Source organism: Columba livia, chromosome 1 (genome assembly GCF_036013475.1).
Source record: "Columba livia isolate bColLiv1 breed racing homer chromosome 1, bColLiv1.pat.W.v2, whole genome shotgun sequence".
Lineage (NCBI taxonomy): Eukaryota > Metazoa > Chordata > Aves > Columbiformes > Columbidae > Columba > Columba livia.
This window is the reverse complement of record NC_088602.1, coordinates 55,878,120-56,008,310: the sequence shown is the minus strand read 5'-3', so window position 1 is coordinate 56,008,310 and position 130,191 is coordinate 55,878,120. Positions and strand designations below refer to the sequence as shown.

General features: G+C 41.9%; 1 protein-coding gene across 16 annotated transcripts; it reads right to left on the bottom strand.

The window, feature by feature from the left end:
- Nucleotides 1-16,848: 16,848 nt before the first annotated feature.
- On the bottom strand, nt 16,849-129,364 carry MBNL2 (muscleblind like splicing regulator 2). 16 transcript variants are annotated; one of them, XM_065057181.1, is made up of 10 exons: nt 112,507-113,430; nt 90,847-91,654; nt 51,033-51,197; nt 47,779-47,979; nt 46,330-46,593; nt 42,107-42,160; nt 41,280-41,433; nt 37,108-37,143; nt 35,598-35,692; nt 16,849-19,828 (listed from the first exon to the last, which is right to left on the bottom strand). In XM_065057181.1, the coding sequence occupies exons 2-10, from the start codon at nt 91,018-91,020 to the stop codon at nt 19,814-19,816; spliced, it is 1,158 nt and encodes a 385-aa protein (XP_064913253.1). In that variant the 5' UTR covers nt 91,021-91,654; nt 112,507-113,430; the 3' UTR covers nt 16,849-19,813. The 16 variants fall into 16 exon arrangements, with proteins under 16 accessions (XP_064913253.1, XP_064913231.1, XP_064913282.1 ...); XM_065057159.1 differs by lacking the exons at nt 35,598-35,692; nt 112,507-113,430 and adding an exon at nt 129,191-129,364; XM_065057210.1 differs by lacking the exons at nt 37,108-37,143; nt 112,507-113,430 and adding an exon at nt 129,191-129,364.
- Nucleotides 129,365-130,191: the final 827 nt, after the last annotated feature.

Genomic DNA, 130,191 nt, shown 5'->3' with positions numbered 1-130,191 from the left:
ACCATGAAAGAGGAACAGAATTAATGCCGTCCTCTGCTTGAAACAGTTTAAACCCCACCTATGGCTTCCTAAGACGCTGTTTTGTGTTGTGAAAGAAAACAAACTAGATTACATTCCAGCAGAATGAGATTCAATTGAAGTGTTTTACCATACAACTAGAGAGGACAAGTGTGAACACAATTATTGTGGCTCCACCAATAGATACTTATTAGGTTGCCATACCTGCCGCTTTCAATTGTGTGCTCCAGTCCCCAGGGTTTGGGTTTTTTGTGGTTGTTGGTTGGTTGTTTTTTTCCACAGTTTGCAAGAGATGGAGACAATAGGAGTAGACATACTAAAGTCTCCTCTCTATCACAGTGGAGTTTTCTAACCAGAAAGGAGCACTAAGGCTCCAGTCCCATGGGTGTATTTCAGACGATGGCCAGTTTGGTAGCTCTGCAAATCAGGGCAGCTTTCTGTTGTTACCATCTCATTAATGTTCTTTCCTGACATTGTGCATTAAACCTTCAAAGGAGGGGATCACTTGTCGAGGGGTAGGGCTGATGTTTTTGAACTATTTGATGCAGTCAGATAGCCATCCCTGTCACGTAATAAGGTCATCGGATTTAGTTGAAGATGATGGTTAAATGTAAAAAGGGTAATTGCTCCTGCAAACCATTCCCCAAAGCATCGAGAAATCCATGTGAAAATATTGCGGTTTAGCATGTGACCTGATTTTTACTGTTTTTAGTGGACTTCTGGTGAACTTCTGCTGATATACTGTGGTATTTCACAAGAAAGTTTTCTTTGCTTCCCATAAAAGCAAACAGGAAACCTCGGTGGTGTTATAAATTTTAATGAAAAGCTTCCACTCCGTTATCTAAGTTTTGTGAGAAATATTCACCTGTCAATAAAGTTAAGTGAAATAGCTGTTGTTCAGATGTAGGTTCAAAACAGGGGAGTTTCAGGATGTAAAAAACCACAGTAAAATAAACTGAAAACAGCTGATTTATTATTCCATTTGACTTTCTTTCTCCTTGTGATGTTCAAAAATAAATCAAGACTTAAGAGAAAATGAAGATAATGGTAGTCTGTTTTTATTAATGTACAAAAGTCTTGCAATATCTGTCACAAGTCACGTAGCCATTTTTTTCTGAGTTAGACTTGAAATAAGTTTCACTCCTCCTTTTTGATAACCAGAGTATAAGCATTAGAGTCTTGTATTTCACAAGCATTAGATTTTGAAGGTGTCAATAAAAACTTAATATTACAGTTAGAATAATAGTTTCTTTTTACACAATTATTTTGAGCAAAATATCCAGAACTTAATTAAAAGGTAAGATGTCTTAAGTGCTGTGAATTATACTGTAAATTAAGATTTCTGATACACTTTTCCCATATTTATTTCTTATATATGCATTTTCTTAAAAAGGGCAACATTTAATCTTCATCCCGTGTGTGATTAGTTCATCAGTTCAATTCACTACGTGTCCTAAAACTGAGTTGGTCATTTTGTTGTATGTCCGTGTAGACGCATTTATTTTGGATGTTTGGCTTTACATCCTCTGTTCCAGGCATTGAAGCTGATTGCTCTACGGAGCATCTTAAATAAACTTTGTCAGACACCCTGAATGGTCCCTGAAGAGTGGCAGGTTTTAAGGGGCCGTTAGAGGACATGAGATTCCCCGCCTGCCAAAAAGACTCAGGAGCCAGTTTGTCAGCAAACATTGAGACTGTCTCCATATGTGAAGATTCACCCCAGTGAATGAGCAGATGTAGGTAGGAGGTGTTTTGGGGCTACAGGTGTGGGGAGGCAGGTCTCACCTGTAGAGTAACTTGTCTCTTTCTACCTAAAGGTCTTCTGGAGTTCTCACTTCTGGGAGCTTGTTGAGCCCAGCCTCTAACTAGTGGAGCAGGAAGTTTTAACTAAACACTTCAGGATGATGAGTTTTATATATGATCTTTATCAACACAGGAGCTGCGAAACACCGGCCTTCAAAGATAAACATTAAAGGCCTGAAAGAGTTTGTGTCCCAACACTGACTATTGGATTTGCCTCTTAGTCTTTAGATATTGTTGCTTCTTTTTCGCTGCTTCCTTGTACCTTAAACGTTCGGGTTTTTTTAATAGAAGCCAGAAGTCTTATGTCCTTGATCCCAGTACCTGGTGCTTTAAGAAGACCCCATATCATAAATTTGTGATAAAAATGGAAGTTTTGGCAGCAGTAACTATGGATGGAGTAAAAATAGCTCAGTGATCATTCTGAGCCTGGAGAAAAGATTCATGCCAGGGAAAACTAAAAAGGAACTGAGTTTGTGAGGTGTTTGAAGCTCTTATACTCTTCTTCAGGTCTTCGGTGCTGTACATGAATGCAACCCTGTGACTACTGCTTTCAAGCAAGCTTTCAGAGCTGTGTTATAGTGGGAGGCCTCTCCTACAAACCTGAAATGTGCAGATGCTACTTTAAAGAAGAACCACAGCTCGTTTACTTGGGGAAAATAATATAAAGAGTTAGCTCCAGCCTCTCTTTGCATTTCCTCTTGGGACTGAAACAGTGAGAGCTGGTAAAATTGCAGGTAGGTTCTTGCAAAATAATTTGGGAGCAACTCAGAACACTCCAAACAAATCCACAAAATTAGATTTTCTAGAATTATTCAGGAGCTTTCATATAGATCTGGTCCTGCAGCACAGAGCTGAACTTAATCAGGGTAGCCTTTCTGGGGCAGATTCCAACAAGATTTCCTTATGGATTTGGGATGAATGTAGTGGGCATATTAGACGGCTGATGAGAGCTGCTTCATGAGAGTCTTCCTGAGGTGGTTTCTGTTAGTTTCTCTTTTTCTGGTTCTCCTGTCATCTTCCACGTCAATGTTTTTTGCACACTTGTATCTATTTTTCCAGTTATCCTGCAATACATGACATTTTGTATTTACTTAAGGAAAGACTTTGATGTAGCAGTGCAGCAAGGGAATTATCTCTCGGTTGTTTTTTTTCATGGTATCTTAATTCTTGGTTCTATACTTGATGCAAACTTCTCTTCCTCATGTGGCTTCTTTCTTGGCTTCCTTCTCTTTTTAATGTAGTGTCCTCACAACTCCTCTTCCCCAAGGCCATGCTTTCATGGTATGATAGCTCTGCCAGGGAAACTAGATGACTGAATTCCTACTCTCCCCGCTAGCTACTCACCGTATCAACCCCCAATGGTCTCTCAACCAGCTGGCACAGAGCCTTTGGGCTCCAACACACCATCACTCCTCCTTTTTCACTTACTCCCTGCTGGGCTATTGCTGCAGTTTGAGTAGTTGTACGAAGGAAACCAGCACTATTCTGGGTTTTAATTGTGATTGCATTTATATGATTGGTATTTTCTACCTCTTGGTACAAAAAAAAAAACCTCACCAACACTTTGATTTGAAGTTCAGCATTTGCAAATTCTTTGGCTGTATCACATCCTGATGTCCCACCCCTATGAATATTCACTGGTTAGTATAGCTTTCAGTGTCTGAAATCACCCATGAAGGGGGTTACTTCCACCCCTATGGAGAGACAGCACTGAAGCATCTTACTCAGAAATGTCAAGATCACCGCCACGAGCAGCTACAACTGAAACACACTGGGATTTCTTTAGAGCCACAGAAGAAGCAGGCTGATGAGCAGATTTCAAGAGGTCACATAGGTCATGCTCTTCTGTGAGGCAGCTGGAATGCATCAGGGTCAGCCCTGATGTACATCTGCACAGCGGCTTCCTAAAGACTTCAGGCGATGGAGCTGCCACAACCGCCCCAAGCAACCTGTTCCCGTGTGTTGCTGTCTGCGCTGTGTTAGTTTGAGGTTCAACTTGCATCTCCCTTTGCATAGTTTAACCCTGCTACACTTTGTCAAGTTCACTCAGGTTGTGAAGCTATGTGTTCCTTTTTTGGCAGACTTCTAAGAACTTTTAATAAAATTGTATTTTCCCCTTGGTCTTCTCCATGATAGAAGTGCCATGGGCAACACTGTCTAGACCTCTGATCAAATTTGCATCTTCCCTGAAGTTTTTCTGACTAGAGCATCCTTTCTCTGAAGCAGAGCATCCCAGACTGGAGACAGTGCCTCAGCTGAGACTTTCCCAGAGCTGAGTAGGTAAGACTGACCTTCTTGGCAGGGTAGGCTTCTGTCTGTACCTACCAGTATAACTTGGTACTTCTTTTTACAACAAAACCACACAGAGTTAATTTGTGTTAAGTTTTTAATCTGTAATTAGCCTCTCCCACCCATCTCCTCCATGAAGAACTTTTACTCTGCTATTTGCATCTTATCCTGTTTCTATGAAGCTGATTATTCTTATCAAAGTACAGCATCATTTGCTTCTCTTCACTGAATTACATCATAGTTTTCATACTATTTTTTCCCCAATTTGTCAAGACAATATTGAATTCTGATTTTGTTCTCCACTGTACTTGCAGGTCCTTCTCAGCTTTGTATCATCCTCAGATCTAATAAGCATCATCTGTTCCAACCTATGTAATACACCAGTTAAGTGAGTGCTTGTTGGCTTGTTCCCTAATCAAACAAGTATTTATTATCTTTAGTGTTATTACATAAGAAACTAAATTTTAGCATGTTCACCAGCAGTGTTATTATATACATCTTAGGGGTATCTGCTCTGTGACCATAAAAGTGTCAGCAATGCAGAGTACAGAGACCTGAGCCAGTTAGCATAGACAGCACATAAATACTAAACTTGAAACAGTAATTGGTAACATCATTTGCACTGCTCCATCTGATTCTCTAGGTAGCGGTTAATTTGTTTTTGTTTGTGTTTTTTTGGTGGTTGTTTGTTCAGTTGTTTTTTATTATTATTATTTGCCTTTTTCCTGAGAAGCTCATATCTGCAAAATCTTGCTGTCTGTTTGGATATGGTTGCACCATTGATTATGCCCTCGCTGAAAAAATTTAGGTAAAAATTGTGGTGGCTCGGCTTTTTCATGGAGTGGGACTTAGTTCACCTCAACGGCCACATCCCATCTAGGCAGCAGTTAGTGAAATCTAATTGTTTAATAAAAAAAGCCTAATTAGCAATACATGTTGCCATGTAACTGTCTTACATTTACTTCCTAAAATTAGCATGGCTGTGTCATCAACTGTACTCCTGCATCAATTGCTTACAAGTCAAATTCTTTATTTGCATCTGCACAAAGGAAAGAAGACACTGAAAAAGTCCAGAATAGTGTTTATTGCTCGCTGTCTTTAGATAAAGATGCAAGAGTCCGGTGTAAATAAACAGAGACCACAAAGACCTCTGGGAGAACAACCCACAGTCTGAAGACCTGGGACCAGGTCAGCACTTGCTCTGAAGCTGCTGTTTTGGGGCCTGGAGCCGTGCAGCAGTGCCTGCGCTGGGTTAAGGGAGTGAGCGGGTTTGCAGAGGTCCGGTGCCACATGGACATGGTGCTCTTTGGTCAAACTTGCCACAGGTCCAGGTGCCCATGAGTGCTCCTTGCTTTGGTGGGACACAGGGACACCTAAAGGCAGGTACAAGTCTGCAGGCAGAATCTGCTGGAGGCTGCTTGCCCGATCCATTGATTTATATCAGTCATTCCTTTAGTAAAAAACATTATAAAGGGCCATTTTCAGCAGTTTCAGCTGGAAGGCATCAGACAATAGGCAGGTGGGAGATAACCTGGAGAGCAGACAAGTATCCAGAGAGGAGTAGTGGAAAGTGGTGGTCCAGAGAGACGTCACATGTGTAGCATGCAGCAGATGAGATCTGCTTGTTGGATGAGAGCTGGCAGTGAATTGATGCAAATTTGATCTGGGGGAGCACAGGGGAAGGCACGTTTCTGTCCACACAGCCCTGGTGTGGAGGGGTCTCCTGCAGTACCACCCCATGGCTCTTGGCCTTCAGTGCCTGTCACCTGTGAAGGTGGTTCAGGAGCCCCTAAGCCATTGAGGTGTTTGAAAAACGTAATCCTATGTATCTTGTTGGCTACAGTCTCTAATGGGATGCAGCAGGGAATTTCTGTCCCTGAAGTAATTTAAAAGTTGTTTGGAACAAAGTAATTCTTTACAAGAAGAAATAGCTGCAGTTTAACATGAGAGGAAGAGAAACCAAGCCAGCAGTAGCTCCAAATCAGCTACAAACAGATGTGCTACCTGTCATATGGTTCAAATTGGAACACAAGAGGTTCCACTTAAATTTGAGAAGAAACTTCTTCATGGCAAGGGTGCCAGAGCACTGGAACAGGCTGCCCAGGGGGGTTGTGGAGTCTCTTACTCTGGAGACATTCAAAACCCGCCTGGACACATTCCTGTGTAATCTCATCTAGGTGTTCCTGCTCCGGCAGGGGGATTGGACTAGATGATCTTTCGAGGTCCCTTCCAATCCTTAACATTCTTTGATTGTGTGATATCCAGAACAGCCCTATACCTATATGTCTTTTCTGTGGTGTAGGTATGGCTGCAGTTCGTGTTATGGCTCACCGCACACGTGGGGACCATGGCAATGCAGCCCAGCACATGTGTATGTGTCTGGGGGGGATAAATGTGTCCCCCTGCTCCCCACGAGGCTTTGCTCAGCGGGTACCACAGCTCCATCTTGTTTGAAGGTGAGGTGGGTGCGTATGTTTGTTAGCTGTGGTTATACGCGTGACCACTGTGCTGGCATGTCCCACACTTGTTTTAGAGAAAATACGTTTTTATCAGATAACGCTATGTTTTTCTTTATGCACAGGGAGGTAGGAACAGCAAAAGTTACTGGTCACTGTGGCCCTGAAATGTTCTCTTAACCACACAAGTCAGCCACCATGTGTCTAGTTAACGACTGGCTTTTCATAAAATATTCTAATAAGCAAAGTTTTGAACTTATTAACAGCATGCTGGGGAAAAAAAAAGGAGATGTGTTTTAAAAAGCAATAATTCAATTTGCATATATTATATAAGTACCTGTTTGTGTATATGTCAGTGTATTCTCTCCTTGTGTGTGTCTGTATGTGTAAACAGGCTCAAATCCTACTTAGTTTTATTTAAACTCAGTCATGATCAATAATTTTTTAGAGAGTGGTTAATGCTTGCTTGTTTGAGCATGAAATATTATTTTTTCATGTTCTAAATTAGATAGCTGTCTAGATAAAAATGATGATAATACAGTTAACACACACAGAGAGTTTACAAAGTAAAGACCAAGCAATATGTTGTGGTTAAACAGACTATTTACAACTCCCCTTGCACTTTTAAATTTCCTTTATTTTGGTATTTTAGCTAGTCCCTAAGAAATGGATTGTCTCTGATGCTGATATATTGTTACATAGAGTCATTTGATTAGAGGAAGAAACACCTATTTAACAACACATAAAGGAAATTAAAGAGCAAGAACAGTCTTAGCTGCAGTATTTCCTATGGCCTTGAAAACCTAGAGTCTCAGCTGCTATATACTGGCATAAACTCCAGAATCTTAAAGCTGCATTGGTTTAAGTGATCTGGGGAGATGACCTCTGGGATTTGTGGGACCATTGTATAAATGGAGTCTTCTTCGCTGGAGACATTCGAAACCCGCCTGGACATGTTCCTGTGCGACCTCACCTAGGCGTTCCTGCTCCAGCAGGGGGATTGGACTAGATGATCTTTTGAGGTCCCTTCCAATCCCAAACATACTGTGATGCTGTAATACTGTGATGCCAGAGCTTTCAACCTGCTGGGTCAAAATAAATAATCCTTTTGGTCCAGTTGCCTCCACGCTTCTGTGTCGCTCTTTGATTGAAGCAGCAGAGGCGAGGAAGGAGCCCTCAGCAGCTCTTCACTTCTCCCCAGCAAAGCCCCCACCAGGATGCTGTCATTTTCTTCTTGCAGATGAGGAAACTAATGAAGAACAGCTGTCTCCTCACTGCCATGCTAAAAATGCACCTTTTGTTTTGTTTTTGTGTTTTTCCAGCCAAAAGCAGCAGTGGCAGAGCTTTCCAGTACTGAGGGGAAAACCCTTCTCGTGGGGGAACCTCTAGCAGGGCAAAAAAACCCTTTGTTCCTCCAAGACCCTCAGCGCTGGAGTGATACGGGAATCAGTGGAGAAAAGAGAAACAACAGCAAGAACCTTTGTGTTCTCCAAAGGCTAAAACTGAAGGGGTGAGGTGCTGCTCTTGCAGTGCTGCAGCACCTCCCTTGTGCCCACATGGACCCTGCATTCACGTGAGGGCAAAATAAATTAAATGGTGTGTCCCCACCAGCTCTACCCATGCAGTTGGGCCCATTTGCAGTGGATGGGCAGATGGAGGCACAGGGACAAAAGTGGGCAAGCTAAATTATTAGGAATGTAAGAGCTCGAGGCGTGGGATTTTTTGATTATGTTACATTTCCCCTAAGGCAAAAGAGGCTGTGATGAAACCAAACCTCAGGAGCTGAGGACTGGCAGAAGGTGCCAGCTTGAGCTTTATCCAGAGGAAAAAAGGCAGTGATCCATGAGGTGACAGGGATGTTCCTGGCAGTGGAGCATGGAGCAATTCCTCCCCATGGCGGGCACAGCAGGTCTGCTGTACCAGAAGGCCTAGCTGCAGGCTGCTATCATCATAAACCTCCAGCTATTTTCATTTCATCAAAACAAATGCAGAGTTTGCCCCTAAACGGGTACAAAATGCTCTGAAAGGTTCTTGGACTTTTCCTGACACTGGCAAGACGCAGCGAGCCAAGCCCTGCGTCTGATTGCCCACGTGGGGAAGGCGTGTGGAGGGACGCCATGAAGGGATGAAGAGTTTTTGCTGGGGGGCTTGTTTGGAGCTGGGTGAACAACTGAAGGCGAGAGCCTGTGTCATGAGCATTAAGTTAGCCAGGCAGTTGCAGGGTTGAGGGCCTAAGGAAGGGATTTGGCAAATCATGGAATAGTTTGGGTTGGAAGGGACCTTCAAAGGTCATCTAGTCCAACCCCCTGCAATGAGCAGGGACATCTGCAACTAGATCAGGTTGCTCAGAGCCCCGTCCAGCCTGGCCTGGAATGTCTCCAGGGATGGGGCATCTACCACCCTCTGGGCAACCTGGGACAGTTTTTCACCACCAAGGGAAGTTCAGGATGGAACAAGCAGGTGTGTTGCAGGGAAGCATCATCTTACCACAGCTGTCTCCAATATCCACAGGTACCCCATAGGAGCCGGTCAACATCCCAGGACCCCAGCCTTCTTAATTTTCCAGATTTAGAAGTAGCCTCTGTCTCCTTAAGTGACTGCAGCTGTGGAGACTCCCTCAGCCTGCCTGGCTGAATGGGGCCTATGAAACCCACCCACCCTTCTGGGTCCCCTGCAAGGGCTTTTTCCAAGTGTGGTAGAAAGATACACACATACATTTCTGTCTTTGCATATGCTCTGATTCCCCTGTGGTTTGCAAGAAGGAAACATGGCAGAAGGGGACAGCTCCAGGGCTGCCAGCACTGGCACCTACCAGAGATTTGGGAAAAGAAATACCAACAAGAAGAAACCATAGGATTTACTGCAGAGGCCGCCGATTTCCCTTTTTCATACTCGGTAGCTTCTTAGGGGGATTCCACTACTGCTGATGCCAAAGGTTAGGGGACTTTGGGTTTTATTTTGATTAGTGGTAACATTTTGCACATGCAGGAATGGGATAGCTGGTGAGGCCATGGGGATTCTACCATGGGCATGTGCCAGATGGCTCAGGTTAAAGACACATCTCCTGGGCTGTGCCTGAGTCCTCTCCTCTGGGCTCGCAGGAGACTGTAGGACGTTCCTCTAGTAAATCTAGCAATCTAGCTGGTGGACAAAACTGCTGTTTTACTCAGGTACCTGAGGAGACCTTCTACGGCTTGTTTACAGCCAACCTGATTATCCATTGCCACAGACACTTTGAGCTCCTGAAGAAATTCATTATGCTTAAAAAGGTGAGATGTTTGCTTCCGTTTCTGACAGCACTTTTCATTGCAGAGCATGAGCACATGGGCAGTCTCTGTAAATCCACACGCTAACTTATCCTAATACCCTGCTCAAGTAACCCAGCCTAAGTTTACTCCTTTCAGCTGTGGATCCAGCTCCAGTAATAAGTTTCTAATCCCAGGGAAGCTATCTCTTGCAGGTCTTGCTGCTGAGGAGCCCCACCACAAACTCCAGGTGGTTCGATGGGCATCAGCCCCATTAATGGGAGCTCCTGGTACCATGACACTGCAGCACACGTTTCTAGATAAAATTCACACTGGGACATGTTTCCATTGCTGAGCAAACTAAATCCAGGTTCTACAAATACCACATCTTATCAGGGCTGTTCTTTTTATCAGTTTTATTGCAAATTGGCTCAAGCGTATGGTCTCCTGGAGCATGAAGCTACATCCAGCTAGGTCTTACAAAGAAGCTAAAACATAAAGGAGGAGCAGCTGTTTCTGCAGTATTCATGAAGAATAGTAACAATAAAGGGAAGTAAAATAGAACAACTTCATTGTGATATTTTTAAAAAAGGGTTCAATTGAATAGAAAATGATCATTGATTTTAGGCACTTTCATGGACTAATGTTTGATTCTAACGGAGTTGTTTTCTGAGAGGAGCAGAAAGAAAGATGTGTCAAGTGGAAACAACCCTCACTTTGTATAGAGAGGTGCTGCTGAGTAGCACTGCCCTTTATTTAAATAGGAGTAATTATATTGCACAGGAAACAAGGATTTGAAAGCATTTCCTCTGATAATTACTCCTGAAGAGGAATATATCTGCTGCATTCACCAAAGCCTGAAGGCTGGTCTCGTATCACAAGTGATCATTTGCCTTATGGCTAAAGTTAAAGCAAAGGGAGAGGAAACAAAAGGAAAGGAGGTCAACTCCCAAATGACGGGTCCATGCGAAAATAAAGTCCGCTCCGCCAAGAAGTGGTGAACATCTCTTGGAGTGAACATCTGATGTGGATGGAGGTGAGCGGCAAAGAAGAGAATAATTATGCCACTCTTGGATGCCTTTTCAAGGGGCTTTCCCTAGTGGCTTCTCACCATATGATGTCCTCTCACTGCTCTACACCTTCTGCTTTCCATTGGGGTTTCCACCACGCCCACAAGCTCTCATCAAAACCTTTCTCATGAGCAGCATTCACCATGAAAGACTGGCAAATTTCTCTGGCCAAAGAACTGCAAGCAGAGAGCTACTCCTGCTGCTGAAGCGGGGTTTGTTTGCAGCAAGCCTGGATTGCAGCCATCCCTCTCCATCTTCTCCCTGACCTTAAGACGTGGGATGGAGCAGGCGAGGCACTGCCTGCGTGGAAGTCAGATCCTCTCCAGGAAGGTTTTGACCACTCCACCTTCCACACAAAGCAAATCCGTAATTAAACACCACTTTAAATGCTCAGGCCCTTGTGGTTTCCCACTTTAGTTATGAAAATGAAGGCTGTGTGGTCAGGGCCACTGGAAATGACTCTCATGCAGGCTTTCATAAGCTTGCAAGGAACTTCTCCATGTCATCAAGATCAGCGTGGCTCTTGACTTGGATCCAAGAGTCTCCTACAGAAGGCCAGCACAAGTGGGTGAAGATAAAAGCCTCTGCACACAGATTAAAACAGGATCATCTAATTTCAGAAGTAGCAAGAGGACATTTTTTCCCCTGAATTTTGCTCTAAGCAGTAAAGGATTCATATTAATGTGCATGTGTAGTGGTGGGGAAAGGTATTTGATTACTGCAGAACAGGTCACTTACAAATCATCTGCTCACCTTTCAGGCAGCACGCTCAACCTGTGCTGGCAAGAGAAATCCATTCATTGCAACTAATGGGCCTAAATGACCCGCTCAAGCGCTGCAATGGTGCAAGGACTGAAATATGCTCCTCAACCACATGAGGGTAAAAAATCCCTGCATCATTTCTATAATGAAAGAAAGAAAAGAGCAACAAGATACATTAAAAAAAAAAACCCACAACCACCCTCAGACAAAAATAAAGGTGCAGAAGCTGGCAGGTGGCACAAGGTTCCTGTGGTGAACGTGTGCTCAGCTCAGGTGAAAGGCAGAGCAAGAAGGATGTGGCTCTGGGGGCAGGAACGGGGATGCACAGCAACTCACCCTGTGCCCCAGCTCAGTGTAGCAGGGGCTCACCCCAGGCATGTCTATAGGCAGCTGGGCTGGGCAGGATCCAGAAGAGGGAATCCTGCCTAGAAGCTGAATGTTGTTGCCCTCTGGCAGAGCGCTGGTTGCTCTCTCTCCATTTGCTTATATAGGAAGCCTGGGGCTGAATGCAAAAGGCCTCAGTCTTGTGTAGTAAAAACATACTCCTGTTTTGTTCTGCCTATATGCAGAAAAGGATGCACAGAAGAAAACCGTTGCCACTGTTTAGGCAATACATATAAATACTGTGGTACATCTGTCAAATAGAGTGGTTGCAAGTAAGAAAGTGCAGAGTTGGCCGATAATTCAATGTAATTTGGTTTCATTTGCCTTATAGGCTGTCTGTATGCTGTTATAAATTATTTTTTGGATTGTACTTCATCAAGCAGAATATTTGAAATACTTTGCTGCAGAGTAAGTTCTGTGAAGAGTAAGAGGAACTGATCTGGAAGACAAATGAGCACATCTCAAATGTGCATTTAGAGACCACTGAAGCAAACTTGAAATGTAAGTAGCTCCACCCTTAAAAGCTACAAAAGATGAATGATCAATCATCTAACAAATCAGCTGGGGAGAAAAACACCAAGCAAAAATCTCTATATATACCTTCAATTCCAAATAAATTTGGATTGGAACAAGTTCAGCCTCTCCCATCACCTAATTAAAAGGAAATAAAATGAAAAGGCCACAGGAGGAGTTGCCATTTGTGCTTCCACTGCCACCTGTAAACACTTACCATGGACTCCACGATGACAGCTGAGGAATGGGCAGTGCCACCAGCCCAGGGACTTCTCCAGCAATTGGTCTGGGTCAGAAAACTCATGCTCATGGAGGAGGGCACTAATTCCCTGTTAGAAGAGTTCAGCCTCATTTATGTCCTCTAGAATGGCTATAAAGTAATCACTTTTAAGGTCAATAGGAAGGGAAAATGCTTTCTATCACATCCTGTAGTTAGAAAGCCTATTGACATCTGCACAAGGCTCACCACTGGTTTTCCATGTGGGTCCTTGTTTACCCACATTTGCTTATGTAGCTTTTATTTCCAACACATTTGGCTTGAAGAAGGACACAAAACAGGACACTTGCCTTCCACCATTTATCTTAAACCTGGAAATGAATGTGTGGGCTCTACCAAATGGCTGCCAAAGGTCAGCTTGTTATCAAGCCTTACTGAGAAATTAAAACAACTTAGCTACATTGGATAGAGTAGGTTACAATTCTTCCATATGAAACATTTAAGCAGAATGATTTGTTTGCATAACTGGACATTGCACTTGCATTCAGACTAAGTTACACTGGTAACATCACACCTCCACTGGGCATAATGATACTTGAATAAAGCCCACGTGAAGATTAAGCCTGAAAAAACGATACTACATGCCAAAGGATTACCATATTTCTTCATTCCTCTTTGTAACATGGTAAGAAATAAGAACATCTCAAATTCACCCAATCTGTAATATTCGTGTTGTCAATCTTCATTACTTTTTCAAGAATGTTACAAGCTCCTTTTTAAACTTTACCTGCATGAGCACATGGGCATTTTATGTGACATAAAAAACATTTCTAGGCATCACGGTAGGACAGAAAAAAGCTTAGATATGCAAGCTGAATGTAGTTCAAATACCTACAGTGAAGAAAGGTGTTTTAACCATTAGATTGTTTAAGCCAGTCTCACGATTTTGTGATTCCTTGTGCACGATGGTGTTCTAAAATCCATCAAAACCATTGTTACAATTGACAGTCCCTTGTGAAAACAGGTGGGATTCATTGACTACACTCGTCTGAGGTGGTGTATTATAGGATATCGGAGACACCTGCATGGCGCTGGCAGACTTCAGGTATCCATCCAGACCCGTGCTCCTCCACAGCAGCAGCTTTAGGCCAAGTGGGTACCCTGCAGTGCTCCAAATGATACTGGAAAGCTACAGAGAAATCTGGATCCCACCCTAACAGCTTTCCAAGCATGAAAAACTTGCTTGCTTGCAGTCCTGAGCTGTGCTGTCAGCTACCACCTCTGCTGGCATTCAGTGTGGTGACTACAACCATAAAACAAGGAAATAAAAGCATTTCCTCCCTCTACCCCACCGTGAAAAGGAGAAGCAGCCATGGCAAATGTAAACACAGCTCAGGCTAAGCGTAGGCACATGCCTGCGTGACCAACCCTGGAGTGACCATCCTTTAGGGTGGACCTCACACTGCTGTGGTCACCCTTGTCACCACCACATCCCAGCATCTGTTTGGTCCTGTGACCCTCTGAGAAACCACCTTCCACGCAGGCTACACCCTGACTGGTTTGTGACAATTAGACTAAGGAGGACACTCACCAGAATTTGCTTTCCTTAAAAGAGTATCCAAATCCAGCTCTTTGAAGAAGGGCGTCTTTCCTGTAGCGATTTTCCTAAATCATAAAGCCAAGTGTATTTTCCACACTCTATAAGAAGCTTTGGTGGAAATAATGCCACAACAACACAACATTGCATAAGCAGCTCACACCAGAATCTTCCTTTCATGTTTCTGAGTGGGTGTTTCCTCCCTCCTATAGCAGAAAGTATTTTTCACGTAATGAAAAAAGTAACTTATTTTCTACATTTCTATGGTTTCTATAATTACATAATTAGAAGAATAAGAATTTAGAAATCATTTCTATAATTTAATTCACAGATTATAATCTTACCATGCATTCTATACCTATCACTATTTGCTCCAATGCATTAGATAACAGCACCAGTATCTTTAATGCAACAGCTGAGATGGTATTGCCCTCACACACACACACCCCCACTCCAGCAATAAAAATCATCTTGACCCATGCAAAAAGCCTTCAGAACTGTCAATTATATGATATTAAAAAGGGAGGTCACTTGACCAAATGGTTGGCTAGAGAAATGATTGCAGGCACAAAGAGCATGGTATGCAGATGCCAAGGAAGGCTTTCAGCAATTCCAGGCAAGGCATATTTTGGGGTTCCGTGATTCATGTTACAAATGCCACCAACAGAAGACTCAATACTCACACCATCAAGCAGCTTTGCCCACAAGTCCTTTTTTCTGTCATCACCCACAACACAGAAATGTCAGGTTGCTCCTAGGCGCTCTTCTGGAGTGAAAGAACTCTTCCTGAAACAAAACCCAGCTGCTGTTTTGGTAACTCGCTCAACAGACACTCCCAAAATGCAGTGTGGACAAGGCCAAACCAGTTTTGGCTTCTTTTGCTGTTGACAAACATGCAAAGCCATCCCAGCAGGCCCTGGCCCCTCAAATGTCACATCCCCTTTCATTTCATTCTATTAATTCCAGGGGGGCTGCAAAAAACCCCACCAAAATCCAGCCCGCAGATTTTTCCAGACCTTTGAACTGAAAACCAAGCAAAACATACTGAAAATGAGCCCTTTGGTTACAGCTACATCATGTGAGGCCAGAGGAGATGATACACAGCCAAATGCTGAGAGTGGACCTGGCTTCTCTGTTCTAGAAAGGGCTGATGTTGAGCAACATGATGCTCAACGTGACGCTGCTGCATCCTCTGTGGTGGGGGGAATAGCAAAGGTTTCTAAAGGTTCTTCTCTGGAACTATCTTCATTTTGGAAACACAGACCTTATCTGAAGGTGGTACGCTCTGCACACCGAGGTGTGCAGAGATGGGTGGTTCAGTGTGGATCCTGAAAGCTCATGGCTGCCACAAGCACTTCTTCACTTCCAGAAAAGTGCCCAAGTTGACAAGGAACAAAGCAGTTTTTAGTTAAGAAAATCAATGTCATGACCCTTCTTAGCAGCTGACAACTATCCAAATTGTCACCGCAGGGTGGGTTTTAACTTAAGAAAGTGTGAACGGACAGAGTTTCCACTCCTGAATTTGAATCGTTTGCTGCTTCTGCTCCACCGTGCCCTTGCAGCCCCCTCCAATGTGGCAGTCCTCGGTCCCCGCAAGCCATTCCCGCACCTCCTCTCCATCCCACACACTCCTTTCTCAGCAACCTTCTGGCTAAGGACCTTGTTGATCCACCCAAATTGACTGGTTGACCCGTTGGTTTTCCACATCACTTCTGACCTTGGGCTCCCTTCAAACCAGCCCTGTGCTGATGCAATGTTTACAGCCTTATAGCACAAACTCTTTGTGATTCTGCAGCAACTGTACTTCCTTTAAAACATTAAAAAAAAAAAAAAATTAGAGAAGATTGTGTGAAGAAACCATGGAGCTGCATGCCAGAGGTTTTAATCCCTCCTCTGTCACTAGCTTGCTGCGTGATCTCTGCCCTTGGGCACACAACTCCTCTGCAACGCCGCTCTCCCAGGAGGAACAAGTAGATAACGGGGATTTATTTGTTGGTTTAATATTCTGAGATGTAGGCAAGAAAAGAGGATGGAGAGGATGTGCCAGTGAAAAAGTCCCCCAAAGATCAGGCATCTGCGTGCCACACCGCTGAGATAACCACAGCCTTCCTGCGCCCCAGCGTGCACGGGCAGGCGAAAAGGGCATAAAATCAGTGTCTGGGACTAAAGCTGGGCAGTGAGGTGGTGTCCTCGGCACACCATCCCCAGCAGAAGAGTATGTCCTGCCTCATACAGCAACTGTGGGCATCCCGAACCAGGGGATTGCACTTAGGCATTTGTTACTGGAACATGCAATTCAGAAAAAAAATAAAAAGTTTATATATATATATATATATATATAAAATAAAATAATAAAATAAATTAAAATAAATAATAAAATACAATAATATAATTATGTACTTTTAAAAGGCTCTTCCACTTCGGCTATTTTTTGTTACCCCAGGCTCCTGTTCCCAAAGCCGTGCCACGAGAAAGGATCGCCCCAACTCCACTCTCATTTTAAAATGCTTCTTTTTATTTCAGTGGTTGTACATTGGGTGAATGAATTTAACGTCACAACAGAAATAGAATGGCTATTTAACAGACCACTAGTAGTTATATGCTGAAAAAGAGTGAATGGAGGGGTTTCTTTTAACTGTTACTGAAATATTCATCGTAGGCGTCGTCAATTATGCTGGATGAGAGAGGCAAACAAAAAGGTATTTTGGTGAAGTGCTGTATCCTTTGAAGAAAATAAACAGTGAGACATCTCAAGTAACTTGAAACCATGTCCCAGCTACAGTATTCACTGTCTCTGTGTTGGCCCATCTCATGGTTCTTTTAGGGGGTTTTATTTGTTGGGTTTTTTTTGTTAATTAAACATAGCATTTAAAATTTAATCATTTTCATTAGACTTTTTTTTAAAATATAAACAAAGTTTTGGCAAATAATATTTATACAGAAAAATAGTTTTAGATCTTCCCAAATTTTGAAATAGTCTATAAAATTACTTTGTAAATAAATAAAATGCAGAATCTGTTGTACACGTATTTGCACATCTGTAATTGCCTCCTTACTGCTAGCATAGGTTTGTACTTGTACAGTTTCCAAGAATATTACAAAGTCATAAAGTCGGAAAGTGGATCTCTTATTAAAAATACATTTTCTCTTTTTGTCTGTCAGTTTATCTGGATGAAAGACCTGATGTATCTGAAGCTTCGTCATCCATGGGCAAAAAATAGTAGCACTGGATTAATTGTAAAAAACATAGAATAACAGTTATTTTGAAACATAAAAAGTTCACACAAAACAATGTCTTGAAGTGTTATCTACATAAAATATTTAAACAACATGGATAATTTACCATTTAGTATTATACAGTACGCTACCCAAATGCCTAAATTAACTATTATAAAAAAATAAAAACAACTTTGACAGATATAGGCAAGTTGCAGTGTCAACTACCTAGTTATAATGACTGAGAAAGTCTACAAATATTAGTGTTTTAATATTATATAATGGTGATACCTTAACTGCTAAAGTAACGAGTTAAGATACATTGTTTTTCCACAAATTAAAACTAACGCAACGTTACAAGCACTATGTTAATTTTACAATCGAATTGTGATTATTTGCTTTTCTCGCGGATGATCAAATCTCCAGCTTTATATATAAATAGATAGTAATTAGACATCGGACAAACAAGATTTAGCCCCGAAGATAATTTCCTGGGCAAATAATTACATGGTTAGTGCCTTCAGTCTTTCAGAACAGGCAGTGCTGCCGAAGTTTAAAATAGTTTACAATCAATCTGAAGAGGTTAAGTTAAAATACTGCAATCACTAATAATGTCCACGTAGAAAACTTATGCTGCAAACAATTATACATAATATCCACTTATAACAGCTGTCCTGGGTTTTTTAAACAATAATTTAAAAACTATGTCATTTATGTGATACATGTGCAACATACAAAATGTGAAATATGAAATATTTGGTACAATAGTGCTTGAAACAAATCTCAAATCAAACAAATGAAAGTTTAATTATACATATATAATTACCTTGTAAATCAACAAAGTATTTAAAAAAGTAAACAACATTAAAATCTGCTTCATCCATATATATGTATGTATGTATGTATATATAATATGTATATAATTGTATTAAAGATATCTTCATACTTTTGTGACATAAAATATGTTTTTAAACAAAAACACTTAAAAGAACTATTTTTTCTCCACTCTAATCTGGTTACAATCTTATAATCCAATTTAAAAAAAATGCAAGTACAGTAATGATTTATTAAACTGAATCTCATTCTACATTCTTAGTGTTCAGTTAATAGTCTAGATTAAAGTCACCTACAAAGCTTCAGTGACTCAACTGAATTTAATTAAATTAGAGTATCATATCATACACATCTCTTCATCTACAGCTGTCTTTTTCACCTTTTGTTTTGTTAGTTTGGTCTTTGTTTGTTTGTCTGTCTGTTTGATTTTACACTCCTAGAAGTTATTTCTTAACAGCTTGGCTCTTTTTGGTAACCTGACTATGAGTCTGAAGGATTATTCGCTTCTGGTGAGATTTGACTGTTGGCATCAGGCTCACTTTCATCAAGTCTGATGTGACAAAATTTAGGCACTTCTGCAAAGTCTCTTTTAAAAACATTATAAATATACTCGTAAAATAATATTCTCAAGACTTTGTTCTTTTGGGGATTGAAAGGGGTATGAAGTTCATACTGTGCAAAATTTTTAGATTTTCTTCTGCTACTCTGCTATGATTCAAATGCAACTTTCTCCATACAAGTCAAACACCAACCATGTGCATCTAAACAATTTGTGCTTTACTTTGGACTTCTGGCTAAAAGTATTCAGATTGGCAGGGTGACGTGCAGGACACTGGGCTGCATTTCACTTCTGTCTTGGAATCAGCTCGCAAGGGGAACAAAACCAAGAGTGTTATTTTAACCGAGAAGAAAAACCCCAACCGTAGTTAGGGTGAAAATTAAACCTGCAACTGGGATAAGTTTGTAGCCAATACAACTCAATTATTGCTGAGCTCGAAAGACTCATAAACACTGAATCTCACGAGACTAACTTAACTGGACCGTTTCCGTTAGGTATAGTTATGGAGAAAAGACAATATTTGCAAGAATTAAACTATGCTTAGAAAACCTTTAAAACTAAATGTTACCCTTTATGTCTTGAAACATCACAGCTGGTATCAGGTAGTTAACTATTTTAGGTTGGAGTATAGTAAGCATACCATATTTAATATTCATATATGACATAGCAGCACTAGCTTTTTTTTTGTTTTTTCTTTTTTCGAGTTTGTGATTTGTCCATCAGAACAAATTCTTGACTTAGCATGCAGTTTGTGGCAACTCTAGAGAGGAGGAGACGGGGTAGTATGTACAGTAGCCGTGCTTGGCTGTCCGCAGGGAGGCTTCGTGACACTCCGTTCCGCTCCTGCCGGCTATTTCAGGATTATCTGCCAAGAGAAAGGAAAGTGTGATCGCGCTTTTTAGGCGACGCGGGGAGGGCAGTTCGCCCAACGGGACAGAGCTGGACTAACTAAGCTTGGGTGCAGCTCATCCGGGACAGCATCCCGTAAGGGACAGCATCCCGTACCCTCACGCTGCCTGGCATGCGTTTGCATTTCACAAACCTGGTCGTCCTCCTCCCGCGCACACGTCCTCAGCGTGTGTGAGAACACGAAGAGGGGGCTATTTTACGTGTCAAAATGCAGGAGATGGCACCGAAGCCACAAAGGAAGGGCCCAGCTCCTCTTGAGGAGGCTCATGAGCGCATCGGTGCCTGGTGCGAGGCTCCAGCTCGCAGCCTGCTCCCACCAAGTCAGGAATGACCAGGGAAAAGGTGGAGGTGGAGCCCCTCACCGCTATCAAGCAAAAAAAAACAACGTACGGGGTTGTGTGTTTTCAGCCAGCTAAAGTGTCTTTTCAATGCACTTTTAGCAGCTGCTCATTTCCTAAAAAAAAAAAATCACCTGCATGTCAGCAAACTTGAGAGATTTTTCACGCTTCCTTATGTCAGGAGATGCAGGGGGATGATGGCAATGGTATCTCCGTGCACCTAGCTAGTCACTAACCTTGCTGCTTTACCTCCAACAATCTCTCAAACTGAGGGTGAAGCAACCATTATACAGATGCAAGCTCTCATGCTTCCAATATTGTGAAGGTTAAATGCACAATGTGCCCGGCAACCGGCTCAACCTGCTCACAGTATTGGAAAACAGTCCAGATTTCCAGCACCTGCCTGAAATGGCTGTCGGTGAAAGTCATGTCAAAAGCCAGGGGTGTGATGTTTTATCACGCCACTGCTAGTCTGTGCTCCAGACTTCAGCACAAGTCAAGGAATTAAGAGTGCATCACCTGCTCTTGCTGGTCAATCTGGCACTCGGCGTATTTTTAAACTGTATTTGTAGGTGGTGTGCAAGACAGTCATGACAGCACTTTGACCCACTTGCGTATTATGAAGCTAGACTGCTGCTTGATGCGGTGTTTGTTTTAAAAAGTATATAAAAAAAGGTGTTTAGAAAATAACTTCAGCAACATACTACCTCTGACATACAGATTGCCAAAAAGAAACACGCTCGCCTCTGCCTGGAAGGTGTTTGTTGGGGTTCCCTGCCCCATCACACCTGCAGTCTCTATGTGCAGGCTGCTCTGGCAGCACAGAGGATGCTGTGTCCCAGGTACAGCGTGGCACGGTGTGCCAGCAAAACTCCTACCTGCTGCAGACAACTGCTCAGAGCGCTCACTTCAACGAAAATATTGCCAATGAGATGAAGGAAGCATTTGCAGGAGCGAGGAGGAGGGCAAGAGCCCAGTCCTGGAGAGAGGCAGGATATGCAAAACCTTTGTACCCCAATTCCTACAGCACCTATGACGTGTCCCTTCTGCTCAAGCTTGCCACTTGACCCACATAAGCAAAGGTGAGAACTCCTGTTGCTGTAGGGGGCCAGGAACCTTCTGCCATCACTATTCCCTCTCTATACACAACTACCAGCCTCCTGACCCCACCTAACCTGGCGGTGTGCCAAAAGGTCACCTTTGATTGCCATTAGCACTGAAAATCTGGTGACACACGAGGCCCCATTGTAATGGTACAAATGTACAAACACCTGCTGCTCCAAAGGGTTCCACATCCAAATACACCATACATACAACAAGGGCATACATTTTTAATGAACTTCCACCCATTGTGAGTGTTTTAGCTTATCGCCTATCTTCTGTTTCCTGCTGAAATAACAAATAAATACCTTTGCTGACACAATAAATCCCCACCTGTGATAGCCCTGGTCCATCTACAATACTGTGATTTGATGGGGCACACAAAGAACGTAGCTGTGCTGAAAATAAGAAGTGACCAAGATTATCAGCACTGATATTTTTAGAGTGCTACAACCCAGCATGTCAATGTAATTAATAAAGCATCTTTAGCTATACTGGGTTAGCCATAATCACACAAATGTATTTAAGGGATCTTAAGGTCTGATTTAATGGAACACAACCTGAAATCTACTCAGTGTAAAACATCAGAATTTCAGACACTGCAGCCACCTCCTTCGTCTGCCAGCTTTTGGGAAGACAAACTTGCATTTTCCTATAGCTTTTTTCTCCCTGTACCATTCAGAAACACAGAGAAAAGACAGTGACAGATCACTGTTCCTTGTGCTGAGATGTCCTAAAAGGTCAAACAGCCCCAGAAGACTGATGCTCCTATTATAATTCCTCCAAGATGTGTGACAGAGGAGGCAGAGGGCTTAACCTCAGGTTGTATCTTGGGAAAAGGGAGGATTAACCCAAGTGCAACTCACTCTACAGGGTGTCAGGCAGGACAGAGGTGCCCTGGGCACTGGGAAGGAGTGGAGACCCCATCTCTGCCCCGCTCCAGCGAGCGGCAGAGCCCAGGTAAGGGTTTCCACTGCCCCGTCTCCATCCCCGACGCTTCTCCCCTCCTCTGGAAACTCAGGGAACAGCAAAGACAATGCGAACACTTTCCTTTTGTGCACCAGCACGTCCTGTTTATGTGGCCGTGGGTGCGGGAGGAACAGCTGGAGCTCTCCCTGCTTCTCCCACTGCCAGCGGCCCCGGGGCCAGCTCGTTCCCATCGCATCGTCCTCGCTGCGCTGCCGCCCGTGCAGGGATTTAACTAGGACATCTTGCACCCTGGCTATTTCTAGCACACGTAGGAGTCCTCCTAGGGAAAAAAACCCTCAAGTTTCTCCTTCAGAACAAGCTTCTCCAGCGCAGAGAGGCAGAACTGAAGAACTACTTTTTTTTTTTTTTAATCTTAGCCACAAAGTGTAAAATGTATCCCGTAGTCTTTAATTATATGTTCACACCCTATTTCTCAGAAGATATCACAACTCTGCCATAGCTACATACACAGGTAGCAGCTTCTGCAACTGTTTTTTTTCACTGTGTCTGACAGAGAAACATAAAATGTTAAACTACTTTACAAGGAAAACACACTGTGAACCTCTTCTGTTTAATCTACAAATGAAGTAATAAACTGTGATGGAAGACAGAGGCTAAGTGTGCATTGCTGCTAATTGCTCCATCGCTTGCATACTGAAAAAGAAGCTACACAGAACATACCAACCAATGAACGTCCCTGCAAATACCCATTGCAGAGTCTGCACTCCCTTGTTACTTGTAACTATGTCCCACAACCTTCACGCTTTCTACTGTTTGAAGGATTACATCTCAAATGTACATACATATGACTCATACTTGCAGTGATACTATTATAGTCTTATATTTCACAGCAACTTGATATAATGTATTGACATTTTTACTGGAGTATATATAAGCATTATAAAAATGAAAAATAAGATTACACAATGAGAGAGTGTGTGTGTGTGTACATACGCACACCTGCAGACACAGTTCCCTGTACACAGCTCTACAGGTCAAGCATGGGACAGCACCTTCTCATGCTCCATACAGATAAGATCGTATCCATGTCCACAGGTGTGCATACGGACATTCCAGAAAACATACTTTTGCTAGTGCAATAAGAGATCTGGTAAGAAGACCATTTCAGGCAGAAGTAAAATGGCCTGGCACTTACAGCCTGGGGTAGTAATGCACAGAAGATTTACTAACAGCAAAGGGCATTTTTTGGAGGTAAACACAGACATAGGGTACTGTCTCCACTGTCTTCTCACTTGGTACCTGTTTGAAGTGCCAGAAAGCTGGCTACCCTTTAAACTAAAATCACTAAAATTGTGCCAATGTTCATCACCAGACCTCACTGAAACTGCAAAAACATGTAGTGAACCTAAATTTCTGCACACTGCTTTCTAACCACCAAGAAGCATTTGCTCTTCCAAATTTTCCAGCTCTTTAGAGGTGGCATTTTCAGCTCCCAAATGCCAAGACTTTCTCTCTTTTCTATCAGAACATGGTTCTTTTAGAATGCTACCTTCAGGACCTCTGAGCGACCACAGTGGTCATCAAGCCTGCCATGCAAGACAGAACATCCCTAAATTACGCCAGGGTTGCTGCTAAGGGCAATAAGAGTTCTGCAGGGTCACCGACGTGAATGACATCCAAGAGAGACGTTACCGCCAATGGTTTTAGCTTCTCTCCAAACTACCAACCCATGGAACACAGCAGATGAATTGACGTCAGCTGGGATTTTCCTCAGACCCAGCAAAGGTGTCTGTGACTGGTTATTGCCTCAAGGCTTAAAATGTAAAACTGAGATTCTCTTTTCAATTAGGGTGGAAATTCCACCTTTGTGAACTCAGTTTTCTGACACCCAGGTTACTATGCGCACTGCTTTACTTGATACAATTCACAGAATTAACCAAATTACCCAGAATCATGACTAGGTACTATGAATTTCAAGAACACCATTTGGCCAGAGATTTTCTGTTTTGAAGCTGCAACTCACGAAGCCTCTTTATTCTCACTGTGTTAAAGTCTGTACCCTCTCCCAGATTTATTATACAATGATGAATACAGAAAACTTACCACCCTGCATGAATTCAGTGTACATGAACTCTTGTCCAACTAAAGACCGGTCACAGTGGATCAGCTGGAAAACATGACTTGGCGTCTACCTCTGAGATGTTTCTCTTTCAGAAGTTCTGAAATTATTTCTCCAAATCATATTAATAGGTTTTAAGGGGGTATTGAGATAGTTTTTGACTTCCAGATTGCAAGCACTTATCCCTCCAAAAACATTTTAGGCTGTTCAGCCTTTCATTTTAAGAGCAATGTAGTATATTACCGTAGTGTATTTTTTTCTTGTACACAAGATTAGTCTCAGATGATTTCAAACACGCACGCCTCAAACGGTCACCTATTTTACATCTTCCTAGCCTACCTCGGGCAACTTCTTTTATCATGAGGCAGATTATCAACTCATGATACCTTTTTCCCTTCCACCAAATATAAGAGTTCTGCGGCAAACAGTTCACACTGAGGTTTTTAACTTTTAGGCACCTGCGTCAGGGCAGATGAATCTTTCCACAGTGACATTTTCTGTTTTCATGTTTTTCACACGAGTAGCAGACTGGTCAGATATATCTAGGGTATACATTAAAAACGACAGATATTTTCACACAACCAACTCATATCAGGCTGTCTCATAACTTCTCCTGCTTTCTAAAAATAAAACTAACACCAAGTATTTTTTCCTTTTGACATGAAACCCAAGACTATTTATATTCCTCCATGCCTTTGGGAAATGTCGCCATCTCTTTATTTTTCATTTTCTCTTAGAATGCTCTTTTGTGACATGCGCCCTGTTCTTTTTCTTCCAAATAAATCAGTCTTCTTTAATCAAAAGTGGAAAAGGATGAGTGAATATTCAGGAATTTACTGAGCGTAATCACTATTTTCAACAGTTACACTTGGTCTTAATTTTTACATAGCCTTACAGATGGACTTCTTCAGCTCCTGTTTCTCCATGGCTTCAGCAGCAGCACCTCCGTGGGGCATCAACCCAAGCTTTCCAATCACCCACCCCAAGACTCCCACTGACACTCCTCCTGGGATGGGATTTGCCCCTGTCCTCAACTGGCTGACAGCTGAGATGGTTCCAACTCTCACTTGCCTTGCTCGTTTGTCCCTTTCTGCTTTCAAAGTTCATGGTTACCAGTTGGTACCCCTGCAAAACTAGCACCAAACTAGCATCTCCCTAGTTTGTCATTTGCAAACACTGAAAAGAAAACAAAACAAAACCAACCAACAACAAAAACAATGAATAAACGTAACTCCAAATAAAACCTAAAGGAACTACTAGTAGGGTTGGAATGAGCTGCTGAAAGCAATTTGTTACCCGCACTGTCACTGCCAAACGTGCTTCGTTTTTCTCGCTAACTGTGGACCTTTCCTTAATTCAGGGGTGAAGGAGGATTTTTATCTTGTTGCCTCTCCATTAACCCAAGGCGTCTCCATACATTTGCCTACTTTGCTTATCAATAAGGTGACCTCTGATTTGTATATAAATGATGAGATGTCTAGGCCACAGATAAGCTCCTTGGTTGCCTGCCCATGCAGTGATTAACATGGGGACATCAGTTGGTTCCTGACGGGTGGTGGAGGTCCTGTTTGCTTGGCTTTCTCACGGCCCAGCCACTGACATGGTAATTCTGGTGCCCTGCTCCATCATCTCTTTCCTCCCCTAAATCTAAGCGTGCCCAGTTCTGCCTGTCCCATAGGTTGCTAATATGCCTCTAGAAATGTCTGAGGGTCAGATGTCCATGCTGAAGTGGACACATCTGCTAGCACATTTTCATTCCATCAGGCACAAGCTGTTGGCCATCAGGATGTCATAAAGCTGACAAAGACCTTGTCTGAATACAGCTCTTCATGATGACCTAAGAAAGCTATCAAGTCAACTATGTGATCCCAAAAGGCTCAAGGCTTCAACAGCATCATTCTTCTCATTTAATATTCGCAAGGTCCTGAAAGAGAATCCAAAGCCATCTATGCTGCCAACTCCTTAGCATGCTTATGAGCTTCAGTGGGTATTTACTCAAGTAACAATGTATAATATTTAAGTTCAATTTAATAGGCATTTACTCACTCTGAAGAAACAGGACTAGTTGTTTTAAAAATGAAAGCAATCTGGCTTTATTTATTTTTCTTTAAAGTAATAAATAATGCAGTACTAGAAATTGATCATAACACACTCTAATATATTCTACCAAAATCTATTTTAACTGCTCACACGGGCAGCAGAGGGACTACACAGAAATGAGAAAACTGCTGCTGTAATATTTTAGGAGCAACTGTACAGCGACTGTTTCGAACAGCCACTCCATTTCACCTTTCAGCAGGTCTGAGCCACTGCAATTATCTGAGCTCTTTACTTCCTACTTTCAGGTCATTTTCCCTTCTCTTCTTGAATTTTAGAAACTCTCAGAATAGGCTTACGCAGATGAACTGAGAGCACAAAGGAGCGAAAGGCTGAGCACAAGTTGCACATCACCCATGAAATGTCTGTATTCCTCTTGTAGGGGCGCTGCTTCTCCAAACCCACATTCTCTCAGGTGTCTTCACCTAGCATTTCTTTTTCTTTTAACAAAACCTGCTTTTTATGTTCCTCTTACACACCATGCAGGCCCAAATCATGCGAGATGAGGCTGCACTTCTGCAGGTCCCCCAGCAGTAACCACCGCTCTGAGACATGCTGTCTCCCACAACTTAACCTGAACACAGAAAGGCAGCAAATCTATAGTCAAGGTTACTCATTAGATATCATGCTTACAACACCTGTGTCAGTTTTATAAAATTCACTATACTTATAACTTCTCTGAGGAAATCTTAATGTTCCTGATTTTTGACTGCTTACTGCTTCCTTACTTTCTTCTTATCTGAATACTCTCACATAAACAGACATACATACTATTGTCTGTCACTGCAGATAATATTGCACCAAAAATGAAGTCAAAGTTAACAAATCTCTGCCTCAAGTGGAAAGTCATGACAGGTGCAACAAAGAAATAAAAAAAACCCAAAGAGATGTTTCCACTGCAGTTATGTGGGCAGCATTCTGTACACTCAAAGTAGAAGACTGGCATTTCTGGTGGGCAATAAATCATACATTGAGATAAAAATACAATATTGGTTTATTTCAAGGGCAAATAGTTGGAGCAGATAGAGGTGTCCAGATGCAATTATTTCAAAGAGCAGAGAACTACATTGGGAGTCTCCTTCTCTGGAGGCATTAAAGACCTGCCTGGACGCCTCCCTGTGTAACCTCATCTAGGTGTTCCTGCTCTGGCAGGGGGATTGGACTGCATGGTCTTTCAAGGTCCCTTCCAATCCCTAACATTCTGTGATTCTGTGAGCTCTGCACTGCAATGTGTTGTTAAAATTTTATGATGGAAAAAACCAGACTCACATGAGCTGTGTGTACATGCTAAGCACAGTGAAACAAAATCAATCTTCCCCAAATGCCTACAAAATTAGTTGACCTCAGAAAAAAATTTCCCATGTTTAATAAATAAATACATGCCCCAAAAGACTTTTACTCAACTTGTCAAAGTATCATTTGTTGAATAATTGAAAGTAAGAAGACAAAAGGAAGTTATCATATAAAATATAAATACTGGTTTTTTTTTAAATTGCAAGGATATGAAAGCTAAAACAGTCTATAACAGAAAAGGGGAATATGTCTTGATTTTTGTTATATGAAAGAAATTAGTGTTTGCCTTTGCTTACTGCTCATGTTATGCGATACTGCCATCTAGCAGGCTATCAGGCAAAGTCAGGTTTCAGCCCTCTACTGGACCAGGGGTGTGTGAAGGGGGAATTTCTAAAAAAAATAAAACCGAAACAGAACAGATCTTCCATTTCTTCCCACTGGCTTTCTATATGAGCATGTGATCTAAAATACTGTATGCAAGCCTGCCAGAAGGCTTTATCATCTACACAAGAGGTTCCACTTAGATATGAGAAGAAACTTCTTCTCAGTGAGGGTGCCAGAGCACTGGAACAGGCTGCCCAGGGAGGTTGTGGAGTCTCCCTCTCTGAAGACATTCAAAACCCGCCTGGACACATTCCTGTGTAACCTCATCTGGGTGTTCCTGCTCCAGCAGGGGGATTGGACTAGATGATCTTTCGAGGTCCCTTCCAATCCCTGACATTCTGTGATTCTGTGATCTACACAGAAAAAACACACTATCTTAGGAGACCAAAAAATGTGATTAAAAGTAAAACAAAATACTTGGTTAAAGTTTACATGAGACTTAAAACAGAATTTCTTCAGATTTTCCAGTGTAATTTTTTTGCTTTGCTTCTTTGCTGCCTAACTGTCCACGAAAACAAAGTTTTGCCACATATTTCGTAACATCAGTTGTTTCAAGGCAATTCAAAGCGTCTTTTCTTGACGCTGCTCGAGATTTGTTGTGGGCTTCAAGATTGGAAACTCACTTCTTGAATCTGCAAACTTAATTTTGAAAGTTACAGCTACTTACACATAATTCAGTGTCTTCAGACAAGATTAACTTGATTGAATTGAGGCTTGTGATTCTTGGGTGTCTAGCATGAAAGAGGCAGCAAGTGGTTTGCATTTGCTTTTCCTAACGTGACAAGCTATTGCTATTCAGATACCTGCTCTAGAGAAATGACTCTTCATAATCAAGGATTGTTTAGGTTCACTTTTCCAGCCTGGAGCAGACAAAAGGTGAGATGTTCTGCCCAGGGCTTGCTCCCTGTAAGCACCCCCTCTGATTACGTATCTGAGAAAGGAACCTATTCTTCTATCTCCTTTGTTGGAATTTTTCATTTAAATCGCTTTTTCCATTGTTAGAACAGAATCTTCTACAGGAGTATTTAATGTGGGACTTTATGGAATTTCTAGACCAAATCTTTCAGTCAAAAAAAAAGACAAAAATTGGTTAGATAGTTATTATTCACTGCAAAAGTGCTTTCCTACCTGTTCCCTCATTCCCTTAGACACTGAAATTAAAGCTTTTCAAATCACTAAAAAGAATTTTGCACAGGCTCTTATTTGTAACATTGTTGAATATTGGCACTGAAGATGTAAATAACATTTGTTCCCCCTTCCCACCTTCCTTCTCAAAAGCCAGATTTTAACCAAGAAAAAGGCTGTTTCCTACTACCTTCCACATTTTTTTGATACATTTTCTCAGTATATTGCTAATCTGTTCCCCATGTACAAGTTCAGCAGGTCTTCACAAGGGAGAAAGGGAACGCGAGGCAGAAAATGCTCCGGCAGCCGCGCTGAGGACAAACCTCTGCCCTGCCAGGTGGCTGCCTGGGGCCAGATGGGTGGACCGGAGAGGACGCCCTTTTTGGGGACACCAGGGAATATTCGCAAGAGGGAGCAACTGGCGCTTCTGCCTTTTGCAGAAGGGGAAATGAGCTTGAGTAGGTGTCACATGAGATTTTGGTCTAAGGAGAATCTGCCTCCTTTGGGAGCGGTGGCTGCCTTTGCAGGCACCTTGGCAAGGAGAGATGCTCTGATGCCGCACGCCCCGGCTCCCCTCCCTTGGGAGCTGCCACACGTGGCGCCTCAAATCCCCATTAAATGCTCGGCATGTTTGTATTTTACGCTATGTTAACTACTTTTTTGAATTCTCGGGCAAATATTTTAATTGTCCTTTTGTCTGTGGCACTCAAATGTAACACAACTATTTTTATTTGCATTGCATTGTAGTTTTACAGATTTTGACAAAACTGAAGGCTACTGAATGATTTCATAATTAATAGCTGCATAATTGCCACCTAATTTAGTGTAAACGCTGATGCATAATTTAAAACAGCTGTGCCAGATAATCATACGTCTTAGCATGAGACAGCCTGTTGATCTCATATTTCTTTTCAGACATGGCCTATGAGTATTTCATTTTCCCTTTGATTTCATTTGCCTTTTAATTTTTCCTTCTTGATGAAAGGTCATATAATGAGTAGAATAAGGTTGTCACTAAATAACATCCTTAAGCAGCATTTTCTATAATGCTATTTTTGTACTGTCAGTCTTTGGCCCATTTTCTTTGCTACAGAACTTAAAACCATGTACTGCTCTATACTGAAATGACAGAAGTGAGACTATTTTCTTTAAAATCATTTGGAATTTGGTAATTGCCCTGTAATAACCAAGAACTAAGGAAGCATCCACTGAGCTTGAAGACCCAGATTAAGACACAGAAATGCTGCTGTCTTAACCTCTCATTGCAGTCAATGGTGTGATACAACCTTGTCAGTTTGCCAACAGAGCCTGGAGATCACTTCTTGGGATCAGTCTTTTGGGCTAGGGTCTCCTGCCCGTCATCCAGCTACCAGTTCAGAATTGTGCATGTTTGTCTGTATTGCATCTGCCAAGCTTGTCAAAATGTCTTGGATAACCTCGACATCCAAGATCACATTAAATGTCAGTAGACACGTTTAAGCAACTGAACCAAGCCCTGCGTGACTCTTGAAGGGTGAGCCAGGCTATTCTCCAGACTTCATCTGACTGTGTTGATAACCTTCACAGTCTACAATGGGTACTTAAAACTTCTAGCTTGCATGTAGACACCCACACTCAGACACCAACACTTAAGTGTCTTAATTTTGGACTGAGTCCTAGCCTTTTAATTCTTGTAGGACTCACCAATACACATGTATACAGTGTCACGAGGATGGAGCCAGGCTCTTCTCGGTGACAACCAATGGTAAGACAAGGGGTAATGGGTACAAACTGGAACACAAGAGGTTCACTTAAATTTGAGAAGAAACTTCTTCTCAGTGAGGGTGCCAGAGCACTGGAACAGGCTGCCCAGGGAGGTTGTGGAGTCTCCTTCTCTGGAGACATTCAAAACCCACCTGGACACATTCCTGTGTAGCCTCATCTGGGTGTTCCAGTTCCGGTGGGGGGATTGGACTGGATGATCTTTCGAGGTCCCTTCCAATCCCTAACATTCTGTGATATATATAAACGAAGCAACAGTAAGGCTTTCTACTTAGAAATTTAAAGCCCACCATTCCCCTGGCAGGTGTTGGCATTATTTAAAGCTGAAATTCCATCCCAGAATTCATAATAACACCTCTCTCAAATAACATTAGTATAGATCATCCTCTGTGTATGGCTACAGGTGAGTGAAGCTGAGCAGGTAACAGTTTCCTTGCTTGCTCCAGTACTGCTAGTCCACTAGCTACAGCAGTAACAATTAAAGATCTCTGAAGTATCTATTTACACACAATTACTGTATTAATATTTTAAATAACATGTTTTACATACTTCTGCCCACAGGCATGCACTAGAGGGAGCCAGGATCAAACCGTCTGTACACACACCCTAATGGTGCCTCTCACTGTCATTTCACGCTGCTTGGAACTTTGCTGGTTCCATCCTCCAAGAAAACGCTGTCAAGCATCCCCAAACAACAACCGGACTTGAGTTCATCAAGGATCTAATCCTGAAGTGAGGTTAAGCAGCTGTGGCTTCCAGCCACACTGTGGTGGAAACGATTAGAGCAGTTGTGAAGGGAGGAAAAGGGGAAGCACCTCTCATCTCTGACCCATCATGCTCCTGGACTCTGCACATACCTTTGGAAGTCCACCTGCCTTTCACTGGAAATCTCAAACTGAAGCCTCCCCCTCCATCCCCTCTCATCACAGCCTGGCAGCTAGAGTAAGCGGGGACACCCGCTCACAAGATGCCCACACGCAGCGACCTGCAGCACCACCAGCTCTTGTATTGACGGAGTTAGTTTTTTATCAGGATTTGTAAAACAGGGTTTGCTAAAGCACTTTTGCTCCATCCTGTTTCCATTGCACTGAGCCAAAGCGATTCTCCTCTCCTCTGAAGTAAACTGCAAGAAAATTATTTGGGTTTTAAAACTAACTTCTTTAAGGCAGGAAAAGCAAGAGACTTCCAGTTTTTCATATATTCTTAACTGGTGTCACCCTGCATGGATGTACTACAGCATAGCCTTGAATCTACACAATCCTCTCATGTCTCGTGCCATACACTGAACACACAACACATAGAATTTCTGGCCAAGCCTGACCGACTGTCCATGTGTCAATGCAGGCACATTTTGAGTTGTTACTCCTGTTATTTTCAGAAAGAAATGACATACAGAAGACATGAGATACAGTTCATATTTTTTCAAAATACAAGCTGATAGCATATACTAAATAATTTACTGACACAAAAGAGTTGGTAGGGTTTTTTAGCTGTCAGCTGAGACTCTGTAACTTTTGAGATGTTGACTTTTCCTTCCATCGGTGCTTCAGGGACACCAGGATCATCACACTCAACCCAAGGAAGTCCAGCAACCTTTCCCCAAGCCAAATAATATTGAGCTAAAGGATTAAGCCCTGCTACAATTTCTTGTCATGCCTGGCACTGTAAGGAGAAGCTGCGGGAGCTGAAATGGGACTGGCTGAAGGCTGCAGGTTGATTTAAAAGGGCAGTAGAGACACTGCAAAGAGGAAACTGCATCCCAGGGATATGTGAAGTAACATGGCACAGATCAGGGGCTACCGTCGGCCCCTCTGGCACTCAGGAGTGCGGGTGTCAGAGTACCTCGGTGGCATTCCCACACTGGAGAGGGTCCCCAGCACACCCCCACCCCAAATTTTATCTAGATGGGAATTAAAAAAGTAGTTTTCTGCAATACGCAGGAGAGTTCAAATCTATAAAAAGGACATGAACAACTGATGTTAGAAAGAAGTCTTAAGAAGAAAGTCTTAACTCAGGTTATTTACGTGCTCCTTCTGTACTTCTTGGGCTAAAGAAATACTGAGTTAGGGCCACAGAGTTACTACGGGGCCTTTCCCAGTGTTGTAGGTTTGTCTCCAACTCTTAAGAGGTTGTAAATAAACAGCAAATCTGAAGATTTGCCTCTTGCAAAGCAGAAGTAACTACTACTACTTTACCTACTTCCAAACACACAGTTTTTTTACAGTAGCCTTTCTTTTTTTTCCTGCTAGATTTGTGATGACTAAAACAAACACAGGAGTGAGAATAAAAAGACAATGATGACACATGCTACAGAAGCCAACGAGAAAAGGTGCTGGATGGGACTCATCTTGTCCATGTGCAGCAGTGCAGAGTTCTGGGTATGTACCTACACTCCTTCCACAGGCAAGAGAGAGAGGCAGGACCCTTCAGGGCAGCTTAACTTGCCCTAACATGGACTTCCAGAAAAGCAGATGAACTGGATACCGAAGTTCCAAACAGCTGAAGTTAAAACAAGTGGAAACCCATCCCCATGCTAAACCGCCTTTTAATTTCAGACGTATACACACAGACACAAATATATGCAACTAAATAAATACAGACAGACACTTTTTACAACCCCTGTTAAATTTAAAACACTCTGCTCCTCCAAGGCAAACAAAATCTGCGCTGGGAAAGGAAGGGCTCTGCCTGCCGTCCTGCTAGATGAGAAAGTGCATTTGGGGACACCTGTGCCTCCCCAGCGGCACCAGTGCCTTGTGTGAAAGTATTCCTATTAGCTAAACAAAGACTGCTTACTACTCCCTTTTGTAGGTGGACGGGTACTTCTGCAACTTCAGCGACCATCGGCCCCTCTGGCACTCAGGAGTGCGGGTGGCAGACTGCCTCGGTGGCATTCCCACACTGGAGAGGATCCCCAGCCCACCCCTACCTCAAACCACCCCCTTTTCTCATGGTCCCTTGGCACCTCCAAGTCTCTCTGACACCTCTTTGGGTTAATAAAATTACACTGGACTCTGCAAAAAAGTTTTCTGCTGCAGACACTGTTCCACGAAGGGCAATGAAATGCACCATTTGCTTGCTGCACTTTCCTCCTTGTCCCAAGCATTTTTTCACTAAAAACAAGCTAGCTCTCAGAAAAGAATATACCAAAAGACAACCCTCTTTTGAAGAAAATGCTAGAAGCACGAACACCACAATTTTGGCAAATTAACCTTTTAAAAAAAAAAACAGAGAACATGGACTGGTTTGTGTTTCTTTAAGAAAGCAGGGTGTATTTCAGAGGTAGTATATTTTTCCTAAATTATTATAAATAAACTCCTGCAGCAACTTCTATTTTTCCATGGAATACTTAAATAGTTTTGTGCCCAACAGTATAACTAACTAACCAACTAACTAACTAACTAAATCTGCTCGTATGACATAATGAAGCAAAACATTTTCACTGATTTCTTTGTAACTCCTTGCCAGGTGGAGGAGAGTCAATCAACAGGTGAGCATTTCTACTGGGTCTGCTGCAGCTTGTTGGTCTGGCCAGGAGTAACCCAAGGAAAGGCGATAGGGACTTAGCCTTCTGCTTTCCCTTGGTGAGCAAACCTGCTTTGCTTCCCCCTCGGTTTGACACCTCAAAATCTGAGGGAAAACAGCTCTCGGGTTCAAGTGCTCGAGTGTGGTGCCGAAGCAACAGAAAAGCCAAAGAGACCCAAAGTGCTGCGCAAACCCCTCTCCGGGCAGATGCCAGGTGGAGTGGGCTGGGAATCTCTACAGCTCCAGCGGAGGAATCAAAGCTGCACACTCTGAGCTGCCACAGATGTGGCTTCCCTGGGAATCAGGTCCTACAGGTGTAGGGGGAGACCCTACCAAAATGAGAACTGTCATTAACATAACAAAACGCATAAGAAAAGGAGAAAGTGTCACCTTTCCTAGCCTGCCTCTGTCAATAACCCCCGGGGGTTCTTTGTACAAAATTCCTAGGTTAAAGATACACTTTCAAACATGAAGCAGGCATCGTCATAAATATCTCAAGTTTTGATCACTAGCTGTTTTGATCACTAGCATTTACAGAAGACATTCAGTTTTGTTCCTCTCTTCCTTTTTTTTTCAGCTGCTTTTTCCCACTTGTGATTTTAGACAGCTTCCATGCTTACAAATTAGTCGCTTCCACACATGGCATGGAGAAGGCTACATTAACACATCAGAACGTTTGAAACCTGTGATGATCTTAGTTTTTGAACTCAAGAGTTCATAATAGATTTTTGTAAGCAGTCCAGTACTACGGTGATTCTAATTCCAGCTTGGTTAATTACACAGTAATTAGGTACAAACATCGCAACACAAAACACAGCTACATCATTATTTGCAACAAATGTTAACTCTAAATAAGTGCAACCTGTCCCACAAACACTTGCTATAAACGACTTAAAAATAAAAGTAAAATTTGATGGGGTAAACACAGAAGAAAAAAAAAAATTCTCCGTGAGAATTTTTTTTGTTAAAAAGAAAATAAATTAAAATAAAAAAATCTCAGCACTCATTTAGAGTTTGGGATCTTGTGAAAGAAAGCTTTAAAAGGAGCAAACCTGATTTGCTGTGGCTGTTGCGGCGAAGGGAACACTTGTTGCAGGAGTTGTTGCTGCAGAGACAGTGGCGGCCGTAGCGTTGTGCATCATGGGTACTTTCAGGAGGGGAACCATGGAAGCAATGAACAGGAGGGTGCAGCATTATGGTAAGAGAAGTGGTATTTTTTGGCATGGTGAATATCAAGAGCGGCAAGCCATCGTCATGGGTTAAAACCGGCAGATGGCATGCAATCACAGTGCAAAGCGAGAAAGCGTGGCGGAGAAATAATAAAAAAAAAAAAAAAAGAAAAAAGAAAAAAAAAGGGAAAATAGCTTATTACAAGTACAATTAAAGGAAGGTTGTCAACACAATCGGCGATTCCCAGAAAAAAAAGAGCGAGGACCATTAAAAACGCAGGGGTTATCTCTAACAAGAGGATTACTTGTGCAAACGAGGTCTCTACCAAAACAGCCCAGTACCTGAGAATTGTTACATGAGCAATTTGTTTCCCCCAGTATTGATATAAAGCACTCCAAGCCAAAATTCTACTTAAAAAAATATAGTGGTTTATACTAGGAAGGAAAACGATAAACGTTTATCTAAGTTTTAAACACAATTTAAAAATTACTTTCATGTATCTTCATTTTGAAGTAAGCCAGATACTTGCTGTCTTTATAATCCAATTTATGCCTTTTTTTTCCTACTAGCACTGCATAACCGTTAGACTTTATCAGAGTTAAATTACCGTCTGCTTTGAAGCAAAAATCAGGAGAAGGATGATAATAGTTTTCCTGATTTAAATACTACTTTGTTTGATCTAAAAAAACAAGGTCGATTTTGTGAAAGTCGCTGCTTTTGCTCATTTCAAGAACGAATTCAATCAGCATCTTCATGAGAGAATTATTAATTTGATGTTTTAAAGGCTTGATATTTTAACTGCTCATCTGAGTGGTCACTGGGATAGGGCTATAGAATAACAGAAGCATTACTTTTCTGTCTTAGAGGCTGTTGCACTGGGCTTGCATTTTGCTTGTTAATGTTAATTTCAAGCTGCAAATATATTTAAAGGAGGAGCAAGATTCAGATCACGGGTTTCAACAGAACCTCTGTGGATCGAAGTTGGCATTTCTGGGAAACGCTGATAAAACTTTCTAACACACAGCAAAAGGAGAAATAGGCACACCACTATGAAACTTTAAAACACTGATGAAATTTGCTGGCTTTTCCCAGTATTTTATGATTTTACAGTACTAGACAATATAAAATATAAAGAGAAATAAAACTTGAAAACTGAAAAGCAGACTGGAATTCATGGTATTATGCTTTTGCAGTGTAGTTGTTATAGCAGGTGATATCACATCTAAACTGCAGCTTTCATCTACAAATCTAAACACTCTGCAAAGTCAACCAGAAGGGCAAGCGAACCTTTAATTCTAGTCAGTGTCTAAATCTTGCCTAGGGTTTTTGAAACAAGTGAATATACATCATATACAGTATAAAAAGAGATCAATAAAGAAATTTGGAACCTACCAATACTGCTAGCGGGTGTCATGCACAAAACTGACCCTGCGTGTCATGCAATGATAGGTGAAAAAAGTGGATAAAGGGAAGAAACAGGTTAGCCGTTTAGAGTTAACATTCAAAGTGAGATTCAAGCATAACCACAGAGAAGTACGTTAGTTAAATGAAACTGTAAGGTCATTCATAGTTTTGCTTTGACACAAAAAAGGTGATTATGTTCATATTAAACTGCTACTGAGTGTACTCTGGAACTTGTGGCATGTTCCTGTATACACACAAGATGCTTCAAGTACTTTTATCCTTTCACTTAGGACTTTCGCAGTGACAGGGTTTTGTTTACAGAAATGTCTTTGGTTAAATATCATATTATTTGGGGATTCTAGAACTCATTGAGTAACTCAGCTCAACATTGTGCAGATCAGCTTTCACCAACTTTTTGGTGTGTAGCAGAGTAAGAACTTAAAATGGAATGAGCTGACACCGCTCTGCAGAGCCTTTGACAAATTTGCTCTTGATGCCAACGTGCTCATTCTTAACAAAACACCTGAGGTGGAGAGGTTCTTCTAACCAAAAAAAATACTACTGGGACAAGTCCCCAAGATAAACACCTCCAAGTGTGTAACATTCCAGCAAAAGGCTCCCAGCGCACCTCAGAGATGCTCTGGAAGGACTGCTCACCCACCACGTGGTTTAGTTTTGGTGCCTAGTCCACTTTCTGGGAAGACCAAACGAAAAATAAGAACAGCTTGTTTTCAGTACAGTGCATATAGCGAGCTGGTGAAGGTGAGCATGTAAGGAGACTAGTCCCATGTAATGCATATTTGATAAAAAGTCAAATATGCTATTTGTATTCCTGCTTAATTACTACTGCAGCCTCTTACTCAACATCATAGTAGCAGCATAACTATGAATGACCTTACCCAACAGTCCCCGCAGAATACACATAGTTCCTCCTCTAGAGGCTACCAAAACACTAACAAACAGCAATGGGAAGAGAGAAAAGATCTGTTGTTTTTAAGACCATTCACCAAACAATAAGGAGAAGGTGACAAAGCAATCAAACTGATGTAAAACAAACAAAGTGCAGAACTTTGGAGGTAAGCCATGCTAAGTCAAGCCCCACACTTTTTATTAGGGGAGCAAGTGGTTAAGAAAGCAGAGAAGTTATATAAAACAGTTAAGTTTTATATATATTCCAGCAGCAAAACTTGTCTTAAAATTTAACTTCACACACACACACACACACACACAGGAACACATTTGAAAATTATACTAATTCAGAAAACATCACATAATAATTAAAAATCCAACAGATAATGTCATGCATTGCTCCTTAGACCTGGGTGGCGTGACAGGCCTTACACCCACCAAATCCAGCCTTCCCAGGAAACATGGGAATGTCAGATGTAGCATCTTTAACAAAAAGCTCATGACACCCACTCATATAGAGGGGGTTCCACTTTTCCTAACCTCCTCCCATACCCCTCTACTCTCCCCAAAATCTTTTCCAGGTGCTGGTGGTGCTCGCACAGAGCAGGAGGTTCAGCACCGTGAGGAAGATTTTCCACTCTGGGTCTGGGCTCCATCTGCTATGTTACCCCTCTGTTTCTTCTCTTTTTTTCATGCACTTGTTTTGGGGCTTGCCAATAACCTGGCCCTTAAGATTTGGTTCCAAGATCCACCCTTCCTACAGTCAGAAATTTGTAAGATAAAACTATAATTACAACCGTTAGTTGCAAAGAGGGATGGATAATAAAAAGCACAAAGAACGAGCTACTTAAGGAAGCATGAGCGCTCCAAAAGTCTGGAAAATATCCAAATGCTATTTCACTGAAAAAGGTTTCAACTACTGTATTTTCCATGGTTAATTCAAAATCCTTGGCAATTGCACATAATAGTGATAAGCCCTGAAAGGGACTGCTTAAGGAATAATACGTATAATACTGCAAATTCATAGAGTTATGATGTAAAACGAATTTGTGGAAGTTTCTGTACGTTTGTAAGCACAAGGGCAGTCTTCCATTCATGTCCAAATAGGCAGTCTCACAACTTTTCTTTTTTCCCAAACACTCCCATAAACATCAGTATGTTTTCTGACACAGATATTCTGGTGCACCAATGTGCTAAAAATACGGCATGCTATGACCTACTATTATAAATACAGGGGCAGGCTCCAAGGTTGTTACTCAGGCCTTATAGCAAACTTCCATGAAGTCAATGCCATCTGTGTTTGTTTTTATCATTAAAAAACATATGGGAATGCTGATAGATTGGGAAATCATCGCGTATTGCCTTTCACTTCTTGTTTAACAGACATAATTTCTATAAACTAAAATAACATCACTGAAATGTCAAGTGCATTTGCAAACATGTAGTTTTAAACAATTCTGGAAATTCACACTCAATAACATTCTGATACTAAAATACGTAATTTGTTAATTACAAATTAAAGCACAGAATTCATTAGGCAGGGTATTTACCTTTGGGAACTTTGGGAGTGGGGGTGACTGACATAATTTAGAGGCTTATGTTGTTATTGTTTACACAAGCACCTAGCGCATTCCTTCTCTTGCAGTGTTAAAGAGAAGCCCAGTCACCAGTCATGGTGCAGTTCGAGCTATCTCTGAATGCCCTGATTTCTACAAAGTTCTGAGCACTGAAATGCAAATTACATTCACTTCTCTTCAGATCACCCCTAGGAAGAATTATAACCTCAGCAGTTATTAGTGCCAAATGCTAAAAAAAAGTTCTGGTGATGTTCCAAAATAAAAACCATGAGGTCCAGAGGGACCTGGACAAGCTCAAGAAATGGGTCCATGTGAACCTCATGAGGTTCAACACAGCCAAGTGCAAGGTCCTGCACTTAGGTCGGGGCAACCCCCAGTATCAATATAGGTTGGGGGATGAAGGGATTGAGAGCAGCCCTACCAAGAGGACTTAGGGGTACTGGTGGATGAAAGACTGGATACGAGCCAGCAATGTGCGCTAGCAGCCCAGAAGGCCAGTTGTATCCTGGGCTGCATCAAATGGAGTGTGGCCAGCAGGTCGAGGGAGGTGATTCTGCCCCTCTGGTGAGACCCCACCTGGAGTCCTGTGTCCAGCTCTGGAGCCCTCAGCACAGGAAAGACATGGACCTGTTGGAGAGGGGCCAGAGGAGGCCACGGGAATGACCAGAGGGCTGAAACAGCTCTGCTGTGAGGACAGGCTGAGAGAGTCGGGGTTGTTCAGCCTGGAGAAGGGAAGGCTCCAGCAGGACCTTATTGCAGCCTTTCAGTACTTAAAAGGGGCTTATAAAAAAGATGAGGACAGACTTTTTAGCAGGGCCTCTTATGATAGGACAAGGGGTAATGGTTTTAAACTAAAGGAGGGGAGATTCAGGTGAGACATGGGGAAGAAATTTTTTACAATGAGGTTGGTGAAGCACTGGCCCAGGTTGCTCAGAGAGGTGGTTGATGCTCCATCCCTGGAGACATTCCAGGCCAGGCTGGACAGGGCTCTGAGCAACCTGACCTAGCTGCAGATATCCCTGCTCATTGCAGGGGGCTGGACTAGATGACCGTTGAAGGTCCCTTCCAACCCAAACTATTCTACAATTCTATGATTCTGTGATTCTAAAACACATCTGATGCCTCCAAGCCCTTCAGTGCAGCTGCAGGGAGCAACGTGTTTTGCCAGTGACTCCATGCAGGTATGGATGAGAAGGTGGTGGCTGATGCTCCCCTGCTTGTTCTGCTGGTGTGCAGCTGAGGTCACCCCCAGGGCTGTGAAACAGCACCCAGGGGCACAGAAGGATGTGCCACAGCCACAGCACAGCTTCCCCACGGCATCTCTGAAGTGTGATGCTTTTCCCAGCATTTTTGTCAGTGGAACTTGGCCCTCTCATCTCCTAGGAGAGCGCGGGGAGATAAAAGTCAAAATACAGCTGATTTAAGGTAGGAAAAAAAGGGTGAACTGTGGACAATGATGAACGAGGCTATGAACGTGCAAAGCAGCCTAACAGCATATTGTAATTTCCGCTTGAACTCTTGTATTTTGCAGGAGGAATTCATATCTATAAATGTCTGTGCAGACTTCACCTCAAGTAGGGCAGGGAGGATAATAAAACCTTCCGTAAAGTGCAACTGCCTGGCACGGGGGCTTATCTAAGGACACAAAACTGACTCTATGGGGGTACAACATACCTGTCGGGATAAATGCTGCATGTTGCTGCAACTGAGCATTGGCAAGAGCCTGTTGATAGTGCAAGACACTGGGATTGAAAACGGCACTGGCACCATTGCTTTTTTCAAGTGCTTGTCTCTTTGGTAAAGGGTGAAGAACACCAGGAGGAAAGGCCTGCAAATAAGAAAGTTAGTTAAAACGGTGTCATTTTTAAGATGTTGTCTGTAACATATACATAAATACAAAAACTTATTATTTTTTAAAGCGGCTAAAGATGCCTCATCATGCATATTAACTCAAAGCACAGCAATGTAAAATGAGTGAAATTTTGTTATTGATAGCAAAAGCATGGTACTATTAACCTAAAACTGTAGCAGCACAACTACTGAAAAGAAAGGCTTTTAAAGCAACGAAAATGGCATTGCCTTTAAATAGGTTTTCAAATATTACAGGGAGAAAAAACCACTTATGTTTCATTGCCAAGTATTTTCTTTTTTTAATTTAAATATCATTTCCCATTATTATACAGATTAATGGATTACGTTAAGCGTTTTCAATTACAGAAGCAGTTTTATCTCAATTGGACTTTTCATGAGAGAATATTTAAAAAAATGAAACCATGTTAGGAACCAAACTAAATCGTCTGCGTTTATTACGTATGAGAATGAGATGGATAAATATCGAGTTTCTGGTAAATTAACGAGTATGTGAAATCATTTCCGGTTGATGTTCAAAAGTAAAGCGATACAAATTTCATTAGTTGCTTCTCTGGAAAAAAACAAAACAAAACAAAAAAACAACCAAAAAAAAAGCTACATGCAAAGCAAAAGGTGAAAGGTCAAAGTACCAGGTCTACAGTTGCTTCGAGAGGTCGCTTCATTGCTTTGGCAGTCGACTGAGTCTTTTAATAACAGGCAGCGAGCACATGATGGCAGTGGGCCAATGGGATTCAAGCGAATTAACATACAGGTAAACAGCAAGCAGAGGTGCATCATGGGAACGGCATTGCATTTGTGGATAGGTGAGAAGGAAAAAAATATTCTGAATGCAATATACAACATACAAAACACTAGGCATGCACAACAACAAAAATGTCTTCTAAAGAAATGAATATTACAGTTCGAATTAGTACCAAAGCAAAAATGCATCTACTATACCTTAGTTAAAAGCATATAAGAGAGTAAAATATAGATGTTTGAAATTCAGGAAAGTTGAGTAAAACAGCAGCTTGCAGAGACTATTAAGCATCGTATAAACACTTCACAGAGATGCAGAAAGTTTTAAGGATACATCTATCAGAATTCCTGATAAGTTAGTTAAGTCCCATTTTAAAGCAGAAAACTCAATTTGGAAGGCTACATTTTCAAATACAAAGCACTAGTGCAAGTTGTAACGCGTTACAAATGCTACTAATGTCAGTGCTTTCACGATAAGGGTCTTTCAATTAAGAGAACTAAGTTATTTGACAGATTTGGGGTCCAAAATGAGAGAGGGTCTCCTTTTCCGGTACAAAGCAGAATAAGTAAAATGTCTAGTTACACTAACTTATCATTAATTCTTTTTTTTCCCCTACAGCTGGATCATTTTTGCAGATTTTTTTTCTTTGTAACTTACCACGTTACTTTGAGAGGGAAAAAAAGTTTTTCAGAATTTAAAATATATTTCCTAAATTTTGATACAACCTTCAGGAGCAGGGAGTAAAAATACCGCTCTCAGTTCATAAGCAAATGTTAACATATGAGTTAAGATACTAGTCCAGCATTATTAATTTTTTTAGGCATAGTACATAGGCATATACATTAATGTGTACTTCCATAATACCATCAAAGTTATGGCTGATACGTTGGCATTCTGTAAAAAAATCTTCTCATATAAAATATTACTTTTAAGTTTTATACTGTAAGTAATTCTTACAAACCTTTAGAAAGGAAAGCAAGGTTTACTTAGAAATCAGAATTTTTACTTTCGTTTTTTTAAACACAGGCCGATATTTAGCTCTTTTTGAGGATATGCAGATTATGTCTATCTTGACATCAGTATGTGGAAATATGGAACAAAAGTGGGGGAAAAAAAAAGAGGACAAGGCTCAAAATGCCTACAAACAGCTAATGGCCAAAAGATCAGCAAGTGCCCACAGGGTATTCTGCAAGACAGCCCTCACTTTGGCTACTCCTTGTTCCTGGCTCTGTTGCACCTAAGTTGCATGAGGCTCCCAATGTCCTCCACATCTCTCCTTCAGCGCACTTCTGGATTACATATCCTAATCTATAGGAGCTGCTCGTCCATCTGGGGTCCAAGACTCAGAAATAAAAAAGGAACACCTGGTGCAAAGTGAGGATCTGGAGAGCCTTCTTGTGTCTAAGCAGGGTGCTGCGCAGCCGAGGTGTGGTACCCCCATGTGCACCCCAACAGGAGACATCCCTCAGACCTACTCTCCATCCACCATGGATGGAGGCGAAGCATCACGACCGAATTCAGCATTATGCGATGATGAAGTCCACAAATTCAAATCAACATCATAGAGGATTTCAGCTAATTAACTTTATTATCCAAATGCAGATTTTATCTGATCTCACGTGTTAACTTATTATCTCTGGGTTTATGATTGCCTTTCTCCACTTCTTCTCCATGCTGTTCTTAACCTCACCTCCCTATTTGGAAGCTTTTTGCTGGCTTTCCTTGTCATCTTCCACAGCAAGTTCAGTCTCACAGCTTTCTCAGCCTCAAGGTTTACACTTGATCTGTTTCTAGACCTGCTCATCAACCGTGAAGTCTCCTACTCTTTTCAGGCTTTCAGACCAACTGTCCATTTTTCTCTCCCACCTCTATCCGTCCTTTCATTTTGTCCTAATGGTAAAACCTCCTTTGCCTCTTTCTGTTGCATCAGGAAATCATAGAATGTCCTGAGTTGGAAGGGACCCACAAGGATGATCGAGTCCAACTCCTGTCCCTGCACAGGACAACCCCACAGTTCACACCATGTGTCTGAGGGCTTGTCCAGTCTCTTCTTGAACACTGTCAGGCTTGGGGCCGTGACACCTCCCTGGGGAGCCTGTTCCAGTGCTGCACCACCCTCTGGGGGAAGAACCTTTTCCTGACATCCAACCTAAACCTCCCCTGGCACATCTTGCTGCCACACTACTGCTCTCTAGATCCAACTGAGCATTCTTGGTCAGCCTTGCTGGCTTGTGTCTTTTTTTGTTGTTATTGCCATTCAGGTGATTTTTTCATTCATTCTGACTGTTTCACATCTATATTAGACAAAAAAGTAGTTGGATTTTAAAGAACCTTTTCTGTTTGGTAGTCTAAATATGCCATTAAAGTATTTTGTACATAATTTTCTGCAAAAAGTTACCCTGAATTACAGGTCCTTGCATTCTTCTACCATGACATTAGAATGCTAACATTTCAATTGTGAGTTTCCGAAGATGCTTCATCTTGCTTCGAGGCTAATACAATTCCAATTACAGCTTATTTTAAAGCATAGGATATATATCCAACCATTACTGAAGGACAAAAAAATGAATCCGCTCATCTCTCTCCCTTTTTCTGTAGTATATTGCCTAGAAATATTACTTTCCCTCACTGGACAATAAATATTGCACAACAGAAGCTAATTAGAATTAAAAAACCCAATATCCTTTGCTTTAATTTCCAGATGGCATTCAATTTCTGCAAGCACATGAAAGTTTAACTAAAAATCACCCTGCTTAAAGCAGAGACTGGGGATACTATAAGAGAAAGAATATTAAAACTTAAGAAACGTTCTTCTGTTCAGAGGTTTACTTTCTTGCATAACTTACCCTTTGTCCCTCAAAAAGTCCAGTCTTTGCTAATTTGCTAAATACAATAGCTTGGGGTAGTTATATACTGTACTGTTTTTTGTTTCTGGTAGGCTTCTTACCCAGAGAATAACTGTATTGACTGTAACTATTACATGTACTGCCTACAAGTCCACAAACCACGTCTGCTTAATTATTTGTCCACTGCCAGCAATGAGGAAATGATTCTTTGATTTGCTGTTGGCCATTTTGTCTCCCAAGTCAGATCCTGCAAGCTTGATTTATTTACCTTTATCAATATCACTCTATTTAAATTTACCAGCTTTCCTAGTAGCAACTGTAAAATATACCTAATAATGGTAAATGGGTGGGTTGACTTCTCTGAACAGTTTTCAGTAAGAGCTTAAAATAACTGAAAATATAAAGCCCTCAATCTCTTCTGACTACAGCTATTAAGCTTTTTCTTAATTATTCCCGTTTTAGTTTACTACTTTTAAACGCTCTTTTTCTCATAGAAAAATTGTATCATAGAGAGATTCCAGCAACTCATCCATGACAGCAGGAAAGACAGAAGTCTCTAGGTGTGAGATTCATCATCTAACTAAAGTTAAAAAAGATATAGTCAAGACTTGTTAGACAGAGGGGACAGATGTGTACCTACAAAGGGTAGTTCTTTCTCATCCTCAGACAGGCACTAGTGGTAGATCAGAACAACATGCTGGTTCTTCTCCACTACCTATAAAGTGAGACCAACATGGCCAGGCTCAGGTCAGATATCTGTCTGACATCTAAGGTGGGGCAAACTGAATCCTAATACAGTTTTCTTTTCTACTACCGATCTTTGAGGCAAAAGCTCTCTCTTTGCTTTTCTTCCTTTTCTTCCAAATTTCCACACATGTATCTGCCATCAAAGAGCTAAAACAGCGAATGTGCCCCTATTTTTCAGAGGTTAATAAAGCTCATCAGTTTATTTCTGCTTGGAAATGCTACAATCAAATTTAACATGTGATCAAGGCAGAGAACAGAAGTGGTATAGAGTGTCATTTGCTTCACTGTCTTGGATAGAAATACAGCATTAAAATACGGGCATAAAGAAAAAAAAAGTGCCTCCTCCCATCAAGCAATAATAATAATTTTATAAATTCTTATCTTCTACCAAAAAAAGAATAATAAAAAAAAGAAGAGGCAAAAGAGAAAAGAAAGTACAAGCAAACAGCATTAAATTGAAGCAAAATAGGCATTAAAGAGCTTCTGTCAATAAAAGGCAGCTGTATATGGCAGCACTTACCATCACAGTCGCAGCTGCCGCAGCTGCCTGGGCTGCCACCGCAGCCTGGTTGGCTTGGTGTTGCGCCGCTTTGATTTTGGCCTGCAAATGTGCAGGAGGGTGAAAATACTTGCATTTCTCCCTCATGCAACGACCTTTTATGTAATCCATACACACGGTTACGGTGTTGTCGTTTGTGTCAATCATGGTGCTGTCTGCCGGGTGGGCAAAGCGGCAATCAGTCTCTCCGCGCGCGCAGTTTCCCCGCTGGAACTCCCTGCACACCTACGTGCAAAACAACACGCGTTGCAGGGGGAAAGCTCGGTGCCAATGCCAAAGGGCAAGGGCAGCCCCGCGCCCCCAAAAGACAGACCTGCTCCCTTCCCTGGTATAGGTCAAGCTTTTCAGCCAATTCAAGTTAATAAAACCTTCATCATATTCTAGGAGAGGGAAATGCATCTGTTCTACCTTACGTGCTTGGCTCCTCGGGTAGCTCTGCGGGATGGCAGTTAAATGAATCTGACATGCAACAGAAGCATTCCCAAGCGCCTTTCCTTTTTCCTGTTTAGAATAAAACACCTGGGAAGGATACTTACTGAAGTAACTTGCCCCTGCATAACTGGAAATCACAAAATATCCAGTCCCTTTCTGACTACACTTTACATTCTTGCAGCTCCACTGGTAAGGAGGGAGTTCCTCTTGCTGAACCCACGGAAGACATGCATCAGGTGCACTGTACTTTTTATGGAGTCCACAAACAAAATTAAGACCTTCCTTAAAAATAACTTTCAAAAACAGGCAAAACAAACATACTGATTTTCCTAAGAAGAAATGTGGTCTCGACACTGGTGCTTGGGCTTTAGGGCAAGAACATTCATTTCTCGCAAGAGCCATTTGGCCTTGTCATTTTCTTGGATCATGGATTCCACAGAGCCCCGCTACGTGGAGATCCATCAACACCAGGGAGACTCTGCACGTAGCTGGGGGCTTGTCCCTTCAACCTACTGCAGGCTTGGTAACACTCGACAGCTCTATTTCTAGCTCAAGACTGAAGGGCTATAGAATTCCTCTGATATTGATCCATAAGGCTATAAAAGTCCCTCAGTAGCAACGCATAACAACCATGACAGAATAAATACTGCAATAAAAATGTGCTTGTTAGATATTTCACCAAAGCATACCTTTGCAGGCATGCATACCTGAGGGACGTTGAAGGAGATGAATTTTAAGAAAAACGAAACTCCATATTGATGTCTACGTATTAAATCTGAGCAAAAGTACTACCTTAAAAATAACATTGTTTAACTACCACTGGCTGCAAGCGTAGAAATCCTGCCTAGTTACAAGGTCTTTTGTTCATAGCAACTAAATTCAAGCATCGTTTCTAAAACAATAGAGTCCTTCCCTCCAGGATCTTTCACACAGCCTAACAGAGGATTGTATTTCTAGTCACGGCGGTGTCTACAGTACCTCCAGTTTATCAGTCCTGAGGAGTTTCTGGGTTGCAGTTGAACCGGGGACTGAAACTGGTGGACTTCCAGGAACAATGACGGGCGGCGTGGGTAGGATCTCAGTCGGGACTAAGCCAACTCCCGGTGTTACTGGCGTTAGGTAAGGAGCAAAGCTAATAGCCGTATTCGTTCCTATTGTGGGACCCACTGGAAATGTGGGCTGCAAAATGAAAACATAGACCAAAAAAAAAAACCAAAACAAAAGACACCACAAAAAAAAAAAAAAAGAAAACACAACAACCAACCCATTAATCAAGAGCTTATTAGTTGTCTTTTGCATGTTTGTTCTGGTGCCGATTTGTTTTCTTAATCAAAACATGTGAAACAGCTGGCAAAACACACAGCATACTCTCTTCTTTTAATCACGTAACACATTCCAGTGGCATACTAAGAACCACACTTTATAGCTCTATTATTAGAAAAGAGGCTGCCGATGCAAAGGGAGTCATAGTTTGAACCTGAATCTCTGTGGAGGTCCAGCTTACATTGCAGGCTTATTTACACATCTAAAAGTAGAACTAACATAGACTTTACTGCTTTTTCTCAGTACCTGTTTTCCTTGAGAAAACAGGCTATTTTTCAAAGTACCAGATTTCATGGGCGAAGCATTATTAACTATATTAAAGCCATATTTTTAACAAGAGTATATATAATGAGCATGGCATGTAACTTCCATCTGTTTTCATGCTGTATTTTGCCACCTCCTGCAATTATATGTTACTATGGCCCACACATCAGAAAACCTCACCTTTGTGAATGTTTGTGTGCTCAGCTGTCACCAGTGACAAGCAGAATAAATATTATAATCTCAGCTGGACACAATATTTAGAAAGGGATTACTCAGGTTTAGCTAGAGTTCATCTTACAAAAAAATTTGACTGGAAGGAATGATATGGGTCTAAAAATCTGTTTCATGCCTTCCTACAGCGAGTCAGTGAAGTCATGACCAGAAGAAAGAGCACTTGTGTGATGCTAAAAGGCAGCCAAGGCAGAATGGTGGGTTTGTTACCACCAGGTCGAGATGGGGGGAGGCAGAACACCACCATGGTCAGACCTGGAAAGTGCTTTAGTTCTGCAGAGATGACATTTACCCTGGAGAGTGAAGCTACAGTTATAAAATGAGGAAAAGCTATGCAGAAAAACAGGACAAATCTCAGATTGGCTTTATCAAAAATTAAGTTCCCAAATAAGTAAGCAGCTAGAAATGAACCACGCAATAGCACAGAGTAGGGGAAGACTTAAAGACACTTAATGAAGCAGGAGTGTCCTTCTGTTCAAGGTGGTCCTTGCTGTCAGAGAAGGGAAGCCAGCCATGGTGTATGTAAAAAATACACAAGAGAAAGAACAGGAGCTGGAAGGGTTCTTTCTAACTTTTTTTTTTTTTTTACTAAATTATAAATGAACGTGAATTAGTATCAGGAAGATGCTTTGAAGAGCACATTTGCCAAGATAACCAACTGTACAGAAACGGCATCTACCTGCCCCAGAGAATTAAAAGTGAACAATGTTCTGTTTTAATCAGAGATCAAAACTGCTTGATATCAAACGGCAGGGTTTATATGCCAAGTGCGAGCTAAATTCTTTAGAGCATAATAAGGAACATTTATATGAAACAACAGTTCAGGCATGCTGGGAACAATACGTGTTATGTAAAATATAAAAAACAGCTTTGTATCAACTATAATTTTAAGAATAAATCCACATGTCGAATGACTTCTATGGAATTTTCTTTCACTTTTTATCCATTTGGTCAAGGCTGAGTCATCTTAATCTGGCAATTTATGTGAGATAGAGAATTAAAACCTGACACTTCGATCACAGCAATCAGTACAGAAGGCATTACATCAATGAAATTGTAAAGTTCAAACGATGAAATGGGTGAGAATAAAAAAGTATAATTTTGCCACTTCATTTTTACTTATAATACTACGAGGTGAAATCTATTACTTCATGACAACTTTTCTGGTGAAAACTCAAGCAGTATAAACTCTGGAAATATCAAAACACATTACGCCAGTATACCAACACACATTTTGATGAGAATGTACAAGAAATTCAGGGACTCCTGACACTCGGTTTTTGTTCATGCCTCCCACCTTACAGCAGATGTTCCAAGTGTAAAAACACATTTGGAAGAGGCATCTGGGGTGAGCTTCCTGTGACCAAATACAGATGTCTTCCTCTGAGATGCTTATGCTTGGCTCTTGTGACAGACCATGGAAAGACAAAGGCACTTAAAAACCCAAGTAATCTAATCCGAATGTAAACGTCTGAAACAAGCCAAGTGAATAGTAATTAGAAGTGCCTATTTCTTTTGATAAATGGTAAATAGGCCTTGGAAGCCCAACACAGAAGTTGATGCCAACACTCCAGATGCCCCAAGTTAGAGAAAGAAATCCCACTCCAGTGCCTCACACTAGACATTTGGATTGAGAAAACATCATTAGCAGCCATGTGTGAAGAGTTTAATTCCGATTACTTGCCTAACTATGCTTTGGAAATCTGGTACAACTAAGGAACTCAACCGCAAAGGCAGCCCTAAGCAACTGACCGTTTTCATGTATATCCAAAGACACTGCTCATGCCTGCAAGACTCTAGGTTTATGTCACCTTCTGGATTTGAAGTGTCCTAGGCACCAGACACATTACCTCAAGAAAAAATGCTGAGTTTGTAAGGCTGCATGCACCAGCAGTTCTCTGTCTTATTCTGGTACACTTCAGATTTCAAGAGAGTAAGAAAATGCTACCCAGAATGCCATTAAGCTTTGTTCCTGGTACTGGGATTAAATACCATTTAAAGCCATTCAAACCCGCAGACTCATGAGAAACTTTGCATCCCTATTCAAATAGCTTACTAGCAAATTATTGTTATTATTATTATTATTATTATTAAAATTTTCACCTCCAGAAGGATTATAGGTAAAAACCTTGCAAATCTAGACTAAACCTGATGTGAACTGATTGAAGGATAAAAAAAAAAAAGGAGGAAAAAAATAGCAAATTAGTCTGGGATCAAAAAAAGTATCAAATCTACAGCAACACTCCATTATATCTTCAAATTCAAATAGAAATGAACATATCTCTAGCATCTTGGCAATTCCTTAAGTCAACAGATGGGGACTATTTTTATCAATACCAGTTTAGAGAAGTCTTGCAGCTCAATACAGTCTTCAACTTTACTTACCAATAACACCATCACAGAAACATACTTACCACTGGCTGTAGCGGTGACCCTGGAAACATGAACTGCATTTGCTGGGCAAGCATTGCTGCTGCAGTTTTTTGTTGGATTAAGTTGTTCCTGCCATTTATTTCCAGTTGAGTTTTTAAATGTGTTGGTGGATGAAGGTACTTGCAGTTCTCCCTTGTACAACGACCCTGGAAAAAGAAGTCACAGTAATTGGTCTACTGCTTTTGATGATAGTTTAATGCCTTCAAGCAAAATATTACACCATAAACTAAGAAAGAACTAATGAAATCCAGGGTGTTTCCTGGGAACTATGCAGCAAGCTGGGAGGAGCTGATGGCCTTGAGCTTTACCTCAGCCCACTGCCCCTGATTGATCATTAAGGCTACTTGCCACAAAAATATAAAGAGAAAGGCCTTGAAACAGCATTTTCATTGTTAAGTACAGATCACTGCTACACAATTAATACTCTGAGTATTATCCAGACCCCCTGAACTGCCTCTCACGGTATCTTGGCTAGAGTATCTGGTCAATCACAGGAAGTTCCACTTAAATATGAAGAGAAACTTCTTCTCAGTGAGGGTGCCAGAGCACTGGAACAGGCTGCCCAGGGGGGTTGTGGAGTCTATTACTCTGGAGACACTCAAAACCCACCTGGACACATTCCTGTGTAACCTCATCTAGGTGTTCCTGCTCCAGCAGGGGGATTGGACTGGGCGATCTTTCAAGGTCCCTTCCAATCCCTGACATTCTGTGTTTCTGCGAAATTTAAACCTCTTTAAGAGAAATGCAGCTTTCAAGCACGTATTAAAAAACGATTGTGTGTTCATGGCAGTAAGAATCTAAACAGGCCACTTTCTGCTTGTGTTCTCTTGTACATTCACCCGTATCACAGTTCACTGCCTTCTGGCCTCCTGTTTTTACTACATCAGCACAACTTTGAACTATTTCTACTCAAGTATAAAAGAACAGAAGTCAAGCTGGTACTTTCACAGCCTAAATTTAGAAGCAGCTCATGGAACCAAATCCAAAAGCACACAGCAAAACAAGAGCTCTTGATCAACCCGAAAGCACTTTTTAGACAGTTATGAAACAATAAAAATAAGGGTGGACAGTCACCTCTATGGTGGCTTGTGCTGGAGAAGATGAACATGGAACACACCTCTACAAGCACTGCATGCTGACAAAAAAGTAAGTAGAGCAGCATAAGACATGCTGATAGGTTTTTTTCCACCAGAAAGGGAAATTGTGGGGTGTACCAGCAGGTTGTGCAGCTACAGGGTAGGATCTGCTGAAATCAGAAACTCCTCGACGGCACAGCTCACAAACAGTCACAAAATTTTAAGAGCTGTGACCAGAGGACCTAGAGCATCAGACAAACTGCATTTGACAACTTGTAGGAGGTACGTTTCCACATTGAGACGTTTTTATAAAGTGCTTTTTAAACTTTCCATTCACTGGTGTAAGGGCTTTGCACATCGCCGCCGAGCAGGAATATCCTCCTAGAGCCAAGAAAACATGGAGATCCCTATGCAAGAACAGCACACACGTATGCTGACTCTGCGTACGCATACATATGCACACACTCTGCTACAAAACCTTCAGTACACTTCAAATGTCAGTATTAATGTCATGCTTTTTACTCAGACATTGAAACATTGGCTGATTCTGCCTCTAATCTACTATAAGGATGTAATGACTACCTACACAGAAGTAAATTAAGTGTGTCTGGGAAGGTTTTCCCATACCCAGGCCAAGAGGAATGCAAACAGCTATGTTTATGCTGCTAAACTATTGAGATCAGCTCTTAGCTGAACTGTGTCTGGTCACTTTTTGGGAGTACACTAAACAGAGGCTGGCAGTTCGGAAAAGCTAAAAATTTAAGGAAAAAACCCTGGTCATGGCACTGAAGAACACTTCTTACTGCTGTTTTAACCTGCTAGTATAGGTGCAACCACTTTCAGGACATTGTGCCTTCTTTCTGATTTCATGCATGTCACTAATTCTGTTTTAATGGAGTATACAAAAAGGAACATTACTTTGTCAGCTGGCATGAGCAGAAACAGAAACAGTAATGATTTGATGGACACAGAAGAAGGCTGGCTCTTCCATTCAGGGGAATAAGGCCTTCATAACATCAAATCAGAGCATGCTCAATGTAGGTAATGAGCATACCTATGCTTTTATGTTGGCTGATTTTTTAACTAAGACCTGTTTATCCTTAATCTATTCCCTATATGAATGGCTCATACATCAAATCTGAAAATTAAAACAGCAAAATCAAATCAAACTACTCTACATGATGGAAATAATCTACCTGTGGAAAGAAGAGTGCTCCTCAAATAAGGACTGAGAGCAACTCTCAACCACAGTGGCTTTTGAAGCTCCTGAAGCCTGAAGAGTTTCTTCAGCGAGCCCTCCGCTCCCACCCCTGAAAGCACACGGCTTCTACATATCATCACTTCAACCTCTGCAAAGCAACCCACAGTGCACAAAAGACTGGTTATTTCAGAAAACTTTCCAAAATAAGCCAACCATACAAAAATGTACTGTCCTCTCTAAACTTGTTCATGTCTGTGCCTCATTTACTAGTTTTTTCAGCTCCTGGTTAGCAATGAACGTACTATAAAAGAGTTGTGTGGCCCCATCACGCTACTATAGAAAGTTCTGTAAACAGATCAAGCTTTGTTGAAATGAAATGACCCAAAATAAACCACAGTGGAATGAGCACTGAAAATAGTGAGCAGATTAATCCAGCTCTAGCTACCAAAATTAAATAAATTCTGAAGCCAGCTTTCACTTTTTTGACCTACAATCATTGGGGGAAAATGCCTATATAAGCAACTTTTCATTCCTTTTTTAACAAATGCTCCATGTCCCTGTGAACTCTTGATGAAAACAGTTTCAGAGAGGAAACAGGCAGATTCCCAACTATCAACCAATGCAGGAACAAATATTCAAACTCAGTCCAATGGGATCCTGGAATTTTGTTTATTAAAAAGTCAAATATGACTTGACTCAGATCAACTGAGACAGCAGCACATATCAGCCAAACAGAACAGACAACTGTACACCACATGCAGGAGCATTCAACATGTTGGGTCAACATCTATAATAAGAGCCCACTTCGGATTCTTGCAAAAAATTATTATGCTAGTGAGCTACCTCATAATAAATACAGAGACAAAACTGAGTGCTTTAACTTTAGGATGCATCAGTATGAAGCCTCTGGAGCAAGGCTTGGTTCATCATAGCTCTTAAAACCCCAGCAGTTCAGGAGCTGCTCCACAGACCCTCAGTCCCCCCGGCACATGGCAGCGCAGACACTGTCAGCAGGATGGGGCAGGCAGCAGGGGAAATAATTGCTCCATACAACTTTTAACCTGCTCCCACATATAAGCCAGAGTCCAGAAACTGAGGGCGCAGACAAATGGGTTTGAAGCTCAGGCTCTAGAAACTCTTGCCACTTGGGAACTGAAGATTACCAACGAGCACATCATAAGCTGTTGTGCACTTCCCATGCAAGTTCACCCCCAAAAAATCACCTTCACCGAGCTGCCTCCTTATCTGCAATGGATAGTAATGACGAATCACAGAATCATTTCAGTTGAAAGAGACCCTCAGGATCAAGTCCAACCATAACCTAAGCTAACTCCAGCTCTAAACCATGTCCCTAAGAACCTCGTCTAAACGCCTTTTAAACACCTCCAGGGATGGTGACTCCAGCACTTCCCTGGGCAGCCTGTTCCAATGCCTGACAACCCTTTCTGTGAAGAATTTTTTCCTAATATCCAATCTGAACCTCCCCTGATGCAACTTGTGGCCATTTCCTCTCATCTTATCACTTGCTATTTGGGAGAAGAGATCAACACCCTCCATGCTACAACCTCCTTTCAGGTAGTTGTAGACGGCGATAAGACACCACATTAAATTCCCAGCACCCTCTTACTCCCCTCATCCTGCAACGACGGTACCTCCCCTCTGATCCTTCATTCCTGCGTCTTTGTCCTTACACATAGTGCCACATTTTAGGCAGCTAACAGAAAGTTTTAGCAGAAAAACTGCTTTTCTACTACTAATTATCCAGAACAGGAACACACTGTGGCTCGTGTCAGGGGTGTGCCATAGGCTTCGTTCCACTAAAGAAGTGGGAAAGGGAAAGATTGCACCAAGGAGCTGGGAACTCCAGTGCCCACCAGCCAGGTGCCGCATTGAGAGGCTCTGCTTCTGCAGGAGCAATGGTCTTGGAAGCTGCTCCCTCACTTAATGAGCCATGTTACACCATTTACTTGCCTTTTTAAAAAAAAAAAAAAATCAGTAGATTTCCCTATTGAGAATAATAGCTAGTTTGCTTAAAATCATTGGCACAATACAGCCCACAGACTGGAATATATCAAGAAGTTAGGTATGTGCTAAGAATTATTTTAAAATAAGCAAAACGAGGCGAGTACAGAAGTAACACTGCATAACTCTGGATACTAAGATAACTACATGTTGTACCACCACATCTCTGCCTTGAATGTTTTACAGATCCATAGCTTTCTTCAATATTTTACTATTGCTCTAATAGTAACAACAATAATAATTCATCCAGGCCTAGGCTGGGAATTGCTTATGCACAATAATGAGTTAGTTTTCACTTACTAAAATTACCTTTCTCTTTCATCAAAATAAGATGTTCGAATTAAAAAGAAAAAAACCAGGCAAAACAATGTTTCTTTTATCGTGTTACACAATTGACTTTTTCTTTTTAAATGAGCAGATTTCCTTATTAAGAACAGCAGGTAGTTTGCCTGAAATCAATGGCACAAAACAGCCCACAGATTGGAGTATATTAAAAAGCTAGGTATGTGCTAAGAATTATCATTTTAAAATTAGCAAAATGAGGTAAGTGCAGAAGTAACACTAATAACATCTAAAGCATCCACAACCATTTTGCTCAGGTACTGAATTCTGCTTTTAAGATGGGAGTCAATACATATTCTTGGCATGCTAATCATAAAATCACACTAATAAATATAAGAGCCTAAATCTACAGTTAATCCACAACTGCTGAAAAACACTTTCCTGCAGCGTAACATGGTGGTTTTTTTTGGCAAAAGGGGAGGCTAATTCAGGTTGGAAGGGATCATGAAAGGTCCCCAGGCCAACCTGCTCGGAGCAGGGTCAGCCCTGAGGTCAGGCCAGGTTGCTCCAGCCAGGTCTTAGATATCTCCATGAGTGCAGGCCTGCATAACCTCTCTGAGGAGTCTCATCTACTGCTTGGTTGTCCTCATAATGAAGATGACTTCCTTTATATTCAGTCTGAACCTATCTAGTTCCAGCTTACACTGGCAGCCTTATGTCCTCCCAACATACACAGCCGCAAGGAGCTGGGCTGCACCTTTGGACAACCTCCTTGTCCTTCAAGGCTGATCTCAAAGGAGAAGCATCACTGCACAACGTTGTCAGGTTGTCTTCTGTCAGTGTGCCTGTCTCAGGTTTGAACCCTGAGGGATACACGTTAGGTTTTTTAAACGATACCAGCTACATTAAGACTCCCTCTATGCTTTACCTCATAGTTTGTGAAGGAAGCAGCCACGGTTACCTGCCATCCCATCAAAGCAGCAGTGTCATCCATCATCAAAACAACCAAATTATTTGTATTTTCCTTAAATACAGTTGAAATGGGGAAAGTCCAGCTTGAAGCTAAGCGTACAAATCCAAAGTTAACTGAGGCAACTCAATACTATTAGTAAGAAACAACAGAGCAAGACTCCCCCACCCACAGCATAGCCTAACATCTGACATGGGACACCCCACCACATTTAAAAAATGGATTATCCAATGAAGAGCAGAAACAGGGAGGCCTCCTTCTTTGCAGACATCTGTCCCTTGTGCCAAACCTCTCTCCCCAGGGTGCTTCCAGCTCGCCCCCAACTCTGCTCTCCCTAAACTAACAGCTTCCTCCTGCATCCCCTCCTCTCTGAGAATACCCTCCCACCTCTCCTAACTATAGACCAGGAAACAACCCACACGATAAATATAACTTGCTTGAGCCGCATGTGTCCTGAAGGACCAGCCAAAACATGCACGTGGCTGGCGGACCACACTCGGGAGCGGCTCAGTGCATGCTCGCACCTTTTCCTTAACAGGGCAGTAATTTGGATCTCTCTCTTCTACCCAGACACTGATTTTTGGATAGCCAGTTAGAATTTTACAATATGTCTTTGAAATGCCAGTGTCCAGCAACTTTGGCTGAAATTGGCCAGGTTGTTCAGAAGTTTTTAGGGTGATGCTGGCAAAAAAATATGGGTAGTGCAATTATGCAAAACCTGTTTCCTTAAGAAAACAAGCTAAAACTAACAAATGCAGATGAAATTGTATGATCTCTCACTATTGAATATGCAGTCTTATTAAAAAAAAGTATATGACTTCCAAGACACGGATGGTTTTAGAAGGCATCTGAGCAACTGGTTGTACAAGGGCAAAAAGACTTTCTGGTTTCCAGCTAGACACTCTGAGATCCCAACATTTGCTGGAGTTACAAAAAACACACACACACAAATTTTTTTAAACAGAGTAATAATTACCTGATGCCACAACCACTTATCCTCTTGGAAAAAAAAAAAAGAAATTTGCAATTTTCTGTATCTTGCAGCTTCAGCGAACATGTTCGTAAAGATCAGATCACATTTTAACAAACTAATGCACTTGCAACTGTGGGCATGCAAGCTAGCTAGCTAGCCATCACCTGTTTGTTATTGATATTAGATACCTGGAGATATTACATAGTGTTCAAGCCTTGGCAGAGCGAGAGTGCCACAGGCCGCTGTGTGGGGCGGTGGCAGCATATGGCAAGAATAGCCACAGAGACAGCAGTGTCAGCAGCTGCGGAGGTACCTGAGCCCTAAATACTCCTCCGGCAGAGTTTCTGACAAGAGCAGAAACTGCTTCTTCTCCTTCGGGGTTCCTCCTCATCAGCCCCCTCAGCGAATTCTGGTTAGAACGTGTGTGGCCCGACCCAATCAATTTGACAGTTTCACCATTGCACAAATCAGGAACTTCTCAATTCCAATAATCCCGGGCTCCCTGGGGCTAAAAATAGAGCCAGTCAATAGTAGGGCAGGGTATTTTGAGATACTTAAGCTTCTGCTTCTGTCCATAGACAGCCACACTAACTCTACCACCCCAGAACATCCAGTTCAAATGTTATTTTTCAAAAGCAGAAACACCAAAAAGGAAAAAACAAAACAAAACAAAACACAAAAAGAACACTGTGTATTCATATGCAGAGAGGGTTGATTCCTCTTGTTCTATAGGACTTGCATTCATGCATTTCCCTATATATTTTAGTACCTCAGAGCTCAACCACCAGCAGTACTTTCAACACTCAAGGACAACCACTGGACTTCAGTTTGGGCTGAGTTAAAAAGTATTTTCCACCTAGCACCACAATGCGGGAATTCAACTTTCCAGTGCAGGTCAATCTGCTTCCTAATTTGTCTCAGAAAGTAGAAAAGCAGATACCACACCTCCATTAATGTATTTCCTTTGCACTTGCTATGAATATGTACCATCTCACATAATCTGTAGGACTACACATGCCCGTCGAGTTAAGCGTATGTGCAAGGGCTTAGGGGATTTAGTTAAGCCTCAAGAATGACAAGTCATAGATTTTTAAAAATGTAACTTAGCACTGTATTTCTTCCTTAAGGTATACAAAAAGCTTCAAAATTTTGTTTGTTTGTTTTAATAAATGAGACACACTTCCAAAAAAAAAGGAAAATAATTTCAAAAAGACCAAAGTGTACTAGTAACAGAAATATTAAGTTTTTGATGGAGTGTTCAAATGCCTCAAACTTAACTTGTTGTCATATGCCTTACCAGCACAAAGACCTAAAGGAAAAAAGGTATTTAAAAAACCCACAAGCATCTCTTATACTACACTTGAAACATTTCAGCTGTTGGATCTGTTTTACTGGGGAGGGGGGAGAGGGGTGGAACACAAACCCAAAACAAACACACAAACAAATAAAAACCACCAACAAAAGCAACTTAGAAACTTCGCCGAGAAATTAATTCTCTATTTCTAAAGCCACCTTGCAAGTCCACCCACCAAAGTTAGTGAGTGTGCATACATATTTATATGCACCTACACACTTTCGTTTCAAGAAAAAGTAGAAGGCAAATTCACTTTCTTACTTTAAAGTAGAAAAGGAAAAGAAGGCAAAAAATTCTCAAGTGACTTCAGCTTGATTCTGTAGCCAACACGCTAAGAAAACCCCTTAGCTGCTCTTCTAATGGTTTCAATTATTTGTAAGAAACTAAAAGCTGGTAAAATAAAAATGGTCCTTTTATTCACAAAGTTAGAGAACAAGAACTGCCTGTAACTGACATAAGAAACAGAAAAATATTGAAGAAAAACTGAAGTCTTACAGAAAGATGGAATGTCTAAATGATATAAGAGTCTTAACACTAAAAACTTAATAGGAGATATTTATTTAAATGGAAAAAGACAAAATGTTCTATTGAAGAGCACCTTGGCAATGCACAAAGAGCTCTGAGTCTCTCAAGATGCTCTTTCAAACTAATGTGGACAGGATAGCTACAGAGAATGGTTTAATAATTTGCCTTGCAATATCAAGGGAAGTGTACTCAATATTAAATTGCTCAGAAGAGAAAGAACTCAAGCAGATATTGCAGACATAAAAAAAAAAAAAGGCACTTATGAAATTGTAAGTTGACAAACATCCTTGAGATTACTCTAACAAATAAATCAAAGAAAATTCAGACAAAGAAACAACAGTTTAAACTAATATCCATTTATTTTATTTCTGTGTTTACTGCCTCAAAAATAATTCAAGAATAAAAAGGAAATAAAGATTATTTCTTGCTCAATTACGTAGCTCCATTTCTTTTTCTTTTCCCATTTTTCCCCCCCACTGGCACTGAAAATCTAAACCAGTTATTTTTACCTTAGCTCCATGTTTGGCTACCAGCATCAACGAATAGATCACAAGCAACTGTGGACAACCCTTGAAATAAATCTTCACTCTAATGCATACAGGCAACAAGAGGCAGCCAAGTATTAGTACAGGGGAAACCCCCTAGGGAATGAACATAAAAAAGCAGAGGGAAGCGTGACCTCATTTAGCTAAAATTCCTCAAATGTCTGACTTCTATTACATGGGTGGTGAGACTTATCACAGGATGGGTAAATCATATCCTGAGCTGCATCAAAAGCAGTGAGTCAAGGGAGGTGATTCTGCCCCTGTGCTCCACTCTGGTGAGACCCACCCTGGAGTCCTGTGTCCAGCTCTGGAGCCCTCAGCACAGGAAAGACATGGACCTGTTGGAGAGGGGCCAGAGGAGGCCACAGAAATGACCAGAGGGCTGGAACAGCTCTGCTGTGAGGACAGGCTGAGGGAGTTGGGGTTGTTCAGCCTGGAGAAGAGAAGGCTCTGGGGAGACATTATTGTGGCCTTTCAGTACTTAAAAGGGGCTTATAAAAAGGATGAGGACAGACTTTTTAGCAGGGCCTGTTGCAATAGGACAAGGGATAGTGGTTTTAAATTAAAGGACAGGAGATTCAGGTTAGACATGAGGAAGAAATTTTTTACAATGAGGTTGGTGAAACACTGGCTCCGTTTGCCCAGAGAGGTGGTAGATGCCCCATCCCTGGAGACATTCCAGGCCAGGCTGGACGGGGCTCTGAGCAACCTGATCTAGCTGAAAATGTCCCTGCTCATTGCAGGGGGGTTGGACTAGATGAGCCTTGAAGGTCCCTTCCAACCTAAGCTATTCTATGATTTTGTGATCCTATGCGAGGTCGCCCTGTGCAGGCTCTAACAAACATACAGCTTCTTCCACAGCAGGACCAGGTGCAGCCTGCCACGTGGCTCGGGATGGGTTGCAGTAGCAGAGCAGCGATTGAAACCCTCCAACTCCGCCCATTCAGAGAAGTCAAAGTATTTGCAGATTCCTGCATTACATTAAAAAATGTCTAAAACCTTTATGGAGTCTCACTATACAGCATTACACACAGTTAACTGAAGACTGGGCAGCAATAATGCATCCTCTCATCACAAGGATTGAGTATTTTCATGGAAGACAGAAGAGAGCTGTGTAAATTGCAGGTGTGAACACATGGTAGCTGAGGGTGATATAGATTTTTTGCTGGTAAACAACATACTCCACCATTAAGTTTAACTTAACCGAACCGAAAAAGAAAAAGATAAAAGCTTGGAAAGAGGCAATTTTCTTCAACTTTTCTCAATATTTCAAGAGCTGACGAAAATAGCCATTCCAGAAGTAATGCCTGTAAAAGGAAGGTAGTTGTTTCACTGCAGGTCAGCTGGCAAGAGAAAAGGCAATGAAGAACAGCAGAAGAGCAAGCAAGAGGATGGGCATGGTGCCACTCCCTGATGTACCTCTTTCCTCACCTCCTTTACAATTCCCATAAAAGCCTTCAAGCAGACATATGCTGAGTTTACTGCAAGCTTACTCACACAAACAGGGCAGATTAAACTCCCTTGGTTTGGAAACACCACTTTGCAGTGAAAAAGTAGGCACAGATAACTGCAGAACTGACAGCCAAGCCCTGAGACACCTTATTTCTCTCTCAGTGGCCTGTGAAAGTCACTATGTCTAGCACACAGACTACATCCATACCACTGTAAGCAGGTTATAAAACAAAGAGCAAGTCGTGAGTACAGATCTTTGCCACTGTGAGTGCAAATGGTGAGTGGCCCAGTAAGGACCAGGCTGGCACGCCAACAACAGTTCCCTCAACAATGCAATAGGAATCTTAACATCCCTCAGAAAAAAAAACATAAAATCAGTTACACAGCATCAAAAAAGAGCAGGAGACATGCCGGCTGTGAGGAACCTGGCCGACCAGATCAGAACAAAATGGAAGGAGAGTTCTGTAAAATCGACCATGTCAGCCTCCTACAGTGAGCTGCCTGCCCAAGGGAGGCTTCAGAAGATACTTCACTTGACAGCTGCGTGAATGAAAAAGATTTAGAAAAGGCCCATCATTTGGAAGAGTCCCATCATGTGGATAAGGCACATTGGCAGGGTTTGGCAAGCTCCTTATGTACCATGGGACCCCACTGGTGTGCTACTGAGAAAGACAGACTTAAAATACTGGGAGCAAGCGACCACCTTGGCCACCAGCGTGTCACGTCCCCAGCTCCTGAGCTGGAGGCCCAGCAGGCATGAACGGCTACGGAGGTGACCAGATCTGCCATCGGCAAGTCCCTCTGACACTCCTTGTAGGGACACTTTCACCCCAGCAGGGCCATCCCGCACCCATGAGCACGCCAAACAACATGCCGGGGCTCCCAGTCCGGCTGGGGCTTCCTGGGCCTTTTCCTCCGTGGGCATTTCGTAGTTTCTTGGCCAATCGCTTGACAAACAAAAGTAAAAAGCAAGAGCCAAGTTAAATCCACAAAATGGCCAAGGACACCTTACATAATTGCAGCGGTGGAATGCCTTGTTCCTCGGCAGAGAAGGAGTGTTTACCCACCCTCAGCGGCAGCGCCGGAACTGCAGCTGCGTTATTAATAAATCATCAGCTTTGCTCCCAGGACGAGCCAGCGAGGGCTGGAGTCTGACAGCAGCTCCCAACTCACTGGAAAGTTACTGAAAACACACAGGAACTTCTCGGTGTTTTAGAAAATCCATGTACTTGGAACTGCATTAAAAAGAACCCCACAAAAATTAAAGAAAACACTTGTAAAAAATGAAAATATATTTGCATTTCCAAAGAAAAATCACATGGAATATACACTGTACTATTCCTAACTGCAAGAAAAGGGGCAAACAAATTATCAAAACAAGATGAAAAGACACTGTGTCACTGTGCGACCATGTACAGAGAGCAACCAAGTGTGCCCAACCTGAAAAGCAAAAGGTAAGCAGGCACCTTTCCTAGCCTTTCCCCTACCCAGTCCATGCTCCTCCTTCTTCTGGGAACTGGTTTCTTAACATCAGTGATAAGTTTCAGTTCCTATTTTTTCTTGAAGTCTGACACACCTCAGATTTCCCTTTTCAGGGAACGGGGAAACTGGCACCACCAGCAGGAGGGGCAGTGAGTTTCCTGCCCCAAAGCAGCAGGACATGAGAATTATCACTGAGAAATATCCAGAGAGCCGAACAACTAGAACAGCCTAAAAAATAAAGGGAGGAAGGTGACAAGAGGTCCAGAAATTCAAGGAAGAGAAAGAATGAAGCCTTGGCATTCCAGTAACCAAAAAAAAACCCCTTTTCTTATTGCTGAAGGGCTCTCTGTCCCCCTCCACTAGGTATTAGGAAGATTCCAGAAGAGCTAGCAAAAATAGCAAGAATTATAAAGTAGTTACATCTATCTCAAATGGCAGCTTACAGAAATAGGCAGCTAAATCACAGTTATGAGAAAAGACACATTAAGAAGTTTTATTACCTTCCTTGAACACTATATTCATCTAAGTACTAGAATATGTGATTGTGATCTTGAGAGTGCTTATACCTTCACAATACTCAGTTGAAGGATCAGATAATAAGGTGGAAAATAAGGAGGTGATTGGTGACAGCCAACATGGCTTCACTAAGGGCAAATAGTGCCTCACAAACTTAGTGGCCTTCTGTGACAGGGTTACAGCGTTGGTAGATAAGAGCAACTGACAAAATCTATCTGAACCCACCTGGACACGTTCCTGTGTAGTCTCATCTAGGTGTTCCTGCTCCAGCAGGGCGATTGGACTAGATGATCTTTCGAGGTCCCTTCCAATCCCTAGCATTCTATGATTCTATGAACTTGTGCAAACCACTTGACACTGTCTCGTATGACATGCTTCCCTCTAAATTGGAGACACGGATTTAATAGATGGACCACTCGATGAATAAGGAATTAGAGGGATGGTTGCACACAAAGAGTTGAGGTCAACAGCTCAATGTCCAAGTGGAAACCAGTGAGGAGTGGCATTCCTCAGGGGTTGGTACTGGGACAAGTGCTGTTTAACATCTTTGTTGGCAACACGGATAGCAGGACTGAGTGTATCCCCAGCAAATGTGACAAAAACACGGAGCTGTGTGGTGCAGTCGACATTCTGTGGGGGGAGGGATGCCATCCAGAGGGAGCTTAACAGGCTTGAGAGGTGGGCGTGTGTGGACCTCATTAAGTTGAACAAGGCCAAGTGCAAGGTCCTGCACCTGGGTTGTAGCAATCCCAAGCCCAATTACAGGCTGTGTGGAGAATGGATTGAGAACATCCCTGAGGAGAAGGACCTAGGGGTGTTGGTTTATGAGAAGCTCAATATGACCTGGCAATGTGCACTTCCAGCCCAGAAAGCCAATTGTATCCTGGGCTGCATCAAAAGCAGCGTAGCCCGCAGGTTGAGGGAGGTGATTCTCCCCTCTGCTCCGCTCTGGTGAGACCCCACCTGGAGTCCTGCATCCAGCTCTGGAGTTCCCAGCACAAGAGGCACATGGACCTGTTGAAGAGGGGCCAGAGGAGGCCACAATGATGATCAGAGGACTGGAGCACCTCTTCTACGAAGACAGGCTGAGAGATTTGGGATTGAAAAGCCTAAGAAGGCTCTGGAGAGACCTTATAGCAGCCTTCTAGTACCTAAAAGGGACCTACAAGAAAGCTGGAGAGGGACTTGTTACAAGGGCATGTAGTGATAGGACAAGGGGTAATGGCTTTAAACTGAAAAAGGGTAGCTTTAGATTAGATACAAGGAAGAAATTCTTCCCCATGAGGGTGGTGAGGCACTGGAACAGGCTGCCCAGAGAAGCTGTGGGTGCCCCATCCCTGGGAGCGTTCCAGGCCAGGTTGGATGGGGCTTTGAGCAACTTGGTCTAGTGGAAGATGTCCCTGCTCATGGCAGGAGGGTTGGAACTACATGATCTTTAAGGTCTCTTCAAACTCAAACCATTCTATGATTCTATGGTAATTTTTCTTTTCCTTAAGACAGATTCAGCGCTGACTAAATACAAGCCTAGGTTAATCTCAAATTAAAATACTGCATCTAGGTTTTCCAACACATATATCCATCACTTTCAGGGAAGCACACATAATGGACTCCCTACCATCTATAATACTGTCACAACATTTTCAGTGTGTTCCAATGTCCATGCTACCTGCTTTCGTCAATGTCATGAGTAGATGCGGTGACATCAACTTCAATTACATGACCACATCTACTATTCTACACAACCTCCTTTCCCAGACAGTGAATACGCAGTTGAATGGTATTTCTTTTAACCCTGACAGTCAGTGGGTAGTAGCACTGTACAATTATCTCCTGACCTGAATGCAAAATATTAACTTCCTTTTAGGTCTATCTATAGGTCTGGCTCTACAGGATCACATTAGGAATGGCTTTGTTAAAATTATTAATGGATTTCTTTGTCTTCTTGTTACACTAAGCAGCATTACTCCCACTCCACACAGTACAAACTGAGACCAAATACGGTTCAAGACCTGAGAAATGCCTGCCTTTTTCGGCTGCAGACCTCTGCCCTCCTTCCACTTCACCATTGCATCTGCTTTGCACATGCAGGTGCTCCACTAGACTCCTACTGCTCTTGGATTTTGGGAGTTCAGCCACCTAAGGGCTAGTGGTGAAGATGCCTGTTTGAGGGACTTGCTCACTGGTCTCCAGCAGACTAGTGAATGCCTGACCAGGAGGCCACCTCCTGCCAGCTCTGCCACAGCCTATCTTACTCAATGTACAAGCACCACCTGGATGGGGACCTGACCCCCTCCACAGGACGTGTACTGTGACGTGTAGTCACTGAAGGCAGAGTACAATACAAAGCTGGAAAACAGCAAGCACTAAAGTAAGCTGGGCAGCACATCTCCAACATGTTTTCCTCGACTCTTGTCTTCCACCCAGTTTACCTGGGCCAACTCCCACCTTGTCCCAGCTCTCCTGTTCCTTTCCTCACCACTGGCATTGTCTCTTCCCTGCTCCCCACACCAGTGCCTGACAGCAGATGGAGCAAAAGCTGAGAGAGCCGCGTTCGGTCCTCGGTCTGGAGCCAGCTGGGTGCGCACAGAGGCTGCCTGATCCACACACCAGCCCGCGCACAGCCTCTGCTCGGCATACAAGGATGGAGAATTTTCACGCTTACAAAATGACCAAATTTGGGTGAAATTTCATGAGAATAGCATAAGGCAAAATACTGATATCACAGCAACCCTTCTGCTGCTAGATCTCGAGGTTCAGCTGTAAACAATGAGAAATGAAGTTCATCATCGAACTCATTTTAAGAAACACTTCAGAAGGAAAAACAAGGTATTTACGTCTCAGCTGTTTCTCAAAAACGGTTCAAGTGTTTCACCAAAACTTTAAATAAACACTGTGAGTCAGTCACTCATATGTTTCAGCCCAGATAATTGTATTTTGAGAGGCTTACAAACCACAGAAAAGGAAGATATTATTTGGAAAATGGTGGGCAAGATTAAATACAGGTGATGATGATGGTGGCACACTCTTGGTAATAAAACACTAATGTGCCTCATCAACACACCCAACCAAAGGCTAATGATCACAAGATCTCCAAGCACTTACGGAGAAATAAAAGTATTTAAACACAATGACTGTAAACAAAACATTCAGTAACGTGTTAAAAATGAAATCTGCTCGACCATTTGTCCAGAAATACTTTGGTGCAAGTGGTCATTACACATCCCAGCTTATGTGCTCCACAGACACAATAGTTACCAAACATCATTTCAAGGCAAACTCTTTTTTATATTTCCAATTACATCAAAAGGGATCATTTACTAGTGTACCAAGGCTTTCCAGTGTCACAACAAAGCCAAAATGACCTAGGCAGAAAGAAAAAAAAGTCATGACCATTTGACCTGAACACGGATGACTTCTCTGATTTGTTTTCTTCAGCATTTTGAAGATTATACCTTCCCATCCTAACTCTCAGCAGGTAAAAGTAGTTCATCAAGTACTGAGAGGCTATTATGAGAAGCGTGCAAACCCACTCGGATGAAGGAACCACCTTTGTGACTTGTTCTTCCTTCCCCTTAAAGTGTCTACAGGAGACAAGCAGGTTCCCCTGCAACAGTGACAAACCGCCTGCTTTCGCCATCCATCTCCTGGAAGCCTTCAGAGGTTTGGCATCCCTCTCATGTGTTTCTCGGGAGAAACTAACACAGGGTCTGAAATACTGTCCTCTAAACAGGAACCAAAGGACCAAATAATTTATGGCTTTCCTTTGTGGGTAAATTGTTTTCACTGCCTGCACCTTATCTGAGCAGCAGTCACAAGACGGAAATTCCCATCAAACATCTTTTTTTTTCTCTCAAAATGCTTCCCCCTGTTTGGGTGCCAAGTAGAAGGAAGAAGCAGGATGCCATCAGAAGCTGAGGGCACAGCCAATGCTTCATCACTCCTTTTTATGCCAAAGTGGCAACAACTGAGTGAGAATCTCTAGGTGAAGATTACACCACCTGTGGCTGACAGACCTTCTCTCCCTCTCTGTGCCTGAGTGGAGAGAACAGAAGCACTGGGAACTTTCCTCTTTGGAGAAGGAACAAGAAGAAGACCACAACCACCAAGACCTCAAAACTGCATGCAGCATTTGTGAAGGTACCTGGCTCAACACCCAGACTGGTGATGTGGATGAGCCGTGTCTTCATCATTCCTGGGAGAATCATTCATCACAGCTACACTGCAGGACTTTGGTTTAAATATTCATTATAAATGTCACAAGGTTGAAGGATATATTAAACTAAAACTCCACAAACCAAACCAAAGTTTTATGGAGGAAAGAAAATGCATCATGATCTCATGCTTTTCACAAGGGTAGTTCTTTTGCAGCCAGGAACCATGAAGTACTTGTTTCTATTTTCTATTTTTATTTGTCTGATACGCACATCACAAAGTGATCAAAATTGCCATGGCACATCAAGTTTGATATAAAGGATATTCAAGTTAAAATGTAGTATGGTAGGAAATGCTAATCATAATTGAAACAATCACGATTCAGATTTTTCAAAAAGCCTTTGTAATTGCAGACAGTCTGGAAAAGAAGTATTTACACGGCCAAATCAGTGTTTTTTCCCATGCTGCTGCTTTTCAGTGAAGAAAAATTGTGATGGATGAGTACCATTCATCAGGAGAAATAGTCAAAATATGAGATCACTAACCAGAATCTAGACAGGGTTTAACCAACTCCCTTGTTTAATCACTGGGGAGTTGGTGTCTGGATGGAGAGATGTCAGGAGTTTAGACAGTTCTACAAATTTAAAGCTAACATATTAAAACCATTTTAGCCAGCCTATAGTACCCAGCAATATTAATCACAGGTTTCCAGCACAGCAGAGAGAGGACTCCCTCTCAACCAGCAGTGGTATATGTAGCACTAAAAGCTATTGTGCCATGTTAGCAAGAGGAAGATTAGAGTCAGGCTTTCTTTGCCCAATGTAACGTAAAATCATGCTGAAAAGATACAGCTCCTAATACAAGCCACCGCCTACCTCCTACTGCTTGTTCACAAGCAAAAATATCATTCTTCAAGCTCTTATAACCCTATGCTATACTACTTAGTGAATAAATAAAAGAACAAAAGAAAAAAGAAAGATCTACTTTTGAAGATGTTCTCACATCTTCAGGCCAGTCTTGGGGGCACGTAAGCTGCCCTGTAGGGGCAAGTATCAGGGTATCCACAAACACAGTATGGAAACATGAAACTCATTAGGGATTCTCTGGAAGACCTACGAGCCAGATGGAGCATCTTCACACCAGGGCAAAGCTCTGACTGCAGGCACTGTTAAACAGATCACAAGCACACAGATGAAAGATGTGAGAGGCTGGAAGGACTGCACTCATGCCCCCTCAACTGTAGGCAAGCCATACACTCAGGTTGTATGGGTTATATTCAGGCAGACCAACAACAAAAAAAAAAAGTGAGGTTTTTATAAGGGTACCTCTATAACTCTAAAGATGTAGCCTCTGATGGAGAGATTGCTTTGGAGAGGAGTTAAACATGAATGTTCCCCAAGCACATTATTATTAGCTTTAGAATTATTTAGTTCCATTTGCTTTTGCAGAGTTTTAAATACCTTAAAAGCAGAGTGATTAGAAGCATCTTGCCTTCCTACAGCAGATCATGTGGAATATAGTAAATAATCTCAGTCTTCCTTGGCAAGTAACTTCAGTAGAAAGGAAGAAACTGGCAACGGGGAAAACATCTTTTAATTAATTTTAAATTGACATTAAGACTACAGCTGTGCTGTTAACATTTTTAAAGAAAACTGTATCCCACAGTAGATGTCACTGGGCTTTTTATTTATTTTACTTTACCATCCCACACTGAAAAGGCAAGTTTCATCAGCAAGTATTTATCTGAGTTCTTCTCAGCAATAGTAGTCCCAGTCTCAAAGTTTCAGTGAATAGAGAATGCCAAGTTAGCTTTAAATGTCAACTCTGCTTTGAGAAGAAGAAACACAATGAATTTTAAAGGTATCGAGGCCTCAATAGATGGTTCATCATATGCACAGCCACCTTCCATACTGCAGACCACACTTTATTAGTTTTCCCATGCTATAATCCTGAGAACAATGAAATAGCGAGACAACAAAGAATGGGGATACATGCCTGAAGGATTCTCTTGGATGCTTGTATTTAACAAATAAAGTGTTCAGTTTTAACTAGTTAAGGAACACTTGATTAGCATATCATAGCAAAACCAAAGAAAAGGTAGGAGCTAAGAAAAACCTCTTCAAACATCAAGAAGAAATGAAACAAGCTTATAAATAGAGTTGCCCGCAAGCAAACAATTTCTGGAATGTACTGGGGGAAGCAAAGAAGAATCCCACAACAAAGGAGATTGCAAAAGCCAACCCAGTTTAACAAGTGGAATTACCAGTTTGGAGACTGCAGGGACACAATGCAAAAACACCGGCAAGTCTGATCCAAAGAACTTTTTCTCATCATTTCATGAAAACCCCAACATAAAGGCCAATCACTAGGTAATTAAACATGGCTTTTTGGAAATACAAAGTCTTCTACAGACTTGTTAACTACTCACGGAGTACTAGAATTAATGAGAAACTGAAGGTCTCTCAGAGTAAAGCTGAACAATTTCAGATACATTCAGTCACAGTTGGGAAATGTTAAGCTATTTGAGTACCAGACAACAAATTATATATCATTAAAGAGCTGTCTGCCAATTTATCATGTACTTCTTGCAGACACACAAAGAGCTGATAACCTATGAAGACCTCTAAAACGTGATTCTAATGCTTTAAATCTACCTTTTATGCTTGCTATTAAAACCAACACACACACTAGACTCTAGATATCCAATGAAGTATTTTTCAGATCTCTCTGCAGCTAAGAGGATGATGACAGCCCTTCTATGATGGAAACATGATGGCTACCACTGCTCTCCAACACTCTAAACCACCCCAAAAAACCCCTAATGCTGTCAGGGAGTACTGGCAATTGAGCATTTGCCAGTCTGGGAATGAAAGAGTCATTTTGGGACATTTCTTGGTGTCCGTGCATGGCCAAACAGGCCCTGTGGCCCATGGATCCAGCTGTCTATGGAGGCCAGTGGAGTCCCTCAGCTGTTGGACACCACACCGTACTCCACAGCAATATTCAGTGCTCCCAAGTCTTACTGCCTCTTCCCACAGGGACAGAGGGATTATCCAGGATGGCTCCAAGCAGCTGCACTGGGAGGTGTGAGATTGCTAGCGATGACTAGAAAACAAGGCCCATCTCTGAGGACTCAGCAGAGAAGATGACCAAGAACCCTGCCCAAGCCAGTTCCCCTCCCCTCAGCACTGGCAGATCCCACAAAACATGGGGTGGGCCAGCCTGAGCTTGTGTGTTCAAATAATTAGCTATACATCAGCACCTATTAAATGGTCTTCAGATAAACATCATCTTCCTTTTGGAAAGGTAGATTATACACAAAACCAACTGCATCCAGTCTTTTCTTTTGCTCATGTTCCTAAGTAGATGGGAGCCTAACATTAATATTCCCACATCTCTTTAGATGCCCTATAGTCAGAAAAAATAAAAAATTTAAATTTCTGGAATATTAATTTCTTTGTTTAAACCTCAAATAAAAATACATGTTGGCATTCCTTAAAAAGAAAGTACTTCAAGGACGGTGGAGTCAGATAAAAATATATTGCCTGTTGGCTAGTTCACCATCACCGGAGAAGTGAAAACTGCTGTTCCACATACAGCAGCCAGGAAGTATTTAGGACAGATATTCAGCCAACTTTAACTCCTGAGCAACAAGTCAACAAAGCCCAGTATCTGTAAATACTCTGACAATTTATAACACAAAAAGAAGCGTCAAGGTTTTCAAAACTTCTAGGCCCTTTTAAAAGTAATTTTAAAATATTTTTAAAAAAATATTTTTGAAAACCCAGTATAGGAAAACCAGTGATCTTGGGGAAAATAATTAAACTGGATGATAGTGCACATAATGATACAATCAGTTCTAATGACTACATGGGTACAAGTACAGTGAAAGTAAAGTAAAAGTCTAACTTTGATGTCCAAATGTAGAATTTGGTTAAAAATTCTGTGAATACAAATCCTAATCCCAAGAAAACAGGAAAGCTTTCAACTTTACATCTGGCCATGTAGCATGATTAATGCCTGGGAATCTTAAAAGACCTTACTCTAAGCCTACCATTGCAAGACTACCTTCATTAGTCCAATGTCATTAACAAAAGTACTTCAATAATTCTCAGCCATGTCTGGGCTCCCTGCAGCATTCCACAAACCTGTTACTGACTTCAGTGGTATATGAATTAGGAGTACAAAATAAATTAACATTATAAGGCAACAGAGCTCACATTTCTATGTCTGCTTCTTAAAAAAACAAAACCAACCAACCAAAACAAAACAAAAAAACCCACCACCAACCAAACCACAAAAAACCCACACCACAGTAACATTTTCTTATTCTACATATTAAAAGGAAAAAATATTTAAGGATTGAAATTAATGTTAAAATACAGAAGTTTCAAAAAGAATGTGCGAAAGGTTGTGGTCATGGGCCTCTAAAGTTTTGCTAAACCGACTATTTAATGAAATGTACCATCTACAGTTTTGACAAATTATTATGGAATTTGGAAAACTCCCGGTGCTCTCCTATTCCTCTTCCTGAGCAGCAACAGCTACCAAGTCTCGGGTAGATTTTGTTTCCTTCTGACATCCCTTTTCTCCGCTCCAGAGGGCAAGCTGGGGTAGGTCCCCTCTTTCCTTGCTCTTGGGGCTCTCCACTCTTCTCCTCCTTAAACATCCAGACTTTCTGCAAGTTGCACGTTTCATTGCCTCTGCATTTGGTAGAAGGTTAGAATCAGGAACACTTCTGTAATTACTTAGATGAGCTGTTGTACACCTCTGAATTTGTCTTCATACTCTCAAGAGCAAACCACAGACTCCCCCTTTCTCAAGAGCTACTGCAGCTGCATACAAGAAAATAAATAAAAATCACTTTTTCTGACAAATGATTCAGCATTTAAGAAAATAAAAACAGCTGCACTGTGTTAGACCAATGTCCATCCAGCCCAGTATCCTGTTTCCAAAAGCAGTCAGCAGCACATGCCTAGGGAGTAGTATAAGAACAAGGAAACCATTTAATGATATATATTGAAAATATTTTTCACATATCCTTGATGGAAAACAGAGATGGAATTTTGACAGAAGAGGGAAAAAAATGCAAAAGAAAACAAAGAGCCCAACACACACACCCTTTGCAAAAGCATGAAACATTCCTTTCAAAATAAAAAGAGAACTGAGGGAAAGATAAATCTTACAGATTTCCTTTTTTTTTTTGAAGAAAAGAAAAACACACCACAGAATCTCGCTATTCACAGACAGAAACAGTGTAAACCCATATTGATGCACATCGCTAGCTAAATCATTTTTAAGAACCCTTGATTATGAGTGTCAATGGCTTTTCTCCTGCGAAAGGGTCCTCACAGAAACATACAGTTAGGTTTTCATGTCGTGATGTCACAGTTGAGAGCTTCCTAAGTATTTAAATTGATGGATATATAAAGATAGCTTCAAATCGTGTACACCTCAAGGAGGTGTGCAACCTGCTCCACTTACTTGCCCAGGTAGGGGAACAACCACAAAGGCAGCAACACTGGAAACAGGCCAAACAGGCTGCACTCAGAAAGGTACAGAAGATTTGGGGACAGTGAAGTGTCCCATGAAATCAACTGGATGTTTGTGACTGGCTTAGTTGGAGATGGGATCAGACCCTGGAGAAGTCATCCATGGGGACATAGGCTAGAGGGGCTATGAAGTCACAGATGCAGAAACCAGCCACTTTGATTACACCGTCAAGCTTCATATCTCCAGGACACCAGATCTGTGTTTTTCAGAAGCTCCAGATAAGCTGATGAAATGTGCTGATGACTCAAACTCAGTTGGCAATAAGAAGAGAGAAGAATCCGGGTATGACAGAAGATGATAACCTTGAAATCCAGAGAATGAGAACAGTATGAAAGAACAAAGTATTTCTAGCCAGCGACATGAACCTCGCACATCAGTTCAGACACAGATAGGAAGGTATTTGGCTATAACCTGGGGATGGAGCTGGCTGTGCCAGAGGAGAACATCATGGATGCTTTGATCAACCACTGACTGTGGAGGCACTGGTGTGACAAGCCGTGGAAAAGGCAATCACAAATGTGGAAAAGGATGCATCAAGCAAGGATTGTCTAGGAAAAGCACAGCACACTCTGTGGCAAGGCTGCTTCTCACACGGCGAATCTCTACTTGCAATGCTGCGTGTGCTTCTGGTCACCAACATCCAACTAAGACGGATTCAGCCTGGAGCAGGCAGGGGAGAGGGCTGCCAAGGTGACTCAAGGGAAGGAAAGCCTGTCTTAAAAGCAGAGAGGTGGGGTTTTTTTGTAAGAGTAAAACCAAAGTTGAGGTATGCATGTTGCCACTGAGTGTCCCAGGAGAGGCTGGGGTGTCAGGGGAGGGGTGGCGGGAAGGGGAATGCCATAGCTGCAGAGTAACTGCGGCATTCGGCTCAATGGAGGTAAACTGGCAGTGAATAAATCCATGCTGGAAATGAGAAGAATGCAGAAGAGAAGTGAAGCTATAGGAAAGACTTCTGAAGGCAGCAGAAAACAAAAATAACTCAAAAAAAACCTCACCCACGTTTAATATGGACATTATTAAATAACTTTAGTGAGGAGGGGACGTGACTGCACATGATAGTGATAGGACGAGAAGAAATTCCCTCAAGTTGCGCCAGGGGAGGTTTAGATCGGATATTAGGAAAAATTTCTTCATGGAAAGGGTTGTCAGGAATTGGAACAGGCTGCCCAGGGAAGTGGTGGAGTCACCATCTCTGGAGGCATTTAAAAAACGTATAGATGAGGCTTTTAGGGACATGGTTTAGTGACAGTGTTACGATAATGGTTGGACTCGATGATCTTGAGGGTCTCTTCCAGCCAAAATGATCCTATGATAAAAAACTGCATGGAAACCTCTGACTTCCACAACTCCCTCAAAGCTATTTTTCTAACCTGTCATTAATAAAATAGGTACTGCTCATACAGAGGAACAGTACCAGGAATTTCAGAAGTCCTTGCTCAATACAACACCAATTAAGCAGAGTACTCGAGTGGGCTCAGGTCCCTCCTCCCTCAGCCAAGCACTGAGCATAAAACACTACAGCAGGTTGCTTCAGGAAAACCTTCGCTGCACAGCAGGTGATGTGAAGGATACTTATATATAAAATAGGAATCACACACGCATATATAATATATATCATATATATGCATAAAATAAAGAAACAATCAACCTCAACGGAATTTTGAGCCTCCAGCTTCACACCAAAGAGATGCATTACAGGTAAAAATTTAAAAAGGAGAGGAAATAGTGCATTCAGATGTTACCATGTGCTTTTCAAGGGTCAGTTTGATGGCTAGAGCAAACCTCAACAAAAGAGCAGACTTTCCCACTCAGAAGTTAACAGAGAGGCTTACATCAAGCTTCAGCAGATACCCTAGCATGAAAGCAAAAATACTGTGTGCTTGACAGGTTTTGAGAATCTCTGGCATGCTTTATTTTTAAAAAAAAGCTGAAAATGAAGTCTCACTCCCTGCGGGAGCAGACGTTAGTCTCTTCCAGTGCAAAGCAGCACTTGTAACCCACTCTCCGCAGAGGCTGTGAGGTGGTAGGAGATGTCCCTTGCTCAAGGGGCTTCTCGTGTGACCCGCCTCCACTGTGGGGAGCCCAAATTTAAACACCTGGGACAACAGCTCAAAAAGGAGGGACCCAACTTTAGGTAAGATATCCAGGGGATCTGAATTAATTACTTGTTTTTTCCCTGAGCATCAGATTCCAATTTACACTTCAATCACCAAGCTGCTAGAGGCAGACAAAGGTCCCTCCATAATTTTGGGTATGAATCTCTTCTCTGAGCTGCAGAAGCAATATGTGGTGTTCTTAATTCTATCACTTCTCCCTAATCTACCAGTTTTTCAGGTGTAAGGAACCCATGAGCAAACTGCCATTGCACTGCAGAAGTGACTCTATGTCCAGTACATCCTGGGTCTACCAACTCCAGTGCACAGCACATGCTAAATACTCTGCATCTCTCTATATCTATGTGATCTATACATTCACGGACTCCTAGGTGAATAAGTTCCATTACAGATGCAGCCTCCTTAAGATATTTTAAAATGCTTTTTTTTTTTTTTTTATGAGTGAATATTGACAGGCATGCTCTGTATTTCCAAGACTCTCTCCAATTATCTATAAATATGACCCAAAGAAGGGCTTGTGAGCACAATAGTTTGCCTGTTTTTCCCCAGCTATGTTAGCAGGTCTAATGGAAAGGACTGTCTCTCCTTACTAATGAACAGCTAATTAGTTTATCCTATTTCTAAAAGAAAAAGAGAGGATAAGTATAAAAAAACAACAAACCCAACCGACCAACAAACCAAACCACACACACAAACCACAACAGATTTATATATCTTTCACAAAGGGAAAAAACAAAGGGACCAAGATGTTAAACAATTTGCTTTGAATGACACAGCACCATTTAAATAAACATCTTCCAATACCCAATGTTATCTGTTATCCAATAGAGGTCTGCTAAGACATGAGTGGTTACCCTGACTTGCAAACTGAAGATTTTTTCAGCTCAAAACGGGCTGACACAAGTATTTTGCAAGCAAAGGTGTGTTTCAATATACATACAAAGATTGATACCTTCTGATTTATCACTCACTAGGATTGGTATAAGAGAAAGCCATACCCATTGCAGAACTATAACTAAGAAAAGATTTACAAATATTGTAAGTTTTATACAGATTTTTAAGAGGTCTGCAGCCTTATAAAGAAAACAAACAAAAATACTACATTTAGGAAATTGTAGTTAAATGAAATTTAAGCATTTCTCCTCTATATTCTTTGGGGAAGAGAAAGAATGTTAAATCTACTGTATTTATATTGATAAATCATAGTTATCTATTTAAACTGGGGTCTTAACTGCACACAGTACGCACATAAGAAGTGCAAAGTCAAAAAAAAAAATCAAATAAATTTTAACAACAATCCTGCAGATACCATATCAGTAAGTCTCGCCCCTCCCTTCAGATCACTTAAGGTCTTTCAGCATTTTTGCTAGTGATGACACTGTTATCCAAGTCAGTCTGAATTAAACAGCCAAGCCAGAGAACACACAATACCATCTAAACATCTTCATAACACTGGCATTTCTGTATTCTCTGCTAGTTTTTACCATCACAACAGAAAACAGAGTTTTGAGAGAAATTTGCTTCGCATTATGTGTAACAGCACGTGCGCTTGCTTGATTTTTAAAAATGCCACTAAGAAAAGCAGCACAGTGTCTCCCAAATTGCATTGTCGTCTCTGTGGTCTCCTCCTGGCATCCACAGGGATGCAGGGTACCAATATCTACTACTGGCCTGTGCCACCTCAGCAGTGATTCCAAGCAATAAAGCAGTCTAAGATCACAAGCGTGCTCAGATTAGCAAAACCTGTTAGGTATACCAGTTAATTAATGTCTGTTGAGCTGAAGCAAACATCCATTTGCCACTCTTTTTTCTCGGTGTCTAAAGAAGCTACACATTTATTAATTTATTGCACTGCTTTTCCATTTGATAATTCCACATCTGTATCAGTAAGTAAACCCACTAAATAGAACTTAGCCGTGTATACAGATACGTTAGGAATTATTTGACCTTCACTTGCTACTTAATTAGCATTTCTCATTTCACATAAAAATCTCACTGTCTGCTTTCAGACCCCCGATCCTCATGTGCATCACTGCAATGCACAGCTGCTTTATAGCAAATCAAAGCACACCAAAATACAACTGACACAGATCACAGCGGATCTTTTTGCAACATCCAGGACTGAAAGGCAAATAACTAATTAGAAAGAACAGCCTTATTCCATTACCTAATAATAAACTCCGTTGCTCATTAAAGATATTACATACATCGTAGCAGCTGGCATTCTGAAATATCTGATAAAGGAAAACCTGCTGATAGTATTGTTGGCTTTAGGGACAGCTGGCTAAATCTGCTTTTTTATAGTAGTACTTGTTTATAAGATCATCTACACATAGAACAGTGGAGGACTTAATTACATGGCAAAAAATGTCAAGTTTGGGGGAAGAAAGAAAGAGCAAATATCTCTTGGGCCAGCCTTGAGTAATGCCAAAGACCAGTTTACTCCTGTACCAGGATACAGGCAGAGCCTTGTGGGTTGCTGCCCTGAAAACAAAATGAGATGCTAAGAGCTCAGGACAAAATGGCATATTGTTCTTTCACAAAATGTAGCCTCCTCTGCTTCCACAACAGTTTTTCCCTTTTTTCATCAAGTGGCCATCTACAGAAAATTGTCTCAAGAAACCTGGCAGCAGAGATGGTAACAGCAAACTCCCTCCTGCCAGATGAGCTCTAACCACATAATCCACTCACTCCGTATTTGCTTTCTTTATTGCCTTTTGTAATTTCTGTGGGGCTTTCTATACAACAGTCAGCTTCAGTGAGGGATGTCACCTTCCCCACCAGTTATCCAGGATCCTTTCACTGTCTTGCACACCCATCTCAAATAAGACCTAAACCTGCATTCCTAATGGGAATTTCCTTCTCCCTGAAGAGAAAAAAGTAAAGGTAAGTACCAATGACTCAGTAAAACGTAGCTGCTATTTGAAAAGGTCAAAAAATAGAAAAAAATAATGAAAAACCAAGCTTGACAAGTAAGCAAAGGCTAAAGGTAAGAGGGAATGACTGTAAGCAGTCCTCTGCAGTAGCTCTGCTCAGCACAATGACTACTAGTTCCATTAAATGGGTAGTGCTGCGAGCACCAGCACAAATTACATCAAGGGCTTTATACTTTTGATTGCAAATCCCCAAACCCAACCTCCTTGTGGCTAACTGAATTTTGAATATCTCCTCCTGCCTGCACTGAGAACACCTTCTTTCATTTGGGATGGTTTAGAGGTCTCTCCCTCTTTCTCCACCCACCATTTGGTTGCCCAGTTACACAAAACCTGGAGGAACTTAATTATCCTTGAGACTATGGTCTCTTTGTCAGAATTCACTGAAATTGGCCAGTGGGTTCACAAGTCAGTGGGGGCAGAGGGAGAGGCAGCCTGACTGCGTAAGCCTCATTTCCTCAAGAATCCAGGCTAAAAACAATTATAGCCAGAAGGTTCAATTAGAAAGGGGAACCATAGACTTTTCCTGCACTTCGAACACAAACTGGTTCATGCATACTAATCAGCTAACACTGCTCTCACTGAAGTAATGAGAGTTTGCAGCAAATTAATATTTGTATTGATTTATACTGATGACAGTCACAGGCTGAAACTTCAACGTCATTGCCATGTTCAGCAAAAACACAAAATCACCTACATTCCAATAACGTAATTTACAGATGCTCACAGTATCTCCATAGATATATCCACATATCTCCATCGCTGCACAAACAACGCCCCGACTTTGTTTTTAATAACACTGATAGATTTTGTATGACCACTGCTACAAAGCACACAGGGAAGATGTGTTTGGGGAGCAGGCTGCATTTTCATGGCATGTGTCACATAAAACCACTACCTTAGGAAAATCACCATTAAGATAGTATTTGAAAAGCAAGTATATTTTTCTCATTTTGTATCAGAAACCAACTATATGGATATCTGATGGCACTTGACATATGTTCACATCTGCAAATGAAGTAATGGAGAATTATACTTCAGAGGAATGGAGTTTCTTTGTTTTAACTTTCATGTTTTTTTTCAAATGCATAGACCATCTTCTCATTAATTCCTAACTTTAAAATCTTCATGAAGTAGTAGTTATGGTTGCTGTTCAATTTAAATTTATGAAATGTTGCCTGTCTTTTTATTTTAAATAGACTGAGTTCATTGTCGTAACATCCCTGTGCCTAGAAAGACTTTCTTTCTTGTCACAGATAGCAAAGGATGAGCCTACTTACATGAGTCACACCTATTTCAAATTAGTAAGTTTACACCGGCTGTTAGCATTACTAGTGAATTATAACGTACATGCTGAAAATGTTTGTCCCCGGTCTCCACAAGGGCGTTTTTCTGCTACAGAAGACAGTTTCTTCTCGGTTTGGCCTATACCCCAGGTCTCCTCTCAGCCAGGTCATCACTGTGGCAAATGCCATTGTCCCCCTTTTTACTCAAAGCAGTTGACGTCAGAGCCTCCAGTGAGCACAAGAGCAAACGCTGCCTCTCAAGAAGGGCTTCACTCTGTTGCCATAGAGAAATCAGCAGGACCATTTGGAGCACCCTGGGACATCCTGGACCTCTGCATGGTGCCAGCAGATATGACACACTCCACTGACATGTTCACTGGAAAGCCATCAAGAGCACTGGAGGGCATCTCGGATAGTACCAGATGCCTCTCTTCAGGCAAATGAATCAAGCCCAAACACTCGGGTCCTAACCACAGCAAATAAACGCATATTAATTTTAAAGTGATGGCCTAATCTAGAAAGCACTCTTAGGAAATAAAAAATAAAAAAGCATCATATGTCTCTCTACTTTCACATTACATGTAGCTGAAAAAGTTGGCTTTTTTACATTTTTTCACTTGGCTGGGGGTGGAGGCTAGGAGGACTGTCTGACAACAGCCACTGGGTCTCAGCATAGTGTGTGACACACTGGATTTTATTTATTTTATTTCTCTCACTGTGAACCAACAGAGAAAGGCCCAGCAGTTCTGCTAGCTTCCCAATGACAACAGAGCTTTTCTTATAGCCACTGCATTATCTTCACAGGTGCCACCAGACCGGCGTTCAGTAAGCTCCACTCCTCACAGTATATAAGGCAGTGCATGAATCCTTTCAGTCAGAGGTATAGCTTCATTGCAGCGTGTTCAAGGCCCAAACTGAATTTCAAACAAAAGTTAATAAATTAGGTTTTTAAAAGTTTTAAAGGTGCCTGGCCCATGGCAGATGCAGGGGAGGCCATAGCGGCACACCTGATGGGCTGCTAGCCCAAGCCATCCACGCTGCACGGATTCCCTCTCGTTTAAGCCAAACAAACTCAAGAGGAAGCAAGGGCTTAAAACTTGTAATGCTTCATGACAAAGGACATGTCCACACTGTGGGGATGGCACCAAGCCACCTTTCAGTGAGGAGGTGGCTCTGTGCAGTGCCATGCTGTGGAGACGTATGTCCCGCAGGCAGCGGGATGGCTCTTCTGGCACAGGAACATTACACCACAGCTCCTACATCTCTCATACATTTTCATACTGTTTTCTACTGGTTGACTGCTTCTTTCTTTTTATTCCTCAATTATTTGTGTTTCCACACATTGAGACTCTTTGACTTTTTGGGCTTTGTTCACAACATCTTGCCATATAGCTCTTCGTCAAAGTGGATGAGAAGACAGTTTCTTTTCCTCATTATTAATTTCTTCTTTGTTGTAGTCAAGTCCTTGCAGGCATCTAATCCTGGGTGGCACAGCATACCCACAGCCACCACAGAAACACATCGACGTGCAAGGAAACAGACACTTAGGATTTATTCTGGCATTTCTGTTACGGGGCGGGTACCTCACAGCAGGCCTTCAACATTCCAACATCTCTAAAACCTTAACAGCTTTCCTTTTTTTGCAGTAGGTTTCCAATACAATCCACCTCCTCAAAAACAAGGTGCCAGTCTTCCTATGAGGATATATGAGTTGGGAGAGGGCTGTGGTTGTCAAACAGAATTGCAAATAAACTCCCCAATTCTTGTTGTGTTTGTTTTTTTTTTTTTTGGATTTAAAATAGGATGACCTGGGAACATGGGCCTTGTCTCTGCTAGGCATCTATATCAGGAAGCTCCTGACATCTGAACACAACCTTGTCTTTTGTATCGATGATGCAGTTGAAGTATAACAGCTTGGGAAGAACAGCTGACGCCTGAGCTGAGAGAAAGCTACATACACAGGGCCAAGGGAAAAAAAAAAGAGCCTGGAGAGCCTGTAATGAAAGAGGAACCACCTGCCAGAAAAATAAAGGAGTAGGTGGGGAGACCTGGAAAGAGCAAGCCGGTGGGAACAGTGACCTGAGTTAATAGGGAACGTGGGGGAGGAGTGGGCAGTGAGCAATTGCTCTTGTGTTCAAAATCCTAGTGATGGGATGAGTCAGAGACTCTGACTGAATTTTGCCTTTGCTACACCCACGGACTGGTTATTATAAAGCTTAGGGGAGCATGGGTTGGTGCAGCAACTACAGTGAAATGGGTGGGTATATGAAGCACCTCCAAGTGCCCAAAAATCTTGAGAGCATCTGCCAGACACTGTGGTCTTTCACACAAGGTTTCCTGCATCTCTAACCTGTCTGCCTACCAGCTTTTCATTGTGTAAACAGACTTAGACAGTTAACCGAGTGGCAGCTACCAAGGAATGCTCTTTGTGAGTCTCTACTGGGGCTCCTAGAAGCAGCAAGCTCCAGGAGTTAACCCAACCCAGCAAGACCACTGCCCAGGAACTACTAAAAGAGTAATGGGAGTCCCTCAGGACAACACAATTCAGCGAACAAGAAGATATATTCATATTCCATCCTTCAGTGACTGTGCTTTAACTGCTTTTTCTTTCAACCATTTCTGCTTATCCTCCTCCCCAGGCCAGGGACCCAGCAACCTGCTCAGCAACTTCCACCACACTGAAAATGACAGTGAAAACTGCCAGTAAACACCCACTCGCTCCCATCGGGTGGTTGTAACGGGCCAAAGGAGGCACAAGCTGTTGCAACAGGTCTCCTGCTTGTGAAAAGCATCTGCTCTGATTACTGAGAGGCTTCGCCACTGAACCATGAGACTGGGAAGAGGGGCTTCCCATACCTTCAGAGGGAAGGAGGATCTGGGTAGCTCAGTGACCAGGTGTCCAACCAAGCTCTCTTATGAGAATGTAACTTACATCAAGTTAAAACAAGCTGCCCAGGTTTAAAATCTGATGGGTCAGGTGTGATAAGGAGATACTAGTGACAGACAGGACAGCTTTGTGCTCTTAGCACTGCTGCAGAGAGACAAACGAGGAAACAAAACAGGGCCTGAAGCAGAAACTCAGCTTTTCTAACAGCCAACAGAATGAACCTCAACTGGTTCAACCTCTGCTTTTCACAGCTTTGGTTTGAGGGCAGGTTCAGTGACAGCGGGTTAGCACTTGCTCCTCCGAGTCGACTTGGTGGCTAGTGCACCTTTTGCTGCAGGGCCCAGCTCTTGGCTCACCGCTGGTTCCTGTCCCCATACACTCCTGCTCGCCAAGCACCCTGGGTGGCGCCTCTGGACTTTGCTCGAAAACAGAGAAGAAATGTCTCTCTTGAAAGAGGGACAAATCTTACTGAGTGGCACAGCCCCCTCTGCAGTGAACAAACATCCATGGCTTTATTTTTAACTGATCTTTTAAAAAACTAAACACTGCGTAGGACAACAGTTAAAGGCTTATTTCAGTTTTGTTTGACTCTCTCCTAAACAATTTAAGCCAAGCTCGCAGATTTTTAAGGGTGTCTGCCCAGCAGTTCAGCTAGCTTTTTTTTAACCTTACCTTTATTGAAGCCAGGAGAGCTGACATGGAGACAGCTATGTGAATAGAGAGAAGGGCAGTAAACACAAAAAAATGTTAAAGGAACTTGTGCATGCTGGAAGCACTATAGGAGACAACTCAAATGAAAAAATAGAGGCCTTTTTTCAGAAAACAAACAGGAACAGGTGATTCACAATGCAAGGGAATACTGAGTCCCTAAACTCAGAGATTGGGGGGATCTTCAGAAATACATTCTCCTTTCTCAAACCCCATTGTATCTCAATTTATGCTAGATTTGCTGCCTAAATTCATAGTTTCATTTTACATTTAATGCAGTTCTCCCTTTTCCTTTGGATCAGCTCAAACAAATTGCAGGGCTGCACAATCACTTGAACAGAGATAAAAAAGGGAAAATAGGTGTGATAGGACACAGGACTGGATGTAACCATCTCTTTTTAGTAGCAGCTCATGGTTGCACAGGTTGAGTATAGAGTGTAATATAGTCTCAGAAAACAGGATGGCATAATTTCCTGCAACATCTGACCCCTTGCACCTTACTCTGAGCCAAAAAGATTAACAAAGCCTGAAAAAAGCAGGGCCTTCAGGAACCACACCTGTCTTGGGAACAGTGTTTTCATGGAACACATTTAAAAGAATGAGTCTTCTCTCATGAGACTTCCCATTGAGGAGAAACACGCCCCTTCCAGAGTGAAGTCAGTGGAACAAAAAAAAAAATCCAGATTCATTCTTCGGAAAATTCACAGGAGATTCTCTTCTGATTTTCCAATGCAAGAATTGGGGATACCCATGAAATGAGGAAGCTTGAAATGAACAACAGAAGCTGATTCCCACACTGTGTGTAATGAAGTTCTGGAAGTCCTCACAGTGGCATGCTGTGGGTGCCAAAGACATACACGGTTCAAAAAGCAGCAGGACAAATACAGTGGAAGGATGGTCACTGAGAGCTATTACATACAACCATATTATGCCTGGACCTCCATGTCCCTGAGCAGCACATCACTCCAGCAAACCACTGCATGTTTACACACCACCTCCTAAATATCCACTACTGGCCATTACTGGGTAACTGGGCTACACTGGGCTTTTTGGCCTGACCAGAAGCCTACAGAGTTAATCCGCAGTCATCTAAAACTGGCCTTGACTGACATTTTCTCTTCATGTTCACACTTCGCAGCAACTAAGAGAGCTGCAAAGAGAGTTGGGGTTGTTCAACCTGCAGAAGAAAAGGCTCCAGGAAGACCCTTCAGTACTTAAAAGGAGCCTATAAGAAGGATGGAGACAGACTTTTTAGAAAGGCGTGTTATGACAGGACAAGGGGTAATGGTTTTAAACTAGAAGAGAGGAGATTCAAGTTAGACATGAGGAAGGATTTTTTTTTTAACAATGAGGGTGGTGAAACACTGGCCTAGGCTGCCCAGAGAGGTGGTAGATGCCCCATCCCTGGAGACATTCAGGTCCAGGCTGGACAGGGGCTCTGAGCAACCTGACCTAGTTGAAGATGCCCCTGCTCATTGCTGGGGGTTGGACTAGATGACCTTTGAAGATCCCTTCCAACCTAAACTATTCTATGATTACAAGACACAGGAAAGCTTCTGCCAGGTGGTATTCTCGAGCTACTTGGAATTGGACTTTTTAAAAGAAAAAACAGAGGTGGGTGAAAAAGAAGGGTTTGACCAGACTCGCTGCATTGCAGGAAGATGGAGATCTGGATTCTGCATCCCTCCCACCCTGGAAGATTTTGGCCTGCAACTTCCACATTCCCAGAGCCTATAGCTACTGAAACGGGCAACCTGTTCCCCTGTCTTACTGTAATTATGCCACTGTGCAGCAAAGCACGCAAGATCCATGGGTCCGGAACAAATATGCCATTCTGTCACCCAGAGTTTTCCCATTTCAGTCATTCTTCCCTACCCACTGTAGGCACAGCCCTTGAACTCGCCTTGCCTTTGAACAGTGTCACACCACATAACTGGGTGATGGGCAGAAATTCAGCCAACTGGGACACTATAAGCACCCATTTAAATGCTTTCTAGTCTACACAAAACTAGCCAATCCCCTCTGCCTATATTGTACATCTACAGTCTGTCCAGACTGCCTCACCTGCCAAGTGAGAGCAGGTATCAGCTACTTCAAAGTGTGAGAGGATCCCAACTCCTTGACCTTTGTAGAATACCAAGGACTTGATGTTTGTGAAACATTTAGAGACCTACAAAAGAATGGCAGGAAGGCAACTGACTACTTACTGCAGCCTAACTGAGCTCACTCTCTTACTAACAGCCTGCTCACTTTACAAATTTATTTTTTTTTTCTTTTTCTAAATAAATCTCAAGCCATCTTTAACAGATGCTTTTCAGTTCCAGATATTTCACCAAAGTGGATGCTCCTAAAATTTCTTTTCTTCTTCCTGGAACCCTTTTAAACTTGGTAAACACGTCTCTGTGTACAGTCTTCAATTACCTTTTATTCTGTGGTGCCAAATGACACCAGATAGGCATATTCTTAAAAGGCTTTCAGGAAAATGCAAATTAACAGTCCACAGTAGTCTGCTGGCTCAATAAACAGAACAATTCCAAGTGTTTAGACACTAGTAAATAGATTCAAAAAATACAGAAAATAAATCTGTAGCCCTAAGGAAGCTTTCATTTTATTGTTAACAGCATAAAACTTGCAATGACAGTATCTTCAAGATACCTCCCCTGTAATCTGTATCAGCTCAGGCAACACATCCTTTTAGTAGCTGACCTGCAGAAAGTGTATAAATCTGAGCTGAGAAATAACACCATAATTTAAACCCCAGACTTGACTGCAAACATGAGAGTCAATTCCCAGCAAAATGCCTATGATCATATTTTGTTATCTGCCAAGCTCTTCCCCTCTCTACCTCCTAGATGTCACCATTCATTTCAATGTTGTATTTTTGTAATTCCAGCTCAAATACAGCAAAGCGTTATGTGTTCTTGTCCGTAGACATCATATTATATATTAGTATTCCTTTGAAAGGTTTTTGTTCTTTCCTACTAGCAGGACAGGGAAGCCTTGAAAACAGGTTTGCTTATAGTGTCCACCTTGAAGGACTCCAAGTGTGATATATGAAGTGTTATATATCCAAGTTCTTCACTTTTAAATTAAGCTACTTGAACCCAGCGGGAAGTATGAAAGTATAAACAGAGCAGTTCCCGCAATTCAAACTTCCCAGTTGGACAGGCATCTTCACAGACCCTTCCCACTGCACAAACACTGCAGCATCCAAAGAGGAGACTGAAAGGGCTCAAAAAAGTCTTCGGGAGGGTTTAAGGCAGCAGACAAGGCTCCAGCTCTGGAAGTGCTTCCTCAGCATCCTCCATCTTCCTGGCCATCAGCGGGCCCTGTGCCTCGCCATGGAAGTACGCTTTCCGTCACCTCAGGCACGGTCAAACAGACGAGCTCAGAGACACTTTCATCCTCAAATAAAACTCACCAGGGCCAGTTGCCTGGTACAGTTTTGGGTATTTCCATGTGGCCGCACCAGCTGGCCAAGTCGCAGAGGACTTCTGCTGGAGGGAGCCCCATTGCTGGAGGTGATGCTCTGACTGGCTAACAGGCGTGCATCTGTCTGACTGCTGCATCCATCAAGCATTGGGTGCATAGGAATGAACCATCTACACTCTCCTAACACCCCCAAAATGCCCTGTTTATGACAGAACAGGCTCTGTTCTTCACCAAAGAGCCGGAAACAAAAGCTGAGCCACATCTCAGAAGCCCATGCAGCAGAACCTGGCTTGAAATCAGCAACTCTCTGGCCTGAATCTGAACCAGGCTCATTAGTCTTCAGCTATTTCTGTCTAGCCTGAAGCATCTCACAGATGAAGGATATTCAGAGCCCAGACAGTTTTTAACAACTAACATTCTGGATCGCCAAAACTGTAATCAGTCCAACGGGATGTTGTTGCAACTTTCACTGGGTTTAAAGTCAATTTTTGCAAGGACGAGTATTCAAAGCCAAAACCCCCTTTTGAGTTAAAAGCAAACAACACCCATTTAATTCTGTCAACCTTTTACTGGCAACCAACAGACCTACAAATACACTTCTTTAATACAGGAAAATTCATATTCTGATGCAATCATGTTACTCCAGAAGCCTGGCTTAAGGCCACAGCACCATCACTGGCCGAGGTGACCCAGCACTCTGCTGGTAACACACAGCCCCTCTCCCTTGTGTCAGCAGCAAATACAGCAACTTAGTTTTAACCACAATCAATTTCCCAAGCTGGTGCACCACACAGCCACAAAGACAGCAGTGGGAACACAAAGGAGGATGTGGCATGGCATAGAGGCGGGTCCCTGGTTGGGATTACTTCCTTCAGCCCCAATACCAGCTTTTGTTAGCTTAGAACAACCCTGAAGGCTACAGGCATGTCAGCATGAAGATGCTTCTGGTCACACCATCACAGGATGGTTGAAACTGGAAGGGACCTCTTGACATCATCTAATCAAACACCCTTCTCAGGCAGGGCCACCTAGAACCAACTGCCCAAGGCCCACGTCCAGACGGCTTTTGAATATCACCAAGGATGGAGAACCCACAACCTCCCTGGGCAACCTGTGCCAGCACTTGGCCACCCTCACAGTGAAAAAAAGTGTTTCCTGATATTCAGAGGGAACCTCCTGTGTTTCAGCTTGTGCCCATTGCCTCTGGTCCTGTCCCTGGGCACCACTGAGCAGAGCCTGGCTCCGTCTTCTTTGCACCCTCCCTTCAGGTATTTTTGTACATTGATGAGATCCCCCTGAGCCTTCTCTGCTCCAGGCTGAACTGTCCCAGCTCTCTCAGCTTTTCCTTGTAACATGCTCCAGACCCTTCATCATCTTTCTGGCCCTTTGCTGGACTCTCTTCAGTAGTTCCATACTGGTGCTTTGGTAGTCTGAACCAGCTGGTAGGCACTTGTACCATGCTCCTTGTCTATCCTGAAAATCCAGAAAGAAGGTGGCATGCAGGAGAGAGCACATCCTCTCCCCGAACAGGGGCTCTTCTGATCCATCAGCAGGTAAAGGAGAGCCTGTCTCAAGAGCGCTGTATGTTGTATTGGACTGACTTCTGAGGGAGCAGCTGTAACTACCAGGCATCACCTAAATGTAACACATACCTCAATCTGAGCCTAAAAAAAAAAAAAAAAAATCTGTGTTTTCTCTGGGTAGGAAAATGTTTATTCAAAGAGACTCAATGTACTCACCATAATTTATTTTTACAGCAGGTACACGGAACCAAGACAGTTAAAATGCTAAGTCTCCAAAGCTCTAGATATTATGTAAATAAACTCTAAATAATTGCCTGCATTAAAGTGTGGTTCAGTGTTCAGCAAGAAAAACAGCTCTTGTTTTTTTTAATTAAATTCTGATTGTATCTATAATTCTAGACTGTTCTGTTTATTTACATGAAACATTATCCTGCTTGTTGAGTGCCAAAGCAGTATTCTGAAACTGTATGATTAACACCAGCTATTTCTGAAAGCTACAAATCAAATAGATTTATGGGACTAATGACATAAGTCCTTCAACCAGCAGCATATGCAAACTGAGCTCACCGGGAACATTCTTGCCCTACCTACGGCAATTTACAAACTTCTGAATAACGAAGGAAATGGACGCAAGGACTCCAGTTGGCATAGCCAAGAGCCATGGACTTGCAAGGATCCCTAAAAGCTTTATAAGCACCAAGAGGTCAGACAGCTCACCCAAAAGCTCGGCTCAGACTTGCACTCAGCCACAAGGAGCTGCAGCAATTGAAGACCTTGTTGTCCCGTTATCAGATCTGCTGCCTGCAGCAGCGTCGGTGGGAAGAAACTCGTACCTCCGCCTTCACTGCTTCAGGCTACAGTTTGGTTTCTTGGTACAAACGCATCTCTACTGCCAATTTACCACAACAGACTCAACTAGAAAACACAAGACAAGAGGCCCATGTGCCTGCTCCCTTGGGCAGCAGCATCGCTTCAGCCCCTAGATCCAGCCAGGCTGAAGCAAACTGGCCCCTCGGAGCAGATGCCTGCTAGGACAAATCACACCTGCTTGCTTTGACTACATTTTTTACATGGCATTGGACTTCTCTCCACTGAGCAATGATGCTGCCTGTCAGTAAGCTAGCCACTGCGATCCCTCAGGATTTCTCTTTATGGTGTTATTAGCTTAGGCTATGACTCCAGTTTTGATTCACAAGCGATTACTATGCCTGCACAAAAGTCTCTGGCTAAAATAACTGGCACCTCCGCTGCAAGCACCCTGCACTGCCAGGGAAAGCGATGCTGGGCACGTCGCCGCTTCGGCTGGGGTGCTGCAGCGGCAGCAGCTCTTATGTTGCAAACCCACTGTCCTGTAAGCCTGGAAGTGACTGAGCCCTGCCACCAGCCACCCTGCCACCACCCCAAGGCTTTACAATGGTTAAAACTATATTTAAAAACCAACCAAACAAAGCCACAACAACAACCAAAAACCACAAAAAAACCTGCAGACTCTAGTCTGCCTGTTTAAAAAAAAAATAAAATCCCATTGGCAGGCAACCAATACACAAGAACATCTACAAAGAAGCTGTTACAGTTTATCGTGCAGTAATCCATGGATTAAGGTCATTAATAGCACTCAATGACATACTGCCATGACTACAAAGGTGCTGTTCTGGCTTGTAGGATATATAGAATGAAAACACCTCACAAACATTTACACTGAGTTAGTTTCTTCTGAATCTTCAAAAGAGGAGAAGAAACAAGAAAACCCAGAAGAAAGATAACTAGCACAATATCTTGCACTGCACAAAAAAAAAAAAAAAATAATGAAAATAAATTAACATTTTCAAATAACACTGAATTTGCTCTTCATTTACACTGATGTTTTCACAGTAACAGAGTTCTTGGTGAGTAACCAATATTTTTGTCTACAGAGCTAAATTTAAAAAGCAAGCCAAGACATTTTTCCATGCCCAAAAGACACGGCCACAACTAAAACTTTCAAAACAAGATCCAAAATGCTCAATTTTGCCCTTTCATTGTTTATATGAAATAAGCTGTTTCCTTCTGTTGACATGAGAACACAAATGTATCATCACAGAAAACACTGTGTACTCCCCAAATCCCACAGGGTCATTAATCTTCTTTTATGCAGTACACGAAGTATTTTCACAGAACTTTTAAAGTAGTTTTCTAAAGCATGCCTGATGTCATTAGCAAGTCAGAAGAAGCTGACGGCCTAACAACATAATTGCTAAATAGTATCCAAAGGAGAGAATCCTTTCACTCTGTTCTAAATTTATGCTACTGTCTGCACTACCCATACACGTAATAATCAATGATATTAATTTATCTGAGAGTCCCCAATACCAAGGCCAAACAACCCATTGTGTCAAAATTGAAGTAATGTACAGGTTTTTCTCGCTTCTGTTGATTTAAACGAAAGAATATGCATACTTTCCATATGATTTTTTTCATTAGGACTCTGGTAATGGCCTAGTACTGTCCCACCATGTATTTTCATTTGCTATGGAACAATGATAATTCATAACATATACTCGGGAGAACACAATTGTCTCACCAGCTGTAAGCAATCATATGCAATTTTTGTAAACAACATATTGACTCTGGAAAAGGAAATCCCTGGAAAGGAAACTTCAAAGCTTCATTAAATAAAAGTTATGACAAATATAATTTGTATTAATAGATACATCTTACCAAAAAGAAATAACTTTCCGATTTACCTGGTTTAGTTGTAAGTCATCATTTCACATTTTACTTTCAGTACAATGTACTAGCATTTTTACTATACGTGCAATTTTTTCCTTACCTTTAAGGAATCAAAGCAGGCAATAACTCTTCCATTTTCAACCTGGCAACTTTTAGGGGGGTGTGCAAATTTGCATTCTTCATCAGAGCGCGAGCAAGTTCCTCTCTGAAATTGCCTGCACACTTCTAACGTTAGCCATTTTGTATCTCTTACAGGAGCAACATTCAAAGCCATGATGAAAAGCTGATTTTGAACTTGCTGTCAAGTGAGTTACGACAAAGAAATTCCCAAAAATAATGACGAATGAGAGAATAAAAAAAAAAAAAAATCAATTCCAATTGAAAAAAGTTAAAAAAAAAAAAAAGCGGGGGATGATTAACAATGTCCAATGCACACAAAGCAGAATAAACAGAGAAAGTTCACCAGCAAGCAGTCACTCATCAATCATTAAGTCCCGCTGGTAGACTTTTGGCTGGGAAAAACCATGCTCAGTCGCATTTCTGTCTGTAAAACACGTGGGCCTGGTGATTGTATCACGGGTGCAGCAGTTTTACGCCAAGATCCTTCAGTGCAATGGCACTCTTCGATAGAATGTTAATTCTCTGACGGTCACTTGCTGGTATTGATCACACACAAAAAGCAACGCAGTCATTTGTTCATGTCCCAAGAATAAGAACAGTTCTTCTTCCTCTTTTCCTGCTTTCAGTTTCCCATCAACTAATTGGCAAATGGAGACGGCTGAGGTATCTTCCACCAGGTGTGAGGTGAAGGCAAAGTCTGGCTGGCAAAGACGGGATTTTGAGAACACGGGTGTAGCAGTCCTCGCTCATAAAAGTGACTTGACAAAGGCACTTCTTACGTCACTGACCTGACAAAACAAATACAGTATCAGTTCACATGCAACTCATTCAAACCAACATTACGAAACCGATCATCCCTCTTTATCAGATATTATAAACATATTGCCAATGCTTGCTTGGTTTTCTTTTTTTCCAAACAAAATTCAGCCTCCTTTATGAAGTAACCAGTTGAAACACGTATTGCAGTAATATTCTAGGCAGCAGTCCAGAAGTTGGGAATGATTTAAATAGACGAATGTGGCAGACACAATAATTAGTTAGGCGTGCTGGTTGTGAAACAATTCAATCTAATGTGCTTAGTCTCCAAAACAATATACAAGAACCCGTTTCCACTAATTTATCATTGGGTATTTTTGATTGTGCTACTGCATTATAAGTTCTTACTTGTTATTTGTTCCTCCTTAGACATGAGGATGGTTGTATTCTGTGCAGATTGTTTGTGTCTCCCTCTCAAGGATGTGGAATTGTCACTCTAAATTTACAAGGAGAAAACCTCTTCCATATCCAGAAAATAGAGTTAGTTTTCCAGTTAAGCTAAAGCCTGTTTCATAAAGGCTTCATGAAAGGGTTCATCGCTAAGACATCCTCTAATGAGTTCTTTCTAATATGAAGCAGTCCTTATCTAAATTTTCCTTTGATTAAATTAGCTTTCATGTATTTTTACAAATGGTCTAGCGTCAAAATCTAAGACTTAAATACAGAACTTAAGCTACATGAGGCCTATAAAATACCTAGGATATTTTCTAGATAAGTGGATCTGAATATCAAAGGGTTAGATATTATAAATATTTTTTAAGAAATGACTTTATTGACTTTATATGCAGATGGTAAAACCATGAGCATGATGTTTATTCAGCTTCAAAGGAACACAACTCTCACTTTGCAGATACCAGCCAGAAACAGTTGATGGATTATTTTTATGCAAGAATAAAGCAAGGGGGAAGGAATGGAATAAGTAAGGTTTTAAAATGCGTCAATAAAAATAGCTCTAAAAACACTGTCAGCTTTCCCATGCCAGAATAATTACCATTTTGTGCTTGGATTCATCTGACTTAATTGAAGTCAGCATTGTTAGTAATGTGAGTAAGAATTACTCATACACAGTTTCAGGAACAGATCCCAATTCTGACTTCCAAGTCTTCACATCAAAAGGCTTTTCTATTACTTAGTAATGCTACCAGAAAGAGTTTTACTACGTGACTGATACCTACACCAAAATTTGCTACGGCTATTAATAGCGTGAATAAAGGTAATGCAATGCTAATTACTCAAAAACTCAGTTTTAAGTCCAACATGCAGTAAGATGGGTCTGGATGATACTTAGCTAGCTTTTCCATAGTCATAAAGAATAATAAGTTCCGAGATAATTAGTACATTTTTAAATAATTCTACACAACTGTAGTATCGCAGAGCACATGAATTAAATATTCATCAAATCAAATATTCTATCAATGTTGTCCCACAGCATCAATGAAGAGCGAGGTTAAGCTGAAAACATACAAAGAGGTGAGGAAATACTCCTAACCGATGAAAAGGAAAGAGAGGGGGAAAGACAAGGAGAGCCTTTCTACAAGAGCTTGTTGAGCTGATAGCTTGTTGGGCTGATGATTTAGCTGGATAAATGTAAAAGAGGAAATATCCCCCAGAGAGCCACGCATTCCACTTCAGAAATGTCAGTAACGGTTTTCAGTAATACGTATAGGAGACAGATAGAAAATTTGGGAAAAAGGGTAAATGTTACACCGCACACTGCTGAAAGTCACAAGTAGTAATACTCTGCTGGGCTGCACACTACTAAAACCAACTAAAAGCTGTTTCTCAAGTAGCAGGCGTTAGGACTGAAGAAAACCAGACACTGCACATGGCAGTAAAGCAAACAGTACACGTTATGTAAATGGCAGTAGCCATGGTTTTAAAAAAACGTGCACAACAGAATCACACACGAGATTAGTGAGATTGCAGAAAGAATTAATACCAAAAAAGTGTTTGAGGGATAGAGGAGGAGTGAAGTCCAGCATCATCCTATTTCCTACCTTCTTACTACAGGAACATCTTCTAATGAAAGGGAAGCATGAACAGTTTGTCTCAGAAATCCATGTGTTGTCAAAAATAACACTATTATCTGATTTCTCAAGAGGTCTTGAGTGCTTCAGCAGTTTTTCCTGGTGCAGACTTAGGAGAGGGAGAGAGACAAGACCTTTCTGAAGGAGGCCAGGCCCTCAGTAGAAGGCAGGTGCAAACATGATGGGGATAGAAGAATTTGCAGTGCTCCATCTGTAGCACTTCCATGGTCTGTGTGTCCATGGCCACATCCTTCACTAGGAAGGTGAAAGAAGAGATGCCACCAGGAAAGCCTGAACACGAGAGGGAAGCAATACGAGAAGCCAAAGATAACTCTCAATATAATAAGTATAAAAGGACTAATTTCGTTTCGTTGTTTTTTACAACTACTGCTATTTATTTTCAGGCTCTCATACACTTGGATCAATGGAATTGATCAAGAATACACATCTATAAATACGGTTTTTCATATCCTAAGCGGCATAAATTCATGGACAAGTATTTGTAAAAACTATTTAGCTTCAGGTCCTGCTATTCAGATAAGCATCACTTCACTTTTTCAGAAAGCTAGCAAGGCATGGAGGATTAGGTGGCTTTTGCCAATCTCATGTTCTCCTGAGAGAGCAGGAAAGAGCCTGTGTTAGGCTCCAGATCTTCATTCTGTTCTAAATCACAAAATAATTTCTCCTTTTCCAAGTGAAAAAAAAACCCAAAACACCAAACAAACAAACAAAACAAAACATATAAAGGGTGAGTGCCATGAGGATGGAGCCAGGCTCTTCTCGGTGGCCAACAATGATAGGACAAGGGGTAATGGGATCAAGCTGGAACACAAGAGGTTCCGCTTAAATTTGAGAAAAAACTTCTTCTCAGTGAGGGTGACAGAGCACTGGAACAGGCTGCCCAGGGAGGTTGTGGAGTCTCCTTCTCTGGAGACATTCAAACCCGCCTGGACATGTTCCTGTGCGACCTCACCTAGGCATTCCTGCTCCAGCAGGGGGATTGGACTAGATGATCTTTTGAGGTCCCTTCCAATCCCAAACATACTGTGATACTGTGAAAACAAACAAACAAAAACAAAACAAACAAACAAAAAAAATCAGGTTAAAAAAATAAATCCTTTTAATTACTAAACAAGGCAAAGCCCACAGGCACTAGGAGCCCCCAGAACAGGTTCTCATCCTGAGGAACAGTAGGCAGCCAGCATCTTTAGGAGTTGTGAGTGAGCACAAAGCCCTGCCACAAACCAGCTGATCTCTCAGCTGGAAAGTAGGAGCTCTTGCTATATGCAAAATACAGGCTGCCCTGGTACAGTACTTTTACTTATCAGATAGATTATGTGGCAATGGATTAAGTAGTATCTGCCTAATGGGGAACCTGAGGCTTCCTGGACATGTTGTATTCATGCTTCAGTAGGTAACGTGTTATAATGAGCAAAGGCTCCATCTTCAAGAAGTCAGCTCTGAAGGTGATAACTCTAGTAAAGAAGCAGAATCCTCTACATGGTCCCAACATAGAGTTTTAATGGAACCATTAAGTTAACTCAAAAGGCATTAAAAGTTTTTTCATTTTACTCTTAGAGAATTAAGACCTCCATATTACTCCTCACATTTTAGAATCTTCACTAAGACATGTCAAGACTGGGGCTGAACTCGTTGCTCCTACTGTCAAAGTTTATCAATGCGATCCATATATTTCTTCTATCTATATATACCAGAAACTCAAGAAAAGTCAGAAAACCCTCAGTTGTACCTAAGAGGGACTGCAGTTTAAGGTATACAAACTCATCTTTCCCAGCAAGCTAGAAGAGATGTGCTAAATATACATAGCTTTACAAGTCTGACCATTTACAATGGTCTGTTTTAAAAAATAAGGAATTAAAAAAAAAAAAAAAAAAAAAAAGATCCAAAGACTCATTATACTGTGGAAGCAGGATGTTCCTCCTTTAGGTCACTAGCAGGGCAGAAACCTTTTGACTGTCAAAATAGATTGCTGCCCAAATTTAGTTAAACACCTGAAATCAAGTGGGAGAAAACTCACCTTCAGGACCTGCCTGCAGTCACCAAAACTGGCCTGCTGGACACTCTAATGCCAAGAGAATGTCTTGAGAACCTAGTTTTCAAACCCAGCATGTGTATATTACAACTCTTCAGAGAGAGACTGTTAGCTGAGCCAAACGTGGGAACATTTTCAAGAGGACTAAAGTCGCATCTCTAATCCCAGGGAAATGGTCGTGACCAATTTTAAGCCCTTGAGCCAAAACAGGTTGCTGCTACAACTTTTATACGTTTACACGTAAACAAAAATTCATGTTGCTTACTTCTTAAATTCGCTTCAAGAATGTTTCAACAAAGAAACAAAATAATGACCCTGCAGCACACACCAGACACATAGAATTGGAGGTTGAAATTTTAAGCTCTGTCTGGAAGTTGTAAGCAGAGAAAACAGGCTCTCTACCCTTAGACACAGTTAACCATAAGTATCACTGGCTTCATGCTCCACAGTACAAGTTCACGAACCAGCAACATCTTAATCATGTATTACCTTAACTCAGATTCTCAGGACATTCCTATTTGTCCAACAACAAACTAATTTATAAGAAATAATACCCTTGGTTCAGCCACTCCCTTCAACCTGGACTTACTAGTTTTAAGTGAGTAATTTCACCTGGGATAAGTAATGTGGGACAAAATACAACCATTCCTGGATGTCCCAGGACATTCGATGACATTCAAAGACAAGGATTAACCAATGTGTCCCAATCTACAGATAACATCTTCAGGCTCCTGACAAACCTCGTGTTCCTTCAAAAAGCTGCCACTCCTTCAGCAGCTGACCACATTTGCAAAGGAAACTCGCTTTGCAGTTCACTATGTTTATTGCCAAAACCTAGTAAAAAGACTCCCTGTTTAAGTCTAATATGTAGGGATCCTTCTATAACCAGATCAAGTTAAGCATCTCGAACATTCACAATGGAAATACAGACACTGGAAGACCGACAACTACTGAGCCCCACCCTTAAGGCCAGGAAAAGGCATCCAGATCCCACTAAGCCGTACCTCTTGTTTGCAGCTGCACGGTGGACTCCACTTTCAAAGCACTCAGGACACAGCCACACATTTAGGAGATGCTGCAGGTGCTTTATCCCAAGAGATGGTGGGACTTTGCTTCAGCTTTTCAACTAAATCTCACTGTTCTATTTTTTTTATGTCCTTCTTTGTTCCCCCCATTGTTTGTGCTTTAAATAGCATTCAAGGCCTCCAAACCGAAGAGAAGCTCTGCACCAAAGGACCGCCACGACCCCACGAGCACACTCCAGCATCGCTTTCAATTCCAGCTCCCTGCCATTTCCTTGACTCCCTCGCACTGTTTTCTCTTGCCCTCTCTCAGGCTTCCTGCTGAGGAAAAGCAAGGCTGCAGCTTAATCCTCAGCTAAAGCTGGATCTGTGATGATCTGCCTCTCCAGGTGCAGAATAAAGCCAACACAGCAGCCATGCACCCCACCTGCGGCAGGTCCAGCTCCCCGTTGCAAGCGTCTGCAATTACGAGGCCGTGTCCCATGGGAAACGCTCCCTGTCCCTGGAAAGCGAGGCTGACTCTCAGTCATCACACGCTAATTTAAGCCTCACTGTGCAAAACCTCCCGCTCACCAATGGAGAGAGGATCTTATTTCAAAAGATGCTAACGAGAATGAAAAGTAAAAAAAAAAAAAAAGAAAAAGTAATTTTACAGAAAAATAATATGACAGTCGGTACGCTTTTTAATCATATTTGAATAAATTACATTCTTAAAGAGATTTTCCTTTGGCTTTTCTCACTCCATCAGCCCACCAGATTAGGAAACAGGACCACAAAGTGATGCGAAAGCACAAGAGGTATCATTCATCAGTGAGTACTATGCCAGCTTCATATTCTCCTCCTCAACCAATTTCTAACATTCATATTTTTGATATGCAACCTAATACTAGATATCTAGTAAGACTAGACAACATATGGTGGAGTGTAATAATGTCTTTGCATAGTTCAGTAAAATTACAGCATTAAAACCAGCATCAGGCTTCTGGCTCTTCTCTGAACTGCTGTGAAGTCACAAAAAATAACATCTCTATATTCAAGAAACAAGAGAAAATAAGACAGACTTCCATGAAACATCATCCAGTCTTTGATGGAAAATACAGATGGAAAATCTTTCTGCCACCTTAATGTTTTATGAAAAAAACGTTAAATTACAGTAGAACACAATGAATGCATTTTCTTCCACAAATTTCAAATGAAACTTGTAAAGATTTATTTAATCATTTCAAGAGTTTTTCCACTTCGTTAAGAATGTTAAACAGCTTCTATTTTGCAGCAAGCAAACCAGTATTGCTCAAATGAAGAACAAACCAGAACTGCCCTATCAGAGAAGCAGCCCTCTGGTTTGGCCAAGCAGCCAGGAGCCAAAACCACTAAAATTCAAATTCCAGTTCCTTTATTAATTCAACCTGAACTCTGCCGAAGTCAAAACTGCCTTGAATTACAAAAGAACCATTATTTGGTTTATTTGCTTGACTTGGAGATAACTATTGCAACATCTCTCTTTGCCTGTTATACAACCAGAGATGAACACTTGTCAACTGTAATTCAGATGAAAGCCTCACCCATAGTCAATTCCAACTGTTTTAGTTAAGCCAGCAGAAGTCCGGGGACAGGCTGGAAAACACCAGACTGTTTTATTTAAACTGAGCATGACCTCTAAGTATCAATTTTGCTAAACGAGCCATATTCTCCTTGTCAAGATCACTAATGTGCAAGGTTCAGGCTTTTTAGTATGCCCCATGCTATTTACAGTACGGCAATGAGCTTCTTATTAAAACCCGCCAGTTCACTTTGAAGCTGGCTTTACAATATAATAACGTTAATGTCCTTTGTCCCCGGGGAAGCAGGTGAGGAGGAACGTGTGGCATTGACTGCAAAACAACAGACACAGCCTGGGACCTTTTCAGCAATCCACTGTACTACTTTGCTAATGGACCATGAAATATTTCTGCTGAACTTTAAGTCTGTAGATGGCTGGAGCACACAAGAGTATTTTCTAACATCAAAGTGCTCCGAAGTCATGCTGATCAAACTAATGCTCATTATGCTCCAGTTAAGATGCAATTGCAGAAAACAGTTTTTCTTCTAGCAAACTTTTTTTTGTGATAATGATATCTGTCCCAATCCACTTAACCTTCACCTCCCCTCTCAGAGTTTGTAACTTAAACACTTCTTTCTAAGTCAAAAAAAAGCGCCTGGTTTCATCCTCTAGGTGTGTGAATTTCATAGACAAAATTCTGTTCCCACCTGGACAAGGTGGCAAAAGCAAGTTCTGTTTCTGTGCCTCTGCAAGCGGAGTTAATCATCCCCGGCAGCAATGACGTTATCACTTGGCCTCTTGTGAACACAAGTGTTTTGCTTTTGGCAGAGAGCACCACGTAATAGCTATTAATCAAACCAAATTCTGCAGAGAGGGGTACCCTAGTGCATTAGGACCTTCTACTCACACCTGGCTGCAGACAGGCATTGTATTTATTTTTTTTTGCCTGATTGTAAAAATATTTATAGAAAAGTGTGCTTATGTACTGTGAAATTTTTATAGACTGGCATGGAGGGAACACATGATCAAATAACTGTTCTCACCTGCCAAAGGACCGATAACATGCTGTTACACAGGAGCACAATTTAAAAGAGCTCAGGCTGTTGTCGATTTTCTATTTTTCCTACTCCAATTTTACACTAAGCCCAGAAGGCAGAACTCTTACCCATGTACTTGTTTATGTGAAAAACAGCACCCCTCTGCATCGAAAGACAAGGACAAGTCTGAATAAACCAAGGACTCCGTGTAAATTAAGATATGTTGAACTCGCAAGCAGAAAATACGTTTAAGACAGCCAATAGTGTTATTAATAATATATTCCTACAAATTACCGAGCTCTAGGAAGTTGCATGGCACATCCAAACAAAGCTCTGGAGGCGACGGCAGCAAGAGGGCCAACTAATGCTATTAACTCTGACTGTCTCTTAAGCACTAAACCTGTTCTGCTGAACAGATTGCCTGCACCAAACCCAAGCAGCATCACTGTTCTGAGATAAAATACATGCATTTCTGTGCCTTTTTCTCCATTTGCATTTTACCTGAGAGCAGGATACCAAAGCACACAAGGATGACTTTAGCGGGTCACCCAAAAAGTCCATTTCACCCCATATCCAGTCTCCAACTGTGGCTGACACCAGTTGTCTACAGCAGAGTGCATAACTAGGGCAGGCAGAGTGTGATAATTCCCGTGAATCTTTTCCCAGCAACCTGTGACTGATGTCTTTGTATTTAATAGGTCTCGCTGGATTTTTCTTCCATGGATTTGCCCATTGCCTTTCTTGAACACTCCTCTGTCAAGAAGTGTCTTTCATCATCATGTGTGTGGAAAGGAAGATACCAAGAGGGAGCCTGACTGGTTGTCACACTTGCTGACAAAAGCCTGGACTCTCAGGAAAGGAACAGGGATATGGAAGGGAATACGCCAGGACTTTGGAGATTTACAAAAATGTGAAAACATCAAATGGAGCTGGGGAGTAAGAAGACTGACTACAAAAAACCCTTAAGTAAATCTTTGTCTTTTTATTACCCCCAAATGGGTTGAACTAGGAAAGAGGACGTGACTTTTCCTTCCAATTAAAGCAGAGCTTGGAGAAAAGCACTTTTAAAACCCAGCAGAAGAGGAAGGAACACCAAGATCCCTTCTTCTGCACCCCAAACTGCATCCCGTAGGAGCGTTCCCAGAAGCAATGCTTTCTTAGCAATACAATGAAGCAGGAGGAACACCCAAGACCATGCCCAAAGGAGCCCAAGTGAGGCACTGCCACCACATTCTGCCAGACCCCGAGCGTTTCACAACCATCTCAAATACATTTTGGAAGCAACAACTCATCACAATGGGAAAACGCTTCCAACAGGGAAAAGCAAAAACCCCAATAGTGTCTTTACTTATCAGCCAGTTGCCCAAGCAAGCCTTCATCAGCGCCCATTTTATCACAACGGTGCAATTCCCCTTTCCCTCGTCATTAGTAGTGTGCATGTAACACACAACAACAGTTTTATTTACTTCCAAAACTACAGAAATTCTTATGAAGAAGAACAGATGCAAGTATTTTATATCTTACATATCTCTTGGGACATACTGCAAAGCCAGATTGTCTATGTTGGAATACTTCATATCTTACAGCAGTCAAAAAGATAGAACAGCAACCTAACTTTAAAGTCACCTATGGAATAGCAGATTGTTATTCAAATACCTTCAAAGGCAATTCAATTTTTTTTAATAACGTTTTTATGCCAACATTCAGATAGCAGATGCTTTATATAACAGAAGATGAAATCTTCCACCAAAAGTCACTTTTCAAAGACGCTTCCCAGTCCAGGAGAAACCAGTAATGGGTTTTTTTTTGGCATGGCCCTAGAGAAAATAAATAAGTAGTATTCAACAGGTTATTGGACTCTTCTGAAGGCAGGTTGCTGTTTTGTATTTTGAACAGAGAGATTGCTTCCTGCCTGATTATATTTGGTCCTCCAAGAAAATATCTAATCAAGCTCAATGTGAAGATGACAGTAAAAGACTTTCTATTGAAAATTCATGCCATTTATTTGTCCACAAAACCAAACCAAAACAAAACAAAAAAAACCTCAAGAACCAAAATTTACAAGTTCAGAGGCTACCTGTGTTGTGTTTGACAATAAATAATGGAAATTTATTCTTCCTGGAATAAAATAAATTTGCATTTAGTGAACCATTATTCTGTGGTCAATAGGTATCATGAGTTCAGAAAAATAATGCTTTTCCTCTATAATTGTTTTGGAACTGGGGGCAGAGAAACAAGACGAGCTTTTCTCAGAGTATTTGCAAGTACTGCTGAATTTCTGTTTTCCTGGAAATCTTGAAAACTTCTATTTAATCCTGAGGCAAATAATGGAGTTAAAACTGGAAACAGTGTACAGTAACTGTCTGCAGATACTGCCTACCCGAGCAAACTTCTTTGTTTTTTTCTAATCTCTAGGATGATGAATTTTGGGTTTGATGTGCAGTACTGCTACTGACCTTCCTTTTTGCTTGAGTGCTGATTAAGAAGCACTGACCCAATAAAAATGGGTCCTATCGATCTGTTGTTTTAATTTGTGTAACGCATCTCCCTCAGTCCAAAAAGCTCGCCACCCTTTGCCACTTGAAGAAAGTTACTTTTTAACCCAGTTTTATTTTAGAAAAGAAACTTTGTTTTTTTTTAAATAAGTAACAGCAGACGAAGTACTTAGAACAACAGACAGAGCGGATACACAAACTCGGAAAGTTTAATGGTCTACAGTACGGACATCAGATGAGTTCATACTTGTTTTTCTGCCATGTGCGTAGCTCAGTTGTATGCAAAAGTAACAGGGGACGTAAAATTACATTCCCATTTCTGGAAGGGAAATAAAACAACCCCAGCGTGTTGTAACAGCCGCTTTAATGTACAGACCCTTCCTCTTCATTTCTGTTAGCTTAAAAAGTTGAAAAGGAAATGGATTCAAGCAGCAATACTGACTGGTTAGGCAGCGTTAGTCCAGCACTCCTAGGTCCCAGAGTCAGGCATGTCCCTGCCTTAAGTAAGAAAGTGTCTTAATATTTAAATGACAATCCCTCTCTATTTTAATTCAGCTATTTAATATGGAAAGAGAGCAACAGGAAAAAGTCTTTCCTACTCTCCCTAGGTCTTGTTGAAAACCTTCCTGAAGAAGTTTTTCAGCATCTCAATGCCTCCTTAGGCTGGAAGGTGAAAATACTGGGGGAAAACCAGAAGTATTTTAGCAGTGTTGAAACAACTCCACATCGACACTTTGTTTTCATAGGGTTAACTCATTTTATCATAATATAAGTATCATGGATGAGGACAGAGTTATTCAGGAATACCTTGTAAATTGTGTTTCAACAGGGAAGCTGAGAGTGTTCTGCTTACACTGCGGTGGAAAATTTGGACTGGTTAAAACAAGCCTCGACAGTTTTGTCCTTTTCAAAGGTTTAATTCATTTGTTGTATTTCAAGCTTAGTCCCAAGTGGGCATTTAAAGCCACATTTTGTTTTGCACTGTATGATTTGTATTGCCTTGCACCACTTCTGTGTTAAGTCGTAACTCAAAAACTTCCTTTAATCCTGCATAAATCTCACCTAGATAGCGCTATTTTTGAAAGACAGTGTCAAATTTTCTGCGTTTCAAAGCCAAAGAGCACAAAAATATTTTTGATTTGGTCAAATAAATAACAGCGACAACATTCAGAGATAAAAAATTGCCCATTTATAAACATAAAAAGTGGGCTGCTGCTGTTACTCTTGCACACACTTCTATTCCACAGAACAACTTCGCAAAAGTGTCTTACCAGATTTCTGTGCGCGATGGGCCTCATCTTAAAGCAATATTTGCTTAGCTTGTAAATAAGAGGTTTTATATTTTCTAACCTCCAGCCTATGTACACACACTGGCCCCTGAGGCTTGATAGGACTTCTTTCCATTTCATGCAACATTTCCAGGACAAAGCAAGTGGGAAAAAAAAAAAACACAACAACAACAAAAAAACAGACCAGAAACAAACAAACAAATTAACCAACTCTTTCCCAGTCAAAATGATGCCCTCCAGTAATCCTCTGCAACTCTACAGGCTGCAAAGTATACGTTACCAATATTTGGTGTACACAGAGATATGCACTTTATTACAAAGCATAGACTCTAGAAATCCTGAAAACCTACTTGAAATGCCCTTATCCACATTTGTCTCATCATCTGAAATAGTAACCATGGTACCACTTTATAGCAACCGAACAGAACTGCCTGCCCACTACCAAAAAGAGCATTATTATATTCTGAAAAGACAGAAAAGGGAGAGACAGAAAGATGCAGTGGTATTCTAGTTCTGTGTTTGGAGGATTTCTTATGAACAGAGTTCACACAATTTACATACTAAGAGGGTTTGAGTTGGTATGGTTTTTTGTTTGTTTGGTGTTTTGTTTTATTTGGGTTTTTGTCTGTTTTTAAATTTAATTCTTATGGTTCTGTAAGGTCGGATGGAAATCCAAAATTTAAGGTCCAAGGTTTTTTCTGGCTTCATTAATGCCAAATGTTCACCAGACAAACAAAGCCTGCCAGGAAAATTTTAAAGAACAATCTTGCTGATGCACAAGGCACAACACAATCTAAAATTCATTACTGCAGCACTGGAGTCTATAAAGGCAGACAAATAAAAAAGTTTAGTACTTTCAAATCAGAAAAGTAGAAACTTCCCTGCTGTTTCTAAAGTCCTCTTTCAGGGCAATCATTTTTACCTTCCAGGGAGCACTCAAAAGATGAAAGCGATCACATTTACCTTTCCCCTAAGTGAAGTCTGCTAACATTCTGGTGTCTGGAGGCCCAGAGGGTTGGGACACAGGTAGTTACCTTTATCAACACAGACCAATACTACTAAGTCTGTTTTAATTTCATTTCTCCGCAAGAAAAAAAAAGGACCACCTATATGGATTCCTACAACACGAATAAGCAAGTTAAAGGACCCACTACACAATCCTGCTGCAGTACAACTACCTCTCACCCATTTCGCTGGAAGCCTGAAAACATCAAATGCATTGTCACCTGCAAGTATGCTTACAAGGAATTGTCAGTTTTTATTAAAGAGTACAATTCTGATAACGGTAAGGAAGGGCTATAAAATGCAAATCCTAAAAGCTCAAAAATGTGCAAAATAAAAGCTAATGGAACATCTCACTTTTGTAAGATGGTGATTTTTCTGGCATGTAGTCCTCATGATGACATGAGTCTTACGGATGTTAAAATAAATGTAATTAAAAAGGGTAGCTAAAAGTGCTACTCATTTGCAGATGGCATGCTAGCTAATGTCAGAGACTGAGTTCAGGATCAACAAATCCTACAAAAGCCCCCAAACACAACAAACTCACATGGTTAAATATCATTCTTTTACTTCTAATAATCTGCTGTAATTTTCATAATACAGTTTATGAACAGTGTTGTCCTCCTCTGCTCTGCAAGACAACCATAAATAATAAAGGACAGTTTGTAGTTAACATTAATTTTTTGCAAAGTCATAGCTGAAGCCAATTGTGAGGAGTCACAAAAGGAAGTCATGATAATGAGTACACTGGGTGATAAAACGACACATGCTTAACATAAAGATAGGCAAAATAATGCAGATCAGGGGAAGAAAAAAAAATAGTACACACACAACACTAGGTCCAAACAAGACACTACTACAGAGGAAAGATCTTGTGGACATTACAGGCAATTTGACGAAAATTTCAGCAGAATAGTCAGCAGTTGATGGAGTATAAAGCAAGCAAACCATTTGGCAATATTAAAGGGAAACAGAAAAGAATTATGCTACTATGTACAGTCATGGAGCATGTAAGTCTTGAGTGATAAATCAAGTTTGGATCCCCCCCATCTCAAAGAGATTACCACAGAGCTGGAAAAAAGGGGGAGAACAGCAGCAGCACCATCAGTGCTATGGAAACACTTACATATGCAAAGAGACAACAGTGAGGCTTTTGACAACAGAGAGAATATGACATTCATACAGGCTGATGATGAGGACCACTAAAATTTGAGTAGGAGGCAAGGGACACTCCGTGAATTACCAACCGGGACACCATACAACAGTTGTCTTTGCACAGGGGAAACAGCAAGGGGATGAAGTTCAAATGGCAGGTGATTTACTGAAGGTCAAAAATATGAACAAGTTCAAAATAACTTTTCAATTTGAAAATCAGATTATTCGAACAGTCATCAGAATCACTTATGGCTACTAAATCCCATGTTTGAGAAGGAAAGATCCCCTCAGAAAGCCACTCAACCTTAGCAACTAACTTGAGTCACGCGCTAGCCAAGGCACGTACCCCTGTCCCCAGGTCACCCTTTTGCCTTCTCTGCCTCGGGATGACAGCCCTTGACAAGGAACCTCATCCTGCAGCCAGGGCTGGCTACAGATCCATAGGGGCACATTGATCTTCAAACTCTTCCATGAGAAACTCAACACTTTCATCTCCTATTTCAAACAGATTTCAGTGACAGCGGACTTGTACCACCTATCTTCAGGCACTTAAGTACGTCATTGGTGGCCAAAAAGCACAGTCTCCTTCATCGCCCTCATGTCAAAGGGGAGACAGGCACCTCCAAAGGACGATTCAGAACACGAAGGCACAGCTTTATCTCCTGAAGCCACCATGAAGCCACCAACCTAGTTGGACAGACACATGCCCACAAGGATTGGCAGATCACACGACCAACTGTGCCACCTGCTCTGCACTCCAGAGGGATGATTTACTGACTTGGGAAAGCAAAAAAAACCTCACAGAAACACGTGTTTGTTCTCAGGACACGCTCCCTTGCCCTTCAGTGGTTGTGTCCTACTCCTCAGGAGACTGGGGAAGAGAGAGGGAAACCAGAGAGAGTGAGAGGAGGGAGACTGGATCCCTCATGTCCTACAGAAGTATCCAACCACATCCTATGGCAGTGTTCAACCACTTGCAGTTTCACAAGTGAGGTCCAGGTCCAGGAGATGGATTTAGTTTGCAGTATTGCTCTCCATCTTGCACCCTAGTTACAGATGTCGCTTCTTACCACTTAGGACCTTTTACACCAAGGATTAAGCTACTGGCTTGTCCCCCTGCTGGCGTTTTCACTTCAAAGAGCTGCTACTGTGGATACCAAAGCCTTTGAAAGTGGCCTCACTGCAAAAAAGTCACAATCATTAAATGAGGTCTTTCAAAAAAAGGAAAAAAAAATAAAAGCACTGGCTTTATAAACACATCAGTGCAGCCACTTTCAAATCCTTTCATGCTTTCCTCATTGTGGCAAAGAAAATCTTAGGGGTTTTTTGGCTTCCCCCACCCTTTTAAAATTATGGCAGTAAAGCAATCCAGCCCCAAAGCGTGTCTCAGGATTAGCAGAGGGGGAGCAAACTACACAAGAGAACTGTAAAAACAAAAACAACAACAACAAAAAGAAACACGTGAAGAGAAAAGTTTTTAAAGACAAGTGCCAGAGCTCCAGGAGAGTGTCGCGCCGTGCTGCTGGCACGTGTTCAGCATGGCAATAAGGACTGCAGCACTGCAACCCCTCACACAAGCAGCCCACACACTGGTGTCCTCCTCTGCAAAAGCCTCTGACAGACAGAAATGCCATAACCAAACCAGGACACCAGGTCCCACTGCTTTTGGGCTGCAGGGCAAGGAGACGAAGGTGGGAAAGCCAGCGCTGGTCTCCTCACGGCAGTCAGAGGCTGCAGCTGGGGATGCTGTGCCATGGGTAAACACAGCTGTGAGGGAAATCATAGAATGGTTTGGTTTGGAAGTGACCTCAAAGATCATCTAGTCCAACCCCCCTGCCATGGGCAGTGACACCTTCCACTACACCAGGTTGCTCAAACCCTGGCCAACCCAGCCTGAACATTCCCAAGGGATGGGGCATCCACATCTTCCCTGGGCAGCCTGTCCCAGAGCCTCACCACCCTCATGGGGAAGAACTTCTTCCTTCTGTCATAAAACTGAGGCAATGCTAAAGTCCTGAATCATTAACCGGGCACAGAGGTACGCTCCTGCAGCGGCGGACCTGCCTGTCCCACCAGAGACACAGCCAGAGGTGTTTGTCGACAAACCAGTGGGGCTGCGGGTTTGAAATATCCATATAGCTGCTGATAACAGCACCACAGATGGTCAAAAAAGTGGGAAGGAGTATCCAAAAAAAAAAAAAAATAAATAAAATGGACTAAAACTAGGCTTTGATATCCTACAAAGCAGTCGTTACCCCCATCTTGATGTCAGGAGGATTTTCCCACTGAGAGATGCTGGAGGAGAGAGTTAAGGTATAAACCCAGCATGCTTAAACCCAGCAATGAAAATCCTCCTTTTGGAGGCCCGAAAATGAACAGAAATCTTGACATTTTGCAACTCAAAGCTAGTTTCAGACTAAGTTCAGTACGCTGCCCATAATATCTATAAAGTGCAAAAGTCATGACAGATTCAGGAGATTAGGAGGCGAGGGAAGCTGAGCCATTTGGTATACCTAAAGCATATATGACAGAGCACTAAAAAGAAAAAAATAAAAAAACCCACCACACACAAACAAGCAACAATAAAAACCAAAAAACACATAAAATCATCAGAAACCCAGGAAAAAAAAAAAGTATTCAGTATTCATAGGAGAGAATGCTGGAGGTTTATAAATAAATAAATAAATATTTGCTAGGCTTGTCTCCTAAAACCGATCATGCACGAAAAACCATACTGAAAAGTTGTCTTCAGAATTCACAAAAAGGAAAACAAACAAACAAAAAAACCCCACAAAACCCCAACACCATAGAGTTTCTAACAGTCCTAGCCTCCTTCCATAAAACTACAGAGGGAAAACATTTCTGTGTTTTTCCTTACCTGTATTCTCTAGTTCTCCCTATTGCCAGAGTTGCTGTACTCTCTGCAGGAGAGAAGACTTTATAGCACATGAACCTCCAGACCGACCTTGTCTCTATTTACAAGTGCAGCAACGTGCGACACCCAGACCTCTCTGAAATGCTGTTTATCATCCACTCAGAAACTGATAAAAAATTACTGATACAAAATAGAAAAAACTAATAGACTCTGATATGAACCATCTGTTGTATTTCCTGATCCATTTCTTTATGCAACAACTGTACCACTAAATCCCTCCTACTGTCTTTATTAGCTATTGTTTGTGTATTGCAAATATCACAAAAATGAAAAAGCGTATTTTTATGGCTGCGTGTATCTTACATACGTGTGTATGCGTTTGTGGACGCAGATCTAGGTAGAAAAATGCGAGCGGGGAGGGTGCGAGCATGCGTGTTTATCCCTTTCATTTATCAGAACTACAGCCGAGCTTTTCTCACTTGCAAAGTTTAAGGTACCACAAGCCCGCCAGGTCCTTTGCCAGACTTGCGGCTGCAGAAATCCCACAGGTCTCCCACAGAAGCAGCAAGTTGCACGCCCATGGTTCTCAACAGCTTTATTAATCATCACCAGCACAAAAAGTCCCCTACGTAATTAAGATTTCTTTGTGTCAGTTTTAAGGATTTTTGCATTTAATCTCCTGTTGGGTACGCTCTTCAATTTTCAAAGCCCCAATGTTTTCCCTTTTTAGTGTGCCCAAAATACTGAACTAAGAACTTAACATCGCCAGCATTGTCAGAGGCAGAGCTCAGTGTTTTAATGGCCTTATTTAAAAAAGAAAATGTTTTTTAAATGGGGAGATTAAGAAGTTGGCAGATTCTAGCAACAGGCTGCATGATTTCTTTTTCCTCACACACCTTCTACCCCAAATACAGCTGAAAAGTTTGTTTTTAAAAGGAGACTTTGGACTCCGTATATCAATAACCAACAACTGTCACTGAATTTGCTAATAACGTATAAGAAGATTAGTTTAATTAGTCAAGCAGTTAATACTACTATTATTTGAACTAGTATTCAGCACTGACACCCTTTTGAAATGAGTTTTGTTTTCCTCAGACTATAATTTCAGCGTGTTTACAGACTAGTTAACATCGTGCTGGTTCACACTAGGTAACCGTACCACATTGTATTAACCATATCCCATTAGCTTCCCGATCAAAGGCTGGAAAATGGTTTTAAAAAGAAAATACACACTAACAAATGCAAAAGCAAATGATTTTATTCTCTTTTGCTACAATTTTGTAACAGCCATGTGGTTTTATTCATTAAAAAAGGGGGAAAGAAATAATTTTGTTTTTAAAAAAATAGTGTTTCTTCCCTGAAAGAGGAAAAAAAATCCTCAAAGTCAGAAATTTCTCATAACATTAGAAAACAAGGTATCACTAATATCTGTTATGTGAAACTCAAATCTTAGCAATGTGTTTAACTAATGATTTATAATATTAAAACCACACACAAAATCATTAATGAGAAATTTCTTTTGAACACTAAGTCTTTTTCTCATATCTTAGTACTACAAAGCCAGATTTTACAGAGCTTTTTACAAATAAGCAAACACAGTACAGATTATTCCTGACACACCTGTGAACAACATTCATTCACAGCAGAGATGAGTTACCAGACTTAAGTGGCTGAAATCCCACACAACATTGAGAGCCACTATTCTTGCTAAAAAAAATACATTAAAAAATTAAAAAAAAAAAGAAAAAGAAAAAAAGAAAGTAGCTCGTGATTTTTATTTTAGATTTCTATAAAATATGTGCTTATAAATGTATAAATGAAGAACTTGATTTGGCTTTATAAACACTTTGCAGTCACAACACTATACGTGAGTACAAGGAACTCATGAGTAAACCCTGCCTCAGGAGAATGAAGAAACTAATTCTAAATAAAATAATTATTCCTTGAAAACAGGCAGACTGCACACAGTAAGACGTTACTGCACCAGTAGCTCTAATGAAATTCACAGCGCAGTCAAGCGGAAAAGATACTACTAAACAAAAAGAGTTACCAGAATCTGGTCCAAACTACTTTTATTACCAACTATTTACATAACAAAAGTAAACACAGAGTATTTACCATCACCTTTACCCTCCCAGTCAAAAGCACACCAACCTATCAATATAAAGTATTCCTTGATCATGCAATATTTTTTTTAATCCCTTTGTCACTTGGTTGTTTGTCAATAGCTTGATACAAACCATTTGATTGAGTGATGAATGCAAATTTTCACTTTGTAATGTATAGCATTATCCTCCTTATGCCCCACTGCCAATCTCAAAGGTAAGAAAAACGGGCACTTCAATTACCTGAGAGGAAGAGACAGTCTCAAAACATGAGACTGAAAAGCTTTCTCTGTAAGCTGTACATTAAAATGATTTTATTTGCAAAAATTAAACCTTTAGCTCACATTTTCTAGCTTGGAAAATATTCGTTTGACTTTTAGCAGCACTTTTAAACATTGACAGTATTAGATATTTAAACATACATCCCTATAACCCCATGGATTTTTAATAATAACGCTCTATACCGTGACATGGGTTTCACTTGTATAGCAGTTTGAAATTCTCAGAAGACACGAGGCTGATATTACTTAAAAGAGCGCAGCGTTTAAAAACAACCGGTTCATAAACTGAAGATGTGCCGGCAACCTGGCTGCAGGTCTTCAGCAAGTATATAGCCAGGGAAGGGGGAATTTGAATCAACCTCCTCAGAGAAGAATCAGCTGTGCGGAGCCGGGAAGTGACACCGGCCCATGCCCTGTACTTCTCCTTGGAAAAGAGGAGGGATGGTTGGTCTAGAAGGGCCTATTTACTTCAATACTTTTAAAACTAGTGTAACTTGTTCCTATGGGAAAATAAATAAATAAATACATAAATACAATCTTTAAATTTTGTAAACCTTCCCTAAAATTACACCACTTAAAGCTTTTCTAGGCTGTGAAAGGTTGTTTTGCCTCACTTGTTCTTTAAGACATTCATATTTAGCCCTCTTCAGGTCATACACCTAATTTTTCTACCTGCAGCCCACCCGAATACAAATAGTTATATTAAAATGCTCATGGCTATTACAGGAGAAATAAGATAATAACATTTTCTTGCTGTTTCATCAACTGAAAAAAAAATATAAAAAACCAACATTATATACTGCCCATAGAGATGACGCTGCTATAATGCAACTGAAGGCAGAATGCTAATTTGGGTTGCTAATTGGGTGGGATCCTGAAAGGTACTGAGCACCACCAATCCCCCTGGCAGGCTGGGCAAGTCAAAGAGGCTTCAGTACGTCACAGGATGAGGCAATGTCCTCAGACCCCTCCCGCAATATGACGGTGGAATTTGCTTCTAATCTAATCAATAATAATATTTAATAACTCCTCTATTCTTCCAGAATGTTTTCAAAGCTCTGCCTAAATAACCCTCTTCCTTCTCTCTAGAGTATTTAACATAAATCTTCTCCGTTCTTTCCTGAGGCTCCTCCTCAGCAAGAAAGTTGATGTGCCTCAGCACAGTAAAATCATTGCTCTGAAAGCCAGCCTGCTCATTAAATTATTCTGCTAGCTGTGTGTTCTCTCATTAAAAATGTATAAAGATCAGATAATTGCAGCACGTATTATTAACCTTGTTTTCCTCGTTTTTTGTGTACAGGTTCTGTTTTGCTGGTGAGACAGACTTGGAAAGGGCAGGGGAAACATTCAACTAAACTACAATACGAAAAACTCTCCCAACTTGCCTTTGAGAGCGCAAGGAATCACAGTGCAGTCTAAAACACCAGCACTTTTATAACGGGGTAAAATATTGTCACCTCATTGCACAGCTCCGACAAGTGTAAGACAGGCAGTCTTGGCTTTAGTTAAAGCCTCCGACTGGGAATTATTTAGATCAGCCAGTCTAATTCACCTAAATCTTCAAACATATCTGCTATAAAGTTCACAGATTTCCAGGTTGGCTCCTTCTCAAAGCTAGGAAGCACCACCAGATGACAACCCAGCTAAAAATCCAATTAGGGTAACAGCACTTCTGAAACACACTGACCTATTTCTTTTTTTACTTGCACTATTTTAATATGCGTATACTCGCATTCTGTTTCTGAAGAGAGCTGTTTGCACTGGAAATTAATTCCCTTTGAAAACAAGTTACCATAAAATCCACCTATTGCACCCCAACAGAATATATTCACCGGGGAAACATTGTTTCCCTCACTCGCCCAGGCAACACATAGGGTATGCAGCACACTGCAGCAAACTCCTTAAAACATTAAAAAAAAAAAGAAAGAAAACGATCCTCCTACCTTCTTTAGCCCTGTCTATTCCGCACATCCCCAACATGAACAGGAACATCCGATATAAACAAACAGCCGTATCTTTCCCATCGCACCATGGTAAGTAATGTTCACATGAAACAATGAGCAGCCTGGATTTTTTTATTTCTTTTTTTTTTTTTCTTTTTTTTTTGGCGCTCAGAAAGCCTTGTGCATTATCTGGGGATTTTTTTTCCCCCCTCAGATGATGAAGCAAAGACACAGCCTTAAACTCTGTTGCTGAAAGACTGCAGCCCTTCCTTCTCCCAGAGCCCTCCCAGCATATGGCAGCCAATCACACCCGGCTGCGTCAGCCCGACTGCTCTTAAACTGATCCGAACGGGATGATTGACAGGGCAACACAGCACTTCTAATGTGTAAAAACAATGCATCCATACTGATGAACCAGGAATTTCCCCTCGCACAGGGAAGGAGTTTTACTGGTGAGGTGAAGCGACACCTCCATGAAACAACACACGCAGCAGAAGCAAATGACCCTTTCCCCTCCGCTGCGGCGGCTCCATGTCTTTTGCATGGGGATTTTCAAAGCCTTTGCTAACCATAAACGCTTGCACAAACATCATTTTCAAAATTGCAGAACCGCAGTGACGCTGTTTTGGTTGTAAAGGTGTTTGGTTTGTGGTGCACAGCTCAATCTATCCTTTATTTTAACATACACTCCGATTCAGGCAGTAATACTCTCATTTTAATACTGCATAATCTTTCTGTGCAGCGTTTGCACTTAACAGCGATATACACATAATCTCTTTCCTAATATTTGAAACCAGTTCTTAGGGACCACAGGTATGGGATGCCTCTTCATTACAACATAATCTGTACGACGGCGTTTTAATATTCTTGGCAGACAAATAACACCAGCAGCATCTGAACTGCAGCTCCTGTGATTAGCTTACAAGTGATGTTAATTTGTACCAAGGTTCTGGCATAAGGAATATGAGACCAGTTGCCATTTTCAAGTCAAACTGTGGGCAGCTTGGTAACGCTTGGTACGCAAGGTCTGCTGTCAAACAGTTTTCTCACAAATTTTGCTGAAGTTTTAAAACAAGAAAACAAAACAGCCGAAGATTATTGAACGAGAGTTGCAGTTAAAAAAAAATACAAAAAGGAGCTTAAGCTGAAAGTCAATCATTATCCAGAAAGGGATAAAGATTGCAGTGCAATACTACGTTAGACAGCAGTTCATGCAGTTCAAGCCATTACATAGAAAAAATGTGTAAAATGTGTTTTAAATGCCACTAAAACTTTAGAAATATGAATAGACAAGAGGAAAACAAAGATCTCATTCACTGGCAGCTCTGTCCCAAGGCCCCATTGTCTCCTATGGACTGTTTTGCATATTATAAACACGGCTTTCCAAAAATCGGTTATTGTTCTATCCTGCAAGCAAAACCACCCCATCTCCCACTCAACTGGTGAAAACCCTCCCCTCCCTGGCATGGCCAAAATGTGCTCCTACCAGGGACGCTCCTGCCAGCCAGCCCTTGCTCTCTGCTCATTCACCCCCCCACACTCTCCTCTATTAAAAATAATAATAATAAAAAATAAACACCAAACCCTAGAACAAAATAAATCCAAAAATCTCTCCAACAGTTGATTCTGGTGAGACTCAAGAGACCCCGGGGACAAGGGGTGGTAACTCCATCCATTATTAAGATCGTGCATCTCATAGTTATTTTCCACATTCTTTTGACTTGGCCAAACTCGAGCGGCCCGTGTTAAAAATTTTCCATGCTGGACATCTGCTGCAGGATTTATTTACTCTTCTGCCAAAACACAGTTTGCCCATTTCTGAGATTGCCTAGACAAAAACATGTTGCTCTGGCCTCCTTATAGCTCACCGGGGGGAGCTCCGGCTCCCCTGCCCAGGTCAGGGCAATCTTGAAATTTGGCAGAGTGCTGATCCCTTGATTTTTTTTTTTCTTTTTCTTTAAATCAAGGCTATGCTTTTTGCTATACTTATAAAAATATTTTCCTGATTGACAAAACTTTAAAACCTGCTAGAATTCAGCTGATGCACACCATCTCTTTATTTTCTTTTCTGATCCTTAACCAGTGCAAACCTCAGAAAATACTCTGCAGTGAGCATCCACCGCCTCCTCCTGCCGTCCACCCGTCCGTATGTGGCTGGAAAGGCACCAGCCCCACGGTGCGACTGAGCATGTAATGGGCTCAAGTTACAGGAGATTAGCAGGATTTCCCCTGTAACTGCTGCTCCATCTGCCAGAGACCAGACATTGGAGCTGACAGCAGGAAGACAACCTCGCCTGTTGCTTTCATGACCCTTCAGCTGGTGCCCCACAGACGTGTAGGAGACAGGCCCTTGAGAGAGCACTGCAAAGAGGGTGTGAGAAAGGTCAGATGGACCAAAACATGACATGAAGCTGGGCAGAAGAGGGAGAGACAGCAATGAGAGGGAAAGGGAAAAAGAGATGCGACAGCCAGAGCCTGGAAATCCTGGGGCTGGTCGAGCAGAAGGTTACAGCAAGGAAGCCCAAGTCAAGACGAGGAGCTGGGGCGCCACCAGTCAACAGGAGTCAGTCACTCTCCCCACGGACCACATGCATGTTCATACAGCAACACATGTCCACAGCTTTTGTGGTGCCTTCGTTCGCTTCCCACGAGGAAGGAAACGTGCAAGTTACCTCAAAAAAACCCCACAAACCCAAGATGAGTCACTAACACAATCTCCCGAAAGGTGAGGGTTCAGCACCATCACTTCACAGCACATAGGCCAGTCTTCAAACACTGCAGAGCTTCAACCGCAGTCAAACAGGGTTGAGGTGCTCCCAGATACTATTCCTAGGACTCTCCAATCACAAACACAAAACTAGCAGCTACGTGCCCACCCAGTTCATCATATGGGTTATTACATTTTAGTTCCTCCCTTGCCCAAGGATCAGAAGACCCTCCACACAACAGGGCATGATGAAAATACTTCATGTCACATTTGTGAACCCTTTGGCCAGGCTCCATCAGACAACTCAAGAGAAAATGTCTGATCTTTCTCAAAAATGGCGCTTGTGTAGCGCACAGCAAATAAGGCATGAGTTCATGAACAGAAGAAAATGAGATTTTTAAAAATACCTGCTCTGTACATTGAGGGGTGAGTTCCAAAGTGACTGATCTCAAACTGAGACGTTCTCTTGTGCACATTCATTTTTCACAGCAGTTACAAAGAAAAAGGCCAGGATTTCCATTTTCAGGCCAACTTATACAATTGTATTATTTATTTAATTGCAAAATGACATCATCTTAGAGAAGCTGAGAAATCCAATGTCAAACACAATGAATAACAAATAGAGGTAAATTCCCAGCTCAGAAAATGCCATCTGCTTTGCTTGACGTGCTCCTATAATTAATGAATCAAGGAAAAAATGCTGCTAAAGGTGACTATTACACACAATTTTCTGAAGGGTGTAGATATAACTTTTGGAGAGAAGTGGACCATTTTGGAATTAATAAAGAGGAGAACTGGAACAAGTAGAACCCGCATAGTTGTTTTCCCTTCTTTACTCTTGAATCATAGCAACAAAACTTCTCAATTTAAAGGGGGCTTTGCAAGCAGTGCGGAATATATATAAAACTAACATTGAAGACACTAACCAATTTATGTGACATTCAGTACAGCAGAAAGATGATTTTGAGCCTTGCATAGATGACCTATGGCAACAACGACATTTTGATATGTTCTGCAATGACAAGAAGAACCTCAAAACTATTTCTTGTATCAGTAACAGACTCTTCCCTAAGCAATTTCCCCCAAAATGTTAATACCAGCCAAATTCAACCTTGGTAGCTACGGTCTGCATGACAGCATAAAGTCAAGGCAGTTGCCAAGATTTTAAAACTAGGCACCTAAACCTATTCATGCATAATACCACTGATGCCAACCTTTGCAAAATACCTCGCTCACTCTCTCTCTCTCTATTGGGGCTGAAGGGATGGTAGAAAACATTGTAAGTTACAAAAATAAACAGTAATGCCAAAATTCAAGTTAGTAACTGGAAGCAGGCATGCTGTTCCGAAATGACACCGCTAGGTTTAATTTTGTTTTTAAAAATATGCTTATCAGAAGAACTTTCAGTCCAGGACTTCACTTGTTTTAACTTTCTAGCACTCAGACATCCCAACATCTCCCTAACTGAGGAAAACTGGAGATAGACTGTGCACAGACACGAAAACAGACTGTTCTATTTTCATCATACATGCTGAGAGAAATATGAAATGAAAACACACCACAGAAGCAAGCCTATATTCAAGTTACATGTTAGAATTCAATCTTACCAAAATTAAGGTGGCTTCTGGAGGCCTCCCAGATCCCCTCTCTCCTTCCGCTGGTTGCACAAGGAATTTAAGCCGCGTCTAAACTGTGAGATTGAAACACATGGGCTCAGGCACCCATCCAGTCTGCATCCTGACTTTATTTTGGGATGACACCAATTCCCCATCAGGATGAAAACTGAGTACACATGTACCGTTCCTTCACGGGGTGGTTCCAGTTGGGAAGGGTGGTGAAGGCACTAGCCAGAGGAGAGCTGCAGGACACTAAAACCAGGCTGAATGTTTGAGAGATATATCCTGGGTGCCATGAAGAGCTGAGCTGCCTCTGGACTGTAGCCTTATGCACTTAGCTTGAAATATATTTGACCAAATATAAACAACCACATCTCACTGAGTCATTCTACTCCCCCTCTCTCTTTATAGTCACTGAAGAGAAACAGGCATTTGTGGGCTGTGATTCATCCTATCCCAATGTAGCTATTCTAAGAGATTCCATCATATCCTAAAAGCATCTGTGTTTCTCTATTGGTTATGTGAGACGGTCACCCTTAGGCTCCTTCTATCATGTCCTTCATTAAACATATAAGAGGTGAAATCTTACTACAGAAGAAGCTTCATTGGGAGCATAAATATTTAGATACTTAAGTTACATGCACTAGATACCACTTTTGATTTTCAAATTCATTTAAAATAACTAAAGACATTAGCATATAGCTAAAGAATACCTGTATTTTGACAATGTGCAGTTACAGCTTTGGTGTAAATCCCCAGCTTGCCATAAGCATGTTCCAGCTATGTTGCTATATAAGCTACATAAGCTTGTTCTCTAAGCTATGCTGAACATGTTCCAGGGTTTTTTTTCCCCTGACTGAACATCCATCCTTGCACTCACTCACGCTTTCTTCCTCTGAACAACTGATTGACACCAAATTAACCTAAGAGGAGTTAGATTGGGATCCTCCTCCTGATTTTCTTCTTGTTTTTAGAGGGGCATTTTCGGAGGAGGGAAGGTTGGTAAACCAACCAATATCTTGCTGACTTGGTCTATAAAAGCTAGGTAACGTAAACTGGCAAAATAATAAGCCAGGTAAAATAAATTGGCAAATCACCTACACTGCCTTACTCTTAGCAAAAGTTTTTTCAGGTAAGTGATTCTATTTTTCTTCACGACAGCTGAAAGGAAAAACCGTTTGCAGTTTGCTGATCTGAAATATCAAATCACAGAAGGATTAAAACATTAACATTTAAACTTTAAGTCATCCAAACCTAGACATTTAGTCCCTTCTGAGACGCCCTAGGGAAATGCTGTTGGCCTCCAGTGGCCACTGGTGGAAAGACTGGCTTACTGGTATGTCCTGGCTTACATCTCCCAGCCCTGTACAGATGTCCCAGCTATAAAACAACCTAGTGTCATTTTAAATGGTCATTTTAGGTACCTGTACTCATCCAAAAGTGCAAACCATTTCCCCAAAACACATCTGAATAGATCTTCCCAGCTCTTCTAGCAGAATGTAACAGGGTTACCTACAAACCAGAAACCTTTTATCTTCAACTGCTGAAGCCTACTCAGAACAGGTATTTTATGAATCACAAAGAATCACAGGGTAAAAGCACAAGCACTATTTAAGCCAGCAACATATATCAATTCAAGATAAATCCTTCCCTTTGCAAACCGACTTCATGTCCCTCTATTTTGTACAGCATCCACCACAACCAGGGAATTATCTGATGAAAGTCTCTCAAGTATCTCACTCCAGCTGAAATAAACACCAAATGCTAAAGCCGTCATAAAATGTATTTTTGAATCCATGTGGTTATGAAGAATACTTTCCAATCATGTCAAATTATGAAGACAGCAAGTGTTGTACCTTTTAGTCTTCAATACACAGTTGGAAACAATACAAAGGTGTAAACTGTCACTACTCACTAATGCCTAAATAATCTTTAGCGAGACCCCTGTGTATTGGGAAGTTCTTCCACTGCTGATAAAAACATGCTCCTTCCTCCTCAGATCCCTCCATGACTAATTTCCTCCATCGCTATTGTTCTGGCCTCAGATTTGGAGTAACTCCTATTCAAACCCACAACAGGAGGAAACCGTTTGATAAATCACCTTGTCAGAGAACCTACTAACCTCAGCCAGAAAGTCACGTGGGCTTAGGAAAAACCTCTTATGTTTCAGGGAGCACAACTAGAGGATGCATGTACTAAACTCCTGCCCCTTATCCTGAGAATTTCTTGGCTTCCCATACTAGCCAACTACTGGGAAGACACAGGAGCAAGATTTGTCCTCTAAAAAGTTCCTAATTTGCCAAAAATAGTACTTCACATAACTACATGAGAGAAGTATTCAAATTACATTTTCTGTAGGTAAACCAAATATTTTTTAATCTTCTACGAAGCTTCAGTTATCAGTCTCTAACTACCCCAGATCCTGCACATAATTCAAGCAATGGCTGCAAATAATAAATCTTCCAACCAGTGATATAATGAGGACTCTCTAATTATCCCTTAAATCCAAGAGCTCTTTTTCATTACTCGATTATAAACCCAAAGGGAAAAAGATGCCACTGAAACTAAGCTACATTTTGAATTTTCCCATCTCCAATTAGAACAAAAATAATTCAACGCACTCCTTCTAATTTATTAAAATTATCCTATTGGTTTTGCACACTACTGCAACACAAGTATTGCTATTTAAGAGGTGATGCTAGCTCCCATTTCCCTACAAGCTGCCACTTAACAGCCTGAGTCTGTAGGGTAGATGCTCAGGGGCATGCAGCAAAATCAACAAGCAATCTCCACTATAAGCAGAGAAAACAGGCTCCAGGAGACTACACAGAAAATGAGAGCCAATTGGATAATTTTTGTTTTTTAAAATCAGTAAGAGTAGGATTCAATCTCTCACCCTTTTACAGCAATTAATGACCTATACGTGTAAAAGGAGAGGACTCCATATAATTACCAAAGCATTACTTTGGCAAGGAGGGAAGGCCTGGAGTATGTAAGTACAGGGTTTTATTTCTTTCTGTGAAGTATGGATGACAGGTAGAAGAAAGCTATGCCAAGTGAACTGCTGGCAAGCAACTAGTCTTCTGGTTAGCAGGCAGCTGTTTTGCGAAGTCTATGAGTTTGTGTTCACATAGGCAAGCTTTTCTTTAAACATCAGACTTACAACCATTCAAACAGTCATGAGTTTTGCACCCAATTTCCATTTTCACCTCAAAAGAGGTTATTTTGTTTCAGCTTGCTCTCTGACTACTGTGAAGTGCCAATAATACTTCTATTTGTATAATGTTTTCCAACATTACATATGGATCTTTGCCTAATTACTCTGCCACATAATACTGTGTACGTGATCATGAACCTTCATTTTTCCCAATGTCATGTAACAGAAACCAAAAAATAAGTAGCTGTATATACAGGCAGAAACAAGAATTGTTTTCACTCAGGAAAAATAAGCAAACACGTCAGGGTAAAGAAGGGCAAAGAATAAGGTCCTCTGGCAGAAGCACCAGGTGTGGGATAAAATGGCATCCAAAAGCCTGACCTCTGACAACAGAATGTTTCAAGCAGTGCATGTCAAGATTTAATCCCACCACCTCAAAAATGAAGTAAATTACAGTAAGAATGCCTCAAAAATCAAAATGCACACAGGACTTCATTCACCGGAATCCCGAAGATAGAACAGAGAGTTTATTTGTAGGGAAAAGTCTGTAATTGAACAGCATTCAGCTTTCTAACATGGCGTACTTCACCTCTTCTGCATTTTTCTCTGACTCTCCTCTCCCTCTCTCTCAAAAAAAAGGTGTAATAAAATTGACAAAGCCATTCATTTGGCTATTCCCCCTCATACCAACTCCAATAATGATAAAATACAAGCACTAATACATATTAGTAGAGCCAAATAAGATTAGAAGGCATCCTGTTTGTCACCTTTGGCGTACTTAAAGGTCATTCTACACAAAGGGGACTGCAGGGGAAAAGCACACGATGAAGATTAAACACATCTTTTGCTGTGGGGAACATAGTCTTACAAACCTAAGATCATAAGGCAAATTTCACTGCAGTACACCTGCCCCCTTGCTGATTGAAACGGCACCTTATCCCCCAAATCATTCTTCAGCAGACCCGCAAGGAGGGGTTTGCCTGTTTGGGCAATACTGACCATCAAAGAGTTCTGCTCCTTCCCTCTGAACTGGCTGAGACCAAAAGAAAACTTTTGACAAAAATAACCTGCAGGTCCTCAGGTAATAAATACTTAGGCCAACCAAACTGATCACAGTCACTGAGACATTATTGCATGAACTACAAAAGCTATATTGAGCACATGAAATTGAGTTTATCACCAAGCATCCCACAGTAGCTGACCAGCTCAATTCAAAGTTGTATAGAAAGTCTTCATTTTGGGAATGATCTGGACCAGTTTCCTAGAAATTTTGGTTGGAAGAAACCTCTGGAGGTTACCTAGTCCAGCCTCTGACTCAAAGCAAGACTGTCACCAACAGAAGATGAGGTCAGCAGTAGCTTTGCCTTGATGAGTCCTGAAAAACTCTGAGGACAGATATTAGCTTCTCTGGATGACCTGCTGCAGTGCTGCACTACCCTCCTAATAACAGGATTTTTCCCAACATCCAAGCTGAACCTTGAACGCAACAATTTATTGTCATTGTCCTTTGCTGCCGTACGGCACAACTAAGTAGAGTGTGGCCCTATCATCTTCATAACCATCCTGTAGTAGCTGTAAATCAATGTAAACAACTACTGGATTGTCCTTTAGACTCTTTTTCATCCAACTCAAGAAGCCCAGCTCCCTCAACCTAGACCCCTATTCATAATAGTAGCTTTTCACTGGATCTAGACACAGCAACATGACTTCATCTGAGCTGGAAGTTCTGCCTTTGACAAATGCAGTGACCATGGGCTCAGTTCCCAACGGATGAACTAAAGAGACTTTGGTCTCTATCTTTTCCCTTTACTGTTGGCAGCATATACAATGGAATATCACACAGATGTTTTTGCATTTGCTTCTTTTGGTTCTTCTTTTAACTGCTGATAGAAGGTTACCCTTCAGATCCTGCACAGAAAGGTCCATGGAATTTTGGACCTTACTATTTCAGTCCTCTTGGAAATTTTGCATATTGAATGCACTTCTGTTTTACAAAGATATCTACAAGCAAGCCACCTAACAGAAAAATGAAGCTACCAGTGCTTCCTTTCTAGAAGAGATCTTTATAGGTCTATCAAAACACAAAATTTGATGCAAATGCCTCCAATTATGGCCATCTTCAAAGATCTCTTCTTGAGACAACATAACTTCTAGTGTAGCGGCAGCTCAAAAAAAAAAAAAAAAAAAAACCACAACCTTTATGGATATCGCACTCATTCTGCTCCTTTTTTTCAGTCTATTATGTGGAGAGCAACAAAAAACTATGACCCCACTGACAAAATCCTGCTGAAGTAAGCAAAGTAGAACTACAGCAGTTTCAGTCATTCCTCCTGTTCAGAAAACTCATCATCTCAATCCTAAAAGCCTTCTGCACAGTTCTACACAAACCCACATTTCCCCCTTTCCAGTTTGTTTCCAGCAGCAGGCTCCACCAAGGACTCAACAGCAGCAGGGACCAGCTCTAGCAGGCTTGGCACTACTAGCACCATACAAGAAAAAGCGCTTCAATCATCTTTGAAATCTGCAAAGAAGAATGAGGTAAGCTTTACAGAAACCAAGAACAATGCTGTGATAATCGTGATAATCCTCCTGTCAGCCCCAGGGCCATCAACACAATTCAGATGACCAAACCTCTCTGCTGCTTCATGAAGGAGGAGAATTGAGCTCCACCCAGCTCTGGCCTCCTGTTATTGCCACACTATTAAGAGGTCTCTTTATACCTCAGAAAGCATACTGATTTTTCTTCCCCCTTCCCCTAAATCACACAACGGTGAGGACAGGTTATTTCCAAGACTGACTGAAGCCATCGACAGCAAGTCCTTCTGCTGGGATGTGCCCTAATCTTACCAATATGGCTATTACACCTTCACCTTTCCTGTCCATGCTCACCACTGCTCCCACAGCATGCCTATCTAGGTCTAACCATTCCCAGGATTCAAGAGCTTGAACCTCCAAAAAGAATCACAGGGTATCCATGCCTCTCCCGTGGCACCCAGCAATCCAAATGGCACAGCCCACTTCATCCCTAAAGGGATTTAAAAGGCACATAGATGAGGTTCTTAGGAACATGGTTTAGCACTAGAGTTAGGTTATGGTTGGACTCAATGATCTTGAGGGTCTCTTCCAACCAGAATTATTCTATGATTCTATGATCTGCCATGGTATAAATTGGAATGGGCTGTTCAATGAATTAGGAAAAGAACCAGGGAAATCAGATACCTTCTAAAATCTGCAAGTAGCAGAAGAAATGCACTCCACCACAAACAGGAAGCAAAGAGCATAAAGCATTATGAAATTAAGTTAATGAATTGAGTAACGCAAGACCTACCTCTCACTGCCAACAGGCAATGCACAGTCCCAAGAGTGAAATACTTGATATGCATTGCATCACCCAAAGCTGTCTAAACGAGACCTAAATCCCATGTCATTTTTTTCCCCTTCCTGATACTGAGTCAAAGACTCAGGCATAAGCAGATGGCAGGAAGCACTTCGTTCACCTGTTCTGCGAACATGAAATCTAAGGTGCCTCTAGTAAAGCATCTTCATTAGATTTCATTAATCTGAAAAGCTAAAGCTAACATTTTTACTCACTTAAAGACTACAATGAACAAATGTCTTTAGCATGGCTAACACTAACATCTTTTAACAGAAGGTGGCAAAATGCTCCAGAATTTGGGGAATTTCAACAAATATATTGACAAGGTTGAACATGTTTAAGTCCCCAAAATCCATTTTTAACATTCTGTATGAAAAACCAGTTTCTTCATAGTTCCCTTGGCACCTTCATAGGTTACTTCTGGTCTAACCCGTGGAGTTGATTGTATTTTGGACCTGACCCTGGACAGAGAAGCTGAAGAGTAAGGATATCACAACACTGCTGCTGTTATGGAAAGAGCATCACCTCATTCAAGCACGAGAAAGAATCTCCAGTTTCCCAGCAACTAGAGGAAGCTTTATTAGAGCAAAGACCAAGAAACTCCAAAATCTTCTCCAGCTCACAAACAGCCAGCAAGGCAAGGGTCTCAGGGAAGCCCTGACTGGTACCACCAGCAACGACAAAAAAATTCAATCAGCCCCTAACAACCACTGCTCCAGTAGCAAACTCCAAAATCATCTTGATGTTTTCACATCTCACCATATACACGCACAGAACAGAAATTCCAGATTTCAGGATGGCAAATGAAAGCCAAAATAAGTAATTCTATGAGAGTCTATGCTCAGGCCTTCAATGCTCAGAGCATGACGTCCATATAGACAAAGGGCACAAGGAAACGCTCTACTTCGTGAAAACCTTTTGCACACATGGAAAGCCCTCAGGTAACAAGAACACATTTCAGCCATATCCACCAACAGCCAGCTTATAAAACCCGACTTGAGTACATACAGACATCCCTATACCTTAAAACACTTTTTTTTCCTCTGAGACCTGTGAATTCAACCCATACTCCTTCCAGTCTTAAATCATTAAAAAAATACTTAGAAGTTTCCTTCCTTCTTGAAAATCTAACTGTCCTACCATTGCTGAAGAAACTTGCCATGGATATATTGTCCAAAGCAACCACCGACTACTGCTAAATCTCCTGCTCCTGGTAAAGGTCAACAACAAAGCCAACTAACAGCTCGCTTAAATGGACCTCACACTATAGACCAGGGACACCAAACAAAAGAGAGGACATGGATCTTCTCATAATTCAAATGAGTTCTTGTCAGAGGAGTTGTGGGCTCAACCTCACAGACCTCCTCTTTCATACCATTAAGTATGAAATATTTGTCTTTTTCCAGGGGATTGGGGAAATCTCACAAAGGCCCACAAAAGTATTAAAAATGGCCTGGGGCCTTCCTGGATAAACTAAGAGCAACGAGAAAAGAAGCAGCAGCGGGAAGCTGCTCCCACATCCTTCCCCTGTAGAGACCTACACAGCTCAGTTCCCTCTATACTACTCTCTAACATCAGCATCAAACCACCAGGTGAATCAATCAGACACAGTCTCAAATTCTTTCAGTGTGGAGACACAACAGACCTATTTATCCTTCAGCCTAAAACAGATGAAGCATCATGAAAACAAGGTGTAGCTGAATTTAACCTAAACGTGGAATTCAGTGGTGAGCAGAGGAAAACACTGTAGAGAGTTTGCCGCTACAGACAGACCCTGGTCGTGTTGCTTTAAGATACATGATCCCAACTGGTCATAGGTCACAAGTATTTCTGGACTTTACACTGACATGGTACTTTCATACTGAAACATTACTCAACGCCGGGGTTGCTGTCTCAGCTCCATCTAGGCAAAAAGTGACCCGCATCTCCAGCACACCGCAGGCAAGCTGTGAAGCCTTCCAGCCTAGGAAATCTGATTGCTCCACAACATGCTATGTCTTTCCCTAGAAATGGCTGCGTACCATCACCCTCCACCATCTCCCAGGTTGCATCCTCACAGTGTTCAAACACCCACCTGCAATCTTATGGCTTCTCTGTGTTCCCAGCCCTGGGCAGCAAAAGTGCCACGTCGGGCTCCACAAGGGAACAATCCCTGGCAATCTTCATCATCATCAGTCACCCAAAATGTCTGTGTGCACATGCACATCAGTATAAGCCACTGAGCTTATACACCACAACACACCAAATCTCCTCCTCCTTCATGCCTGGAGTGGTTTGAGCCATACCGACTACATTTTTATTCCAAATTTAGTTGTGTTGCGATATTGCGTTTCTCTGAAGCTTTAAGTAAATCGATTCTGTAAAACTCAGTTATCACCAATAATGCAACCACAATGATCAAGACAGCAAAAAGCTCAGGGAAAATATCACCAGTAAAAAAGAAAAAAAAATGTTGTTTTTAAAGGTTTATTCACCAGAAATGAGTGACTCGAAACTGAAAAGCATTTTGATCAACACTTTTCCTGACTTTCACTTCAATGACATTTTAATGAATACTTTCTAAGTCTTCTTACGTAAAGTTGCAAATGAATGTGGGAGAATATTGAAAAAAGGTAATGAGGAAAAAAAAAAGAAAATTCCATCATTCCATCAGGCATTTTATTTCTTGGATGCCTCTGAAAAAAATGAATAATAATTCATCTATGGAAAAGTGATCCAGTAAAGATTAACTTGGGAAAAGACATCTGGAAAGGAGTAATAAGCAGACAGTCTGAATCACGATAGAGAGACATGAAGAAAGACACAGTGAGATCTTGAAGCCAATTAGGTTAGTTTGTAATTCTGCAAAGATGAAGGTAGCATGTTCACATCTGTCCCGAGTACTTCAGTTCCAGACAGCTAACAATAAAATGCCAGAAAAAAATTCAGAGAAGCTCAGTAAATGCAATTGTAGGGCTGGCTGGAACCATCTGAAGTGAGATTTCGACCCTAATAACTGACAGTGTGAAAATACCTTCTTCGATAACATGTCCAACGTGGTTCATGGTTCTCTACTTCTGTTTTTACTGGCAGGGTGGACCAAATTCTGAAACCTTCCAGCAGAACTGCAATAAGACCTATGAGGGCCTATTAAAAGTGGGGAAAAAAATGGCAACATAAACAAGCAAGCTGTTCATTCACCTAGCGTGGTACGAGTTCCAGTGAGAACATGCCAAACCTAAATAAATTAGGCTGCATAATTTTACTCAGCAGCGTAAGGACTAAATAATAATACAGTGTTGCTGAGATTCCAAGAGCTACCCAGAGGATGCAAAACCATCTAACACCATCAGGCAGCAAAGGGAATAGCAATGTAATACGCTTTTTCTTCTTCCTGCCATAAATTTTTAACAGGACTTATTCCAGTGTCTTGTAGCTGAGCTTTTAACCCAAGAAAAACCAAGACTAAGAAGGTTCCCAAAATGGCAGTCACATGCCACTGGTGGCAGGATTCACGTACCACTTTTGCTACGGTAGGTATACCACAGTTTAAGAATCCCTAAGTTAGTAGAAAAAGTATTCTATTCAGTACCACCTACTACAGTTCTAGGGGCTCTGTAACCAGCAGGGAAACTTAAAGAGCAGCTGTAATAGAACAGATGAAAATTTTACCCACCAAGTGTTAGCTGCAAGTTGACTTTATTTTTAATCTTCTTATAGCAACTTTTATTCTATAAAAGCCAAATTTAAGAAAATGATGCTTAAATGAAGATTTCAGCATCATAATCCCAAACACACCAGTGCCATAATAAATGCTAAAGAAGATAGGTTTCAGAGGGAAAGCATGTTGAGGTGACACCTCATGTCACCCACCCATCTATCCACACACTGCAGAAGTACCACTCCTGTGGTGACAGGGATATCGCAACACAATTACTGTATCGCCACCATCCTGCGAGCTACCTTGGACAGACAGACCGACCCTTACACTAACGCAAATCACCACTGTAGCCCACTGCTTTTCACTTGCACGTTGATGAGTCAGAGCATACGCCAGCAACTACAGCAAGTGCCAAAGACTAACATGCCCCAACTCGGAGCTCCAGCCTGGGTCAGAAGTTTTGTTGCTAAGATCCACAATCAGCAATTATCAGTTGGCACCCCCCGACCACCTTATCACAGATGAGAAAAACCGCAGAGCTCTACCTGGGGTTCATACGCCCTCTAAGAGCGTACAAAGTTGACACTACACAAAAGGGCCTTGTCCATAGCAGGAAGAATTACATGCCTTCCAGCAGCAGTATCAGCTGTACTGGATGCATGCAAATAGCATTAACGCCAAATACAAGTTACAAATTGGCATCACTGATGCTGAAGCAAACATATTTTTTTTTTTAAACATACTCAAAAACCATATGAAAGCAGCTTTCCACTAGTTCTTGACAGTAACTTTAGAGCATTTCCCAGAAGAGTTTAAATATGTATTTGGCCCTTAAGCCTACCAGAGGTACGTTTTTCATTTGTGCAGCGTGGCACACACATGAAGGGAAAAGGGAAGACAGATGGCTAAATCTTTGTGTATCTACCAAGGTATGAATACCATGTTAAAATCATAAGCACTAGGCCAAGTCACATGCTTAAAATTAATTATACTTCCGCTACTACCTGCAAGTCCACACTGCTTTAAAAATCTACAAGTCTGAACACGATACGTCAGTGTGACATGATCGCTTAAGTATATTAATCCCACATGGATATCCTCTGCAGCTGCATTAAAGGCACACAAGTTGCTCCATGCTACTGTTCAAACACATACTCAGCAACATTACTGCTGTGCCTGTTCCCCTACCAGCAGAAATGCAAACATGCCTAAAAGAAACGGAAAACAAAACATCTGGGAACAGAAGCCTATAGGCAATGTTCTCATAGCTCGAAAAAATATGTGTATATATTCCACGTAAACATAGATAAATACACGTATATGTACATACAAGGAATAAATATATAGGGTTTCCGCACAAAAATAGTAGTAAGAAAAAAAAACAACAACAAAAAAAACCAGTTTCTGACAGATTTTCCCTCCCGTCATGCTCACCTTCACGGGCGGTAATTCCCCTCACCCCCCGCCAAAATCTGCCCAGCGCTCCCCTCTGCCCGCAGCGTTGAAGCGGGGGGGACAGAGGGGGCGATTCGGAAGCAGGCGCTGGGGCGGCCGCGGCCCCACGGAGCCCCTTTCCTCTCCCTTCCACAAGTCACAAAAACTTAACGCCCCGCTCGCCGCTGCTTCCCGCAAGCACGCCGGGCCGAATGCTGAGTTAACAAAACCATAAATCACTGCCGAACCAGATGCAACGGGCAGGCAGCAGCGCCCGCCGCCCCGCCGGCTCCCCCAGAGAGGTGAAGGGGAAACAAACGACGTGGGGGGAGGCACCCCAAACAAGTGCCGGACTCGGGGCGCCTTCCCGCGCCCTCGGCGGGGCGGCAGCAGCAGCAGAGGCCGAGGCGGGCTCGGGGGCGGCCGCCGCCCGCCCAGGTGCGGCGGGACGGGCAGCGGCTCGGCCGGGGACGCTCCGGCGGCCGCTCCCCGCGCAGCGAGGCGCCGCGGGCCGCCGCCGCCAGGCTCCCCCGGGGCCGCCGGCACCGCCGCCGCGACTCCTCCCCGGGGCGGCGGAGAAACGAAACTCCCGCCGCCGCGCACCCGCGGCGTCCCCGCACGGCCCGGCCCCGCAGCGGGGGGGGGACACGGAGAAGCCGCGGGACCCGCTGTCCCCCGCCGTGTCCCCGCGGGGCGGGGGCGGCCGCCGGCGCGAGGACTCTGGTGGCGGCGGCGCAGGGGGCGGCAGCCTTACCTCGGAGCGGGGCGCGGAAGGGCGGCGGAGGTTGGGGGCGCGGGGTGGGGGGCACCCGCTTCTCCCACCCGGGCGAAGGCGGCTCCGCGCAGCGGCTTGTCACCTCTCCCGCCGCGACCGCGACAGCGGCGGCTCCTCGCGTAGGGGCAGTCGGGCCCCTCCCTGCCAGGGCCGAGCGCCGAGCCGCACCGCCCCGCCGCACCGCCCCGGGGCCGGGCCGGGCCGGGCCCGCCCGCCGCAGCGCGCACCGTGTCCTCCCCCCGCCGTCCCGCGGCGGCCAGCGCTGGGGCCCGGGCGCCGCCGAGGCTGCGGGCCGGCCCCGCGGTGTTTTGCCGAGAGCGCGGCCCGCCCTGAGAACAAACCCCAGCGTTTTCTCCGCAAAACAACGGGGGCGGGGGCGAGGAGGGATGCTGCGGAGGGGGCAAAATCCTGGCTTTGAGGCATGTTGTTGCGCTTCCCTTTTATTTCTGGAGCCATGGATTGTCACTATTACTGCAGGCGATTTTCTGGAGGAAACAAACGCATGGTTTGGCTCCCAGGGCTCATTCTTCCCAGATTTTGACCCGAATTCATCAACAGTTTCTGTTGCCCAGAAGTGACGTTCACAGGCAAAAAACCAGCAGCCAGCGCAGGCCTGCAGTGTCCCTCAGCCCCCAACCTCCTGCAAGCCGCTCTCCCTGCCACCTTTCCCTAAAAAAACAGAGAATATCCCCAGCCAGAGGGAGGGGGGGGACCTACAGTGGCTCCCGGTTTGCCCCCAGCACATCCCTCTGTGCTCTTGCTCTGCCAGATGAAACTAAAGGTGGGGTTCAGCAGAGCAGTGAGGGCACTCATGACTCTGGCCGGGCATCCCCTTTGCCCCCACCATCTCAGCTACCCCCTGCTCTGTGGGCTGGAAGAGCTAAAGCCTCATTTGACGAAACTCAGAATTTGTTTCCAGGCAGTTTAAGTCCCTGAGCAGCCTCTCCAGAAAGTCAGGCAACAAGGAGATGGTCAGGCAT

What these genes read in the sequence shown, in the direction of transcription:
- MBNL2 (XM_065057159.1), bottom strand. Translation starts at nt 91,020, where the DNA reads ATGGCTTTGAATGTTGCTCCTGTAAGAGATACAAAATGGCTAACGTTA. An exon ending in CCTGCTTTGATTCCTTAAAG is followed by an intron (nt 51,198 to 90,846) that starts GTAAGGAAAAAA and finishes TTCTTTTTCCAG; the next exon opens with GGTCGTTGTACAAGGGAGAA. An exon ending in TCGAAGCAACTGTAGACCTG is followed by an intron (nt 41,434 to 42,106) that starts GTACTTTGACCT and finishes TCTTATTTGCAG; the next exon opens with GCCTTTCCTCCTGGTGTTCT.